The following is a 144,179-nucleotide window of genomic DNA, read 5'->3' on the forward strand; positions in this document are numbered from 1 at the left end:
CCAGCGAGGGGACCGGTCCACCATGGTAAGAAGGTAGCGGCAGCCCTCAGGTGAAGGTAAGGGGCCAACAATGTCCATATGTATGTGGCCAAAGCAATGCCTGATGTCTGGGAAAACCGTGATGGGGGCGCCAACCTTGGCACACTGATAGGCGAAGCAGGTGCTGGCCCAGGTCCTGCTGTCCCCCTGAATACCTGGCCACAAAAAGTGCTGTCTTACTAGAGCAGCAGACACACACACTGCAGAGTGGGCCAGATTGTGTGGTCGGTCAAATGCGGCCTTGTGGAAGTCAGTGGCTGGGATGGAGCATGGTGAGCCAATGGATACGTTGCACCAGATACTGCTGTCATAGTCAGGAGCCAGCATGAGTTGAAGATGGAGGCCAGAGGTGCCATCCTGGTAGAGTCAGGCAAGTTCTGGGTCGTGCTCCTGGGCAGGGCTAAGTGCCTCGCAATCCAGTGATGAAGCGATGGCACAAGTTCGTCTGTGACGGTCAGCGAGACTGTTGTCAATTCCGGCGATGTGATGTATGTTAGTCGTAAATTCTGAGATGAACGACAGCCGCCAGAATTGAGGTGGGAGCACTGGTCATTGTATTTCGTAAGGGCAAACGTTATGGGTTTGTCGTCAGTGAAGATCGTGAAGCGATGGGTTTCCGCTGATAGCCGAAAATACTTTATAGCCTTTCAGATGGTGAGAAGCTCTCTATCGTACGTGCTCAGCACCGTTGAGGGAGAGAAAGTTTCCTGGAGAAGAAAGCGAGTGGTTGCCATGTATTGCGCACGTGCTGCTGCAGGACAGCATCAATGGTTGGTGTCAACCACCACAGCAAGCAAGGTGGTGGGGTGGGAGTGGGTGAGCAGGTGGCGTTTTCTAAGTCGTGCTTGGTGGGCAAGAAGCTGTCTTCCATTTGGGGTATCCACAGTACTGGGTTGTTGCCCTTTGTTTTGATACTGCAAAGGGCAGCGGGGAGCGGCTCCTGAATGGCAGCAGCATTCCTTAAATGGCAGTGGAAAAGTTTAACATGCCCAGGAAGCGTTGGAGGTCGTTCAATGTCTTGGGGCGCAGGAAATCGAGTATAACTTGTACCTTGTTGGGCAAGGGACATGAACTGGCGGCGGAGATGGTGTTGCGCATGAATTCCACCTCACTGGCGCTGAGCACTCATTCTTGCTATGATGTTGATGATGCTGGCGTCCTGGAGACGTTCAGAAATACTGCAAGAAGGACTGCCATGTTTGGACAGCATTATGGAGGCCAAATTTCATAAAGGTGCTCTTGTGGAGTCCGAATGGCGTGATGATGGCTGCCTTCTGGATGTCCTCAGGTGCAATTGGAATCTAGGTAAAAAGCCTTGGTGCAGTTGATCATGCTGAAGATTGTAGCCCCAGCCAGTGCATTGTTGTATCTGCATAGGAATGACACTGGGCACCTGTCAGGGATTGTGCGGGCGTTTAGCTTCTGGTAATCCCAGCATGGGCACAAGGAGCCATGATTCTTCTAGATGAGGTGAAGGGTGGATGCCCACAGGCTCATCGAAGGCTGCAGTACACTGGCAGCAAGCAGCTCATCAAACTCGGCCTTAGCGATCATCAGTTTATGAGGTGCCAGGGGACATGGCAATCAAAAGATAGGTGGTCCAGGGACAGCACTGATGTAGTGCACAGTTGTATGACAGACTTCCCAAGGTGCGCTTGACAGTCATATGAGACCAGGGAATTGTGGCAGGAGATCAACGTATGGCTCAGAATACGGCACCTTCTTCACATCAAAGAGAACAGCAAAATAAGTAGTGCACTTTGTTGATCTCCCAGTGTCACTGTCAATGAGGGGCCAGCCGGCAACATTAGGGAGCAGGCAGTGGTGTCTGATGAAGTCCGCTCCAATAATGAGGTCAGTGATGTTGGCGACAGTGAAGGTCCAGGGAAGATCTTGTTGCAGGCCAGGACTGAGGACACGATGATGAATGCCGTATGTAGCAATCGTGGAATTACTCAGAATGGCTGAGGCATCACCAGCATTCTTAAGACCCACTCCAGGAACATAGACAACTTGGAACCATTGTTTAAGAGGAATGGCGTGGTGTAATGGGTGTCACAGACGAACAGGCACTGGTAGACCAAGCAGCAGCTGAGTGTGCCTAACCCCATGGTCATTGGTGTTTGGGTGCCAAGGACAAGGTTCTATGCAGTTGCTGGTGTCTGGACCGAAACACTCGTGATAAAATAGCGGCTGTCCATCCCACGAGGGGCATCGTCAGGGCAGCTGGAGCTGTGACATCAGTAGCAGTTGTTGTGCCAGTGGCTGGGGCTGTGCGGACTGTGGCAGTCAGAGTTGAGTCAGGCCACGGTCGCTTGCAAAGTTGCCATGCTATTGCTAAGGTGGGCGGGCATGCTGTATGCTCCTGGCTGCCGAGCACTGTGCTGTGGACCATCTGGAAGGGGTACGGACGGTGACGTGATTAATGGCACGTCGGGCAGCAAGGGTGAACATGTGGCAGGATGGCTGACAAGGTGACAGCCAGCTGAGTGTGCCAGACAGGGGTGAGGTTGGCGCATGACGGTGGCAGTTGTAGGTTGTAGGCAGTGGGACCTGCGTCTCATGCACCCTTTCAACACCACTGGAAATGTCAATGATGGAGAGGTCAGGGTGCAACGCCACTGCTGTCTGGATTGGGGCCAGGAGCCGAGACAACCAAACTTTATAAGGAAATCCATCAGACCATCTGTGGCTCCATCAGACTTCGAAGGCGGTGCAGGAATTGAGGGGGTTGTTCGTCCCCACACTGCTCGAGGGAAAGGTAGATCCGGATGTGCTGTATTTTGGAAGGGGTGAGTTGTGTCACGAGGCAGTGCCGGAGTGTCTCGTGGTGGTAGGTGGCTGGGGGCGACGAGATGATATTGTACACTTCCATTGCATATGTCAGCTCGAGCTGGCTGATCACCATGGTGAACTTTGTGGTGTCTTGGGTAACGCAGCAGCTGGCGAAGATGGTGTACGGCAAAGCAAACTGAATGCGTGGGTCCTGTAGGTTGAAGGAGGCAGATGAGCCACGGCATAGCTGGATGAAGTGGTGGCAGTGTGTGGTGAATCAGACGGTGGCACTTCGAAGCTCGGAGGAGCGGTGGTGGAGGCGACGGAAGCCAGGGTTGGTGCAGACAGAGGTGTGGAGTCTGAAATCTGGGGCTGGGCCACTGGCAGTCATGCTACTGCTAGTTGGTGCACAGATCAGCATTGCAGCGTTCTAGTTCCGCGGGGCGCGTGGTCAGCTCAGCCATAATGTCGTGTGGCATTGGCATGGCAGCTGCGTCCAGTGGGGTGTCAGTTTGGGTGGTAGCAGTAGGCATTTGTTGCTGGGTTGCACATGAGGTGGCAAAACACACGGAAAGGAATGAGATCATGACGCCAAGCACACTAGGGTCCATAGCACGAAAATAGAAGTTGCTGGAACTTGACCGAGTTCATTGTTGTCACCAGTGTAGAAAATTTCCTTGCTTTATCAAAATAAATAATATGGTGTAGGAAGGTTCGTTACTTTCGCAGCAAGAGACCTCCTAGGAATATCGATAACCTGAGCGCCCGACGGACGGTAATGTCAACTGCATTGATGGGAGGCAGATGAGCCACGGCATAGCTGGATGAAGTGGTGGCAGTGTGTGGTGAATCAGACGGTGGCACTTCGAAGCCCGGAGGAGCGGTGGTGGAGGCGACGGAAGCCAGGGTTGGTGCAGACAGAGGTGTGGAGTCTGAAATCTGGGGCTGGGCCACTGGCAGTCATGCTACTGCGAGTTGGTGCACAGATCAGCATTGCAGCGTTCTAGTTCCGCGGGGCGCGTGGTCAGCTCAGCCATAATGTCGTGTGGCATTGGCATGGCAGCTGCGTCCAGTGGGGTGTCAGTTTGGGTGGTAGCAGTAGGCATTTGTTGCTAGGTTGCACATGAGGTGGCAAAACACACGGAAAGGAATGAGATCATGACGCCAAGCACACTAGGGTCCATAGCACGAAAATAGAAGTTGCTGGAACTTGACCGAGTTCATTGTTGTCACCAGTGTAGAAAATTTCCTTGCTTTATCAAAATAAATAACATGGTGTAGAAAGGTTCGTTACTTTCGCAGCAAGAGACCTCCTAGGAATATCGATAACCTGATCGCCCGACGGACGGTAATGTCAACTGCATTGATGTTTTTTCTAATGACGTTCATTTGATCACTAATACGTTAGTCCAACTCAGTCACTGTATGATAAGAGAAGATTAATTCCTGCATTTATCTTCAAGTTGTCGGATTACTCCTTTAGTAGAACTGCTGACTTACGGATAACTAAGGAATATCTATTGGGAGTCTGTCGGCTTTTACTGAATGCAGAAGCGTTTGACAGCCGCGGACTCTCGCACTTGGCGACCGCTTTGAAAAGAATGCTGCTACAGGGAACGAGGTTCGAAGAGCAAAATAAATAAATACGTAATGTCGGAATTACCGTCACATTAAAGTCAGCCGCAAGACGCAACAAGAAGAAACAGCCAAGACTTTGACATCAACCAGTCACTACTGCCAAAAAACGAATAATCACAAGAAGAAATACGGAAAAACTAATAATAAGAAGATGTTTACACCCCGTAATTACGAGCAGTGAAGCGGAAATCTAGTACCTAAAGTGTGCGGCTTTAAAACACAAGATTGTGACACCATTATTAGAACATCACGACAGTGACATAAAATTATTTTAACAAACCATTTGACCACGGAAATTTTTTTTTTTAGGAAATTACACCTGAAAAAATACAGCTCGGCAACGCATTAAGCGATAGGTTGCTAAGCAGTTAAACATCAGGATACGAGGGCTCTTCGGGGAGTAAGTTCCGATCGCTCACGATACGGAAATGACGGTGAAAATCCAATGAACATTGTCCCTAGTACGCCCATCGATCGCGTCTTATCGCTCTTTACAGTTTTGAGCGCACGGTGAGCACTTAAAGGTGCTCAGAAATCTTTCGCCAAGTATGAGAGAGAGATTTCGCCTGATGTCATGTAGCCCACATAACGTAAAGTGTCATACGGTTCCTTCTTGACAATTCTCGGCCGCGCTCTGCAGGTGCAATGAAGATGCTCCTGCAGCGTTTTCGATGGGAAGTGTTTCATCACCCACAATACAGCCCGTAATTGGCTCCCTCTGAGTTTCATCTATGCAATTGTAGATCAGTGTAAAGTTTTGTGGAAAACAGGCGGCTGCCTTCTATGGCGAGAGTATTGGAAAGTTGGTACAACTCTACGACAAGTTTGTAAGTCATAGCGGTGACTATGTAGAGAAGTGGCTGGAACTTGTAGCGTTTCGCTGGCTCTCATATTATTTGCTTTGTTTTACTATTACTCGCGTAACAACTCATATATTAAATGAAATATGTTACTACGAAAAGAGCCCCGAAATACCTTTTAGTGATGCTGTGCCGTGACTTTCTTGGGATCATTAATTTTCAACAAAAAAAAAAATATTATGTTCTTATTCTTCTGGATCTGGCTTTCTATTAAAGGAACATTTTTTCGTTACCGTAACTCACTATAAAGTTCAATATATCTTCCCTACTTTATAGTTATTGAAAAGGTTAATGAAAATTACTTTGTTATGAATACTGATGTTACAGTTCGCAATGATTGTTCAACATCAAAATTTTGCAGTGGATTTTTGTTAACAGTAAAACACCAATAAGCAACACGACTAGCACAAGAACATGAGACTATTATCGGAGAAAAAGACGTTTTTACTATAAGGTTTGCCAGACCAGAACTAAGCACAGCAAGATTTCTTTTATGTTATGAAGGTAAATTATCTTTTTTTGTACTGTTAGTAATATATTATCAGCAGCCCGCGTCGACCTGCAAAACACATCATAAAATCTGCTGCTCTGCTCTGCAAGTCCGAAAGCTGAAAGAAATAATTTTATTTCACTATCACCTTCCCGCTTCTTTGCGGTATGATAGATTTCATTTAATGCAGTTTGAATGCGCCGCGGCAGCGGCTCGTTCGTTCGTAGCGCAGCTATGCACCACGAATAATATTTAAATAACTGAAAATGTCTTAAAGGGATGGGATAATATGCCAGACAAGCTTATTACAAATCATAATGCAAGGTTTCACTAAGTAACTCTATTCAAAACATTTAAACAAATCAATTAATTACTACACACCTTTACAATGAGTACGTAATGGCGTCCCTCTCTCAATCTTGACAAAAGAAAGCTACGCTAGCGTACAATATACCGTCTCAGGCTATCCTACTCACGTAACTCCAAGAAGACGACAGAGAGATTAATGTTCGTTCTGTATTATTTATACTAGTCACACATTCTCATCTTTGTATGATATTTCATAAGTATCGTCTGTGGCGGTTTCAGTACTCGCCGACACAGATATTATCTAAAATAAATAAAAAAAAGTACATAATTTTATACAAGAACAAAACATGACACACAATGTTTTCTCTTTATTACATAATATGTCTTTTGCTAAGAGACGTTACAATGCCCCCTGGCAGCAATTGACTAACGTTAAGAATGTTCGGCAATATGCTGCCACTAACGTCCGTTTTGTCCTTGTTTGTCACCTTATTTAGAATATTCACTGTTCACTTCTTTGCTCTTTTGCACTATAGTTTTAATTACACTCTTTATGGTTTTCTCACACTTTGCGAGGTGACCGTAAACCTAGTCCCAGGGTCATTACAGTTTTCTGGCTCCCCCATTCGGGCTACGTGCGGTCAGAAAACCTGGGAAAACTGCGCCGGAGCCATGGTCATCTCGCCTGGTTTGTCTTAAAACACAGTTCGATTGTTCATCAAAAAAGGTTGGAATTTATCCAGTGTTCCCAGATAACAAAGGTTATTTATGACAAAATGTTAAACTTTTTGTCTCGTTGTTAAAAATGTACGTTCTACACTCCTTCACATTCGTGATAATATTTGTGTTCTGTGTCACACTGAAAGTCAATCATTAAACAGTTTTACAGTAGTGTAATGGATTGTCTCTACTCTTACTCACGACAAATGTTCTACCATGGTATATCATTCGTGTCAGTTTGCTTCACCAATGTGACGAAAACATATAACATATATCACCGAACAAATGAATATTTTGAGTCTATACACAGTAACCTAAAGAAAAAAATGTTTGTCACGTAATTTCGTGTCCAATAAATCATTTTCATATTAGTACATTAACAGCGTAGTTGGTAATGTTCGGTTGAATGTCAACAATGTCGTACGGAGCGGGCGGCGCGAAGCAATTGTTGCGTAGCGTCGTCTGGAACGCGGCGTGCCAACGACCACTGGGGTCGACGACCTGCTCGCCGTAGCAGCGACGGAGTGTTGGGGTGGCGCCCGCGCAGTCGCGAACCGCGCTGAACCATTCACCAATGTCGGCGTGTTGCAGTTGTTTCCCGCGACCGGCTGGCTGGCGGCACGGCACCCGTCTCTGCTTCTCCGCATGCCTCCCCGTCGCAATGCATGAAACAAATATTCCACAACGGCATACTGTCTTTAAGGATACAGATTATTCGCTGTGGAAGAAAATGCAACTTGGTTAAAAGCGTTTATTGTTCAGTAAGCCGTCGTTTCGCTGGTATGCACAGGATGTTTTGGCGTGATAACGGGTTTCTTGTGGCTTCACAAGTGAATCGCATTGTGACACTGGTATTTAGGGTTCGTCACACGCACGTTGTACTACACACTTTCATTTGTTCTCACGGTCGATACGCTGCCAGAGCGTCTCTCAACACGCGAAAATGTTTCGGTTCACACACACTAAATGTTTCCGTCGAGCGATGTTTGTTTGAATCGACTCCGAACGGATCACTAACTACCGTTTTTACACACAATATATTGTTCGTTGAGCACTGCACTATGACAGTTAGTCACTCAACACTTGACTTATACCGACGTATATATTGGTGCAGATACAACAGTCATTTTCTGTCCCTGCTACACACAATATTCCGTCCTTTCCTAGATTGTTTATGCACACAGTTTATTTTTAATGCATATCAACTGTTCTTAGCATAATCACTCTCATCTACATTGAGTCCATTGTGTTTACCATGTCATTACACACTTTTAGTATTATTACTAGGCATGTATGGCTTTTTTTTGTAATTAGAAAGTAAATTGAAAGGTGTGTGATTTTTTTTGTACATAGTTTTCTTTTCCTTTTTCGGTGTAGCTTGCCAGGTTATCACCCATCTAGCAAACAGATTTTACCATGTACATGACAGCTGGACTTGGGCATATTGCTCAATAAATACTTCATTTAGTACTAACTAACTAACTAACTCCGTCTACAGGCCGCAAGCGACCCATCGGGACCATCCGACCGCCGTATCATCCTCAGGTGAGGATGCGGATAGGAGGGGCATGGGGTCAGCACACCGCTCTCCCGGTCGTTATGACGGTTTTCTTTGACCGGAGCCGCTACTATTCGGTCGAGTAGCTCCTCAATTGGCATCACGAGGCTGAGTGCACCCCGAAAAATGGCAACAGCACGTGGCGGCGGGATGGTGACCCATCCAAGCGCCGGCCACGCCCGACAGCGCTTAACTTCGGTGATCTCACGGGAACCGGTGGAGCCACTGTGGCAAGGCCGTTGCCACTTCATTTAGTACTAGTAATTTTTTTTTAATGATCTGTCCTACAGGACTACAGTGTAGTTTCCGCGTTGATTGACTTGATTCGCGTACCGCGTAATTAATATTCACGGACATGTACCAAGTACACAGGCTTCAATTGAAGCATCGATACATACAAAGCATAGGTTACACAGAACGGGTTTGTCTTTGATTGAATTCTGCTCCAGTGTCGTTCTCAGATCACTATTGGCAGTAACGTTACATCACATAATTGTTTCGTACTACAAAGTCAATTTTTGTCCAGTAGAGACTCTCTCTCAGGGTTCCTTAATTCTAACATAATTACACCTGTTACATTACTATATCAGATGTCATCATTAATTGTACTTACTTACTACAAATGAAAAATTATTCAAGAAATTAATCATTATTTTATCAACAAAAAGATTGTTCATTGCTTGATGAGCATATAGTATTTTAATGACACTAATTGTCTGTAAACAAAGTCTTCAATTTGCATGCTATTGCTCAGTTTACTGATTCTACTTTCATGCTATGCTTACTTATTTATGTTTTACTTCCTCAAAATTTTAAATACACACAAATTCTTTCTTAAAGCTAACATACTTATACTCTAAAACACAATTGAAATCTTCTCATAACTACTACTATTTACATCTGACACGTCACTGAATAAATAATTTTACTATCCCACTCTAATGTCTTTCATATCTCTTTAGCCACTACTTCCCTCCACGACCAAGGGATGGAGTAAGATGCGCGACAGTATGTTTTGTGGGGTATCACCTCTATGTGATAGTGGTACCCCTTGATTATTCCTGGTCGGTCGGTAAATACCATGGTATATTCCGATAGCAGCTGCGTCAACTGTTGTTTTTGTATGTTGCTTAGACTTTCAGATTCCTGTACTTTGGTTTGAAATGCATCAACATTTGTTTCAAAATTTCTATCTTCTATACTTGGATAATAGAGATCCGACATAGGTGAATAATCATTGAGGTGTAGTACCCAGGGGTTCCTACATTTGATACTAATTCGGTTGCAACATGGCACAAGTACCTCCTTCGATTTCATCATAGACAACTCAATCCTCCTACCTTTATTAATTATGCTTAGTTTTCCCGAGGAGAGGTCGATCACTGCGTCCCTCTCACGGAGAAAATCTACTCCCAGAATGCAGGCCACCTTTAACCCTTTAACAATGAGGAACGAGCTCACTATGGCTTCGCCCTCCTTACAAATCTCCACCTGCACCTGGTACTTAACTAATTGGCTCTGTGCACTTATAGCTCCAGACACCTTGCAATTATTAACCGGGAAAGTCGGTATGCTACGTCCCTTCCCCAGCGCTTTAAACAATTCTGTACTCATTACACTCACTGAGGCACCTGTGTCGATGATTATATTTACTGCAACATCATTGATTTTCGCTTCTATTATGGCTTGCACATTTTCGTTGCTATGTTTCTTACATTCATGCGGTTCGGTCAGTAGATCTTTATTCATACTGATACCGTCGTTGTATCGCAGCATATGTATTCCAGGCATATTATTGTCATTCGTGTTGCTCTCACTCCACCCCTCGGCCAGCGATGGAGAGCATATCGTGGCCGATTCTAGTTCGTTGGATGGCTTGCTTGCGAGGTACTTGGACGGCTATTGTCCGCGACCTCTACTATGTGTACGTTTTGATTTGTAGGCCGCCACGACTGCGCAATAGGCGCGTTTTGCAGTGGTGGTCTGTTGTTATCGTACCGGTCATTACCCTGCCGCTCTGGGTTTGGTCGCTGATTCTGATTCCAATTGCGATTACTGTCGCTGTAATTGCTACGCCACTGACCTCGCACATTTTTCCAGCGGCTGGTCCCTGGCAGTCCGGAATCGTACCGGTCGTCAAATCGACGCTTTTTATTATGGGACGGCTGCCCATACCCGTTCTGACTTCTACCATTATTACCATTTTGCGAATGCTCTTGCCGCTTGTTACCACCCCCACCATTTCCATGGTTGTGGTTTTGTGCACTATTATTTCTGTTATGTTTACACCCTGATCCATTGTTCCGTGAGTGATCACACGCTGCTTTTGCGTCTTCCTGGATTAAGTCTATTGAATCTAGAACAGACAGGAAATGTTCCATGTCGTTCTCTGGTACGTGTATTAGTTTCTCTTTGATATGAATGGGTAAATGCGATTTTAGGAGTCTTATTATGTCTCTTGGTGAGATAGGCTCATCCCAGTAGCGCGTCTTGTTTATATACTTCTCGAAATACCGTCTCAGATTCCCAAGACGGGGTGAGTACGGTTCGGGATTGTATACTTCTTTTCTTAGCCGCTCTTGTATACAAGGCGACCAGTATTTCGACAAAAACGCCCTTTCAAACTGTTCATACGTCATGCAGCTGTCTGCTACTTCCGTAGCCCACAACGCTGCATCACCATGAATGTATGACATTACGTATTGAATTTTCTGTGCTTCGTTTCACACATTAGACATGATATTTTTAAACCTTTTTATGAATACTACTGGGTGTACTGACTTCCGTTCAGTAGTAAACGTTTGAAACTGCCTATTTTTGATCAAACTTTCTTCAACTAATATTTTTGGACTATACTAGTTTGCTCCTGGGACATAGGCTGTGTGCTCCGAACCGAAGCTACAGCTCTTCGCATTATCGCCTAAAGATTCACCATTGTTGCGTCGCGTATAAGTTTGTGCGTTGCCAAAAACATTGGCTGTTGGCGACATGGTTTCATTTTCAAGATGTTTGCTGCTTTGTGCTAAACCCTTTTCCAAGTCGGATATCCGTTTGCTAATATTCACTTGCCACTGCGGAATATCCTCACTGAGTATTTGTTTGATGGTTTGCACGTCGTTCTGTACTTGACTATTTACTGCGGTACTGAACGATTCGGAATCTCTATCTGCCATGGCTGCTTGTACCTTAGAATTAATATTTTTGTCGATCTCACTCTCCTTCGCTTCTAGCCATGAGTTGAATTCGGTTTCAATTTTAGTCGCTTGTTCGTTCCACTTCTGCTCTACAAGCTGTGTGGAATCTATTTCTAGCTTTTCTAATCGGTTGGCTAAGACACCTATCTCGTCTACAATGTTAATGTTTGCTACTTTCAGGTTGTTGACCTGTACAGTCAACTCCTGCACGGCCTTAGGTATCGACTCATAATTCTGTTTCATACAGGCAATCTCTTTTCTCATAATTTCTAACGATTGCACAAGTTGCTGGTCCCGCTCAGCTAGCTGGCGATCTCGCTCAGCTAGCTGGCGATCTCGCTCAGCTTGCTGTACGAGAAAGATATCAATTTTTTCGTCCTTTTCAGCTTGTTGTTGCGCAAATTTTGACTGGTAATCCAGCACGCGCTCTAATATCGCCTGAAGTGAATACCCACCAGGCAGATTACCACTCTCTGGTTCCTGCTTTTCTGGGGGTGGTGCAATTTCTTTATCTACATCTCCTTGAGCACTGGTGGGCGGTGGCACCACTTCCTATGCCCCTGTCCCCACATTTTCGCATGGTATATCCTCAAAAAGAGTACTTGTACTGCTTAATGCACCCGTTTCTACATTTCCTGCACTACCTAATGGCTGTTCCTCAGTATCCATATTGCTCGGACGTTGACTACGCAATTTAACCATATTCATAAATTACCTATTCGAACACAGGATCCGACAGTTTTGCCACTTGCACACAAAATAAGTTAATTTATCTACAATACACTGCACACTACAAATTACTATCTACACTCAACTTTGCCCTGTCATAAATACTAACGTCAAACTACGCACACCACTAGCGATATGAGATCACTTCACTGGAGTTAAGCTACTACAAACAGGACAACTACACTGTAGTCTTACCTTTAGTTTATCTGATTTCGGGGTTCGGCTGCCCCCGGATTATGTAGTCGTTACAGTTTCTCAGTACTATCAGGATCTTTTCCTCTGACTCGCTTGCAGTGGCGCGTTTTTTCATGAAAAAATTTTTGTACATTCATTAATACATGGAATTAATCATGAGATACATACATACATTTAGTACTAAATACATACATGTATATAACAATAGACAATGAAAGAAAACACATCAAACATTATTATTTTCGTGGCCACTGCAAATTCGGGCCCCGCGTTTTTGGGCGACAGTTTCGCTGGCTCTTATATTATTTGCTTTGTTTTACTATTACTCGCGTAACAACTCATATATTAAATGAAATATGTTACTACGAAAAGAGCCCCGAAATACCTTTTAGTGATGCTGTGCCGCGACTTTCTTGGGATCATTAATTTTAAACAAAAAAAAATATTATGTTCTTATTCTTCTGGACTTCCCCCATGAACCATGGACCTTGCCGTTGGTGGGGAGGCTTGCGTGCCTCAGCGATACAGATGGCCGTACCGTAGGTGCAACCACAACGGAGGGGTATCTGTTGAGAGGCCAGACAAACATGTGGTTCCTGAAGAGGGGCAGCAGCCTTTTCAGTAGTTGCAGGGGCAACAGTCTGGATCATTGACTGATCTGGCCTTGTAACATTAACCAAAACGGCCTTGCTGTGCTGGTACTGCGAACGGCTGAAAGCAAGGGGAAACTACAGCCGTAATTTTTCCCGAGGACATGCAGCTTTACTGTATGATTAAATGATGATGGCGTCCTCTTGGGTAAAATATTCCGGAGGTAAAATAGTCCCCCATTCGGATCTCCGGGCGGGGACTACTCAAGAGGACGTCGTTATCAGGAGAAAGAAAACTGGCATTCTACGGATCGGAGCGTGGAATGTCAGATCCCTTAATCGGGCAGGTAGGTTAGAAAATTTAAAAAGGGAAATGGATAGGTTAAAGTTAGATATAGTGGGAATTAGTGAAGTTCGGTGGCAGGAGGAACAAGACTTTTGGTCAGGTGATTACAGGGTTATAAATACAAAATCAAATAGGGGTAATGCAGGAGTAGGTTTAATAATGAATAAAAAAATAGGAGTGTGGGTTAACTACTACAAACAGCATAGTGAACGCATTATTGTGGCCAAGATAGACACAAAGCCCATGCCTACTACAGTAGTACAAGTTTATATGCCAACTAGCTCTGCAGATGATGAAGAAATTGATGAAATGTATGACGAGATAAAAGAAATTATTCAGGTAGTGAAGGGAGACGAAAATTTAATAGTCATGGGTGACTGGAATTCGTCAGTAGGAAAAGGGAGAGAAGGAAACATAGTAGGTGAATATGGAGTGGGGGGAAGAAATGAAAGAGGAAGCCGCCTTGTAGAATTTTGCACAGAGCATAACTTAATCATAGCTAACACTTGGTTCAAGAATCATAAAAGAAGGTTGTATACCTGGAAGAATCCTGGAGACACTAAAAGGTATCAGATAGATTATATAATGGTAAGACAGAGATTTAGGAACCAGGTTTTAAATTGTAAGACATTTCCAGGGGCAGATGTGGATTCTGACCACAATCTATTGGTTATGAACTGCAGATTGAAACTGAAGAAACTGCAAAAAGGTGGGAATTTAAGGAGATGGGACCTGGATAAACTGAAAGAACCAGAGGTTGTAGAGAGTTTCAGGGAGAGCATAAGGGAACAATTGACAGGAATGGGGGAAAGAAATACAGTAGAAGAAGAATGGGTAGCTCTGAGGGATGAAGTAGTGAAGGCAGCAGAGGATCAAGTAGGTAAAAAGACGAGGGCTAATAGAAATCCTTGGGTAACAGAAGAAATATTGAATTTAATTGATGATAGGAGAAAATATAAAAATGCAGTAAATGAAGCAGGCAAAAGGGAATACAAACTTCTCAAAAATGAGATCGACAGGAAGTGCAAAATGGCTAAGCAGGGATGGCTAGAGGACAAATGTAAGGATGTAGAGGCGCATATCACTAGGGGTAAGATAGATACTGCCTACACGAAAATTAAAGTGACCTTTGGAGAAAAGAGAACCACTTGCATGAGTATCAAGAGCTCAGATGGAAACCCAGTTCTAAGCAAAGAAGGGAAAGCAGAAAGGTGGAAGGAGTACATAGAGGGTCTGTACAAGGACGATGTACTTGAGGACAATATTATGGAAATGGAAGAGGATGTAGATGAAGATGAAATGGGAGATAAGATACTGCGTGAAGAGTTTGACAGAGCACTGAAAGACCTGAGTCGAAACAAGGCCCCAGGAGTAGACAACATTCCATTAGAACTACTGATGGCCTTGGGAGAGCCAGTCATGACAAAACTCTACCATCTGGTGAGCAAGATGTATGAGACAGGCGAAATACCCACAGACTTCAAGAAGAATATAATAATTCCAATACCAAAGAAAGCAGGTGTTGACAGATGTGAAAATTACCGAACTATCAGTTTAATAAGTCACAGCTGCAAAATACTAACGCGAATTCTTTACAGACGAATGGAAAAACTGGTAGAAGCGGACCTCGGGGAAGATCAGTTTGGATTCCGCAGAAATGTTGGAACACGTGAGGCAATACTGACCCTACGACTTATCTTAGAAGAAAGATTAAGAAAAGGCAAACCTACGTTTCTAGCATTTGTAGACTTAGAGAAAGCTTTTGACAACGTTAACTGGAATACTGTCTTTCAAATTCTGAAGGTGGCAGGGGTAAAATACAGGGAGCGAAAGGCTATTTACAATTTGTACAGAAACCAGATGGCAGTTATAAGAGTCGAGGGGCATGAAAGGGAAGCAGTGGTTGGGAAAGGAGTGAGACAGGGTTGTAGCCTCTCCCCGATGTTATTCAATCTGTATATTGAGCAAGCAGTAAAGGAAACAAAAGAAAAATTCGGAGTAGGTATTAAAATTCATGGAAAAGAAGTAAAAACTTTGAGGTTCGCCGATGACATTGTAATTCTGTCAGAGACAGCAAAGGACTTGGAAGAGCAGTTGAACGGAATGGACAGTGTCTTGAAAGGAGGATATAAGATGAACATCAACAAAAGCAAAACGAGGATAATGGAATGTAATCAGATTAAATCGGGTGATGCTGAGGGGATTAGATTAGGAAATGAGACACTTAAAGTAGTAAAGGAGTTTTGCTATTTAGGGAGTAAATTAACTGATGATGGTCGAAGTAGAGAGGATATAAAATGTAGACTGGCAATGGGAAGGAAAGCGTTTCTGAAGAAGAGAAATTTGTTAACATCGAGTATAGATTTAAGTGTCAGGAAGTCGTTTCTGAAAGTATTTGTATGGAGTGTAGCCATGTATGGAAGTGAAACATGGACGATAACCAGTTTGGACAAGAAGAGAATAGAAGCTTTCGAATTGTGGGGCTACAGAAGAATGCTGAAGATAAGGTGGGTAGATCACGTAACTAATGAGGAGGTATTGAATAGGATTGGGGAGAAGAGAAGTTTGTGGCACAACTTGACTAGAAGAAGGGATCGGTTGGTAGGACATGTTTTGAGGCATCAAGGGATCACAAATTTAGCATTGGAGGGCAGCGTGGAGGGTAAAAATCGTAGAGGGAGACCAAGAGATGAATACACTAAGCAGATTCAGAAGGATGTAGGTTGCAGTAGGTACTGGGAGATGAAGAAACTTGCACAGGATAGAGTAGCATGGAGAGCTGCATCAAACCAGTCTCAGGACTGAAGACCACAACAACAACAACATTCTTCTGGATCTGGCTTTCTATTAAAGGAACATTTTTTCGTTACCGTAACTCACTATAAAGTTCAACATATCTTCCCTACTTTATAGTTATTGAAAAGGTTAATGAAAATTACTTTGTTATGAATACTGATGTTACAGTTCGCAATGATTGTTCAACATCAAAATTTTGCAGTGGATTTTTGTTAACAGTAAAACACCAATAAGCAACACGACTAGCACAAGAACATGAGACTATTATCGGAGAAAAAGACGTTTTTACTATAAGGTTTGCCAGACCAGAACTAAGCACAGCAAGATTTCTTTTATGTTATGAAGGTAAATTATCTTTTTTTGTACTGTTAGTAATATATTATCAGCAGCCCGCGTCAACCTGCAAAACACATCATAAAATCTGCTGCTCTGCTCTGCAAGTCCGAAAGCTGAAAGAAATAATTTTATTTCACTATCACCTTCCCGCTTCTTTGCGGTATGATAGATTTCATTTAATGCAGTTTGAATGCGCCGCGGCAGCGGCTCGTTCGTTCGTAGCGCAGCTCTGCACCACGAATAATATTTAAATAACTGAAAATGTCTTAAAGGGATGGGATAATATGCCAGGCAAGCTTATTACAAATCATAATGCAAGGTTTCACTAAGTAACTCTATTCCAAACATTTAAACAAATCAATTAATTGCTACACACCTTTACAATGAGTACGTAATGGCGTCCCTCTCTCAATCTTGACAAAAGAAAGCTACGCTAGCGTACAATATACCGTCTCAGGCTATCCTACTCACGTAACTCCAAGAAGACGACAGAGAGATTAATGTTCGTTCTGTATTATTTATACTAGTCACACATTCTCATCTTTGTTTGATATTTAATAAGTATCGTCTGTGGCGGTTTCAGTACTCGCCGACACAGATATTATCTAAATTAATTAAAAAAAAACAGTACATAATTTTATACAAGAACAAAACATGACACACAATGTTTTCTCTTTATTACATAATATGTCTTTTGCTAACAGACGTTACAAGCGGAAAAGAGAGAGACAAATAATAATAATAATAATAATTTGATTTAAAAAAGCACTCGTGAATATAAAATATTGAGCTGCACTCTTATATGTACGCACCATCTCATCACCCAAAAATTAACCAGCGAGATAAAAGTCGATTACTGAATCAGGCGTTTAGAGCATGTCAACGCGGACAGTCTTTCGGCGGGTTTGGAGTACAGAATATCACTAAGAGGTGGCAGGAGAAGCAACAGACAGCCTCTCTACAGACAGCACCAGCCGCACTACACGCTGGCAGCGGCAGCCGACAACACACACACACACACACACACACACACACACTGCGACTTAAACCTGGCGGGTGCATTTTTATGTGCAGTGTGCAGTGGTTTCTGAACGAAAATGCATTTGTGATACGTATACGAAATTTCATTAAGTCAATACAGCAGTTTTAACCACAATTTGATTTCAAGACTTAGGTGAAATTCACTCACAGATGATATGCACCTAGTAATGTAAATAGTCACCTACGGATTTCAGATTTACCTGCATAATTAAAGAGCGTAACATGGCTTTCGTAGAGGATATTATGACCATGGAAGGGTTTATGCAGTCGGTATTAGACCAGTTTTCTCAAATGAATAAGGATTGACGCAAATAGACAACAATTTTGCAACGATTGAGAACATTTACATACCGTGACCAGACAACTATAGGGCTCCACTGCCCTAACTTAATGGTAGAAGGAATAGGACAAAAATTCAATTAGATATACACTATTGGTCATGACCAAGAAGAAATGCAGATGATAAATGGGTATTCATTGGACAAATACGAGGGCTGTCCAGAAAGTAAGTTACGATTGATCGCGAAATGAAAATCACAGTGAAAATCAGAAATGTTTCATTTGTAACAGTTAGCTACACCTTTCAGCTGCTTCTCTACGTAGTCGCCGTTCTGACTCAGACATTCGTCGTAGCGTTGTACCAACTTTCCAATACCCTCATCATAGAAGGCAGCCGCCAGTGCTTTCCGCCAATTCTCTACGCTGGCCTAAAGCTCGTTGTCAGTGCCAAAATGTTGTCTTCATAACCAGCGGTTCGTTTGAGCAGAGATGAAACTCAGTGCGAGACAATTACGGGCTGTATGGTGGGTAACCAAACATTTCCAATTGAAACGATGCAGGAACATCTTCATTGCCCCTGCAGAATGAGGCTGAGAATTGTCTTGAAGAAGAAACCGCACGACAGTTATGTAATGTTGGTTGCATAGCTTCAGGGGAAAATTCTCACCAGGCCCTCGTACTTGCCGGTAGACACTGTTTTCTATAACATCTTTACGCGCTCACTAAGAGCTCAGGAATGAAAAGAGCGACATAATTCTACCTAGAGTCATACTAGAGACACTGCCCAACACATTTATGCAAAGCTTTATCGGATTTTCATAGTCGTTTCCAATTCGCGACCGATCGTAACTTACTTTCTGAACAGCCCTCGTATATTATACTAGAACTGACATGTGATTACATATTCACGCAATTTGGGTGCATAGGTCCTGAGAAATCAGTACCCAGAACAACCACCTCTGGCCGTAATAACGGCCTTGATACGCCTGGGCATTGAGTCAAACAGAGCTTGGATGACGCGTACAGGTACAGCTGCCCATGCAGCTTCAACACGATACCACAGCTCATCAAGATTAGTGATTTGCGTATTGTGACGAGCCAGTCGCTCGTCCACCATTGACCAGACGTTTTCAATTCGTGAGAGATCTGGAGAATGTGCTGGCCAGGGCAGCAGTCGAACATTTTCTGTATCCAGAAAGGCCCGTACAGGACCTGCAACATGCGGTCATGCATTATCCTGCTGAAATGTAGGGTTTCGCAGGGATCGATTGAAGGGTAGAGCCACGGGTCGTAACACATCTGAAATGTAACGTCCACTGTTCAAAGTGCCGTCAATGCGAACAAGAGGTGACCGAGACGTGTAACCAATGACACCCCAAACCATCACGCCAGGTGATACGCCAGTATGGCGATAACGAATACACGCTTCCAATGTGCGTTCACCGCGATGTTGCCAAACACGGATGCGACCATCATGATGCTGTAAACAGAAACTGGATTAATCCGAAAAAATGACGTTTTGCCATTCGTGCACCTAGGTTCGTCGCTGAGTACACCATCGCTGGTGCTCCTGTCTGTGATGCAGCGTCAAGGGTAACCGTAGCCATGGTCTCCGCGCGGAAAGTCTATGCTGGTGCAAACGTCGTCGAAATGTTCGTGCAGATGGTTGTTGTCTTGCAAACGTCCCCATCTGTTGACTCAGGGATCGAGATGTGACTGCACGATCCGTTACAGCCATGCGGATAAGATGCCTGTCATCTCGACTGCTAGTGATACGAGGCCGTTGGGATCCAGCACGGCGTTCTGTATTACCCTCCTGAACCCACCGATTCCATATTCTGCTAACAGTCGTTGGATCTCGACCAACGCGAACAGCAATGTCGCGATACGATAAACAGCAATCGCGATAGGCTACAATCCGACCTTTATCAAAGTCGGAAACGTGATGGTACGCATTTCTCCTCGTTACACGAGGCATCACAGCAACGTTTCACCAGGCAACGTCGGTTGGAAACTTTCCTCATGTCGGCACGTTGTAGGTGTTGCCACCGGCGAAAAACCTTGTGTGAATGCTCTAAAAATCTAATCATTTGCATATCACAGCATCTTCTTCCTGTCGGTTAAATTTCGCGTCTGTAGCACGTCATCTTTGTGGTGTAGCAATTTTAATGGCCAGTAGTGTAGGATTCAGTCACGTTGCAGAAATAGGAAAACGACTAGAAATTGTTTAGGAAAAGCCAGACCGTAAAACTGAACATGGACATACGATAAAATCTGAACAGCACAATTTAATTCCAAGAGCTCAAATTTTAGAGAGGTATGTATTCCAGTCTCGCACAAATTTTCAACGGTCACTACATATTCGTTATACTGCAAGTGCAGCACACGTGAAAGGTATGCTCTGACATCATTTCACGTCATTGCATCCGCATCGATCCATTAATTTCAGTTAATGCATTTTACTCATTTCAAACATTTCAACTTCCCCCGTTTCAAGCTCGCACTCTCGCTGTGTTGTCCCCTACTGTCCTTGACTGTCGCTGCTCGAGCCATAGTTATTCTGCGTGTTACACTGCCCCTGTTAATACACATATCCAGACAGAATATCACGCATGACTAGTATGAAACCACTCTGTCGAATGCACTCATAATAATCAACTTAAAAAATCATGTAATAGATAACGATGTACGAGGTGTTTTACGGAAGTAACCGTGACCTTTTGCGTTTTACACATCAAAGTTATCCCTCGAAGATGGCGTCCTTCGGCAGTCACTCACTGACGGAGGCTTTGTTTCCATAGTTCATAGCAATTCTGGAAGTATTCAACAGTTTCCTTTCCAATGGCCCCGCAGCTTGCATGAGACTGAAGAAAGACATTTTATTTTAAGTACACATTTTTTGCTGCACTATTTATTTGTTTACTCATGGTGATACATGCTGCACGACTAACTCGTTTCGGAAATTTGCCATTATCAAGTGTACCTGTGAAGATGATATGACAGATGTAATACTGTTCCTTACGTCTTTGTTAGTCTATGTCTATAGATGGCATCTTATGCTTGTCTTAGTTGGTGCGACATGATCCACATGGCATCTTTGAGCGTAAATGTCGGTTGTCTTTTTGTTATGATACGATAATGTTATTTATATATTTACTTTTTATTTGCGCGATCTTACAAAGTTATTCTTAGGTAACTTTTTTGGGGTATGACTCGTTTCACAGCGCTTCCTGCGAAAGTGCCGTCATACTGACGTCACGCGCAATACAGACGACCGCGTGATCTCCTATTGACTCTGTGACAAGAAACAATATGAATGATATTGCTCCTCGATTCACTCGCAGCAATTTAAGCTGTCCTCCTAGTTTTCTTCGTAGCCACACACTCGGAAGTCGCCACGTATTGGGAAATAAAGAGCCAAATATTTGTGAGAAGAAAGAATACGAATTTTATTGCAGCTCGTTTTTGTCGCAGCATTCAAAGCTGCTTCTCAGATTCCTAAATAACCACAGACAGGGAAATCTCCACATATTCGGAAATAAAGAGTCAAGTATTTGTGAAAAAACAGAATATGAATTTTATAGCTGCTCGTTTCATTGGCAGCAATTAAAGCTGTTCAAAAATGGTTCAAATGGCTATGAGCACTATGGGACTCATCTGCTGTGGTCATAAGTCCCCTAGAACTTAGAACTACTTAAACCTAACTAACCTAAGGACAGCACACACATCCATGCCCGAGGCAGGATTCGAACCTGCGACTGTAGCGGTCGTGCGGTTCCAGACTGTAGCGCCTTTAACCGCTCGGCCACTCTGGCCGGCTAATTAAAGCTGTCCTTTTTGGTTCCTGCCTAACCGCACACTCGGAAATGGCTGAATATTTATTTCATCCTTCGTTCTCAAATGAGACGGAATGTAAATAACATCGAATACTGCTGAACATACTTATATTATAATCAAAAGGAAGTCGCAACAAAGCTAAGACGAGAAAAAAGAATTGCATATATACCAACAACTTTCAACTCCAGAAAACACGCTAGCACTTAACCACGTGATGTTTAACTCCAGTCTCAGTTATCATATCCTATCTTGAAGGCTTGTGTAGTTGGTGCGTTATTAAGTGACATTTAATGTTAATGGTGTCGTGTTTGTGATAAATTTTCAGTGCTCTGTTACCGTGAAATGACATACTGCATATTACAAAACAAGCGTGTTTCATGCTTAATTTGTAAATTATTGACGATAGCAACTCATTCCTCAGAGAGAACCCTTATACGAAGGTATTAATCATTATATCAATAACTGTAATAAATCATTTCAACGTCCGCAGCTCGTGGTCGTGCGGTAGCGTTCTCGCTTCCCACGCCCGGGTTCCCGGGTTCGATTCACGGCGGGGCCAGGGATTTTCTCTGCCTCGTGATGACTGGGTGTTGTGTGCTGTCCTTAGGTTAGTTAGGTTTAAGTAGTTCTCAGTTATAGGGGACTGATGACCATAGATGTTAAGTCCCATAGTGCTCAGAGCCATTTGAACTATTTGAAATCATTCCAAGAATGACATTGTTTTGCAAATCTTCGGTACGCGCCCATGAAGTCTTAATGCCAGGCCTGTATCGAATGTTAACGAAAATCGATAGCCATCATGCGATCGTCGAAATTGCGTGTGACGTCAACATGACGTCACGTTTCCGGGAAGTGGTGTGAACCGAGTATTACACACTTTTTTGACTGCTTCGACTCCAGCGACGCTTCTTCTTCAGAAACGCTTTCTTTGCCATTGGCAGTCTACATTTTATATCCTCTCTGCTTCGACCACCATCAGTTATTTTGCTCCCCAAATAGCAAAACTCCTTTACTACTTTAAGTGTCTCATTTCCTAATCTAATTCCCTCAGCATCACCCGACTTAATTCGGCTACATTCCATTATCCTCGTTTTGCTTTTGTTGATGTTCATCTTATACCCTCCTTTCAAGACACTGTCCATTCCGTTCAACTGCTCTTCCAAGTCCTTTGCTGTCTCTGACGGAATTACAATGTCATCGGCGAACCTCAAAGTTTTTATTTTTTCTCCATGAATTTTAATACCCACTCCGAACTTTTCTTTTGTTTCCTTTACTGCTTGCTCAATATACAGATTGAATAACATCTGGGAGAGGCTACAACCCTGTCTCATTCCCTTCCCAACCACTGCTTCCCTTTCATGTCCCTCGACTCTTATAACTGCCATCTGGTTTCTGTACAAACTGTAAATAGCCTTTCGCTCCCTGTATTTTACCCCTGCCACCTTCAGAATTTGAAGCATGTAATAACAAATTCCGATTCTCCATTGCATCAGAAAATCGTTCTCCAACTTGTAGGAATTTCGAACAACATATGCACACAATGTTGCAACACACACCGAAAACCCTTTTTAATCTGTGGGGACTTCAAAGACCACCACGCAGCGGGGGGGTGTCATATGAATGACAAGGCAGGGGAGTAAATAACGTCTTGCACTGATGATTATAACATGATCATATAAAATAATGGATATGTAACATTAAACCAAGGACCATAGATGAGACCAACTTCAGTGAATGTAACATTAGCTTCTCCCTGCGTGAAAAAAATCACAGAATGTTCTGTTCCGCAGTATACCATGCGATCAGATCATTTCCCTATAACTATGATAGATAGTGCAAGAAAAATAACCGAACACATATTGCCAGTAAACTGACTTGGAATATGAACAAAGCGGATTGGTATAAATATCGCCAAATTCTTGAATTAGAGGTAAAATCGGTAAAATCAATAGAAGAAGAACTACCTCCACATATGGTCTCTACACAACCAGTATAGTACGCAGCAAATGAATCCATCTCAAAACTACCTTTTTCAATAAAAGTAGAACGACTGGGTAATCTATGGTGGAATGAAGACTGCAGTAAAGCAATACAAGACAGAAGAGGAGCATTATGTAAATATGTTAAACAACCTAACGCGAACAACTTTTTGTTCTGTAAACGAACGAAAGCTAGAAATCCATGAATAAGAGTAGTTGTATAAAATATTGTAATAGTCTGACCAAGACTACTAGCTCATCAGAGATATGGCAGAAGTTCAACAGATTTAGTAATATGGCCCCTGTAGTCAATAATATAAATCATGTGAGTGGATAGAAGAATTCCGTGATCTTTCTGCCCCATCAAGTGTTCGCAATAAGTTATTCAGGAGACAAAAGGAAACTCCTGTAGCTCAACATGCACAGTTCAGTATTGACGAGTTGACATCAGTCATCAAAGAGATCTGTAACACTGCCTCAGGAATGGATCAGATCACGTATTCCATGATACAAAACATGCCTGACAATGTTGTAGAATTATATCTTCGAATCCGTAATGGAATTTCGATGAATCAAGAATTAGTTCCAGAATAGAAGACACGGACCATAGTCGCCAAATATATAAAAAGGGAAAGATTCATTGTTAGCCACATCTTGCAGACAGTTTGCACTGTCATCATGTTTTGTAAAACATTGGAAAAACTACTAAAAAGGCGACTGGAATGGTAGGCAGAATCTTCATCCTTACTCGCTGGATCGCAATGCAGGTTTCGTTGAGGTAGAAATTGCATGGGAAACATTTCAGTATTAGTTTCCTCCATGTTAGCTCGCTTTGATGAGAGCAAATATATAGCAGAATTATTTTAGGATATTGCAAAAGCATACGGTAATATTCAGACAAATATACTATTAGATAAGTTACTACTTTTAGGAGCTAGACCGCAGTTTATAGAAGGTATGTCGTCGTTAATAAGTGAAAGAACTGTGAATATTAGAAAGGATACTGGATTCAAGGGCCCAAGCACAGTGGACAATTGCATACCACAAGGATCGGTATTCAGCCCACTACTATATGCAGTATATATCTATGATATGGAAAGGGCAATAACTCAACCAGTTTGAATTATACAATTTTCAGATGACATATGTGTGTTTATTTCCCGTTTAGTAGTACAGGAGGTGATGAACAACCTTATCAATAAACAACTTGAGTGAGTGGCTTGATGGAAGTCGCCTGATAATGGCACTGGAGAAATCATCTATAATAATATTCACTAGGAATTGTTATATACCAAGAAATTTTTCAGTACATGTAGATGATAAAATAAGACACTTCAAAAGACTTATTGGGTTCCTAGGAATGACGCGGGACAGAAACCTTACTTGGACGGCACATATTAATACCGTAATTGAAGCCAGTACGCAAATGCTTAACATTATTCGATCATTTGCTACAGCGTGGTGGGGACTGTATCCTTCAGTGCTGCTGCTTCTATATTAATCCCTCATTAAATTCAGAATGGATTATGGTTGTTCCCACGCCCGGGTTCCCGGGTTCGATTCCCGGCGGGGTCAGGGATTTTCTCTGCCTCGTGATGACTGGGTGTTGTGTGATGTCCTTAGGTTAGTTAGGTTTAAGTAGTTCTAAGTTCTAGGGGACTGATGACCATAGATGTTAAGTCCCATAGTGCTCAGAGCCATTGGAATTGGATTATGGTTGTGTATATTACAAATAACAGACTTGCAAAATGTTAGAGTAGCTGGGTAGATTGCAACACCGCTGTATACGCACTTGCTTAGGAGGAGTGAAATCAATATCAAAAAATGCGCTCCTGGTGAAAGCGCAAGAGCTGCCCCTTCATATAAAGGGGAAGATGCTCATGGAATGATACATGGTAGAGAAATTATCATGTTCACAGCATCCAATTCATCACATTCTGCGACTGTACTCGCCTTCTTCGTATAATTGGGGTAGAAAGCCTTTTGATTTCGTTTCAGCATATAATGATTTGGGAGATAAGTGAAAAGATATTGCTACAAGTATACAGTGGCCTGTTTATCAATATGACTATTCCATCATCAGGTATCGCATCTCATTCCAAACGATAGACGGTAAATTTTACTTCTTGAAGACAACTGCAGCACTGCAAAGACAAATGGAGGAAACAAGACAAGTAACCCACATACATGCAGATGGATCAAAGACAGCAGGACAGGACACCACAGGATGTGCTATATTTAGTCCAGAACTGCAGACTACCGAAAAAATATAAATTACCAAAAACTACTTCTACTTACCTAGCCAAAAGAGTCGCAGTATTAAAGGTGATACAATGGTGTACAAATGAGAAATACACTTCCTATGCAATATTATCAGACTCGAAACGTGTACTTCAAGCAATATCAAACATAAAAGTCTCAAGAACCACCAATGAGTATCTACTCCAAGTTCGTTATTGGTGTTGAATGTCTCAGAAGGCGGAAACAAATTTGCTTTATGTGGGTAGAAGCCCATTGTAGAATCCCTGGCAATGAAAAAGCAGATCAATTGGCAAAGTAGGCTACGAGCAACGGAACACCACTAGACATAAAGATTCCCTGTACGGAAAACTTATTCGGAAAAGAGCATTCGAATGGACGCAGAGCTCACGACACAAAGAAGCGACTATGCGCAAATGCAACCAGGAATTCCGAAACGACCTTGGTCTGAGTACGTTTATGGCACCCAACAAGCAACATCCACATTAAGTAGAATAAGACTCAATCATTGGACTTTCCAGAGCATTTATACGGACTGCATGTAAACCAAACACCAGCCTGCGATTGTGATCATACTACTCAGGAGATACGGATCGTATATTATTTCAGTGCAGAACATTAGTGAGGCGAGGAACAAGTTTTCAGTAGTTGTTGTCAAGAACAGAATTCGGCAACCACTGTCAGTCGAGTACTTGCTATCTGAACCCAACATTAATACCTACAAGAAGGTAATCGAATTTATACGTAATGGACAGATAATGATATAAAGTTCAATAATAAACTATAAGGAACAGGAAAAGCGAAGATACACTGAAAGAAGCGGATACTGAGATAACAAAGATATTATTGTTACGCAGCAGTGACTGAATGGTGTCGAACCGAAGTCAAAAAACAAAACAAACAAAAATGTAGCATCGCTGGAGCCGAAGCTGTCAGAGAATAACTTTACAAGACCATGCAAATAAAGAGTAAAGTTATAAGCAACGTGATCGTCTCATGACTAAGAAAACAATCGATGTTTTCGCTCCAGGATGCCATATGGACCACGTCACACCGACTAAGACGTAAGCATAGGGTGCTATTTGTGGACACAGACAAACGTAGACGTAAGGAACGATATTATACCTGTTATAACATCTTCACAGATAGACTTGATAATGGCAAATTGCCGAAACGAGGTCGTCGTGTAACTTACGCCACTACGAGTAAATAAATAACGAGTGCAGCAACAACCTTGTACTTTTGAGTTCGTCAGTTACGCTCTTTTGAATTATCCGGAGTACCAAAAATGCCCTTTCAAGTGGTTTTTGAGCTGTAGGAATAAAAAGATGCCACATGCTGAGAACGGGTGAATTGCGGGTGAAGGGGGGGGGGGGGAGGGGGGGTGCTAATAAACCAATAGGAGTGCCACTTCTAGCAAAAAATTCACTGATTAAGATTGTTATGTTGCAGAGTGATTTGTCGTCGTGCAGCACCCAAGGGTGTGGAGTGCCTGTTGGCAGAAGTGCTGAGTCTTTCCCAGAGTCTTTCGAGGACTTCCTGATAAAACATCTCATTAACACTTTCCCCTAAAGGCCCAGATTTTTTGCGGACGATCCTCCGACGATCATTCAATGAGCATCTATTTGATTTTAGATTTGCTCGTTCTCAGTTTCAGAGAGTTTTCATTATGCCACCCTCGACTTCGTTGTTTTATTTTGGGGCCATATTAGAAAATTAACCGGAAGCCATAAAATGACGGAAGAACTCTTGCTCCTTCTGAAGACGATCCAAAAGAGAATCTATGGGTTGAAGCTAAATCAGACTAGAGAGATTTCGCTAAAAGGAAAGTGTTCCTCTGGTTGGTAGTGCGGATGAGAGATGGATCTTACTAATTTAAGAACTTTTAGTTGTGAGTGCCGCGTTCTCACTGAGGATCACAAAACGAAGAAAGCCTAAAAATCAATCAGAGACTGGGACTTTCGTTTGATACTCTCGAAATGGAAAGACTGTGACGTTATCGAGATAATTCGCTTGCAAAGTTTAACATAGGCAGTGGCCTTAATTGGCTTTAAGGATAGGTAATCATATAAACAATATTAATTTTTTAATATTTCGTGGGAGGTACCGGCGTCAGCCGCAATTGAACGCTGAAATAATTGAATGGGAAAGTTGAAAGGCTGTGCCAGACCAGGATTCGAACCTAATTTCCTGCTTTGCACGAGCGGTTGCCTTAACAGCTTTTTGTGTGTGTCTGTGCGTGTGCTCAATATAGCGGCATGCCAGCATGTATTTGCTTTAAGTAAACGTAATAAATCAAGTGCCTTGGATGGAAGCAAATAACTGAAAGAAAATGTTGTGAATATAAAGGGTGTTAAAAAAAAGTGTCGAATACTTTGAGAGGTGCTAGTACTCATCGCAACAAGAAAAATAAGTCCAATAAACATGAGTCCGGAAATGCATAATCTCTAAGATAAGTCCAATAATCATGGGCCCGGAAAGACGTAATTTCTGCTATAAACACGTGTTTACAGGATGTGTTCGACGTGGCGTCCATTCATGACAATGCACCCCTCTGGTGTAAGGAATGATGTACCCTTTGAGGTACACCCTGTTGTTGTATACCTGCTGGCAGACACTGAACATGTGTCCCTGTATTGTCCGCACATCGTTGATTGGCGTGGCGTACAACCATTCCTTCAAGTGACCCCATAAAAAAAGTCTTGGGGACTGAGGTCTGCGGAACGAGCAGGCACCACCACCACCACCACGCCAACCAACCCAGCGGTCCTGAAATTTCTGTGTCAGATGTTCGCGCACACTGTGACGAAAGTGTGCTGGTGCACCATTATTCATGAACCAATTTTGTATTCGTTGACGCAGCGGCACAGCTTCCAGCAAGGTAGGCAATACATTAATGGGAAAGTCCAGATAATGCGCCCCCAATTAACCTTTGTGGCAGCACGTGCTATTAATCTATCTCCAAGTGCGCCTGCCCATACGTTGATTGACAATTGCTTGGGGATTTACAACTGCCTACACTTACTGGGTATCGCAATTCACAACACCATCTCTTGTGAACCCGCTTCATCGTTAAATAAAATCTTGGATGTGAACAGTGTATCTGAGGCACACTTCTGCAACAGCGATTGACAGAACCGCCGTCTTCTATGATGATTATGTGCCCTTAGGGCCTGAACGCGCCGTAGATGATACGGGTACAGCAACTGTTGATGATTTACCCCCCCCCCCCCCCCCCCTCCCCAGACAAGAGAGCGACATACGCCTCCTGCTGCTGCTAATCGTCGCACACTGATCCCATGGGTTTCTTTCACCGAACGTAGCACACGCTCTTCCATGTCAGGTATGCGGGCTGTGCGAGGCCTTCCAGTGTGTCTTCTGAGGTGCAAGGATACCTGTGTCCCTCAGACGCTGGAAGAGTCTGCTGAACAACGTATTAGAGGACGCGCTGCGCTGTAGATATTTTTCAGCATAGGCGGCACGGGCTCGAAGGCTACGTCCATTTGCTAAACTATAGCAGAATGTCATATTCTTCATTTAATTTGTCGACTAGTACGTTTCCGTTGTTAATAAGTGGTGAAAGAGCGAAAATGTAAATGTGCTACACTATTTGTACATACAAACAGCGCAATAACAATAAACACGTAAGTGAATCCGCGTTTGGAAAAATGTAAAACACCATGATACGTACCCAGGGTTGACAGTACTGTACAATAAGGCACACGACTGACTGAAGACAGGTAGAATACTGTAAGTGAGACATTATAATAACCTGCCGACACATTATACGGAGCGCCAAACCAACGACTATGCTAATATCTGCAACCAAGCGTCGCGCAGCCCTTCCTATAAACACGTGTTTATCTCGGCAAGTGTGCGTTCCCGGACCCACGTTTATTGGACGTATTTTTCTTTGACACTTTTTAAACACACTGTATATGTATAATTAAACTTCCTGGCAGATTAAAAACTGTGTGCCGAACCGAGACTGAACCCGGGAAGTCCACTACCGACTTTTTTCACTCATTTTTTAAATTGATATATAATTTAGATTAGGAAATGAGACACTTAAAGTAGTAAAGGAGTTTTGCTATTTAGGGAGTAAAATAACTGATGATGGTCGAAGTAGAGAGGATATAAAATGTAGACTGGCAATGGCAAGGAAATCGTTTCTGAAGAAGAGAAATTTGTTAACATCGGGTATAGATTTAAGTGTCAGGAAGTCGTTTCTGAAAGTATTTGTATGGAGTGTAGCCATGTATGGAAGTGAAACATGGACGATAACTAGTTTGGACAAGAAGAGAATAGAAGCATTCGAAATGTGGTGCTGCAGAAGAATGCTGAAGATAAGGTGGGTAGATCACGTAACTAATGAGGAGGTATTGAATAGGATTGGGGAGAAGAGAAGTTTGTGGCACAACTTGACTAGAAGAAGGGATCGGTTGGTAGGACATGTTTTGAGGCATCAAGGGATCACAAATTTAGCATTGGAGGGCAGTGTGGAGGGTAAAAATCGTAGAGGTAGACCAAGAGATGAATACACTAAGCAGATTCAGAAGGATGTAGGCTGCAGTAGGTACTGGGAGATGAAGAAGATTGCACAGGATAGAGTAGCATGGAGAGCTGCATCAAACCAGTCTCAGGACTGAAGACCACAACAAACAACATATAATTTTGTTAGCAAAAAACGAAGAGGAACAATAGAGAAATGTATTTACAGTATAACGTAGTTTATAAGGGAAGGGAGGAGAGAAGAGAAACACACTGGACTACGCACCCGTCCACTGGCGGAGCCCGAGGGCAGGGAGGCCAGAGGTCGTAATTGAGGCCACCGTCGGATGGTAGGAGGGGAGTGCATGTGACAATTAGAGTAGATTGGGGGAGAATTTTTTTAATCATCCCGGTTCATGTGACTTGGGAGAAGAGGGTAAAGTGTCATGGTGCTGCCTTATGTGGGCTGCCTTGTCCCGCGAAAGATGCGCTCGCCTTTGTGACGTCCTCAGAAGGTGGGGACGTGACAAGCAAATGTAGCAAGAACGGCAGTAGGAGAAGTCTTAGGCGGGGGAAGAGGGGTGGGGGCAAGTGGGGATAAGGGGCATTAAGCCCTTTCAGGGCGGGAGCGACATGAATACACCACGCAAGAAGTTGGCACTCAAGCTCCGATAACTGGGTCTTCGCTCCAAATCGGCGTGGGCATTCTGTAACCTGCACCAGAAGTCGAGGTCTGATTCGTCACCGTCGCTGGAGGAAACTGAGAGGTCAACCTTTCCTCCAGAGTGTGACATTGGTTTTGGCTGGGGAATTATGTGTACTCAGGAAAAGTGTATGTCTTAGGTTCAACCATGGTCGGAGGAATGTGGAGAAAGCAAGTGACCATCTAACGGCTTAGCTTCTAGATGTGAAGGATTGATTGGCGTTTGGGGCAGTGGATGTCCTCGTCGAGGTAATGACAGGCAGCACACAATGGGGTGGCAGCTAGTCCAATTGCATGTAACTTCTGTCATGTCCTAATTTTCCCATTGGTAACTGATGTGGCTTACCAACACAAGTACAAGGAGAGCGTACCAATAGGGACAAGAAAGGAGGCATGAAGGGCGCCAAAAACAGAAATAACAATCATCCATTTATTGCACCATTACACACGCACATCATGATATATGAGACATTACAATTGGCATACTCAAATCTATTATGACAAACAATATGTATCACGAAGGACACACACAATGGAGTTCAAGAAATTACAATGGCACATCAACTCCGCTATGACAAACAGTGTGCATAATGAAGGTCGCACAATTTTACCAATGTAAGAAATTAAAATAATACTAGCATAAAATTAACTAAAATGCCTTGAAGGAAATGCTTATGAGAAGAACACGACGGGGCCGCAAGGGAGGAGCCAACACAGTACTTAACTCAGGTGCACCAAAACAAACAACAGACACCAGGCCGCGCCAACAACGGACACGTAAGGCACGCAACTACTCTCTCCGTTGCGGTTTCGCGCGTTCCACCCAAGTAATAGCTACCTGAAACATTTTAATACTTGGAACAGTACACCAGTGATCAGCAAATTAAAGAAAACAATAACATGACATAAAAATACAATAATTTAAGAAAATCACATCATATGACTATGAGCTTAAGGTCTTTCGGTAATTAACAGATTACGAAACAGGTAAAGGGGCACCTGCCACTATTAAATCTTCCGTAATTACACTACTAAATTTCTCAGTGCCCAAGTTGGAATTAACGCAACAAGAATTAAATCATTTAAGTGAAAATGTTACTTTAAAACAATAATAAAATCATTTCATACAGCAGAGGACCAAGAATGGCCCGATCAGTACTCCCCAGTGAAGCAGTTCACAGAAATGGTGCTCCACGGCTCCGAGCACACAGCCCCATACAAAATACAACACAACCACAGCGACCCGGCGTACTACCAGAACCACCAGGCAGTAAACCAAAATCGTACTGAGCCAAAACAAGGACCGACTTTTAAAATAACGAGAACTAGCCGGGGCCGGACAACAGACCAAATGCCGGGAAATCCATAAGAAACCTCAGCAAACTTAATACCAAAACAACAATTTATGAACAATATGCAAAACACAAGACCTCTCAGTCCAAAGGCTTCCGTTTAGTCGCGAGGGTGGCTCCGACGCGCCTGCTGAGGTGCCAAGCGTCGTACGGAGTGCCGAATCAAGCTTAACCTTTGTTAACAGAAAGCGGAAGCACCACAAAACAAAATAAACTCCAATCTAACTGCGCAAAGCAAACTCTAAGGAGTGCCACTCGAAGACTATGCACTTGAAGATCAAACATAAAGCACCTAGACTAACGTGCCGCTGAACGACGCACTTCCATCACCAGCGTCTAGTAGAGTACGGAGAGCAGCGTACCCCATCGATATACATCCATGGGACGGTAAACGAGGATAGCAATCCCAGCGACGGAGCGACAGGAGGACGAAATGACATCCCGTCGCACATAGAAGGTATTTCAAAGTCAGGCGCGACAAACTACAACAGGCGAGATTTTGCTCCCCTTGCGAATCAAGTTAAACGGCACACCACGCCGCTGTCCACACTATTAACCGTAAAATCACGGTTCGGTCTTCCTATCGGGCCCCACTCGGCGTCCAGACGCAAACAACCCCAACCGAGCCGAACTGTCTCCACCCCAAGGCAGCCACCTCTTTTCTCCTCACACGCCTCCAGCTAAGCTGGGGCCAGCGATCACACACGGAAACAACCGCCTATCGCCAAAGCGCCGTCTGACTGAAAACTCAGCACTAAGATCGATACGGACTTGGAAATAAGCGAGCACCGTAACAGTAACCAAGTACCATGTTGCTCGAACATATATGGGGAGGTAAACTTGGTGGAAGAGGAGCCATACAGCTGACCAGCGGATCGCAGGGTACTTCTGTTCGGCAATGTTGCACAACACTCGACGTGGCAGGGTGAGGTAGATGTCCTTGGTAGTAGGCTGACACGTTATCAGAAGTGCGGGATTCACGTAACTATTGGCCACAATAAAGGTTGCAACATGTGACAATAAGGTATGAATGTGACTATCCGGCACTAGCGGAAGGAGGGATGCTGCATGAGGACGTCCACCAATTTGCGTGTAATGGATGCTCCCGATCCAGTCCATTGTTTCTGCATTTTCATGTACAGGGCATCAGCCCTGTGCTGTACACTGAGTAGACTTAGTCTGTAACCTCCCCCTCACTTATCGACCTTAATGACAGTGAAAAATTAAACCGCGTGTACCTAATGGAAATTTGGGAAAAGCAATCGTCACCGAGGTTAATTTGTCGGTAAAGAGGGAGGAAAGGGTTACATCTAAATGAAAGGAAAAATGCAAATGAAACTGGTGGAAATTAATTTTGAAATAGGGGTAAAGTTAATAAAGAAAGTAAATGTGCGGCCGTTACGTTAACAATCAACTAGCGGTAATTAGATATTTGAGATTTGGGGGAAATTACGGTCGCCAGTCCTAATGACAATTACTATAGTAACTGAAAAAGAAAGATTATTACACATATAATTAGCACTAGAAGCGTGGCAACTGAAGGTTGACAAGTGTAGTGTGAAAACTGAAAGTTTGTCAGAAGTAATAAATTTCGCTACACTTAATTTAGCAAAAGAATTAATAAAACCGGAAAATCGAAAGTTAATTTAGTGACTGAAGTTAATAGTGAGCTTTGTTTCTGAAGCACATCGAAATTCAGTAAAATACGGTTAGTCTTGGACTACCTCAACAATCATTTCAAAAGCTACTTGAATCTACGCAATTTAGAAATAAGAGATTTAACTTTGAACTTGAATTAAATGATTCTGAGCAATTAACAATAGTAAAATTTAGTACGTACCAAGCTGAGCTGCAGTCACAGGTAAGCTAAAATATGGTAACAAAACTAGCACTCTTAATTTGTGCTTGTGTAATCTAAGTATTGTAGCCAGCTATGAATACTTTAACTGAACTTTGAAATTAAAGCAGTGAAATGGAATTATGCTGGCGTTTGAATTTCAACGACACTCGGGTTCATTTCGGAAAAGGAAGGGACCCTGCTTGGTAATGCAATTGGGACAATGAGCAACAAAGGTTCATGCTACGTTGCTGTAATTTTGTGATGCAACAATTTTAAAAGTTTGAAAAGCTGAGGTCTGCCATACAGTTCTAAAACTTTACGTGCTTCCAGTCTTCCTTGTTGGTTGATTGAAGGTTTGAAGCCGTCGATCGAGGATGTGGCGACAGTCACGCATTGTCGGCCGTCGCTGTTGCAGAAGCTGGATGTTGGCGCGCCTTCTTCTCGACACGATCACCAGACGAAACGGGCTCTTGATGTGCGCCAGCTAATGCTTCCCGTCCGCGACACCATGTCAGAAACTATCATCGCAAGTCGAGCGCAATTACATGCTGCCAAACCCCGAAAGCGCGGCAACTCGCGGGAGCTTCACACCACACACCTGCTCCACTCGCTACTCCAGCCAGACTCTCTCATGCTCTGCCCGCGCTCCACGCGGCAGAGTTAACACTACCAAAGATCCTAAACACTTTGGTTCTCCACACGACCTATCGATGTAATCGTTCGATAGCATAGTTTTCCCTAGGCCAGACCCAGCGTAAAAATACAAATAATCTTTACACAACAAACCAATTATACATCGACATAAATGCATATATATACAAATAGTAAAACAATTACAATATACAAAGACACAGAAACGTCATATATTCAGGTAACAAAATAAGGAAAAAAAATTATAGTACAATAGATGGAAATACGAGGATATGCATTTCCGGCGTTACAAGTCTTCCCTGACGCAAGGGGTGGATAAGCTTTTCATACTGGACCTTAAAGATAGTTCCCGCAGTCATATAGTAGCCGAAACCTGCTTGTAAACGAGGTCCAGTCATGTGCGGTAAGGGTAGGACTTCTGTAACATGCACCAGTTTCGAAGCAATATGGCGACTGAAGTCGATCACCCGCTGAAGAGGATCGAGACGGCCCAGTATATTGTTATAGATCTCGGCGCGAACGCTCTGCGATGCGCGCCGAAAATTAGTGGCCGTCGTACAGGATATATTGGGGCCGAAGACAATGCTCAGGTACTTGATGGTCTGCACCCGTGGGAAGGGACCTAGTTCGGCATCGGGGAGGCCGCGTCCTATTGGCACCACTGCTGATACATTCAAGCTCATGAGCTGCCTGCCGCTGCGCCGTATGTCATGATTGCTTCAGTGGTCTGTCGTGTCCCAAACAAACCAAAGGAGCAGATCGTCGGCGTGTGCTCGGCAATGGAAGGTGTCCTGTTGTAGCGTGAAACCTGTCAGTGCAGATTTGCTGTCCCCAGTGGGGGGTTCCAGCACAAAGTCGTATAGCAGAGTCGATAGTGGATAGCCTTCTAAGATAGACCGCTGTATCAGAACTCGAATTGTTAAGCGAACGTTGACTTGTATGTGGGAGCTACTGCTGTCATAAATGCCTTGTATGATGTTGAGGAAGGGGGTGGGAAGCCCATCCAACCCATAATAGAGAATAGGAAACTGTGATGTACTTTGTCATATGCGCTACCGAACTCGATTGTGACCGTAGCAGCCCAGAGCCGGCACTTCGCAGCCAGTGCTGTCACATCGCGACATTCTCCAGCTCCTGTCTGCATAGTCTCCTGACCATTTGCCGTCGTATGTTCCGGTGAAAGTATGCTGGGAATAAAGGGATGAAGGTACGTCACCGAAACGTGGGCAAAGACTTTGTAATCACATTAAGGAGGGTAAGTGGACAGTAGTCGCTGATGGCTGCACATGGCGTTGTTTATATGTAGGAGTGATGTGGCCCATGACAAAGCTGGGAGGGGATAATATGGCCGGCCGTGAAAAGTTCTTGAAACATGGTGATACTTGTCAGGACCATTAATGTCCGGACGGCACAACAGAACTCTACAGGCAGACCATTCATACCGGGAGATTTGTTATTGGCACTCTTGTCAGTGGCAGTCTGTACTTCTCACCGGTGATTAGTTCAAACCAAATGGGTATTCTCTCTGCCAGGGGTGGTGCGGGTGATATAAGACAAGACCTGTCCAGTTGCTGTTGCGTCGGTCGGCAATCCCGACGCCATGGATGTTCCAGTGGCGATCAGCAAAAGCGATGACTCTTTCAGATTGTTGAGTGAGGGTCTGTGCCTATGGTGTGACAAGTTTGGTTATGAACTGTCATTGTCGTCCTCGGTCGTGAAGTGTGATGTAGTTTAGGTGTCTCATGGTCCAGTGAACTCTATAGGCGCGATCTTACGAGGTCTCCCTGTAGATGACATTGGGCTATCGTTAACTACGCGCACCTTAATCCACTGCCGCTCCCTCAGGATGGTCGTGTCGTGTCTTTGGGATGTTACAAAAGTAGCTAATTGTGTGTGGACGCCATTCCGCCATGTCCTTCCCGTATCGCGTCAGAGTTTGCCGTAACAAGGGCTTAGCACATCGTAACCACCATTTTAAAGTCGTTCTATAAATGGGTGGCCTTCACTCACAAGTCGTCCAAATCTCTGTTGTGCGTGCTTTACATTCCGGCTCCAGGAGATGTGTGACGTTCGTTTTCTACAGTGTACAACTGTACAACTAGGTCTGACTGGTTGCTATTTGAGGAGAATCGTGCAGATATAAGCACTGTGGTCTGAGAAAGCCAGCGGCCTCAGTTCAGCGTCTTGGACATCAGATACTAGCTCAGGGGAGATGTAAATTCTATTAAGTCGACTTCTCGACTTCTGAATGGCTTGTTTGATACCTGCGGACACTGACACTGCCAGACTTCTCTTTCCAAGTGTCGCTGACCCAGAGGTCTCGGACGATCATGCGAAGTTCTTGACAGGAGTTTAAGTGGGGCGCCTGACTTTTCTGTTGCAAGACTCAGTTGATGTCGCCTCGAAATATGCAACTAGCATAACGCCCTAAGAACAACAGGACAATGTCTTCGGAGTAGACTGCCGCTCTGTCCTGTCAGCGGGTGGAACCAGGCGGGGTGTAGATTCAGGATCGAGGCGGCAGTGTGAAGCCGTAGCCATCGCATAGGAGACTCATATACGTCGGTTGTGGTGCGGGCGTCACGTCAGAGGCAGGCAGTTGATGATGGGACGCTGGAGACGTTCTCATCCAACGTGCCCTTGCTTGTCGCATCCTGAACAAGTCCGCGGTTGGCCGTCATAAATGACGACTGCGCTGCAGCCGCGTACCTTGAGGTAAGATGGCACATGACGACGGAGGTTTGTGGTTATCTGGCGGACTCCATTGAGATCCGGGTATGTTCGAAATTGTGCCTGCCGGTCGTCTACAAGGTTGTGAACGTTGCCATAAAGACGGAAGGCGTCCTTGACGTCGGCCGCTTGGAGTTATAACGGCAGTTCAAAGACCCGAATCGTTCGCATGCTTAAACCTGCCTGTTCGACAGTCTGACGTTTCCGTCGTCGTGGCAGAAACGGGGCCTCCGCTGCTTGTACCGAAGGATTTTATCGCAAGTCTCGTCACTGGTGACTTTAACATACTGTTCAGTATTGATACGCTACTGGCCATTAAAATTGCTATACCAAGAAGAAATGCAGATGATAAACGGGTATTCCTTGGACAAAAATATTATACTAGAACTGACATGTGATTACATTTTCACGCAATTAGGGTGCATAGATCCTGTGAAATCAGTACCCAGAACAACCACTCCTGGCCCTAATAACGGCCTTCATACGCCTGGGCATTGAGTCAAACAGAGCTTGGATGGCGCGTACAGGTACAGCTGCCCATGCACCTTCAACACGATACCACAGTTCATCAAGAGTAGTGACTTGCGTATTGTGACGAGCCAGCTGCTCGGCCACCATTGACAAGACGTTTTCAATTGGTGCGAGATCTGGAGAATGTGCTGGCCAGGGCAGCAGTCGAACATTTTCTGTATCCAGAAAGGCCCGTACAGGATCTGCAACATGCGGTCGTGCATTATCCTGCTGAAATGTAGGCTTTCGCAGGGATCGAATGAAGGGTTGAGCCACGGGTCGTAACACATCTGAAATGTAATGTCCACTGTTCAAAGTGCCGTCAATGTGAACAAGAGGTGACCGAGACGTGTAACCAATGGCACCCCATACCATCACGCCGGGTGATACGCCAGTATGGCGATGACGAATACGCACTTCCAATGTGCGTTCACCGAGATGTCGCCAAACACGGATGCGACCATCATGATGCTGTAAACAGAAACTGGATTCATCCGAAAAAATGACGTTTTGCTATTGGTGCACCCAGGTTCGTCACTGAGTACACCATCGCAAGCGCTCCTGTCTGTGATGCAGCGTCAAGGGTAACCACAGCCATGGTCTCCGAGCTGATAGTCCACGCTGCTGCTAACGTCGTCGAACTGTTCGTGCAGATGGTTGTTGTCTTGCAAACGTCCCCATCTGTTGACTCAGGGATTGAGACGTGCCTGCACGGTCCGTTACAGCCATGCGGATAAGATGCCTGTCATCTCGACTGCTAGTGATACGAGGCCGTTGGGATCCAGCACGGCGTTCCGTATTATCCTCCTGAACCCACCGATTGCATATTCTGCTAACGGTCACTGGATCTCGACCAACGCGAGCACCAATGTCGCGATACGATAAACAGCAATCGCGATAGGCTACAATCCTACCTTTATAAAAGTTGGAAACGTGATGGTACGCATTTCTCCTCCTCACACGAGGTACCACACCAACGTTTCACCAGGCAACGCCGGTCAACTGCTGTTTGTGTATGAGAAATCGGTTGGAAACTCTCCTCATGTCAGCACGTTGTAGGTGTTGCCACCGGCGCCAACCTTGTGTGAATGCTCTGAAAAGCTAATCATTTGCATATCACAGCATCTTCTTCCTGTCGGTTAAATTTCAGGTCTGTAGCACGTTATCTTCGTGGTGTAGCAATTTTAATGGCCACTAGTGTAAATGTATGCCCAGTATGTCGTCTGCCGGGATTTTGACTACGTCACGAAGAGAGCGCTCTACCTCGAGCGTCTTTGGTCTAGCATAGTCATTGCAGAACGTGAAGCGGAGAGCTCATTTACGGAGTATGTTCGCCATTGCTCTGGAGTACTAGACGGTGCACGAGTAACAGCTGCAGAAGGTAAACAAAACTAGCACGCGCACTTCGCAGTAGGAAATACGCGAACGTCGGCACTGCTCGGCTGCCAAGGCCAGACTGCTGGGATATCCGAGCACGCTTTCCATCCGACCCGAATTCTCAGCATATACACTAGTGTCCAAAATTGAAGCAACAAACGGCTGTTTCCCCGTCCGTGTCTAATTCATGATACAGTCATACAAACTGTCAACCAGATGTCCGTACAATCGTGTTCTGCCCGGAAGATGGCATTCCGGTCATCTGACAACCACACCAACGATGACGTCAGGGCATCTATGAAACGTGATACTGTTTACCACGCAGCCCCGCATCCACAGTCGCTGTGTACACAGTCACAGACGGTGCAGTATGGCACAGAAAATGTGCCTACCAGACTCTCTGCAGTGGAGAGCCAGAGAAAGAAAGGAAGCAGGACAGTCGCAAACTGATGTGGACTGACGCCATAGCGTTTTTCGGATGTGGCGATGGTGTATACAAACCGCAACTCTATCCCGAAGACTAGGGCGGAGCCGACCACGTGTGACTTCAGAAGAGAGGACCATTATTTGGGTGTAAGGATACGACATACCGCCTTAGTACTTCACGGCAACTGGCATGTGAGCTCGCAACATCCACTGGATGTGTTGTATTGAGGCGAACGGTGTGCAGAAGGCTTCGGCACGAAGACGTGCTGTCTACCTTCCTGTGACGCGTTTTCACAGACGGGAAAGTCTAAAGTGGAGTCATCAACATGTCACCTGGGCGGTCAAACAGTGGGCCAATGTTGCACAGATGAGTCGCGATTTCACTGGAGAGTGATTCTCAATGGATTCGCATCTGGAGGCAACGCAGAACACGATTTCTGAACCCAAACACAGTGGTACAAATGGTACAAATGACTCTGAGCACTATGGGACTTAACATCTGAGGTCATCAGTCCCCTAGAACTTAGAACTACTTAAACCTAACTAACCTAAGGACATCACACACATCCGTGCCCAGTGCAGGATTCGAACCTGCGACCGTAGCAGTTACGCGGTTCCGGACTGAAGCGCCTAGAACCGCTCGGCCACTGCGGCCGGCAAACATAGTGGAAAGAGACCGATATCGAGGAGGATCTGTAATGGTGTGGGCAGGGATTTTGCTGATCACTCGAATCCCTCTTCTTGAAATTGTACGGCTGAATCGACTAGGTGTAACTGCTGTCATATTCGGACCTCATGTGCTGTTCTTGCGAGGTGCTGTGGACCCAGACTTTGTATTAATGTACGATAATGGTCGACCTCATAGAGCATGGATGGTTGATGTTTTCTTGGAAAAGGAAGATATTGTATGCATGGCATGGCCCGCTCGCTCTCCCGATTCGAATCCCATAGATCATGTGTGGGATACACTAGGGAGATGGCTTGCATAACGTCAGCATCCACCAATCACTCCCCAAGACCTGCTAGCAGGTATGCAGGAAGAATTGGTGTTATTGCCTCAACATGAGACTGATGACATAGTTCACACCACGCCCCGTCATCGTCAGCCCTGTATTGATGCCAGATGTGGTCACAACCCATACTGAGCACATTAACCAGTTGTAGGAATGTGTGAGCAAATCCGTTAAGTTTGAAAAACCGAAGAACATTCTTGTCTACCGTTATGTATGTTGCAGTTGTTTACGTTCTGTATTCTTTACATGATTTCTACTTTACTGTCGCCTGTTTATACTGTTCTGTGAGAAAATAAACGCAACCTCGCAGAATTTCCGTTTGTTGTTTCAATCGTGGACAACAGCGTACTGTTGAGTAGCGTGCCTGTACATTTGCCGGCCGGAGTGGCCGAGTGGTTCTAGGCGCTACAGTCTGGAACCACGAGACCGCTACGGTCGCAGGTTCGAATCCTGCCTCGGGCATGGATGTGTGTGATGTCCTTAGGTTGGTTAGGTTTAAGTAGTTCTAAGTTCTTTCAAATGCCCCCATAAATGAAATCAAGAGGGTTGAGGTCAGGAGAGTGTGGAGGCCATGGAATTGGTCCGCCTCTACCAATCCATCGGTCACCGAATCTGTTGTTGAGAAGCGTACGAACACTTCGACTGAAATGTGCAGGAGCTCCATCGTGCATGAACCACATTTTGTGTCGTACTTGTAAAGGCACATGTTCTAGCAGCACAGGTAGAGTATCCCGTATGGTATCATGGAGCCGGCCGCGGTGGTCTCGCGGTTCTAGGCGCGCAGTCCGGAACCGCGCGACTGCTACGGTCGCAGGTTCGAATCCTGCCTCGGGCATAGATGTGTGTGATGTCCTTACGTTAGTTAGGTTTAAGTAGTTCTAAGTTCTTGGGGACTGATGACCACAGATGTTAAGTCCCATAGTGCTCAGAGCCATTTGAACCATTTGATGTTGGATACTCCACAACTTGTACATATTTGATGAAGGAAATTTTGATGATCGGTATTCGGACATACAGTCCAACTTTTGTGGCATAGTCTATGCGGGTCTACATCAAACTCCCTGTCTGTCTGAACGTGCGGCATTTTCTCATGTTTCTTAGTGTTTATGACGCCATATCTCAAGAACTATGGGTCGCACAATGATGTATTTGTGTGAGTACTTTCAGTGGCATATGTGGATGTGCACAGTATATTTCACTAGTGATGGGCTGTATGCCCGTATTAAGGACTGCAAAATGAATACTTTTGAAATGCAGATCATGGATTACATCAAGATGTCAATATCCTTTTTTAAAATTTGACGGACACTAACCAGTTCAAGTTTCATTAGCATCTACAGTCGACAGCCTAAGATCAAAAACATCCCTACTCTTTCCACTTTGTCATCCATTCTTGAGGTTGAAGGCCTTAGAACACAAGCTTCGTCTTCCTCTTCTTCTTGGCCTGCCATCTGAACTCTTGTGATCCGGACAAATAATGGTTTCATTAAACCACTTACAACTACTCATAAATCACAGCAGGGGTTTCGTTGAGCTATGCACAGAAATGGATGGGGCAACGTTGCTACTGCTTTTGTCGGTCCACGTTCGTAACACACTTGACAAACGCAACGTGACTTCGGGTGCTGTTAGTAACTGTGTATCAACTGCACCAAGTCAAGTTGATACTAAGACAAGAGCATGATTCAGCGTAATTGCCGTGCGAGAGAGAAAGCAACAGAATTATCGATTCTTGCACAACATCACTATTTCTGTATCGCACTTCTCATGATGACGCTGGTGATGATGAGTATTATCAGACCTATTAAGTATCTTAGTAAATGAACTATAACTGGTACAGTTCGTAACTGACTAGTATATTCAATACTTCAGAATGTACGACCTCTAGTGGTCGAACTTGCGACATGTATAACGAAAACAGTAAAATGTCCCCTCTCCCAGATACTGAACTCTGGACATTACAGATAAAAATCTCAATAATTGGAACTAATGAGGCTTCCAAATAAGTGACAAGTTTGTTTGAGTGGTCATCATCGGCAGCAAACTCAGAAATATTCGTTTCGTAAATAAAAGCAGCCTTTTCTTGCTGCATTGTATTCTGTCTCTTCCAGACGCGTTTCGCCTTTTACTTTAAGGTATCTTCAGTGGAATCTAGAACGACACAGTTTTTTTTGTTATGCGGTATTTTTAGGCTATAAAAAAGTTCACGTCTTGTTTTTGACTTATATAAGTGATTACTTACAGTTCATCGCGTCTTTGGTTGGCATCTAAATTTCCTCTCATCTGGTCACATGCTGGAGATCACGCTACAGCCCCACTTACGAAACGTAAGCACGTTTTCATGTAATGAACTTTCTCTTCACAATTTTCGTGTTGTTTGCGCCGCTTTCTGTGGAGCATTATTAGTCTTCTGTCACTAGTTGTAAAGTTTCACCGAAAACTGTGACTTAAAGTCGTAAGTACTATGTGTTAAATTTATGTCTCTTGCTGTTGGTCTGTTTACGTTCGCGTTGCCAACCTAACGAAGTATATGCTGGAAACTAAGGTCTATTTATTTCTGTTTTGTTTCTATCAATATTTGTGTGTGTGTCTGTGTGTGTGTGTGTAAGATAGAGAGGAAAAGAGTGTATATATTTATGGTTTATTATGTGTGTGTGTGTGTGTGTGTGTGTGTGTGTTTGTGTGTGTAAAAGAGAAGGAAGAGAGAGTATGGATTAGCATTTTGTATGTACACTATCTCCCCCACCCCTCCCCACATACCCACATATACACCACACACACACACACACACACACACACACACACACACACACACACACACACACGCACACTCACACATAGACATAAACAGAACAGAAATAAATAGACGTTAGTTTTCAGTATATACTTCGTTAGCTTGGCAACGTATACGTAAAAAAAAAAAAAAAAAAAAAAAAAAAAGGAAGGGACATAAGGTGAACACACAGTAGTTAAAACTCACAGTTTACGGTACACTACCTGTAACTAGTGACAAACGGCTAATAGTGCTCCGCACCAAGTGGCGCAAACAATATGAAAAGTGTGAACCAAAAATTTGTAACATGAAAACGTGCTTATGTTTCGTAAGTGAAATTATAGTGCGTCCTCCAGCATGTGACCACATGAGAGGAAACTTAGATGCCAACCAAAAACGCGAAGAATTGTAAGTAATCACTTATTTACGTCAAAAACAAGACGTGAATTGTTTTTAATCTACACATATCAAAACAAAACTGAACCATTCTAGATTCCACTGAAGATTCTTAAAGTAAAAGACGAAACGCGTCTGGAAGAAATAAAACACATTGCAGAGGTGTTTTTATTTACAAAACGAATACCTCATGTAAGTGTAGAAATAGCGAAAATATCGAAAGCACAAAGTGTTTTATGTTTGTAAATATTTTAACGATGGCAAACCTTTAATGATGTGCAATTTTATCCACTTGACATCTTGTGCGTGTGGTCAGCTTAAAATGAACCTGTTTTACTACAAAAGATTTTAAGACCTTAAGATGCCAGCGTATTCTGTTGAAACCGACTGTCTTAAATAAAAGAAAAAATATTTTATGCGAGCTTGGCTGCTAAATGGTTTCTAAAAAATGCGAAAATTACACTCAACAGGTTATCACCCCGACGCTCACATGTAAATCCACACTTCAGCTGTCATTCCGTCATTTTAACTTAGGATAACTGCTGCGCCGAAAAAATGTCGGGGTTTCGCTCCCAGAATCTCCCAGGAGTAAACCGATTTGTGAGTGGTCAGACTGGAGGAATAGTTTTAAGAGGGCGCTACCGCAATGAAAGCAGGTCAGAGTTCCATTCGGTATCTCCACCAACTTCGTTTATCAATAGCTGGTACTACCAGCACTCTTGAGGTTATCAAATTCTGATGTACAGTTACGGCATATTTACAAGTTTTTACTTTTGGACCGCCTAACTACAACTGAATGAAACACAATTTTCGTGCCATACACGTTTCGCCTTTATTCTCTGCAAGGCATCTTCAGTGGCAGGTGGCGTGGACGATTTTCTAAATATTATGTTTCTGTTCCATTTTTGGTGCTGTCACTTTTCTTATAATTGCATTTTGGGTTTTTGTTTTCCACATTTCACAGCACTACGAACTGAACACTTGTTTTATAAATGATATGTACTCTAGTATTACAGGTGATCCTAAAACATTTCTGTTTGCTGATGACACTACCTTGGTAGTAAAGGATGTTTTGTGCAACGTTGGGACTATTTCAAATAGTGCAATTTATGACATAAGCTCATGGTTTGTAGAAAATAAACTAACGCAAAATCACAGTAAGACTCAATTTTTACGGTTTTTAACACACAATTCAACGAAAAACAACGGTTTAATTTCATAGAATGGGCATATGATTAGTGAAACTTAGCAGTTGAAATTTCTAGGTGTTCAGATAGTAAACTGTCGTGGAAAGCCCACATTCATGATCTTGTTCAAAGACTTAAATTTGTCGAACGATATCTGAAGTAAGTGATAGTTCGACACGAAAAGTAGTCTACTTTGCTTATTTTCCTTCGCTTATGACGTATGGTATTATAGTTTGGGGTAACCCTTCCCATTCTCAAAGGATATTTCTGGTTCAAAAAAGGGCTGTTCAGGAAATAACTGGCGTAGGTTCGCGAACCACCTGTTGACTCCTGTTCATCTATCTGGTTATTCTGACATTGGCCTCTCAATACATATATTCTTTACTGTCGATTCTTTTTAACAATATCAGCTTATTCCCAATAAGTAACAGCTTCCACTCAGTTAATACTAGTAGTGGAACAAGTGTGGTGCGGCCCTATTCTCCATTGTTGCCAAATTTATACAAGATGACGAATCCAAGATGGCAGCAATAGATATGGCAATGTCACAATAACGTCATGGTGGGAAGCTCAAATTTAGGTGGGGGCTACCTTCAATAACCCAACCCCCTCCTCTCTCCCCTACCCTCACCACCCCAGAAAATGGCAGGAAGTTCTAATTCCAGCAGGACAATGCAACACACCACGGCTACCTCCACTAACCTAAGGAACTGGTGGGAAAAAGGGGCACTTGGGCTACCTTCACTGACCTAAGTCATCCGACCGCCACCACTTTCTAGGATCTGGCGGGAAAAGGATTCAGCCTGTGCTGGATAGGATGGACGTAAATCTTTATTTTTGCATGCAGTCTTTATTTAAACAATTAGAGGCAATACATCCATCCAGTGTGTTCACCATGAGGTCCGGAGTCCAACTGACCTAGTACACAGTACCACCACCAGAAGGCGCTGCCATCCCTACTATACCATAATCCAAGATGATGGTCTGGAGAGGGAAAATGGTGGGCAAAGAACTCAGGCTGTGCTGGGCTGCTGGTTAGGATGGACATGTTGTTGTTGTTGTGGTCTTCAGTCCTGAGACTGGTTTCATGCAGCTCTCCATGCTACTCTATCCTGTGCAAGCTTCTTCATCTCCCAGTACCTACTGCAACCTACATCCTTCTGAATCTGCTTAGTGTATTCACCTCTTGGTCTCCCCCTACGATTTTTACCCTCCACGATGCCCTCCAATACTAAATTTGTGATCCCTTGATGCCTCAGAACATGTCCTACCAACCGATCCCTTCTTCTGGTCAAGTTGTGCCACAAACTCCTCTTCTCCCCAATCCTATTCAGTACCTCCTAATTAGTTATGTGATCTACCCATCTAATCTTCAGCATTCTTCTGTAGCACCACATTTCGAAAGCTTCTATTCTCTTCTTGTCCAAACTATTTACCGTCCATGTTTCACTTCCATACATGGCTACACTCAATACAAATACTTTCATAAATGACTTCCTGACACTTAAATCTATACTCGATGTTAACAAATTTCTCTTCTTCAGAAACGCTTTCCTTGCCATTGCCAGTCTACATTTTATATCCTCTCTACTTCGACAATCATCGGTTATTTTGCACCCCAAATAGCAAAACTCCTTTACTACTTTAAGTGTCTCATTTCCTAATCTAATACCCTCAGCATCACCCGACTTAATTCGACTACATTCCATTATCCTCGTTTTGCTTTTGTTGATGTTCATCTTATATCCTCCCTTCAAGACACCATCCATTCCGTTCAACTGCTCTTCCAAATCCTTTGCTGTCTCTGACAGAATTACAATGTCATCGGCGAACCTCAAAGTTTTTATTTCTTCTCCATGGATTTTAATACCTACTCCGAATTTTTCTTTTGTTTCCTTTACTGCTTGCTCAATATACAGATTGAATAACATCGGGGAGAGGCTACAACCCTGTCTTACTCCCTTCCCAACCACTGCTTCCCTTTCATGCCCCTCGACTCTTATTACTGCCATCTGGTTTCTGTACAAATTGTAAATAGCCTTTCGCTCCCTGTATTTTACCCCTGCCACCTTTAGAATTTGAAAGAGAGTATTCCAGTCAACATTGTCAAAAGCTTTCTCTAAGTCTACAAATGCTAGAAACGTAGGTTTGCCTTTCCTTAATCTTTCTTCTAAGATAAGTCGTAAGGTCAGTATTGCCTCACGTGTTCCAGTATTTCTACGGAATCCAAACTGATCTTCCCTGAGGCCGGCTTCTACTAGTTTTTCCATTCGTCTGTAAAGAATTCGCGTTAGTATTTTGCAGCTGTGGCTTATTAAACTGATTGTCCGGTAATTTTCACATCTGTCAACACCTGCTTTCTTTGGGATTGGAATTATTATATTCTTCTTGAAGTCTGAGGGTATTTCACCTGTTTCATACATCTTGCTCACCAGATGGTAGAGTTTTGTCAGGACTGGCTCTCCCAAGGCTGTCAGTAGTTCCAATGGAATGTTGTCTACTCCGGGGGTCTTGTTTCGACTCAGGTCTTTCAGTGCTCTGTCAAACTCTTCACGCAGTATCGTATCTCCCATTTCATCTTCATCTACATCCTCTTCCATTTCCATAATATTGTCCTCAAGTACATCGCCCTTGTATAGACCCTCTATATACTCCTTCCACCTTTCTGCTTTCCCTTCTTTGCTTAGAACTGGGTTTCCATCTGAGCTCTTGATGTTCATACAAGTGGTTCTCTTATCTCCAAAGGTCTCTTTAATTTTCCTGTAGGCAGTATCTATCTTACCCCTAGTGAGAAAAGCCTCTAGATCCTTACATTTGTCCTCTAGCCATCCATGCTTAGCCGTTTTGCACTTCCTGTCGATCTCATTTTTGAGACGTTTGTATTCCTTTTTGCCTGCTTCATTTACTGCATTTTTATATTTTCTCCTTTCATCAATTAAATTCAATATTTCTTCTGTTACCCAAGGATTTCAAATAGCCCTCGTCTTTTTACCTATTTGATCCTGTGCTGCCTTCACTACTTCATCCCTCAAAGCTACCCATTCCTCTTCTACTGTATTTCTTTCCCCCATTCCTGTCAATTGTTCCCTTATGCTCTCCCTCAAACTCTGTACAACCTCTGGTTCTTTCAATTTATCCAGGTCCCATCTCCTTAAATTCCCACCTTTTTGCAGTTTCTTCAGTTTTAATCTACAGGTCATAACCAATAGATTGTGGTCAGAGTCCACATCTGCCCCTGGAAATGTCTTACAATTTAAAACCTGGTTCCTAAATCTCTGTCTTACCATTATATAATCTATCTGATACCTTTTAGTATCTCCAGGGTTCTTTCATGTATACAACCTTCTATCATGATTCTTAAACCAAGTGTTAGCTATGATTAAGTTGTGCCCTGTGCAAAATTCTACCAGGCGGCTTCCTCTTTCATTTCTTAGCCTCAATCCATATTCACCTACTAAGTTTCCTCCTCTCCCTTTTCCTACACTCGAATTCCAGTCACCCATGACTATTAAATTTTCGTCTCCCTTCACTATCTGAATAATTTCTTTTATTTCATCATACATTTCTTCAATTTCTTCGTCATCTGCAGAGCTAGTTGGCATATAAACTTGTACTACTGTAGTAGGTGTGGGCTTCGTATCTATCTTGGCCACAATAATGCGTTCACTATGCTGTTTGCAGTAGCTTACCCGCATTCCTATTTTCCTATTCATTATTAAACCTACTCCTGCATTACCCCTATTTGACTTTGTGTTGATAACCCTGTAGTCACCTGACCAGAAGTCTTGTTCCTCCTGCCACCGAACTTCACTAATTCCCACTATATCTAACTTTAACCTATCCATTTCCCTTTTTAAATTTTCTAACCTACCTGCCCGATTAAGGGATCTGACATTCCACGCTCCGATCTATAGAACGCCAGTTTTCTTTCTCCTGATAACGACATCCTCTTGAGTAGTCCCCGCCCGGAGATCTGAATGGGGGACTATTTTACCTCCGGAATATTTTACCCAAGAGGACGCCATCATCATTTAATCATAGAGTAAAGCTGCATGCGCTCGGGAAAAATTACGGCCGTAGTTTCCCCTTGCTTTCAGCCTTTCGCAGCACCAGCACAGCAAGGCCGTTTTGGTTATTGTTACAAGGCCAGATCAGTCAATCATCCAGACTGTTGCCCTTGCAACTACTGAAAAGGCTGCTGCCCCTCTTCAGGAACCACACGTTTGTCTGGCCTCTCAACAGATACCCCTCCGTTGTGGTTGTACCTACGGTACGGCTATCTGTATCGCTGAGGCACGCAAGCCTCCCCACCAACGGCAAGGTCCATGGTTCATGGGGGGGAGGATGGACATAAGTCTCTATTTTGCAGGCAGGATGGACATAAGTCTCTATTTTGCAGGCAGTATTTATTTAAACAATTTGAGGCAGTAGCTCCATCAACTGTGTCCATCCTGAGGTGTAGAGTCCAACTGACCTAGTACACAGTACTGCCACCAGAGTGTGCTTTCATCCCATGGCGGTCAGGAGGGGAAAAATGGTGGGGAAATAACTCAGCCTGTGCTGTGCTGCTGTAAAAAGGGATTAGTGTACTTTATTTATTTTCAAGAAATCTATTTAGGGACGGATATGACATAGTATATTTATTACACTGATACAAAACACTTGCCCTGAAGTGCCTGGGGTTACAATACACAATGTACAGACATGCATACTACTCGTAAATTACCGAAATAATGCAGTACATTGATGTGCAGACACTCTCACTAATTATAAACCGTCGAAATAATATATACAATTTATTTAGGGACGAATTTCACGTAGTTTATTTATCACACTGGTACAAAACACTCACACTCGAATGCTTGAGGTTGCAGGAAATAGTCTACAGACCCGCAAACTACTCGTAAATCACCGAAATAATGCAGTACACTGATATGCAGAAAAGTGTACAACTCTTAAATTGTCGAAATAATGCATGCAAAATAGTCTTCAGACCCACTTGCTAATCATCAACTGTCACGACCATGCTTTGCAAAGCCTACAGACCTGCTCACAAAATAATGCGACAGACACGCAAACAACTCGTAAATCGTCAAAAAATAATGCATGTGTAACGCTATTCAAACATGCTTACAGCGCGTAAACACCCGAAAATAATGTAGTGCACAAACACTCAGTGCACATAAAAAACGCAACATATCAGTGAACTTTTCCAACATGCACACGTAGTTTGCAGGGCCAGTCGGACACGAGCCAGTGCTGTGACGCCGCTGCTTACAGCAGGTGAAAATCACATCTACAGTTACAGTTCTTCGGGTGTTATACTGACATCACACATCTATTTAAATAAGCGCCGAGTTACCCTCTGGACCGCATACAGATGTTTACATTGCTGGCGCGACACTCTCTCTACCTGTGGTCCAGCGAAGACCTAATGGCCGAGCGACTCACCCTCGCAGATAATGCTGAAATCTGTTCCATTGCTTCCCAGAATAGCACAGGCTGCATTGATCCTAACATTCTTAACGGGACTTGTGAGCTGCGTCTAGCCGTGCATGCGTGCTTACTTGCCCAGCGTGGCTGACACATAGTCGCAAAATGTTCACGCAGTGACCGGGACCTGTTTACGAAAGTAGCCCAGAATAACACTGATTGCATTCTTCCTGATGGTCTTAAAGAGAAATCATGTGTTCCCTTCCTGGAAATCGTTACGTCCTGTTATCAACATACGTCTCAGAAACGTTAAACGTTATCACCGCTAAAAGCCTTCATCATGTCTGTCCACACTCGCGAAAACACCGTTAATCTCGTGAATGAATGGAGCATTATGATTGGCTCTTATTGAATTTACCCGCCAAATTACTGATGGTGCAGGTGTGTAAGCACTGTCGGCCTTTTCTTTCTTTCTGCAGACGAGACTTTCAGCGACAAAGAAACTATTTTGTACAGATTACAATATTGCATGGACAATTAAACCCTGCAAAGTGGCCTACAGATAGTCAAATACAGAAAGACTCTTACTCAATTACTCCACTCTGCCACTGAGGGCGGAAGCTTGTATATTACAGCGTGAAGCTGATCTCCAAACTGGCAATATATATCACCGTGTATTGTGTCGATGAAGTAAACATACAATTCATATCCTACATCATACAAAATCGACCTTTTTACATAATTCATGTAGCTATCGACTACCAAACACTCGTACATATACCGTGAAGACAGGCAGCACCGTATATACTCCTCGCAGCACTAGATATTTTCCCGCAGCCGAAGGTCACAAATCATCCACTCCCGATGCGTGACCAGAGCACCCTGAGTGGACCGAAGTCAATCTCGGAACTGTTCTACAAATTCAGAGTCGTCTCCTTTTGCCACAAGTTCTGGAACCGACCTGCTTGCTTCTTTACTTTTCTACACACACATCCAAACTCAGGACTACAAGAACACATGTATATTCACATTGTTTGCCAGAATATTATTCCATTTACGTGATACTTGGCGATATCAAGCACATAGTAGTATTCTACGGATCGCTCGCACAATATAATTCTGAAGATATAGACTGGAAATTATTTCTCTACAAACCCGAAACCTTTGCGAGGTGGAGCGTGCTGTAAACCACTGGGTAACTAGAAACGTATCCCATCTGCGAAGACCTTTATGTGAGAACTCGAAACAAGAAGAGGAAACTGATGTTTCCACACGCGAATACCAATGCCGGTAATGTAACAGAGTCCAAATCATCCCTATAATTTACAAAGTCAACTAAGGTGTTTCTCATGTCTAGAGAACCAGCAAACGTGTGTTCCTACTGTCTTTCACCTGATAGATGCACACACCACAATCGATGTTTCCTCAACTAAATAAAGACGCGAAATGTGCAGAAGCAGTTAACCAAACAATTTACATAGGATAGAATAACAGTCCAACGCAAACATACGCCCATATTGAATCTTCTCAAATTTCCATACGATAACGAAAGCTATCCAACACATACTAAGTATTAGTTCGCTATTCGGCCGTCTAGAGGACGACACGGTTAAGTCAGCTCCTACCATAAGCCGGAAACGTGAAACATTCCCGCCACAGGCCACTGGCCCTGCACGCCAAGCACGCATAGACAGAATCGTCCAAGGAAAGAACCGTCCTCATATATATTTTTTCCTGTACTTACAATTAAATATTACGACTACGCTCTCAATTGAACGACATTCGATAATGAGCGAAGTATCGGAAGTACAACCTGCTGACGGCTGTGGCTCTGGAAATAGAAATATCTGTTCAATTATTATGACTTGACATACTCTTCCCTTTGCTATCACAGTATTACAAGTCCTTCTTTACGACTGGAAATAGTCATTTCCTTTGCACACGTCATAACACAGACACATTCTTTATAAGCCTGACGCTCATGGCGAACCTATCACGCACCCCCTACTACCAAGTATAATACTTCGCCAATAACTGGTTGCCGGCGATACGATCTAATACTGACCGAAAATCAACGGTGGATGGACATGTCTCATAAGTTTTCTTGCTAGTGGTACCACTGTACCTTAGAAAGAGAGGCGTAATCTTCTTACAAACCGACCGATGTTAAAAAACCCAACCATATTACCAACACAAGCGCTCTTGGTTCTACAGGTGCATACAAGTAACTATGTTAGAAGCTATACTGGCTTTATAAATCTACATATGGCATTACGTCTGACTGAAGTTGTTTTTCCATACAAATACCGTGACACTGAATATAGGCAGTGATCGCCCGAGTGTATGGTATCAGACCAACAGTGCAGTTACACGTCGCCGACGGTGCAATCTCGTCATAACATTAACGAATTTTGAAAGTGAGTCGACTAAGGAGCATGGTATTAAACTGGTATTTGCAACTCCCTCACGCCGCGCCGCTAGGTATTCCTCCAGTATTTGTAAAGCATTCTATATTGATGCCATCTCAGAGGTTCGGTAATATATCGACTGGGTTATAGGCGATGGTTGATTGAGAAGGATCAGAAACAATAGTAATTGGTGTGCGGACTGAGGTCGTAAGAAATGTACACTAGTTTTTCAGATCTCTAGTACTACGCCTTCGGTAGAAATACTGTCTGGGATTTGGAATCAAGTCTTTACATTCAACCACATACCTGCGATGGATCCTATGGCGAAGTCCTTTAATGATTACAGCCACTAGTGAATCATATTTCTGGTACCTTTCTCGAACCTATCTGCCACAGCAAAATTCCAACGTGGTTTTAGGTAGTCCCTAGGCATCTTTCAACTGCTCCCCAGACTCTGCACTACCATCCCTGCAGCTTTGTGCATGTGATCGTTCCAACATAAGACGGAACTGAGTAGAAGTCGGAGAAAGCTATATCTTGCAACTTCTGCAACCCATGTAGAAACAGGCGAAGCTGAGTTACTGCAACAGGACTGTGTTTTGACCATTCGATGGAAACGGGAACTGGCAGAAGGACGAGGATTTGCAGAATCCAGTCTGCACTGGATCGCACTTCCTTGACTCTTGTGCAGAAAGGCGTGCAGTATACTGCTGCATCCATTTTCAGTAAGCTACCACAAGAATTATAACATCTTACTAGTAATCCCCACTCTTTCAAATCGAAACTGAAAAATTTCCTCAAGGGTCACTCCTCCTATTCTCTCGAGGAGTTCCTTCAAAAATTAATCTGATTCCTGAGCTATAATGTCGATAGCGTTTACATGAACGTATGGCTTGTCTTATTTTTGGGTTCATCAACATTTTATTTTTTTTTTTATTACCTTTCTGTTGTAATTTCCTGTACTGACACCTTCCATGACCTTGGAGATTTGCTCGTCAGTTTGGTGCTACTGAAGTAGACCTGCTAAAATAAGTAAATAAATAAAATAGTTGTTATATTTTGCATTTCCACGCATTAGTAAATTACTAAGAGACATAAACTATCGTGAAAGAAATGTGAAGGCAGCCCGATCTCACAGATTAAACGATATAATCTACAACTTACTCACGAAGGAATAATTTCGAGTATCTGTATAGCTGCAGCTTACTCCACTCCAAGCAAGAGAATATAAATGCTTGAGAAGCGTATTTTTCTGTTGTTGTCTGTTCTTACTATGAGAAGGACTTTCCTTGAGTCGGGAAAATTTTTGATGGAGTCTCATGATTCGCCCATATTAGGCTTCATTCGACTTTCTAATACACAAATATTCCTATAAATGTAATTACATTTGATTCAAAAGTGAATATGTGGAATATTCTTGCCGTTAGTTGTTCAGATGTAGCAACTATTGTGGGATTGACTTCTCCTGTGGTGGGAAGCAAAAAAATGGTTGAAATAGCTCTGAGCGCTATCGGACTGAGGTCATGAGTCCCCTAGAACTTAGAACTACTTAAACCTAACTAACCTAAGGAAATCACACACAACCATGCCCGAGGCAGGATTCGAACATGCGACTGTAGCGGTCGCGCGGTTCGAGACTGAAGCGCCTAGAACCGCTCGGCCACTCCGGCCGGCTGTTGGGAAGCAGTTTCATTTCCGTCGACGTTTTATTATCACTTCTTTGTGATTTTTCCTTCAGTTACAGATGTGGTGGCTTATTTGGTACTTTAAATAATGTAGGTATTACATTCCGTACAAGTTTTCTGCATTCGAGACTCTGATTTGTGTGAAAGTGTAGTGAACACAACTTCATGTGCTAGGGCAGATATGCGACACCTTCCTGCAAAACGTCAGATCATCTGATGCTTACCAGCAATTTTTGTTATTAAAGGAGAACGACATCCGGCAGTAAATAGCTGTACGTTAAAAGAGAATACAAAATAAACTGTCCTGTAAGGTGCCGTTTCAAACCTCCCAGGGTTCTTAAGAAACCAAACAGTGACAAATGTGCTGTCAATATTTAGTTATTTCGATTTTTATTGCACTAAATACGCTTCCTATGCTAGAAACTATGTTACAAATCAATGTAAACGCAAGTATTCACACTAATTCGATATAATATTCGGAAGTGTTGCTTACTGGCCGCTTGGGGCGCTGTTATCGCTGTGGGTAAAAAAAAAAAAAAAAAAAAAAAACGGACGGATTGTCACGACAGTTACGTTAGCCCGTGGTCGTCCTCTTTTAATAACAAACAATTGCTGGCAAAAATCAGAAGACTTAACGTTTCGCAGGAAGACGTCGCATATCTAAAAACAACAAGAAGTTATGTTCGCTATACTTTTATTCAAATCAGTGTGTGTCGAAGTAGGAAACCTGTATGGAATGTAATACCTACATTATTTAACGTACCACTACGGTAGCCTAGGCAAAAACCACGCAGACGTGATAATAAATTGTCACAAGCAATAAAAACAGTACAGAAGAAACCAATTCGCTTTCGAAGGAAAAGTAATAACATTTACAGAAATACGAGGTGTGGCTAGAAAAAAACCGGACTAGTACTGGTGAAACAATAAAACTAATGCAATAGGGCTGAAAGTCGCGTGGCCTGTCACGTGACTCTCGCTCCGCCTACTGCTCGAGTTTCATCTGCCTCCTGCACTCAGTCTGCTCGTGGCGTCTGTTTTAAGTAGTTGACGTTTTGTCTGTGCGTCGGAAAATGTTGAGTGTACAGAAAGAACAGCGTGTTAACATCAAATTTTGTTTCAAACTAGGAAAATCTGCAAGTGAAACGTTTGTAATGTTACAACAAGTGTACGGCGATGATTGTTTATCGCGAACACAAGTGTTTGAGTGGTTTAAACGATTTAAAGATGGCCGCGAAGACACCAATGATGACACTCGCACTGGAAGACCATTGTCAGCAAAAACTGATGCAAACATTGAAAAAATCGGTCTTGTTCGACAAGATCGCCGTTTAACAATCAGAGCAGTGTTTGAGTTAACAGGAGTTGACAAGGAAAGTGTCGAACAAGTTTACCGATTTTTTCAATGTTTGCATCAGTTTTTGCTGACAATGGTCTGCCAGTGCGAGTGTCATCACTGGTGTCTTCGCGGCCATCTTTAAATAGTTTAAACCACTCAAACACTTGTGTTCGCGATAAACAATCATCGCTGTACACTTGTTGTAACATTACAAACGTTTCACTTGCAGATTTTCCTAGTTTGAAACAAAATTTGATGTTAACACGCTGTTCTTTCTGTACACTCAACATTTTCCGACGCACAGACAAAACGTCAACTACTTAAAACAGACGCCACGGGCAGACTGAGTGCAGGAGGCAGATGAAACTCGAGCAGTAGGCGGAGCGAGAGTCACGTGACAGGCCACGCGACTTTCAGCCTTATTGCATTCGTTTTATTGTTTCACCAGTACTAGTCCGGTTTTTTTCTAGCCACACCTCGTATTCGTGAATCAGCTAGGCGAGTGAAATTTGAGAATCGGCGACTAATTAGACTCCAAAAACCTTTTAAGTGTCATTGAAAGTGTCTATGATAATAACAACTGACAACAGAAATATATGCTTCTGACTAAGAAATGCTTGCATGTGTTAATAATCTCTTGCTTTCAGCGGAATAAGCCGCAAACATAAATGTATTCGAAATTACTTCTTCATTAATAAGTTCTACCATATCTCATTGAATCAGTGTGATACGGCTGTTTTTACATTTTTTACAATAATTCGTGTCTCTTGCTAATTTACTAATGTGTGGAATGCTAAATATATTAACTGTTGTTGTTGTGGTGGTCTTCAGTCTAGAGACTGCTTTGATGCAGCTCTCCATGCTACTCTATCCTGTGCAAGCTTCTTCATCTCCGAGTAACTACTGCAGCCTACTTCTGAATCTGTTTAGTGTATTCATGCCTTGGTCTCCCTCTACAATTTTTACCCTCCGTGCTTTATTCTAACACTAAATTGATGATCCCTTGATGCCTCAGAACGTGTCCTACCAACCGATCACTTCTTCTACTCAAGTTGCACCACAATTCCTCTTTTCCCCAATTCTATTCAGTACCTCCTCATTAGTTACGTGATCTACCCATCTAATCTTTGGCATTCTCCTGTAGCACCACATTTCGAAAGCTTCTAATCTCTTCTTGTCTAACCTATTTATCGCCCATATTTCACTTCCATACATGGCTACACTCCATACAAATAATTTCAGAAAAGAGTTCCTGACACTTAAACCTATACTCGATGTTAACAAATTTCTCGTCTTCAGAAACGCTTTCCTTGCCACTGCCAGTCTAAATTTTACGAGGTTCATTCAAGTTCTAAGGCCTACGATTTTTTTTCTAATTAACTACTCACCCGAAATCGATGAAACTGGCGTTACTTCTCGACGTAATCGCCCTGCAGACGTTCACATTTTTCACAACGCTGACGCCAAGATTCCACGGCAGCGGCGAAGGCTTCTTTAGGAGTCTGTTTTGACCACTGTAAAATCGCTGAGGCAATAGCAGCAGCCGGCCGCTGGTGGCCGAGCGGTTCTGGCGCTACAGTCTGGAACCGCGCGACCGCTACGGTCGCAGGTTCGAATCCTGCCTCGGGCATGGATGTGTGTGTTGTCCTTAGGTTAGTTAGGTTTAAGTAGTTCTAAGTTCTAGGGGACTTATGACCTCAGCAGTTGAGTCCCATAGTGCTCAGAGCCATTTGAACCATTTTGAAGCAACAGCAGCACGGCTGGTGAATGTGCGGCCACGGAGAGTGTCTTTCATTGTTGGAAAAAGCCAAAAGTCACTAGGAGCCAGGTCAGGTGAGTAGGGAACATGAGGAATCACTTAAAAGTTGTTATCACGAAGAAACTGTTGCGTAACGTTAGCTCGATGTGCGTTGTCTTGGTGAAACAGCACACGCGCAGCTCTTCCCGGAGGTTTTTGTTGCAGTGCAAGAAGGAATTTGTTCTTCAAAACATTTTCGTAGGATGCACCTGTTACCGTAGTGCCCTTTGGAACGCAATGGGTAAGGATTACGCCCTCGCTGTCGTAGAACATGGACACCATCATTTTTTCAGCACTGGCGGTTACCCGAAATTTTTTTGGTGGCGGTGAATCTGTGTGCTTCCAGTGAGCTGACTGGCGCTTTGTTTCTGGATTGAAAAATGGCATCCACGTCTCATCCATTGTCACAACCGACGAAAAGAAAGTCCCATTCATGCTGTCATTGCGCGTCAACATTGCTCAGCAACATGCCACACGGACAGCCAAGTGGTCGTCCGTCAGCATTCGTGGCACCCACCTGGATAACACTTTTCGCATTTTCAGGTCGTCATGCAGGATTGTGTGCACAGAACCCACAGAAATGCCAACTCTGGAGGCGATCTGTTCAACAGTCATTCGGCGATCCCCCAAAACAATTCTCTCCACTTTCTCGATCATGTCGTCAGACCGGCTTGTGCGAGCCCGAGGTTGTTTCGGTTTGTTGTCACACGATGTTCTGCCTTCATTTAAATGTCGCACCCACGAACGCACTTTCGACACATCCATAACTCCATCACCACATGTCTCCTTCAACTGTCGATGAATTTCAATTGGTTTCACACCACGCAAATTCAGAAAACGAATGATTGCACGCTGTTCAAGTAAGGAAAACGTCGCCATTTTAAGTATTTAAAACAGTTCTCATTATCGCCGCTGGCGGTAAAATTCCATCTGCCGTACAGTGCTGCCATCTCTGGGACGTATTGACAATGAATGCGGCCTCATTTTAAAACAATGCGCGTGTTTCTATCTCTTTCCAGTCCGGAGAAAAAAAATCGGGGGCCTTAGAACTTGAATGCACCTCGTATATCCTCTCTACTTCGACCATCATCAGTTCTTTTGCTTCCCAGGTAGCAAACCCATCTAATACTTTAAGTACCTCATTTTCTGATCTAATTTTCTAAGCAATAACTGATTTAATTCGACTACATTCCATATTCCTGTTGATGTTCATCTTATATCCTTCTTTCAAGACATTGTCCATCCCATTCAAATGTTCTTCCAGGTGCTTTGCTGTCTCTTACAGAATTACAATGTCATCGGGAAAGTTCAAAGTTTTTATTTCTTCTCCATGGATTTTAATTACTACTACAAATTTTTCTTTTGTTTCCTTTACTGCTTGCTCAATATACAGATTGAATAACATCGGAGATAGGCTACAAACCTGTCTCACTCCCTTCTCAACCACTGCTTCCCTTTCGTGTCCCTCGACTCTTATAACTGCCATTTGGTTTCTGTACAAATTTTAAATAGCATTTGGATCCCTGTATTGTATCCCTGCTACCTTCAGAATTTGAAAGACAGTATTCCACTTAACAGTGTCAAAAGCTTTCTCTAAGTCTACAAATGCTAGACACGTAGGTTTGCATTTCCATAATCTATCTTCTAAGATACAGTATGTGATCAAAAGTATCCGGACACCTGACTGAAAATCACTTACAAGTTCGTGGCAACCTCCATCGGTAATGCGGAATTCAATTTGGTGTTAGCCACCCTTAGACTTTAGGACAGCTTCCACTCTTACAGGCATATGTACAATCAGCTGCTGGAAGGTTTCTTGGGGAATGGCAGTCCATTCTTCAAGCAGTGTTGCACTGAGGAGAAGTATCGATATCGGTTGGTGAGGCCTGGCACGGAGTCGGCGCTCCAAAACATCCCAAAGATGTTCTATAGGATTCTGGTCAGGACTCTGTGCAGGCCAGTCCATTACAGGGATGTTATTGTCGAGTAACCACTCCGCCACAGGCCGTGCATTATGAACAGATGCTCGATCGTATTGAAGGATGCAGTCGCCATCCTCGGATTGCTCTTCAACAGTGGGAAGCAAGATGGTGCTTAAAACATCAATGTAGACTTGTGCTGTGATAGTGGCACGCAAAACAACAAGTGGTGCAAGCCCCCTCCATGAAAAACATGGCCATACCATAACACCAACGCCTCCAAATTTACTTTTGTCACTACACACGCTGGCAGATGACGTTCACCGGGCATACGCCAAACCCACACCCTGTCATCAGATCGCCGTACTGTGTACCGTGATTCGTCACTCCACACAACGTTTTTCCACTGCTCGATTGCCCAATGTTTACGCTCCTTACACCATGCGAGGCCTCGTTTGGCATTTACAGGCGTGATGTGTGGCTTATGAGCAGCCGCTCGACCATGGAATCCAAGTTTTCTCACCTCCCGTCTAACTGTCACAGTAATTGCAGTCATCCTGATGCAGTTTGGAATTCCTGTGTGATGGTCTGGATAGATGTCTGCCTATTACACATTACGACCCTGTTCAACTGTCAGTGTTCTCTGTCAGTCAACAAACGAGGTCGGCCTGTACGGTTTTGTGCTGTACGTATCCCTTCACGTTTCCACTTCGCTATCACGTCAGAAACAGTGGGCCGAGGGATGTTTATGAGTGAGGAAATCTCGCGTACAGACGTATGACACAAGTGACACCCAATCACCTCACCACGTTCGAAGTCCGTGAGTCCCGCGGAGCGCCCCCCCCCCCCCCCCCCCCCTCAAAAAAAGAAAAAGTTCAAATGGCTCTGAGCACTATGGGACTTAACATCTGAGGTCATCAGTCCCCTATAACTTAGAACTACTTAAACCTAACTAACCTAAGGACATCACACACATCCATGCCTGAGGCAGGATTCGAACCTAAGACCGTAGCGGTCGCTCGGTTCCAGACTGAAGCGCCTAGAACCGCTCGGCCACTCTGGCCGGCGGAGCGCCCCATTCTGCTCTTTCACGATGTCTAATGAGTACTGAAGTCGCTGATATAGAGTACCTGGTAGTAGGTGGCAGCACAATGCAACTAATATGAAAAAGTATGTTTTTGTGGGGTGTCTGGATACTTTTGATCACATAGTGCCCCATAGCGCCCCATTCTGCTCTTTCAGGATGTATAATGACCACTGAGGTCGCTGATATGGAGTACCTGGCAGTAGGTAGCAGCACAATGCACCTAATATGAAAAAAGTGTGTTTTCGGGGGTGTCCGGATACTTTTGATGACATAGTGTAAGTCGTAGGGTCAGTATTGCCTCACGTGTTCCAACATTTATACAGAATCGATACTGATCTTAGTATTTCATTAAATAATTAGAAAAGTAACTGACAATAAACATTCTCCTTACGACGCTGCTTTCTCGCCGCTTGGAGCGCTAGTGTAGCTCCAACTGTCAAATGGTAACAACTTTTGCAGCTGATAGTATTGTGACTGTAAGTGTTAGACTGTGGTGGATGATTGTTCAATTTGGTTCACTCTGGTCGCGGTGTTTCCTCTCTGTGGCATTCTGTCTCTTTGAACCACATCTATACGATAACGCCGTCCCTGGAAGGGTCGAAAAATGTGAATTGCCGGCTCCTGCGCCAGTGCCATCTGTCGGGGCCCGCGGGAACCGCGTGGCGCGGCGGCGGGACGCGGTGCGCTCCGGCAGGCGGCGTGGCGCCGGCGCCGCCCACGTAAAGGCGGAGAGCGGCGCGCGCGACGGCACAGTGTCTGCGGCGCCGGCGTGCCGAGCGGACGACGCGGAGTCTGCGCCTACGAGGCCCAGCTGCGACCAGCGCACGCCGCGATGCGCGCCCCGCCGCTGCCGCCGCCGCCGCTGCTGCTGCTGCTCCTGCTGCTGGCGCGCTGCTGCGTCCTCTCCGGTGAGTTGTAGCCGAACGTGGTCCAGCGGAGGTCACCATTCATTTAGTTACTCGTCTTTAACTGGAAGTTTTTGAAACACTTGCTAGCAGCTATCCTGAGATACTTTGTCGCTACAGCATGTCTTCACAGTATTTTCACGTTTTTTAAAACGACAGTTCATCACACTATTTGAATCAGTTCCCTATTATAAGCGTTCAACTGCTAACAGCTCACTAAAGATATGAAGTGGAGGTTCTGAGTGATGAATAAATTAATGGTTGAAATCTATAAGTGACATTAATATTTGCGACAGTTGTCATTATATAGAATTATCTATGATATGTCCTCTGTTGGTTACCAAAGTCGTATAGCAGTTTTTGACAGAAATTTCCGCCACTTGACTGTTAATTGTTTAGTTATATTACACAGTCATGAGGTCGGCGTTGTAGCCCTTCTCAAGTGCATGTTGAACTGATAATAATAAAGCATACTTTTCATACGATTCAAAGCATAGAAATAAGCTGTTATTACCTATTTGGAAACATTACTTACATGTTAAAATATGACTGAGCTGTCTGTGATATGTCATCCTCGAAAAATCATATTTCTGACCTTTTAGACCAGCTGTCGTATTGCAGAATACGAGTGCATATCCTACATACATAATATGAATATCATGCACAATGAGAAACCATTAACATACTTTATGACGTATTTAACGGATAATATATTTCTATGACCTGCATTCAACACTTCTCTTCATCAACTGACGTTGACATATGTCAAAACTGTGGCAGAGATCGTAAAAAAGCGGCATCACTGTGTGTACAAAAAAGAAAAAAAGAGAATCTTTACACTGGTTCGCCAACAAGAGAAGGTAGTACACAGAATAGTTTTCAGTACATGGTAGCTACTTCATCACTGGAGGGATAGCACCTTGCATAGACTGTCTTCTTCTATTGCAATCCTGCTCGAATTGCACCCATGAGTGGCACGTGCCCGAATCTGGCAGCGGACAAGTTATGAAACTATTTGAAACCAAGTGCCCGGGTCTCGATTGTTGGCAATAAATTTGAGTATTTCCTTGCTTCGGCTTAGTGACAGTGGGATGTTTTCAACACTAATCAACAGCCAACGAAATTTAACATTCACATCATCCATTAAATTTCAAACTGCCGCTTTCCTTCTTGTAGAGAATATACGAGGGCTATTCGGGAAGTAAGGAACAATCGGTTGCGAAGTGGAAACGACAGTGGAAATCTAATGAAACTTTGCACTGATGTGTTGCGCAGTGTCTCTAGTATGCCTGTCAATTGCGCTACGTTGCTCTTTTCAGTTCTGAGCACACAGTAATCGCGTAAAGATACCTACAACAATAGTGTCTCCCGCCAGGTGTGGGTAACTGCTGAGAAATTTCGCCTGATTTCATGCAACCCCTCATAACATAACTTTCATGCATTTCCTTCTTCACCACAGTTGTCCCACTCACACTACATGGGCAAAGAGGATGCTCGTGTAGCGTTTTCGACAGGATATTTTGATCACACACTATTCTACCCGGACATGGCTCTCTTTATTTTGCATCTCTGCTCAAATGAACCACTGGCTATGAAGCCAAATTTTTGAGACAGACAACAAGCAGCAGTCCAGCATAGAGAATTGTCGGAAAGTGCAGGAGGCTGCCTTCTATGATGTGGGTATTGGTATGTTGGTACAACATTACGACGAATGTCTGTCAGAGCGGCGACTATTTAGAGAAGTAGCTGGAATGTGTAGCTAATTGCTGCAAATAAAACCGGTTTTAATTTTCAGTATGGTTTCCATTTCGCGACTGGCCGTTCCCTACTTTCTGAATAGCCCCCGTATGTAGCTACTTCTGCAATTAACTGCTTTTTCCTTCGACACTGGAATATCGTTTTGAAATCCATGTTTGTATGTTACATAATAATGTTCACTGTGTCAGTTATACAATTTTCAGTACTGCCCACTACGAGTTTCCTTGTTCTGCACCGACAACGTTACCTACATTAACCAGAAATTACAAACAAATCCAGTCTATTAGCTGCTTACAGGCGTTGATAAATATCAACGGGGATGGTTGAAAATGTGTGCCCCGACCGGGACTCGAACCTGGGATCTCCTGCTTACATGGCAGACGCTCTATCCGACTGAGCCACAAGAATACAGAGGACAGTGCGACTGCAGGGACGTATCTCTCGCACGCTCCCCGTGAGACCCACACTTCCAACTTACTGTACACACACTACATTTGTAGTGCCCCTCTCCACTATACTCATTGCTCGCGGTAGTCAATCTACCGACGCCCATAAGAGATTGAGCAGTGTGAGTGCATCCGCACTGAAGAAGATCATTGGCCAGTAAGCCTTATTCGGGCCACACATTTTCAACTGTCCCCGTTGATATTTATCAACCCCTGCAAGTAGCTAATGGCCTGGATTTCACTGTAATGTCATTCTTCGAGAGCTGCAATATCACCAATGGTATCTGTTCTTTTGGACATATCCCAAAGAACAGATACCATCTTCATATATATTAACCACGTTTTGTGCTGTATTCTCACCATGCAGCCAATCGTCTGCTTAATACTTCTGTTAGCTATAAAACAGTTAGTTTATGTCACATCTTACCCAATTTTTATGCCACTGAGAACAATGATAAAATTGCTCACGCTATAGTATATAGTTTGTTGCTGGTTTTTGATCTATGGCATTTGAGCCATGCCAACGTAATAACTAATGTCTAGTTCAGAGTAAATGTAATACAGATCAGTCGCTGCAGCCAAAGAAATTAGGTACTTACTATGTCGTCTGCCACATGCTAAAAAAGAAAAGAAAAGCTACATATCTGCCTGAAGAAGACGAGACCCCTCGGATCGCAGCGTGGACGGTATAGTAGATTGCCTGACTGGCGAAGACGACTGGTTTACTTCACTTTGTGGCTGCAGTATCCCTCATAACACGTTATTCGTAAAAATGTAATTTATTTCACACTATTGTACAACAACGTTGTTACTTCTGTTTAGTCGAAGTTAAAACCTCAGAATTAAAGAATAATCTGGCAGAAAGTTCTACTGCTGCGATCCATAATCGATAGCTTTGAAAACGTGGCCACTGAAGAAACAGCACCTGCCAATTGAACCATTGTTTGGTTTCAGGCAGCAGATTTAATGCCATTGGTATCTACTGATGCTATATTGCTGTATTCGCATTTGCGAAATATTAAATGAAAGTTAATAGGGACGATTAATTAGCATTTTGAGGCTCTTGATATATTCAGCTTAATGATATGGAACTATTTCTGTAAATATTACTAAGAAAACTTATTTTATGCTTCATAACCGCAGATAATATTAGCACTGTGGGTTTCCTAGCGAAGAATGTGTTTCAGACTGAGTAGCAAAATGCAGTGAATGAAGTTTATTCACCTCAGGTTTTTCCTAGAAGAAAACACATGTAGGCTGTTGTGGTTCATCAAATTACTTTTCTGACTTGTTTTTTTGATTGATCAACAGAAGGAATTCATCTTGTAACAATACACAAGCGAATGAAGTTCTTGATGTGACGGATTAATCTCACAGAGAGTACGCTAAAGGATATTATAGTGCTCTCTTTTGTTACCGTGCATTCAAAATATATGATTTTTTACAAACATTGAATAATTATATTTATTAATGGTCATTATCATATAAATCTTTATCGCAAGATATTTTACTGCTGTAACCATTCGACATTTTCCGCGAAATAATAGTTACTCTGTAGTGCTTAAATGAAATGAGTCTCGTGCTGGCATATGAAGACAGTGAGCTGAATGAAATGGCCGTAAACGTTGTTATTGTACAGCAGACGATATTACTAGTTTTGTGAATACCATCAATTGTTATTTCTATTCAACTCAGGAAAAGTGCACTGGAGGGGAGGATACTTTTATGCTCCTGAAAATGCCGTTACTAAAATAATCCATTCCTTTCACTCCTTCCCGAATATCGCCCAGAGAGCTGCAGCATAAATGGCTCTGAGCACTATGGGACTCAACTGCTGAGGTCATTAGTCCCCTAGAACTTAGAACTAGTTAAACCTAACTAACCTAAGGACATCACAAACATCCATGCCCGAGGCAGGATTCGAACCTGCGACCGTAGCGGTCTCGCGGTTCCAGACTGCAGCGCCTTTAACCGCACGGCCACTTCGGCCGGCTGCTGCAGCATACCATAGACTCTTCATTCCATACTTTTTCTTGTAAATTCCTAGCATAATTGGGTTCCTTTATTTTGTATCTGTAGAATCTTCACCCCGTAACTGAACAAGGAGACGACTCTGAGTTGTCGTTTTGGCCATTGACATTCAATACCACCTGTCAGTGAAGAAGTATCCATTCAGTGAGTCGAGCCGTGTCTCGCTCCTCCTACTAATTAAATGTAATAATAGGATTCCACATTTACACGCATTAATATTTCAAGATACTTCTTGTTGCTGATCCTGCTGGTCTTTCTTTTAGTTACGTGAATGAAGGCGTTTGCTTATTTAGGTATTTCACATCTCATTGCTATACGTGTTTGCGCTTTCAGGACCAGCTGCCAGTTCCTTCGTGCAGCTTCAATGCTGTCACATTCATTCATGAGGCTGAAAAGCTGTCAAGTTCAGACTATATAACCCAATACATTCCTCTAACAACGTGCCGCAGTTAACAACATCTCCTTTCTAAAGTCTCACAAGTACACCAATGTTTTTCGAAAATTTGGTATAGCAGAATCTAGATACTTGCAATGATCGAAATTGCTAGTGCTTATATTTGACGAACCTTTCTTTATCAGAACAGAGAAAGCATCTTATAAAAAAGTAAATTACAATGAAAGGAACACCCTTAGCTGCTTACAGGCACTGACATACGTCAACGGGGAAAGATGAAAATGTGTGACCCGACCGGGACTCGAACCCGGCATCTCCTGCTTAATAAGTGGTCTAGGTTTGCGGAACAGCCAGATATTGGCAATTTAGGTCTGCAGTTCAACGCATCATTTCTTTTCACCTTTGAAGAAGGGTAGTATATGTTGCGTCTTCGTTTACGCGCGTCGTGACGGTGAATGATCAGTAAAGAAGACGGAGGGTACAAACCAAATCACTTTCTTTGGCGTCAAATTAGTCCTGAATGTCTAAAATTCACTTCTTTTGCGTAGACAAAGATTCTGAAAACTGTTTGCATAGACTATTTGCAGCATCGAGCGAACTATTGCTATGTAAGCCGCTAAATGTCGGTATAAGCGCGATGCAGACAGCCTAAATTGCACCAGACCCAACCAGCAGCACTTGGTGTCATCACCAATGACAAACGCTTGTAGAGATTATGCAAGTAGATGACATGTATCAATGAAACCTCCTACAGTCTTTTTAGTGTTGTCTTCTGCTCCTCATTCAGTTGTGCAACCAGAAATCGGAGAAAAATCTTTCACCGTCCAATTTTTCGTTAACTAAAACGTATCTCGGTCTCACAGACTGTCACTGGTCTTGTGCCGGCAGCTGTTGCACCTGATTGGTGTCGTCCGCAGTTGTGGTTACTAGCGGTCGACCCGAAAGTGGTCCACCATCCACAGTAACACTTCCAGCCTGGAAAGGATTTGGACCCCTGACGAGTAGCTTTCCTGTTCTGTTCTGTGCAGATGCACCATGTCATATGCTTACGCATACCTTTCTTTTGCAAAATGAAAAAAAGAAAGAAAGACAAGAAGAAAACCGTTTGCTTATGCTTTGCTCGCAAACTCCATGCCACGAGTCTTCGCAATGTCTTCATCTGCTACAGCAGCCAAATATGCAGCAGCTCCGTGTCTTCCACGCTATGTGCCCCTTTCAGCCCTTTCTCTACATCTAAATCTACATCTACAAGGATACTCTGCAAATCACATTTAAGTGCCTGGCTGAGGGTTCGTCGAACCACGTACACAATTCTCTATTATTCCAATCTCGTATTGCGCGCGGAAAAAACGAACACCTATATCTTCCCGTACCAGCTCTGATTTCCCTTATTTTATCGTGGTGATCGTTTCTCCCTATGTAGGTCGGCGTCAACAAATTATTTTCGAATTCGGAGGAGAAAGTTGGTAATTGGAATTTCGTGAAAAGATACCTTCGCAACGAGAAACGCCTTTCTTTTAATGATGTCCAGCCCAAATCTTGTATCATTTCAGTAACACTCTCTACCATATTTCGCGATAATGCAAAACGCGCCGCCCTTCTTGAGCTTTTTAGATGTACTCCGTCAGTCCTATCTGGTAAGGATCCCACACCGTGCAACAGTATTATAAAAGATGACGGTCAAGCGTAGTGTAGGCAGTCTACTTAGTAGATGTGTTACATTTTCTAAGTGTCCTCCCAATAAAACGCAGTCTTTGGTTAGCCTTCCTAAAAATATTTTCTGTGTGTTCCTTCCAATTTAAGTTGTTAGTAGTTGTAATTCCTAGGTATTTAATTGAATTTACGGCCTTTAGAATTGACTGATTCATCGTGCAACCGAAGTTTAACGAATGCTTTTTAGCACTCATGTGGATTACGTCATACTTTTCGTTATTTAGGGGCTGTTACCAATTTTCGCACCATACAGATATCTTATCTAAATCGTTTTGCAGTTTGTTTTGATCTTCTGATGACTTTACTAGTCGATAAACGACAGCGTCATTTGCAAACAACCTAAGACGGCGGCTCAGATTGTCTCCCAAATCGTTTGTGTATATATAGGGAACAGCAAAGGGCCTATAACACTACCTTGGGGAAGGCCAGTAATCACTTCTGTTTTACTCGATGAACTTCCGTCTATTACTACGAACTGTCCCCTCTCTGTCACGAAATAACGAACCCAGGCACATAACCGAGACGATATTCCATAAGCACGCAACTTAACTACAAGCCGCTTGTGTGGTACAGTGTCAAAAGCATTCCGGAAACACATAAATACGGAATCAATTTGAAATCCCTTGTCAACAGCACTCAACACTTTGTGCGAGTAAAGAGCTAGTTTTTTCTCTCTGTGCGCATTCACAGATTTTTTAATACACGTCACCCTTCAGATACTGGCCCATGCACTGTTTACTTTTACTAACGTTTCATGTTTTTGATGCCGTCGTTTTGGACATCTTCTCTTTAAATTCTATTTCATGTTTCGTTTTTCTATTTCGGAAAGCGATTGGTCCAATTCGTTTCGAAGTCTCTTTGTTGCTAAATAAACGGGCCTGATAAAATCCATACTAATACTATAAATGCGAAAGTAACTCTGTCTGTTACGCTTTCACGACTAAACCGCTGAACAGATTTTGATTAAATTTGGTAGGGAGATAGACTGAACACTGAGGCAGAACACAGACTGTTTAAGAAAATACATAATACAACATATTTATTCATTTGAAGAATATAACGCGAAATATGGAAAAAGCTGTTTACTCTTTGACTTCTGAAATTTATCATATTGCGAAAGTGCTGCTGTTGCTTGATATGTTCTACATAACGTGATTCAATGTACTCAAGGCAGTGCTTACACAGTTCTCAACTTGTTTCATCCGTTCTTCCAAGTTGTTGTTGTTTTTGTTGTTGTTGTGATCATCAGTCCGAAGACTGGTTTGATGCAACTCTCCACGCTACTCTATTCTGTGCAAGTCTCATCATCTCCGAGTAACTACTGCAACCTACATTCCTCTGAATCTGCTTACTGTATTCATCTTTTGCTCTTCCCCTACGTTTTTTACCCCACATGCTTCCGTCTAGTACTAAATTGGTGATCCTTTGATGCCTCGGAACGTGTCCTACCAACCGATCCCTTCTTTTGGTCAGGTTGTGCCACAGATTCCTTTTCTCCCCAGCTCTATTCAGTACCTTCTCATTAGTTACGTGATCTACCCATCTAATCTTCAGCATTCTTTTGTAGCACCACAATCCGAAAGCCTCTATTCTCTTCTTGTCTATTTATTGTCCATTTTCAGTTCCATACATCCATACAATCCATATAAATACTTCCATAAATGACTCGCTGACATTTAAATCTATACTCGACGTAAAAAAAAATTTTCTTCTTTAGAAACGTTTTTCTTGTCATTAGCAGTCTGCAGTTCATATCCTTCCTACTTTGACCACCATCAGTTATTGTGCTGCCGAAATAGCAAAACTCATTTATTTCTTTAAGTACCTCATTTTCTAATCTAATTCCCTTAGCATCACCCGACTTAATTCGGCTACATTCCATTATCCTCGTTTTGCTTTTGTTGATGTTCATCTTATACCCTCCTTTCAAGACACTGTCCATTCCGTTCAACTGCTCTTCCAAGTCCTTTGCTGTCTCTGACAGAATTACAATGTCATCGGCGATCCTGAAAGTTTTTATTTCTTCTCCATGAATTTTAATACCCACTCCGAACTTTTCTTTTGTTTCCTTTACTGCTTGCTCAATATACAGATTGAATAACATCTGGGAGAGGCTACAACCCTGTCTCACTCCCTTCCCAACCACTGCTTCCCTTTCATGTCCCTCGACTCTTATAACTGCCATCTGGTTTCTGTACAAATTGTAAATAGCCTTTCGCTCCCTGTATTTTACCCCTGCCACCTTCAGAATTTGAAAGAGAGTATTCCAGTCAACATTGTCAAAAGCTTTCTCTAAGTCTACAAATGCTAGAAACGAAGGTTTGCCTTTCCTTAATCTATCTTCTAAGATAAGTCGTAGGGTCAGTATTGCCTCACGTGTTCCAACATTTCTACGGAATCCAAACTGATCTTCCCCGAGGTCGGCTTCTACCAGTTTTTCCATTCATCTGTAAAGAATTCGCGTTAGTATTTTGCAGCTGTGGCTTGTTAAACTGATAGTTCGGTAATTTTCATATCTGTCAACACCTGCTTTCTTTGGGATTGGAATTATTATATTCTTCTTGAAGTCTGAGGGTATTTCGCCTGTCTTATACATCTTGCTCACCAGATGGTAGAGTTTTGTCATGGCTGGCTCTCCCAAGGCCGTTAGTAGTTCCAATGGAATGTTATCTACTCCCGGGGCCTTGTTTCGACTTACGTGTTTAGTGCTCTGTCAAACTCTCCACGCAGTATCATATCTCCCATTTCATCTTCATCTACATCCTCTTCCATTTCCATAATATTGTCCTCAAGTACATCGTCCTTGTACAGACCCTCTATGTACTCCTTCCACCTTTCTGCTTTCCCTTCTTTGCTTAGAACTGGGTTTCCATCTGAGCTCTTGATACTCATGCAAGTGGTTCTCTTTTCTCCAAAGGTCACTTTAATTTTCCTGTAGGCAGTATCTATCTTACCCCTAGTGATATGCGCCTCTACATCCTTACATTTGTCCTCTAGCCATCCCTGCTTAGCCATTTTGCACTTCCTGTCGATCTCATTTTTGAGACGTTTGTATTCCTTTTTGCCTGCTTTATTTACTGCATTTTTATGTTTTCTCCTTTCATCAATTAAATTTAATATATTTTCTGTTGCCCAAGGATTTCTACTAGCCCTCGTCTTTTTACCTACAACCACGAAAAACATCACCGTACCGTGACACCACCTCCTCCATAGATCACTGTTGGCACTACACATGAAGGCAGGTAACGTTCTCCAGGGATTGCGAAACGGTATGGCCTGACTCATCACTCCCAGTAACTCGTTTCCAGCCATCCAGTGTCCGTTCCCGTAGCTCTTTACTCCACCTCAAGTGTCGCTGAGCACTTACTACAGAAATGTGTGGCCTGTGAGGAGCTGCTCCATCATTGTAACCCCTTGTTTTTAATTCCCTACGCACAGTCATTGTGTTAGCTGGACTGGTGGTGGCACTTTGGAACTTACAAGTCATTATTTCCGCTGATTTCGCTCAATTTTTTACAACCGCCCTTCGCAATGCTCGATGGTCCCAGGCCGTCAGGACATGATACCTGCCTGGCCTTGGTTCGGCTTCGATTGTTCCTTTGTGTTTGTACTCCACAATGACGTCACGAAAGTGGACTTGGTCCGCTTTATAAGGGCTGAAACGTCCTCGGTGGATATGTTACTCAAGTCACTTCCAACAGACTAGCATACGTTCGATGCCACAGAGCTCTCCTGGTTGACCCACTTTGCTGTTACTCCTTACCCAGGGCCCAATATTCCTGCCTCGCCTTCTTTTGGCTCCTGAGAAATAATGGGCACCTATTCCTCCATACACATTCAGACATGTCGTTGATAGTGCACCCAGCACTGTTCAGGCTGTCACAAAGGCGAAGGATGGACACAGCCCATGTTAATGTCCACTAACAGGTGGACAAATACTTCTGATTACATAGTGTAAAGTCAGATAGGAAGCTTGCGACCGTTATATGAGTAGTTAACACATCTTGTCACTACTTTTGGCCGCTATTACACAAGAGTCCTCGTATAGTCAGAACATTAATTATTTACGCATTTCGTGCATAGCCCATCATCAGAATATCAGATTAAAAACTTAATACACAATATCGTGTGATATGATTTCAGTCTTAAGACTGATCCCCAGCCTTTTATCTGATGTTCTGAGGATACCTATTCCCGAAACGCATAAGTAAATAATTTTTTTATTAGCTGCCAAAAGGTGGTGATGAGAACGTTCACAGTACCAGATAAGGATCCAAACACAGCAACAATTAGAAACTGTTGCCCTAGGGCCTTGTATGCAATTTCGTTCAGAAATTTTCTAACACCTTAAGGCTTTATTTCGCCTTCCCTAACATTGATTTTCCGTGATATTCCAATTTCACACGACTTCTTAGTATTACCCTAACATATTTTTAGATTTGATTTGCTCAAGATGCTCGCTACTAATCTCATAATCAGATGCTATAGTTCTTCGTCTTTTTTATAGGCAGTATCTTAATTTATGCACAGTTAACGAGGGATGTAAATCGTTAAACCACGTGTAACTTTTTTCCGTGTTTGCTGCATTGCGTCGAGATCGTTCTACTACAATACCTACCGGTTAACAGCAACATCGTGACCGAACAGTCGTATCTGACACGGACGGTCAAGACTAGTCTTCGGACTCAAGAAAATTCAGTAAGAATAACAACAATCTGTATGTGGGGTATGATGATTACCGTAGAGACATTAACTCTCGCAATTTCTCCAAACATTACAACAACCAAGATTTGACCCAGGACGTCAACCACTTCGATACAGAAGAGAATCAAATTGCCTGCTTACTGAGCTGGTCGACATGAATCAAGAACTTCCTTCGAATGGGTAAACACTCTTGGCTACAATGAATAAGTAAATTTATAAATTGATTGTGGAACTGGCGGTAAAATATGAGATTAAGTTTGTGTGTGCGAGTATTCGTAGGTGTTTGCTTGAATTTATTTAAAATCTGTTTGTTGACCCCAGAGGCCTTTGTTTTTATTTCTCGGAAGTTGTAGCAATGATAGATTGACCCCTTCAGAGGATAGGCAGCATAGTAAATTTGGACTGGCTGTATTGCATACCCAAAAACAAAAAAAAAAAAAAAAATTAAAAATACATAAAAGCGGTGTTATGCTTATGTAGGTCGAAAAGTTCATGATTATGGTCGAGTGTAACGTAAATAATAGCAGCAGCTGCGTTCTGTTTGGTGGCGCCCTACACTTTTGACCTAAAGGTGACAGGTTCGTTGGTTAAAGAGTGGAACTCGTATTCTGAAGGAACCGATCTCAGATCCATGTTGGGTCATGCTGCTCTGGGTATTCATTGGTTTGATACATCGTTTAATGTGGACTGCCGCGTTGTTTCTTCAACGTATTTGTGACAACTTTATTCTCATGTAATTTGTTACGAGGGGCGTTCAATAAGTAATGCAAAACATGTTTCTTCTTCTGCAAGCAGGTTACATTATGTGATCAAAAGTATCCGGACAGCCCCAAAAACATACGTTTTTCATATTAGGTGCATTGTGCTCCCATCTACTGCCAGGTACACTATATCAGTTATCTCAATAGTCATTAGACAACGCGAGAGAGCAGAATAGGGCGCTCCGCAGAACTCACGGACTTCGACCGTTGTCAGGTGATTGGGTGTCACTTGTGTTATACCTGTGCGCGCGAGATTTCCACACTCCTAAACATCCCTAGATCCACTGTTTCCGATGTGATAGTGAAGTGGAAACGTGAAGGGACACGTACAGCACAAAAGCGTACAGGCTGACCTCGTGTAGTGACTGACAGAGACCGCCGACAGTTGAAGAGGGTCGTTATGTTTAATAGACAGACATCTATCCAGACCATCACACAGGAATTACAAACTGCATAGGGATCCACTGCAAGTACTATGACAGTTATGCGGGAGGTGAGAAAATTTGGATTTCGTGGGCGAGCGGCTGCTCAGAAGCCACACATCACGTCGGTAAATCAGTTATTCAAAAACTATGATTCGACAGTTTCCTGCCGTTATGTGGACACGAGTGACACCACAAGCAGTCGACCAATGGTGTAAATGCCCAAAGATGATCCCTACGTTGGGTTGAAACCGGTTGGCGGTATAATAATAATAAATGCGATTAAGACTGTTTTTGAATAGTTGTGAGAACTATTGATTAATCATACTAATCGCTGCTTCATCTCCACAACCATGTTGTCCACAAATGCCGGTAAATGCCAAACGACGCCTCGATTGGTGTAAGGAGCGTAAACGGCCGGCCGCGGTGGCCGTGCGGTTCTGGCGCTGCAGTCCGGAACCGCGGGACTGCTACGGTCGCAGGTTCGAATCCTGCCTCGGGCATGGGTGTGTGTGATGTCCTTAGGTTAGTTAGGTTTAAGTAGTTCTAAGTTCTAGGGGACTTATGACCTAAGATGTTGAGTCCCATAGTGCTCAGAGCCATTTTTTTAACGAGCGTAAACAGTGGACGATTGGACGGCGGAAAAACGTTGTGTGAAGTGACGAATCACGGTACACAATGTGGCGATCTTATGGCAGGGTGTGGTTATGGCGAATGCCCAGTGAACGTTATCTGCCAGCGTGTGTAGTGGCAACAGTAAAATTCGGAGGCGGAGGTGTTATGGTGTGGTCGTGTTTTTCATGGAGGGGGCTTGCAGCAGTTGTTGTTTTGCGTGGCATTATCACAGCACAGACCTACATTGATGTTTTTAGCACCTTCTTGCTTCCCTCTGTTGAAGAGCAATTCGGGGATGGCGATTTCATCTTTTAACACGATTGAGCACCTGTTCATAATGCAAGGCCTGTGGCGGAGTGGTTCACGACAATAACATGCCAGTAATGGACTGGCCTGCACTGAGTCCTTACCTGAATCCTACAGAACACCTCTGGGATGTTTTGGAACGCCGACTTCGAGCCAGGCCTCACCGACCGACATCGATACCTCTGCTCAGTGCAGCACTCCGTGAAGAATGGACTGCCATTCCCCAAGAAACCTTCCAACACCTGATTGAACGTATGCCTGTGAGAACGGAAGCCGTCATCAAGGCTAAGGCTGGGCCAACAACATATTGAATTCTAGCATTACCTATGGGGGGCGCCAGGAACTTGTAAGTAATTTTCAGCCAGGTGTCCGGATACTTTTGATGACATAGTGGACATTTATTCAATACTTTTGATGACACAGTGTACATTATTTTATTCAGTACTACAATACATGATATTATTTCTCATCTTTTGGCAACAAAACCTTATTTTTTAAGATAATATCCAATCAATGCGCCGGCCTTATGCCGCCTTACTGGGAGAGCCTGTATGCCCGCCTGGTACCACTCTACTGGTGGACGCCGGAGACAAGATTTTGCTACATGAGTAACCTCCCCATCATCCACTTACTGATCCCGCGGAATACATCCTTCATTGTGCCATACAGACGGAAGTCGAACGGTGCGATATGCGGGATGCAGGGTGGATGAGGAAGAACAGTCCAACGAAGTTTTGTGAGGTCCTCTCGACTGCGCAAGCCTGTGTGAGTCCTTCCGTTTTCATAGAGAAGGAGAAGTTCGTTTACATTTTCGTGGCGACGAACCCTATCCAGTAATTTCATCAGTTTCCTGAGGGTAACACAAAATACTTCAGTATTGATCGTTGCATCATGAGAGACGACATCAAACAGAATAACCCCTTCAGAGTTCCAGAAGACTGTCACCGTATCTTTACCGGCTGAGAGTGCGGTTTTGGACTTTTTCTTCTGGGGATTGCTGTTCGGTTCGAAAAGGCGAATCCATGTTTCATCGCCTGTGACGATGTTCGACAAGTAATTGTCACGATCAGCCTCGTAACGCGCAAGCAACACAGCACAGATGGTCCTTCGTTGCTCATCATGGTCTTCTGTAAGCTGTCGAGAAACCTAGCGGGAACACACATCTGAGAACCTCAACAGGTGGAGGATGCTATCAGCACTGCCAACAGACACGTCCAATAGTGCAGCAAGGTGTTTTATAGTGATCCGTAGATCACCTCGAATGAGAGTGTCCACACATTCCAACATTACAGGAGGCACAGCTGTGAGCGGCTGGTCGGCACACAGGCGATCAGACGGGTTTGCGCAGCCTGGTTGTGAATATGACAGACTCCTCGCCCTACGACTCACCGTGCTTTTGTTCACCTTCAGGTGTCCGTAGACACTCTGCAGGGTCCTATGAACATCTGCGATGCTCTGGTTTTCCGCCAAAAGAAACTCAATGACAACTCACCGCTTCGAACGCACCTCCGTTACAGACGCCATTGTGAAGGCTACGTATAGTGCCGCCACCTGTCGGAACTTCATGAAACTATAGGGACTGAAACGGGAATATTCCATTATGTTTCATAACAGATTCCGCATTTTTTCAACTAGAACTGTCAGAGAAAAAAATGTGGTGACAACAGTCTTGACTGGACGTTTCACTTGAATGTATCCTGCTTTTTTTTTCAATTACTGGAACAGCCACCCCCTCACTGTCACGGCAGCATCTTTCAGTAATTCTCTTGTAGAGGGCACGCGGCAGTATCTGAGGCACTGGTATATTTCTGCGGCGGCCGGATGAAAAGCAATTCTACGGTGTCTGGGACCGCCGCTAGGCGACGTCCACATCTGTCGGCCTGGTTTTCATCTAATTTCGCGCACGGAACGGCCGCCGGCGCTGCGGAGGCGACCGGAAAAGTTGTACCTTGTTAACAAGTTGAACGGACGACAGCAGTCCCCGCAGAGCGGCCACTACGCGACTAGGACAGTCAGTGAAGCCTTACCTCTGACCTGCTCTTCCCTCCCCGCAGCAGACGAAAGTAACAAAACGCCGGGCTCCGCAACGATCCTCTCTTTTCCTGTACTAATTTGTCTTCCCGAAAAGGTAACTGAACGTAGTAATTTAGGCTGTTGAGACATCTCGTCATATTTCGCTTGTATAAGTGTATTTTAAATTATATACACTCCAAAATTTCCGGAAATTTAAAGAATGTTATTTTGAGAACACCATAAGCTAATATGTAAGAATCCGTTTGTAGTTATATCTAGTCTCGATCTGTACTGATCGTCGTCTGATCAACCTAAGTTCAAGAGAAAAACTTATGAAAAGTGTGACCGTCTAAGTAGTCAGACGTTTGTATGTGCGAAAGAGTGGTTTCAAGAAAGAAATGCGAAAGTAACCTCGTGACAGCAAGGCTAAGGTCACGAAAGATCGTAGCTCATCAAACATACATATGAAAAAAGAGGGGTGCCACTTAAAACAGAATTTAAGACATTCAGTTAACTTCCACATAAAAATTCTTGCGGTCTTACTACGCAGATGTTCGCTATAAGTTACAGGTATACCAACCTATCTGTCTGTACCTAGCTCTCCTTCTACCCTCTTCAAGTTCTGAGCCCAGGCATGTCTGCAGCATCTTCTTCCGTTAGGAACGGTCTTGGACGTCATTCAGCCAGTTGACTCCAGCCACCTTTCGGAGGTCCTTGTCCCACCGGTCTGGTGGAAGAAGATCTTGTTTCAAGTGCACAATGAGTTCTTGACACAAGTAAGAATGAAGATCAGCTTAGAAAATTTAGTAATAAAAGTAGAAATTTACTTCAACTGAGAAGGGAAGTTAAAATTCAATATGATCTAGGCATGACAGAGTATGACAATAAAATGAATACCCTTAGCTGCCTACAACCGTTGATATAAGTCAACGGGGACAGTTGAAAATGTGTGCCATGACCGTGACTCGAACCCTGGATCTCCTGCTTACATGGCAGACGCTCTACCCATCTTTTTTTCTTTTTGATTTTGTTCGGTACTGTTCGTTGCGTTCGGCCTGAGCGGACGTCAGATGAAATCCGTTCAAGTTGATCGTTGATTCGTTTATTCAGTTTTTTTTTATTACAGAGGGCAAGCAGCTCCCTGACCGAACACGCTGAGCTACCGTGGTGGCTATCCAGCTGAACCACCAAGGACACAGAGAATAGTGCGACTGCAGGGACTTATCTCTGGCACGTCTTCCGTGAGATTCACATTCGCAACTTATTGTCCCGCACTATATTCATAGTGCCCCTGCCCATCATACTCATTACTTGCGGCTTTACTGCCGATTCCCGTAAGTGTTCGGGCACTGTTTGCGCATCCGCACAGAAGATGGTCAAATGGCCGGTGATCCTTAACTATATATATGAAGATGGTATCTGTTCTTTCAGACATGTCCGAAAGAACAGATACCATCTTCTTATATGACAGAGTATTCCAGAGTATTACAAATTGTGGTAAACCTTGGGAAGAGAAAGAAAGACAGATTCAAAGAAAAAACAATGAGGCCATCCTAAGATCCAGTTCAGAGAACAAAAGAAGTTTAAAGAAAGTTACACGAAACCAGATTATTCCAGTAGATGGAGACAACGGTAGCTTTACCAAAAAAAGGAAATTTTAAAATTTATCAGGAATTTTTTTAGAGTCTCCAACATGCAAAACAAAAGCTGATTACATCATTCTCTTCGATGCAGCTACAGTTCCTGAAAGACTTACTTCGGAAGTCAAATGTGCTATTGATACTTTGGAAAAGGGCCCTGTTCGTAGTTTCGATGAGTTGTCTGTTGACATTAGGAAGTTTCGCGGCAAGAAAACTTACGAGCACACGTTTAAAATCCGTGCTTCGTCTATTGACCGAGCATAAGTTCCAGTCTCGTGGAACAAAGGAATCACAATACCCTACAATGTTATATCATTCTACGACAGATAGTTCAGGAGATCTGACGCCGAAAACAGTGAGATGCTTGAAAAACTGCCGCATTATAGCCGGCCGGAGTGGCCGTGCGGTTCTAGGCACTACAGTCTGGAACCGAGCGAAAGCTACGGTCGCAGGTTCGAATCCTGCCTCGGGCATGGATGTGTGTGATGTCCTTAGGTTAGTTAGGTTTAAGTAGTTCTAAGTTCTAGGCGACTCATGACCTCAGAAGTTAAGTCGCATAGTGCTCAGAGCCATTTGAACCATTTGCCGCATTATAAATTACTTTAAATTTATTACTTTGTTGCTACTAACTCCATTCACAACAAATTTTTCACACTACGTCAACATATACCACTGAACGTACCTACAAAATTATACAGTTGTATGCGCTTAGTTCAGGAGATAAGACGTCGTAAACATTAAGCACAAGGCCACACCCTGCATGATGCGGGCGTGGTCGCACATTTATAAATAAGTACCTGGGAAAAATTGGGTTTGTGGGAAAATGTTGTGGGGGTAATAAACATCTACCATCCCACGGGGTAAGTGTGGGTACGAGAAACTGTGACATGTAAAAATATTCGCCAACGACCGACGTTACTATCGAGTCCATAGTTTTCAGGTTCTTTAGGCTCATTAGCGACTAGTGTGATGTCTAGTTTCGCGAAAAAGGGTTTAATTGCTTGAAATTACTCAGAGTTATTATGAAAAATTTAATTAGTGATTTGAGGGAAAAATTTTGTTCCGTTTTACACAAGAAAGCGAAGAGTGGGAAATGGATGAAAGGAGTATCAATTGGACTAGCGCGGGGTCTAGATTTGCAGAAAATATTTAATTGCTTGAAAGTAATCACGATAAATAAGAAAAGATTAAATATTGATTTGAGGGAAAATTGAAATATTTCACGAACAGCTGCTGCTAGGTATGTAAATAAAATGTCAAGAAGTTCATATCTTCAATGCCTAGTTGTGGTTCGCACGTGATACGATGTGGTCTGTAGTGAAAGGATGGTGTGTTCGTTCGCAAGTTATACTGTATGTGGACTGTTTCAGCTGTGGCTTCACATGTGGATTGATAATTTAATTTGTAAGCCACATCGTGTGCGACATAGAGCATACCATTAATGTACATGTGTGTTTCAATGAAATAGTAGTCGGAATTGACCAATCCCACAGCAAATAAGTGATATGAAGAGACAGCCTACTATGCACAGTGTTGTGTTTTATGCAGAAAAGTAACATCTTATCACAAGTGAATGACAAATGAAATCAGTCAGCTCATGCAAATAGCTGCGTGTAAGAATCTGAAGCCATATGTAATGGGATGATCGGATAGACTTATTTGTGTGTAATGCAGGTGTTGAACTTCGGTTCATTGGCAGAATACTAGGAAAAAGCAGTCAGTTTAAAAAAGGAGGCCTTATGAAACAGTTTGTGGCACTCATCCTAGAATATAACTCAAATGAGTCAAACATATACAGAAGAGGACTAAACAAAGAAAAGCGGCTCTAATTGTAACAAGTTTGTAAGATTCACGCAAAAGGGTCACGGAAATGCTGAGAAACCTGAAGTTGTAGACGCTTGTAGGTAGCCACTTTACCTAAACCTACTTACAAAGTTTAGTGAGTTTACTAAGTGAAGAACGTAAGGACATTCTGTCAGTAACTACCGACCTGCTTCACTACTAACATCATTCTCCAAAACTTTTGAGAGGGTGATATATTCTAGAATCGTATCTCACATTAATAACAATACTATTCTTAGCAAATCACAGTTTGGGTTTCAGAAAGGTTACTCTACTGGGTATGCCATTTACATGTTCGCTCACCAGATTTTACAAGCATTAAACAATAAAATAGATCTGGCTTGTACTGTCTGCAACCTCTTTAAGACATTTGACTGTGTGAATCACAGTATTCTCCTAGATAAATTGACGTTTTATGGGATTGATGGTGTAGCCAACTAATGGATAATGTTGTATCTAACCAAAAGAATGCAGAAGGTTGTACTAAGTAATTCAAGCAATGTAGTCCAGGGCCATAATTCTGACTAGTGAGAAATCACGCATGAGGTTCTGCAGGGTTCAATCTTAGCTCCACTACTGCTCCTCATACATGTAAACGATCTTCCATCTAATACAAAAAGCAGAATTAGTTCTTTTTGTAGATAACACTAATATCGTAATCATTCCAAGCATACGTACAGAAACAGAAGAAATGGTAAACAAGTTCTTAAAAGTATCATTGATTGGTTTTCTGCGAATGGTCTCACCCTCAATTTTAAAAAGACGCAACATATTCAGTTCTGCACATCTAGGGGTACTACATTGAAGAGAAGTGTAACTTATGGTGAGGAAATAATAAATAGGGTGGAACCTTCAAATTTCTTAGGGGTCCATACTGATGAGAATTTACACTACTGGACATTAAAATTTCTACACCAAGAAGAAATGCAGATGATAAACGGGTATTCATAGGACAAATATATTACACTAGAACTGACATGTGATAACATTTTCACACAATTTGGGTGCATAGATCCTGAGAAATCAGTACCCAGAACAACCACCTCTGGCCCTAATAACGGCCTTCATACGCCTGGGCATTGAGTCAAACAGAGCTTGGATGGCGTGTACAGGTACAGCTGCCCATGCAGCTTCAACACGATACTACAGTTCATCAAGAGTAGTGACTGGCGTATTGTGACAAGCCAGTTGCTCGGCCACCATTGACCAGACATTTTCAATTGGTGAGAGATCTGGAGAATGTGCTGGCCAGGACAGCATTCGAACATTTTCTGTATCCAGAAAGGCCCGTACAGGACCTTCAACATCCGGTCGTGCATTATCATGCTGAAATGTAGAGTTTGGCAGGAATCGAATGAAGGGTAGAGCCACGGGTCGTAACACATCTTAAATATAACGTCCACTGTTCAAAGTGCCGTCATTGCGAAGAAGAGGTGACCGAGACGTGTAACCAATGACATCCCATACCATCACGCCGGGTGATACGCCAGTATGTCGATGACGAATACACGGTTCCAATGTGCGTTCACCGTGATGTCGCCAAACACTGACGTGATCATCATGACGTTGTAAACAGAGCCTGGATTCATCCGAAAAAATGACGTTTTGCTATTGGTGCACCCAGGTTCGTCACTGAGTACACCATCGCAAGCGCTCCTGTCTGTGATGCAGCGTCAAGGGTAACCACAGCCATGGTCTCCGAGCTCATAGTCCATGCTGCTGCAAACGTCGTCGAACTGTTCGTGCAGATGGTTGTTGTCTTGCAAACGTCCCCATCTGTTGACTCAGGGATCGAGATGTGGCTGCACGATCCGTTACAGACATGCGGATAAGATGCCGGTCATCTCGACTGCTAGTGATACGAGGCCGTTGGGATCCAGCACGGCGTTCCGTGTTACCCTCCTGAACCCACCGATTCCATATTCTGGTAACAGTCATTGGATCTCGACCAACGCGAGCAGCAATGTCGCGATACTATAAACCACAATCGCTATAGGCTACAATCCGACCTGTATCAAAGTCGGAAACGTGATGGTACGCATTTCTCCTCCTTCCACGAGGCATCACAATAAAGTTTCACCAGGCAACGGCGGTCAACTGTTGTTTGTGTATGAGGAATCGGTTGGAAACTTTCCTCATGTCAGCACGTTGTAGGTGTCGACACCGGCGCCAACCTTGTGTAAATGCTCTGAAAAGCTAATCATTTGCACATCACAGCATCTTCTTCCTGTCGGTTAAATTTCGCGTCTGTAGCACGTCATCTACGTGGTGTAGCAGTTTTAATGGCCAGTAGTGTAAATTGGAAGAAACACATTTTGGAGCTCCTAAAACAACCTTGTTCAGCCACATTTGCGCTTAGAATCATTGAAAATCTTGGGAAGAGACAAATCAGCACGTTTACATATTTTGCATATTTTCATTCAATTATGTCATATGGAATAATGCTCTGGGATCACTCATCTTTAGGAAACGAAGATTTCGTTACAGAAAACCGTGCTGTAAGAATAGTATGTGGTACTCAGCCACGATAATCTCGAAGACGTCTGTGTAAGGAATGGACATTATGACTATTGCTTTACAGTGCACTTATTCCTTCACAAATAGAATTACATTTCTAAAGGAACAGTGATGTACATAACTACAATTGCAGAAGGAAAAATGACTGTAATTACTCACATTAAGGTTGTCTATAGCACAATAACGTCTGCACAACCACCCAACAAAAATTTTTTACCACTTACTCGATGATATAAAATGTCTAACAGACAGCAAAGAAAAATTTGAAAAAGAACTGAGAAAGTTTCTCATTAACAAGTCCTTCTATTTCCTAGAAGAATTTCTTTTACTGTAATATTTATAAGGTGGTGGTCAGGCATTACTGATTTACATCAGTATATTTTTCTTTTTCTGATAAAAAATAATAACATAAAAAGATCTTAGGAATGTTCAGAATGTAACCACATGTACAAATTAATTCGCGATATGAATGTAAAAAGACTCTCTTCCGCATTATTACGATCTATCGTTCAAAATGATATATGAAATATGTAACTAACTAAAACTGATTGAATAAATGTTACCACCCTTCTCGTTGAGGTAATCCGCCATTACCTTTCTTAGACCTGTGCTCGAGTATTCGCACGGTGAGCAAGCAGTCGAGTGAATGACGAGAAAATGAAATCGACGTAGCTGTACTGACTACTCCTCTCGAATACCACTTACGAGGCAACCAGCTGTGCTCATAAATTCTCTTTATGGGCCCCTGCGGAACGCTTTGGAAGTGGGGCGTTGATGTACAGCCTGGCGTTGAGGAACTGAGTGGCAACACATCTCTCTCCCCATCACCGCTCAGATTCTAACGTTGCAAATAGCAGCAGTCAAGTTAGGATCGCTCTACAGCTCACGTGTCCTGACTTCTCCGTTGCTCGGTGACCACCCAGTTGCGACCAGATTATCAGAAGCCGCTAAAGGTCATGTGACAGCTACAGGCATTTTTGGGGCAGCATTTTAGATGCCAGTAACCGTTAATGTTTCAGTTTCGTTCACCAGGAACGAGCAGAGGCGTGTGCTATGTTGCATACACAGACCAGCCAGAACATTATGACCACTTACCTATTGACGGTATGACCACCTTTAGCACGGATAACAGCGGCGACGCGTAGTGGCATGGAATCGGTGAGGCCTAGTTAGGTTGGTGGAGGGAGTTGGCACCACATCTGCACACACAAGTCACCTAATCCCCGGAAATTCTGGGGAGGGGGCGATGAGCTCTGACGCTACGTTCAATCACATCCCAGATGTGTTCGATAGGGTTCAAATCTGACGAGTTGGGGACCAGCACATGAATTGGAACTCAGCACTGTGTTCCTCGAACCATGCCGGCCGCTGTGGCCGAGCCATTCTAGGCTCTTCAGTCTGCAACCGCGCTGCTGCTACAGTCGCAGGTTCGAATCCTGCCTCGGGCATGGATGTGTGTGCTGTCCTTAGATTAGTTAGGTCTAACAAGGGGAGGCCGCCAATTGTGAAATTCAGATTCAATTCATACTGCGCATAATAAAAGCTCATCGCCAGAGGTGTAATGTGGCAAAGCACCAAGATGCACTTCTCAGCCGTTGTCGAGAAAATCGACAGTTAAAATAAACCGTTGCGGTGAAATACTCTCTACGATTAATAATTATGTATAGCGTCGTGGCACAGCGGTAAGCGCTCGGGTTCGTAATCCGAAGGTTACCGGATCGAATCTCGCCCCATGCAACTTTTTTTTTTTTAGTATTTGTTTTTTGTAATTCAAATATGTGTATACACACACACACACTCACATATATATAATTCCCGGCAATCAGTTGCAACAATTATGCATATAATAAGTTGTTGAAAGTCGTTTGTCGTGGAAAAACTGGCGACTTCGAACATCATTATGTTTTCCGCAAACAAAGTTGTATTTCACAAATGTTATTAATTGTCTTCATAATGTTAACCACGTATAGTTAACGGAAGACGTACAAACGATATTCCGAAACGAATGTGTATAGCGTAAGTCAAACGTTCGAATTAGAACAGAAACCCCACGAACACAAATTTGCTGTGGCAGGTATGAAATATAGACTCCGTTACTCGCTCGTTACACTTGAAGGACAGATGTTGAATGGGCCGAAACGAGCCGCCGCATAACAGCGTAGTTGCCTGCTACCTTCGAAAGAAGGTAGATGCGGTCCCTAGCGCAACTTATAACATCGTCGAAAATCAGTGCAGACGTGAGAGCTTTGGTACACCATGTTAAACAAACGGGAAAATGGAGGTGGTACAATTGGAGAGCGATCCGCCTTCACCAACATGCATAAGCAATTCATATATATATATATATATATATATATATATATATATATATATATATATATATATTTGAATTACAAAAAACTAATAATAATAAAAAAATGTTGCACGGCGCGAGATTCGATCCGGCGACCTTCGGATTACAAACCCGAGCGCTTACCGCTGCGCTACGACGCTGTGGAAAATTATTAATCGTAGAGAGTATTTCACCGCAACGGTTTCTTTTAACTGTCGATTTTCTCGACAACGGCTGAGAAGTGCATCTTGGTGCTTTGCCACATTACACCTCTGGCCATGAGCTTTTATTATGCGCAGTATGAATCGAATCTGAATTTCACAATTGGCAGCCTCCCCTTGTAAGTAGTTCTAAGTCTAGGGGCCGATGACCTCAGATGTGAAGTCCCATAGTGCTCAGAGCCATTTGAACCTCGAACCACTCCGTCACGCTCCTGGCCTTGTGACATGGCGAATTATCTTGCTGAGAAATGCCACTGCCGTCGGGAAGCATGATCACCATGAAGGGGTGTATGTGCTCTGCAACCAGTGTTGCCCGTCACGGTGCCTTGACGAGCTCCAATGGACCCATCGATGCCCACGATCATGTTTCCAGGGCATAATGGAGCCGCCGCCGGCTTGTCTCCGTCCCGCAGTACAGGTGTCAATGAGCTGGTGGAAGGCGACGGATTACCGCCCTCACATGGGCATGATGATAAAGGTCCAGTGCCGATGGTCACGTGCCATTTCAGTGGTAGTTGCTGATGTCGTGGTGTTAACATTGGCGCATGCATGGGTCGTAGGCCGCGGTGGCTCATGCTCGGTGTACTGTTTGTTGAGACACACTTGTACTATGCTAAAGATAGCCGCCTTTCTTGTTTTACCAGTCTCCCCAGACTACGACGTCCGACATTTTTGATGAGGGGTAGGCGACCAACGCTACGAGTCCTGGACGTGGTGTCACCTTGGTTTCGCCACATGTTGAAGACACTCACCACAGCACTCCTCGAGCAATCGACAAGCTGTGCCGAGCCTGCGTGCCATCGGAAATTGGACACGGTCAGATAGATCGCGTGGCTTCCCTGTTCTACACACGGACAGCACGCTCACTGATACTGCATGCACCGTGCGTGTGTCTGACAAGCAGTCATTCCTGGCCTGGTGAGGCAGCTATCGCCTGGGCTGGTTTATATCGACAGTGGGTCGCTGATCGTAATGCTCTGCGTGATCGCTGTATGTATTGTGTACCTCCTAAGAGTCGTTAGGCTTATTTTCTCTGGTGTTTCGGCAGATTCTTTCAAGTTCGTTTTTGCAATGTGAAGCTGGTGTCATCCCAAACAAACCTGCTCATCACATCTATCACGCTGAGCCCAGCGTCGACGGAAAACGCAGGTTTGAATGGCATAACAAACAAAATGAATTTTAAAACGCAATTTTACTTGTTCATTGTAAAGACCGCTCCCAAATCAGTCTCGTGCGATATACGTTTCATCGACTTGTATTTACAGGGACTCACCACTGTTTCTCGAGACTATAAAGTGGTGGTCTAGTACGTTCATACGGCCGTCTGTTTCCGTTTTGCATAGCGCCTGCATGTGGCGCTACTGGCAAATTTCACCTGATTTGAAAGCTTTCTTCAGGGTGTTGCATTTTGGGTGGCCAGCTGTGTAGATGATTTTCAAGCGGAATTTTTCGTGCCCATTCGACAGGGAGGCCCTAAATCAGTCTCGTGCGATATACATTTCATCGACTTGTATTTACAGGGACAGTAAAAAACGAAGAATAACCAGTGCTCCAGCAGCGACAACACCGCCCTGGCCCGCGCTGACTGGTCCCGCCATGCTCCACCGCCGCTCAGCAGTTTCTTTCAGAGTGCAACTGCACGTCAAAGAAGTTTAATTTTTTCGCACAAAAAGGTAATCGCTTAGTACTTCAACTATGTAATGCGTAGTTCCTAGAGTTTGAACAGTTTTCTTCCCAAAGTGCTGAAATACGGATCAACGAAGTTCTTAGTATTATGGGGATACGGAAGGCAACTTTTATCCATATGCTGCCAATGCTATTTCACCCTTTGAATAGGTCCACTTTCGAAAGAACTATAAGTGTTAAAACAGTGAAATTTTTACTGAATCTATATAACATATACACCTGCATTTACAAGTAAAGTTAAAAAATACCTCTTAAAGATTTCAAGAAAAAGTTTTTTATTCTTTCGATAGCAAAATTTCACTTTTTAAAATAAATTAATCATTATAAAACAGTTTCTGTTGGGTTGGTGATTGTCAGTTTACTTATAATAACTAATTACCAGCCTGAATACAAGTTGAATAAATATTTTAATTATAACCCAGTTAGATTAGAAATTAATAGTACCGAAAGTTAAAAAAAATGTAGTTTTGATAAAAATCAGTTTAAAGTTTAGTACTGCAGTTTCAGTATGATTTTTGATGAGAATTACTTACCACTAATATTTTCCTGCACCGTACTGAGCATCACCTGTATCATACTGATCTTCTTTTCTTCTCTTCTTCTTTTCTTCTTTTCTTCTTTTCTTCTTTTCTTCTCTTGGCCCCTCTGCTTTTCTGACCACCCGCTTTTGCGCATTTTAAATTAGCAATTTCTGCTTTGCGGATTCTCTCTTTATCTACTTTCACCAAGACTTTTGCAGTATTTCCACTAGATTTCGTGCCCAGTACTTCCAAAATACCCAGTTTTCTTGTTATACCATCACTGAAGCATAAAATAGCATCCTAAACGCCAAATTTGAGGGTTATAATCTGAAAAAATACAATTTTCGGTGACCGGGTCCAAATGACAGAATTCACTTATTCATTTAAATTTTGCGTTTTCCTGTTAACGCATTTCTTAAACAAACTATCTTTACAAATATTTCTAAATATAGGTTTAATTTCATTCATTACTGCATAGATGTTACAAACTTCAGCAACAGCAGTTCCAATAATTTTATTGTAAGTCATAAATTTTGCAGGTGGATTTCGAATGTCAAATAATGCACATAAGGGTTTGCCTGCTTTCATCCCCTTACCGATAGATCCGAGACCATAAACTAGCTTTTTGATATTCTCATACAAGTTATTCTTTGCCATTTGTGACGTCATTGTTGTAACAACTGCACCACATTTTGTACAATTCAACGTCGCGTTTTACACAATCCCTTTACGAAGACATTGGTTCTCTCCCAAGGATACGTCACCACCACATATTCTGCACACATTATTTTTGGAAATGAAATCATAGACTATGCTTAGAGTTCACCACAATATTTCCAAATGAGTGTTCATCTCTACAAACTGACTGGGAGGAAACTCCTAGAAGACACTTCAGTTTTTTTTTGAGCTGCTGATTATCTTTACGTCTGGGTTCCTTATTTACCTTTACATATTTATTTCCTCTGAATTTTAATTCATGTTAGTATTTCTTTATTCATGGAAATTTTATGAAAACGTGTGAAACCAGAAAATATGAATCAACAGTTACTTCACTTGCAATAAACTTTTCTGTGTACAATCAATAGCGCTCGAAAACTATAACAAACAAGATCGATAGTAGATACAGGGTAGGAAATCTTGACACGATAAAACAATGTTGTTGTTGTTGTGGTCTTCAGTCCTGAGACTGGTTTGATGCAGCTCTCCATGCTACTCTATCCTGTGCAAGCTTCTTCATCTCCCAGTACTTACTGCAACCTACAACCTTCTGAATCTGCTTAGTCTATTCATCTCTTGGTCTCCCTCTACGACTTTTACGTTCCACGCTGCCCTCCAATGCTAAATTTGTGATCCCTTGATCCCTCAAAACATGTCCTACCAACCGGTCCCTTCTTCTAGTCAAGTTGTGCCACAAACTCCTCTTCTCCCTAATTCTATTCAATATCTCCGCATTAGTTATGTGATCTACCCATCTAATCTTCAGCATTCTTCTGTAGTACCACATTTCGAAAGCTTCTATTCTCTTCTTGTCCAAACTAGTTATAGTCCATGTTTCACTTCCATACATGGTTATGCTCCATACAAATACTTTCAGAAACGACTTCCTGACACTTAAATCAATACTTGATGTTAACAAATTTTTCTTCTTCAGAAACGCTTTCCTTGCCATTGCCAGTCTACATTTTATATCCTCTTTACTTCGACCATCAACAGTGCTCCCCAAATAGCAAAACTCTTTACTACTTTAAGTGTCTCATTTCCTAATCTAATTCCCTCAGCATCACCCGACTTAATTCGACTACATTCCATTATCCCCGTTTTGCTTTTGTTGATGTTCATCTTATATCCTCCTTTCAAGACATTGTCCATTCCGTTCAACTGCTATTCCAAGTCCATTGCTGTCTCTGACAGAATTACAATGTCATCGGCGAACCTCAAAGTTTTTATTTCTTCTCCATGGATTTTAATACCTACTCCGAATTTTTCTTTTGTTTGCTTTACTGCTTGCACAATATACAGATTGAATAACATCGGCGATAGGCTACAACCCTCTCTCACTCCCTTTCCAACCACTGCTTCCCTTTCGTGCCCGTCGACTCTTATAACTGCCATCTGGTTTCTGTACAAATTGTAAATAGCCTTTCGCTCCCTGTATTTTACCCCTGCCACCTTCAGAATTTTAAAGAGAATATTCCAGTCAACATTGTCAAAAGCTTTCTCTAAGTCTACAAATGCTAGAAATGTAGGTTTGTCTTTCCTTAATCTTTCTTCTAAGATAAGTCGTAGAGTCAGTATTGCGTTACGTGTTCCAATATTTCTACGGAATCGAAACTGATCTTCCCCGAGGTCGGCTTCTGCCAGTTTTTCCATTCGTCTGTAAAGAATTCGCGTTAGTATTTTGCAGGTGTGACTTATTAAACTGATAGTTCGGTGATTTTCAGATCTGTCAACACCTGCTTTCTTTGGGATTGGAATTATTAGTCCGCAGCTCGTGGTCGTGCGGTAGAGTTCGCGCTTCCCGCGCCCGGGTTCTCGGGTTCGATTCCCGGCGGGGTCAGGGATTTTCTCTGCCTCGTGATGACTGGGTGTTGTGTGATGTCCTTAGGTTAGTTAGGTTTAAGTATTTCTAAGTTCTAGGGGACTGATGACCATAGATGTTAAGTCCCATAGTGCTCAGAGCCATTTGGAATTATTATATTCTTCTTGAAGTCTTTGGGTATTTCGCCTGTCTCATACATCTTGCTCACCAGATGGTAGAGTTTTGTCAGGACTGGCCCTCCTAAGGCAGAAAAAAAAACGTACAAGGGATAAAAGAAACTTGAGCATTATCTCTGCATGGCGCAGAAAAGAAGGCGTGGCATTTAAATGCCAGATCACAGGAGAGCCAGGAAAACCATCATAACACGCGTAAAAACTGTCGTATTTATACGAAACAAAAACTGTATTAGGCATGAAATAGCGGGCATTTCAAATAAGCAAATATCTAAAAATTGATTTTGTTAGTCCCTTTCCCTACTATCTCCCTTCAAATGTCAATGGCTGGTCTCTTTGAGATGTTGAAAGATGCTGGATGCTGTTAAGAAGATGTAAAACTCTATTCAAGTCATACGGTATTTGATAATTTGGCACTTATTATTATTTGAAATTAACGAGAGTGTTGATCTTCACACACAAGGAAGAGAATGGGAATGCGATAAGTTATCCGCTCGAACGTTTTCAGCGTATGGACCAGCATATGAAGTACGCTTTTGTTCTGAATAGCGTTTCCACCTGTCACCAAAATTAAGTCCTTTTCCAAATGTAGTTTGTCCTACAAGTTATGAAACAATGTCCTCTCTTAGCTTCTCCTTCCCGATAACTGAACATGATAACTTCATCTGTAGAAAGATTGCTAATTTTCTCAAAAATAGCTCCCTTCAAATGATATACTGTTTCTGAGAGTTTTGGACATGGGGTGTTGTTTGCAGGGACTCGATTTTCTTTGAGGAGCAATGACTCAAGACAAGAGCAGTATTTGACTAATAAAAATATTCGGCTTCGGCCGTGACTACCAGAATGCACAAAAATCACGTAAACGAAAAAAAAATGGATAAGGAGTGTTTTCGAATAAATTACTCAATGGGTTTTCACCCTCTTTTTGTATATTTAATCTAAATAGTTTCAAACAGTGGTCCATGCAACCAAATACAAGATTGAGAACATATGAGACACGACTGAAGTAATATTACTGCGTGTGCGAGACACAAAACACACTGAAAATAACAAATCTAACTGCTGTGTCCATTTTGATCATGAATATAACCAAATGTAACATTTTGCGGGTCAAAGTTAAGCTGCAGTCAAACGAATGAGAAAAGAAGCAGGACATGAAAATTTAAATTAACATTCTAGTACCCTATTATAGAGTCCTTTTACAATTTTCTTCATTTTACTGTTCATGCACAACAACAACACAAAAAGTACGCAGGAATTCGTTTTCACTCTACTTTTCCACGCGGTGCAAATTATCGGGCAAAACATCGGAGGAAGAAGATAAGAAATAGTGTCCTTCTGATATAGCATAGGACTAGGGTAATGAAAGAACGTTGATGGAAGTTTACCAAGGCCAGAAACAGGCGGGTGGTTTTATACTTGCTGCTGGCAGAAACCTGTGAGTTGATTATTATGGACGTGGTTAAGTAGCTGGCGCTTGATTTCCAATTTCGAGGTAGCGCTTACCGGACGTCAATACCGGCAACTGTTTACCAAGAGATATGGCGCCGCGCCAAAACGCTGAGACTTCCCCATCTCCGCTGCAGCCATCTTAGTTTCTACTGCCGATCTTCTCCATTCAGTACAGTTGCAGCGACTGTTCTCTCAACTTAACGAAAATTCGTTTTTCTCTAGCTTCAGCGATCTCATTGTTGCTGTAGCGTGCTCTGAGCTATTCTGCAGTGTCGCAAAATTTATCAAAATCTCTGCCGGATTAGCTGTTCTATTACTGCCTTTAGTTGTATTTAGTGATAGATATAATACCAGAACCCATGAGTGCGCATGAGAAGACTAGTTCGAACTTCTTTAGTTGTTATTCTGATGATAAATAACGCAGTAGCAATACTTAAACCTATTTTTTAAATTTTATTTGGTTTTGGAAATTGACCTTACAGTTGGAAGTATTTATCAGAATGAAGAAAAGATCGTTTGTGTATCGAATTACTTCTTTCTGTATAATCTGTTAAGAGTCCTCTTCCATTATAAACCCAGAACAGTCATGTACACATATATAGGAGGGGGGGGGGGGGAGCACGGTGACCTATCGGGATTATTTCGTTGAACTGCCGGCAGAATAAGCCACCGACCAAGGAGACTGGCAGCAACAATACCATCGACTTTCCACAAACACATAATTGCAGGTAAACTGTCGAGAGAGGATGGGCACGCATTTTATGTTTCCTTGTTAGTGAAAGTAAATTTTGCTTCCGCAAGATATTTTTTGTGTGCTCGGAGACAACGCTCAAACGATACCAGTAAGTACCACGATTGAAGTCAAAAGTTTAAGGATTACTTTGACATTGCTTACAGCAATAAATATTTTAAACTTATCGTAAATGAACTGAAATAATTCCAGCATGGTGACGGGGCACAAGGTCCCACTGAAACAGGGGCACATCGGCTTACGTGGCCAACCTGCCTCGCTGTCTTTATGTAAGTGAATCCTCTTATTGTTTGAATAGTTGCACTCGTAATCAGAGTCTATATCATATACAATGCAATTTTTACATAAGCAAGTTGCGTCTTTCATTGATTTTAAACCGGTAACATGTATGCGATTTTGATTTTGATTTCTATTTAATTTTTCGACTTCCAGCGATGCCTTCGTACTTAACAGATGGACCTGATATCCTAATGCTGTCGGTTGTAGTTTCATTGTTGCAGCTGGACCTCCAGTGCCTCAAGAACACAATGGTAGGCCTGTGCTGTCGAAACAGCGCCTACTAATTTGAACGTCGGTTCAGCTGACCAACTGCGCTATCCAGAGCCTGAAGAAGTGCGGCTGTTTGAGAAATGGCAATCAAGGGAAAAAACAGAAAACTAACGATAAAGAAATTCAGCGATACTGACAGTCACTCCAGTGGCAGATGCATTACAATGTGAAGAAGAAGCCTCCAACAGACAAAAAAGCAAACAGTTTCAAGGGACATTTGGATGTTCTGCATAAAAACCTATTTTCTAAAAAACTGTCTATGGTCGAGCTAAATCACATGATAAAACTCCTGAAATAAAACGCAGTAAGGAAGTAGGCATTTCTGAGAAAGTTCTTCAAGACGAAGAAGATGAGGATGCCCTATGTCTTAGGTGTCTTAACCATTTTCTCACAGCAGTCCAGGTGATTAAAGATTCAATGGACAAGTTGAAAGCGGTGTGCACATCCATCACGTGCTAAAAATAATGGGACAGAACTTTTTTAAAAGAATGTATGAACTGTGAAGGTTGTGTAGGCCAACTAGACGAGGACTAATAAAATTTCTGGACGTAGTTTGCTGTCAAACTGTTGTTATAACAATGATAACATGACACGTGACTATAGCTTTGTCATAAAGTTGTAGGAATTTGTATTAAAATGAACTGTCAGTATTATATTCGACATATTTATAGTTAATTAATAAACGTCGAAACTACACTACTGGCCATTAAAATTGCTACACCGCGAAGGTGACCTGCTACAGACGCTAAATTTACCCGACAGTAAGAAGATGCTGTGATATGCAATTGATTAGCTTTTCAGAGCATTCACACAAGGTTGGTGCCGGTGGCGACACCTACAACGTGCTGACATGAGGAAAGTTTCCAACCGATTTCTCATGCACAAACAGCAGTTGACCGGCGTTGCCTGGTGAAACGTTGTTGTGATGCCTCGTGTAAGGAGGAGAAATGTGTACCATGACGCTTCCGACTTTGATAAAGCTCGGATTGTAGCCTATCGCGATTGAGGTTTATCGTATCGCGACATTGCTGCTCGCGTTGGTCGAGATCCAATGACTGTTAGCAGGATATGGAATCGGTGAGTTCAGGAGGGTAATACGGAACGCCGTGCTGGATCCCAACGGCCTCGTATCACTAGCAGTCGATATGACAGGCATCTTATCCGCATGGCTATAACGGATCGTGCAGCCACGTCTCGATCCCTGAGTCAACAGATGGGGACGTTTGCAAGACAACAATCTGCACGAACAATTCGACGACGTTTGGAGCAGCAAGGACTATCAGCTCGGAGACCATGGCTGCGGTTACCCTTGACGCTGCATCACAGTAGGAGCGCCTGCGATGGTGTACTCAACGACGAACCTGGGTGCACGAATGGCAAAACGTTATTTTTTCGGATAAATCCAGGTTCTGTTTACAGCATCATGATGGTCGCATCCGCGTTTGGCGACATCGCGTTGAACGCACACTGGAAGCGTGTATTCGTCATCGCCATACTGGCGTGTCACCCGGTGTGGTGGTATGGGGTGCCATAGGTTACACGTCACGGTCACCTCTTGTTCGCATTGACGGCACTTTGAACAGTGGACGCTACATTTAAGATGAGTTACGACACGTGGCCCTACCCTGCATTCGATCCCTGCGAAACCCTACATTTCAGCAGGATAATGCACGACCGCATGTTGAAGGTTCTGTACGGGCCTTTCGGGATACAGAAAATGTTCGACTGCTGCCCTGGCCACCAATTGAAAACGTCACAATACATCAGTCACTACTCTTGATGAACTGTGGTATCGTGTTGAAGTTGCATGGGCAGCTCTACCTGTGCACGCCATCCACGCTCTGTTTGACTCAATGCCCAGGCGTATCAACGCTGATATTACGGCCAGAGGTGGTTGTTCTGGGCACTGATTTCTCACGATCTATGCACCCAAATTGCGTTAAAATGTTACATGTCAGTTCTAGTACAATATATTTCTCCAATGAATACCCGTTTATCATCTGCATTTCTTCTTGGTGTAGCAATTTTAATGGCCAGTAGTGTAATAACGTTCATGGATGATCATCTGCAGCATAGTAAAAAAAAGCGTGAAAAAAACTTCTGATATTCAAGAGAGGTCAAAGTGCACTTGCTACAAAAACTGGTGTTTCCACGTTTCAAAGATGCTCGATACAAATTACACGATGTGCATGATAGTGACCTACTACGTTATGCACATCGAATTCCGCGCGACATAGATTACAGTGATTTCCAGGGAAGCAATGGATGGTTGCATAACTACAAACATTGCTACAGAATTGGAAGACGTAAGCTATCAGAGACAGCAAAGGACTTGGAAGAGCTGTTGAACGGAATGGACAATGTCTTGAAAGGAGGATATAAGATGAACATCAACAAAAGCAAAACGAGGATAATGGAATGTAGTCAAATTAAATCGGGTGATGCTGAGGGAATTAGATTAGGAAATGAGACACTTAAAGTAGTAAAGGAGTTTTGCTATTTAGGGAGTAAAATAACTGATGATGGTCGAAGTAAAGAGGATATAAAATGTAGACTGGCAATGACAAGGAAATCGTTTCTGAAGAAGAAAAATTTGTTAACATCGAGTATAGGTTTAAGTGTCAGGAAGTCGTTTCTGAAAGTATTTGTATAGAGTGTAGCCATGTATGGAAGTGAAACATGGACGATAACTAGTTTGGACAAGAAGAGAATAGAAGCTTTCGAAATGTGGTGCTACAGAAGAATGCTGAAGATAAGGTGGGTAGATCACGTAACTAATGAGGAGGTATTGAATAGGATTGGGGAGAAGAGAAGTTTGTGGCACAACTTGACAAGAATAAGGGATCGGTTGGTAGGACATGTTTTAAGGCATCAAGGAATCACAAATTTAGCATTGGAGGGCAGCGTGGAGGGTAAAAATCGTAGAGGGAGACCAAGAGATGAATACACTAAGCAGATTCAGAAGGATGTAGGTTGCAGTAAGTACTGGGAGATGAAGAAGCTTGCAGAGGATAGAGTAGCATGGAGACCTGCATCAAACCAGTCTCAGGACTGAAGACCACAACAACAACAATAAGATGACGAAATTTCAAGCAAAGCTTCTGCTTGACGATTCACATGAAAATGCGGAATCCACCTGAAAATTCGTTCAGTAAACAGCTTGTTTTCAACTCCGACCAATCGGGATTTGGAGAGGAAATGCATATGAAAGGAACCGCGGAAGTTAGAGGTACCATATTTGTATCAAGATCAGCTAACGTCAACTCTTTAACGCATTTGTATACAACTATGCCGACTGTTAACGTGTCTGGTAAATTGGCTGGAAAGTTATTTACTGTGCTGCGAGAAGTTGGAGGTGCTACGATTATTTCTTGTGTCCGTGACTTTGCAAGGGCAGTAGGGAATATTTACGTCGAAACACGCAAGAATGGAAAATGGGCGTAAGAGATCTACAACTATGGTATGACCACTGCTTTTGTCCAATAGCTGGTCAAAATAACTTGCCTTATTTCGATTCCTGGTCTGCGTATAAAAATCATACCCCCTTAGAGCAAACTATTCCTTCTGCAAAGTGTGTGACATTGCTATTCATACCACCTGGGACCACTGGACAAATTCAGCCTCTGGATGTTTTTTCCGTACCTGTAAAACATATTATCGTACTACCTGCAGCTACGCCTTATAGGATAGCCAGTTTCGCGATAATCTCTACGACAGACTGTTTCGCATTCGGTTGCATGCCATGACTTTCCATCAGTTCTCATCGCTCCGTTACATCAATATGATTGTGTATGCATTCTTTAAGAGTGAATACCCAGCTGAACGTCCTGCGCGATTTGTAACTCCCAAGGAGTTCGCCTTCGATCTTGATGGTGGCAACATTTGTGATCACCGTGGCGCGCCATTTTTCATTCAGTGTTCAAGTTGCAAGTTGATGGCTTGTTTTGATCATTTCTTGAATTTGGACGATGTCTTTTTTTGTGAAGTGGAGTACGAGGGTCACTCCAAAAGAAATGCACACTATTTGTTTTAAAAAATCCATATTTTATTCTACATGTTTGAAAGTTTTACGGTGTGTAGATACATCATTTAGGAACAATATTTTCATTTCTCCACATAATTTCCATCCCTCTCAACTGCCTTACGCCATCTTAGAACCAGCGCCTGTATACCCGCACGGTAAAATTCTGGACCAACCTGTTGGAGCCACTGTTTGGCAGCGTGCACAAGGGAGTCATCATCTTCAAACCTTGTCCACGAAGAGAGTCTTTCAGTTTCCCAAAGAGATGATAGTCACATAGAGCCAGGTCAGGACTGTAAGGCGGGTGTTTCAGTGTTGTCCATCCGAGTTTTGTGATCGCTTCCATGGTTTTTTGACTGACATGTGGCCGTGCATTGTCGTGCAACAGCAAAACATCCTGATTTTGACGCTGTGGTCGAACACGACTCAGTCGAGCTTGAAATTTCTTCAGTGTCGTCACATTTGCATCAGAAGTTATGGTGGTTCCACTTGGCATGATGTTCACAAGCAAGAGTCCTTCGGAATCGAAAAACACCGTAGCCATAACTTTTCCAGCAGAAGGTGTGGTTTTGAATTTTTTTTTTCTTGGGTGCATTTGCATGATGCCACTCCATTGATTGCCTCTTCGTCTCTGGTGAATAATGATGGAACCATGTTTCATCACCTGTCACAATTCTTCCAAGAAATTCATCTCCACCATTCTCGTACTGTTCCAAAAGTTCGCTGCATACCGTTTTTCTTGTTTCTTTGTGAGCCACTGTCAAGTTCCTGGGAACCCACCTGGCACAAACCGTTTTTAACGCCAACACTTTCAGTATCCTGCAAACACTTCCTTCCCCTATCCCAACGTAGCGTGACAATTCGTTCACTGTGATGCGCCTGTCAGCAGTCACCAATTCGTTAACACTCTGCACATTGTCTGGAGTGTGTGCAGTACGAGGCCTGCCGCTGCGAGAACAATCCTCAATATTGGCGTGCCCGCTTTCATCACGTAACCTGCTTGCCCACCGACTAACTGTACTGCGATCGCAGATCTCCATACACTTTTTTCAAACTCTTGTGGATGTTTCCCACTGTCTCGTTTTCACAGCACAGGAATTCTATGACAGCACGTTGCTTCTGACGAACGTCAAGTGTAGCAGCCATCTTAAAGACATGCTGTGACGGCGCCACTCACGAGAACAGGTTGAACTAAGTTTGAAAACAACCGGCCGATGTGGCCGTGCGGTTCTAGGCGCTACAGTCTGGAGCCGAGCGACCGCTACGGTCGAGGTATATCAACAACACCTGTTGGCAGCTGAGGGTTTCAGTTAGTCATCATTTATTCCAGGGAAGAGCTGCACGGTCATCAACAGTATCTGTTCTTTCGAGAACAGTTACTGTCTTCATATACTTTCGTAATTTGTTCGTTATTTTATTGGAAAAAGTCGAGAATATCGGCTCCAAAATCCAGCGTCACCCTGGTTTACCCCCGTAAACGACAGTGCAAAAGACACATTGGGGTTCATAAAGCCCCGGTATGTATTAATTTTTAGAAACGTCGTAGGTTTTTTCTTGCAAATCAACTATAGGTTAATGAAAGTTTGAATACTTTATTATAATTTGAACAAGAAAATAAATTTTTACGTTAGTATTAATTTAATTGTAAGCAGAAACATGTAAACAGACAAAAATTTTCTTCTTCTTGAGTAAGCAACATCAAAACTGAAAAGAGAACCATTGTAACGCGTTACACCGATAATAACAAACCCATTATCCACAAAAGATGTTATGTTTACAGACAAGGTAAAGAAGTTATATATTTGTGCAGCAGTCCGTCTTAGCCAGATTTTGTTACTGCTGCTTTTCACTCGATGCGCTCGTAGCGTGTCTGTACCCTTTGTTTATCTGTCAAGGTAGCTGGCGCAGAGACTGCATCTTGTTTACGTGCTGCCTGCTTCTTCTGCTGGTCATCCTGCTTGCTAGAGAAGCACACGTGATAGGTGGAAGGTCACTATTTAGTACAAAACAACGTATCACAAGAAGAAAAACCGGAAAAACTTACAGAACTGTCCTATGTTAATACACTTATCATTTCTTATTTTCTCCTTTATTTGGCAAGGAACCAATTTTAGTTTGTACAAGAGAACATTTTAAACCATCAGAAGATTACTTGTCATCTACCTGAAGACAGATATCACTTGTCGTACAAACGTGACAGTATTCTTTTAGCTACGGAAAAGGGTAAGAAAAATACAGGAAGACCAAAAACAAAATTTCTGTTTCACAACTATCCAGGAGAAGACTATTTTGTGAACAATAGCAGGGTATTGCTTGAAATTTAACAGTTCCTGTCTCCACCATTACAAATACCAACATCCTTTATTTACTAGGGTAAGTCAATTATTATCCGCAAAGTAGTCATATAATTTTATTGTAATCAAATAGGAAACTTACTAGAACATCATTTTTTGACATAGTCTCCTTGCGTTTCAACGCACTTGGTCCATCGTTATACAAGCTTCCTGATGCCCTCATAAAAGAAGGTTCTCGGTTGAGCTGCGAGCCAGGAATGCACCGCTTCTTTCACTGCTTCGTCCGACGCAAATCGACGGCCCCTTAATGCCTGTTTAAGTGGACCAAAAAACTGATGGTCTGAAGGGACAAGATCGGGACTATACGGAGCATGATCCAGTACTTCAAATTTCAGTTTCTGGAGCGTTTCAGCAGTGTGGGCAGCAGTATGCGTACGGGCATTGTCGTGCAACAACACAACACCTTTTGACAGCAATCCTCGGCGTTTACTTCGAATTGCAGGCTTTAGCCAGACAGTAAGCATCTCACTGTAATCATACTGTTTATTGTTGTGCCCTTTTCCCCGTAATGTTCCAATACTAGACCTTGTGCGTCCCAGAAAACAGTAAGCATCAGTTTTCCTGCTGACGGTTAGCTCTTGAACTTCCTCTTGCACTGTGAATTTGGATGTTTCCATTTCATACTCTGCCATTTACTCTCCAGCTCGTAATGATGGATCCATGTCTCGTCACGAGTAATGATCCTGTCCAAGCAATTGTCCCTTTCGTTACCATAGCGATCCAAATGTTGTTTGCAGATGTCCAAGCGCGTTAGTTTATGCAACTGTGTGAGTTGTTTTGGGACCCATCTTGCACAAACTTTATGAAACCCACGTTTGTAGTGGGTGATTTCGTAGGTAGAACCGTGACTTATTTTCAGACGATGTGCCACTTCGTCAATAGTTAATCGTCTGTCTAAGAGAATCATTTCACGTGAACGCTCAATGGTTTCTTCATTTGTGGCAGTAAACGCTCGTCCGGCTCCTTCATCGTGCGTAACACTTGTGCGACCACTTCGGAATTTTTCAATACATTCGTAGACACTCCTTTGTGGCAAAACACTGTTCCCATACTGTACTGTCTTCGATGAATTTAGGCCCCTGATACGCCTTCCGACCACAAAAAACGAATCACTGAACGTTGCTCTTCTTTGGTGCAAATAGACAGCGGAGCAGCCATGATTAACAGCACGGCAGCGATAACGAAACTAACCTAGCAGTTTGAAAATTGTAAAGATATAACAACAAATAAACAAAGCATGCGTCATCAACGTAAAACGACAGTACTACCAAAATAAACAAAAACATAACTAAATTGCGGACAATAATTGACTTACCCTCGTATATGCAAGACTAATACAACTTTCAATAACAATATTGAAGATCTGAAAACTAACCAGCCCATTGTGGTTTAGCGCATTAGTGTGAGGAATATTAAAGATTTTAAAAGGCTATTTCATAAGATACATGTGTTGCTATCTGTATACAAGTGATTAATTTATCCTGTGGTTCAGTGATGGAAATAGAACAGTTTGCTACAAGAAAACTTCACTTGGATACAGTGCACAAATAATTTTGGTGGAGAAAGCTTTGCCACCGATGATCCACCACTTGTTGGCTGATATCGACCGTCAGATGTCATTATTCGACCAGCACTTCGGCTTGGGACTGACACATGACGACTTGCTTTTCCCTCATCTGTCTGTCGTTCCTGCTCTGTCTGGTCACTACAGACCATGGTGTCATTTGGCAGCTGGTGACTCTGGCGTATCTACCATCCAGAACAACAAAGATGGCTTCAAGGTTAATCTAGACGTCCTGCAGTTCAAACCGGAGGAACTGACGGTAAAAGTGGTGGGTGAGAGCGTGGTGACAGAGGCAAAACATGAAGGGCGTCAAGATGAGCACGGTTACATATCGCGCCACGTGCAGCATCCCTATTTGCTGCCGAAGGACGTAGTGACTGAACAGGTGCAGACGCAACTGTCATCGGGCGGTGTCCTCACAGTCACGCAACAAAGAAGGCTATCCATCCAGCAGAGGGCGGTGAGCGTGTAGTACAAGTTGTCCAGACGTGTGTTCCAGCAGTTACCATCCAGCAACAGCAGGGAGGAGAAAAGATGGAGCAGTGAATAATCCATTTCTGGTGTACAAACTACACTCATGCTCTTAAATTAAAGACAACTGCAGAATGTGGTGCAACGTGGAACTACACAAAACTGGCGCTGATAGCATAGGCACATAGGGAACACACACGACACAGATCTGTAAGTCCACACTTTTGTTGATAAGTTGAGAAAACTGTCCCGAAACACATGTGCTACAAAACGCCACTGTTTCCTGGCCATGTACCCCGACATCAATATTGGATATGATCACCATGCACACGAACACAGGCCGCACAACTGTTTGACATACTCTGGATCAGGTGGTCGAGCAGCTGCTGTGGTGTAGCCTCCCATTCTTGCACCAGTGCTTGTCGGAGCTTCTGAAGTGTCCTAGGGGTTTGAAGACGTGCATCGATATGTCGACCGAGAGCATCCCAGACGTGCTCGATGGGATTTAGGTCTGGAGAATAGGCAGGCCACTCCATTCGCCTGATATCTTCTGTTTCAAGGTACACCTTCACCATGGCAACTCGGTGGGGGCGTGCGTTATCATCCATCAGGAGGAATGTGGGACCCACTGCACCAGTGTAAAGGTGGACATACTGGTGCAAAATGACGTCCCGATACACCTGATCTGTTACAGTTCCTCTGTCAAAGACATACAAGGCTGTACGTGCACCAATCATAATATCACCGCACACCATCAAACCACGACCTCGATACTGGTCCCTTTCAAGGACATTAAGGGGTTGGTATGTGGTTCCTGGTTCACGCCAGATGAAAAATCCGGTGAGAATCACTGTTCAGACTATACCTGGACTCGCCGGGAACATAACCTGGGACCACTGTTCCAATGACCATGTACTGTGTTCTTGACACCAGGCTTTACGGGCTCTCCTGTGACCAGGGGTCAGTGGAATGCACCTTGCAGGTCTCCGGGCGAATAAACCATGTCTGTTCAGTCGTCTGTGGACTGTGTGTCTGGAGACAACTGTTCCAGTGGCTGCGGTAATGTCCCGAGCAAGGCTACCTGCAGTACTCCGTGGTCGTCTGCAGGCACTGACGGTGTGATATCGGTCTTCTTGTGATCTTGTACACTGTGGACGTCCGGCACTGTAGCGCCTGGATACGTTTCCTGTCTGCTGGAATCGTTGCCATAATCTTGAGATCACACTTTGTGGCACACAGAGGGCCCTTGCTATGACCTGCTGTGTTTGACCAGCCTCCAGTCGCCCTAGTATTCTACCCCTCATAACGTCAGGAGTTTGTGTTCTTTGAGCCATTTTCAACACACAGTCACCATTAGCACGTCTGAAAACGTCTGCACACTTACTCGCTGCACCGTACTCTGACATGCACCAGAACATCTCTGCGTATGTGGACTGCTGCCAGCGCCACCGTGCGACGAGCGCAGGTCAGATGCACCGCATGGTCATACCCGCAAACCGCCCACCAGAACGTTGTTTCATCATGTATCAGCATTATTCTTAATTTATGAGCGTGAGTGTAAATTTTGTATTGATTGATTGATTCTTTTTCTTATTGTCATTGTTCTTCCGCTCAAGAAATTCAACAAAAAAATGGTTCAAATGGTTCTGAGCACTATGGGACTTAACTTCTGAGGTCATCAGTCCCCTAGAACTTAGAACTACTTAAACCTAACTAACCGAAAGACATCACACTCACCCATGCCCGAGGCAGGATTCGAACCTGCGACCGTAGCGGTCGCGCGGTTCCAGACTGTAGCGCTTAGTACTACTCGGCAACCACGGCCGGCTAGAAATTCAACACTTCATTTTTCTGCTTCTCATCATGGAGGTATTATGTATATGAAAGACTGCGTTTAATGATATTAGTTGAAAACAGTCTTGGTTGCAATTTTAGTTTTTTTATTTATCAACTACGCGTTTCACCTTATTTAGGCATCTTCAGGCTGATCTACATAGAAAGCACAGAACAAATACATCTATGTAAGGATCGTACTCGCGTTGTGCAGACTTGGATAACCTAAAAGCATGTATAAATAGATCAAATACTGAAAGAGCAAATACCTTAATTTCGTATTTCTTAGGACGATCCTTTAGAAAGTGTAGTTAAAGGGCAACGTCGATTACATCAGGCCAACATCACCTTCGTTAACCTCAGTAAATACTGTTGTTGTTGTTGTGGTCTTCAGTCCTGAGACTGGTTTGATGCAGCTCTCCATGCTACTCTATCCTGTGCAAGCTTCTTCATCTCCCAGTACCTACTGCAACCTACAACCTTCTGAATCTGCTTAGTCTATTCATCTCTTGGTCTCCCTCTACGATTTTTACGCTCCACGCTGCCCTCAAATGCTAAATTTGTGATTCCTTGATCCCTCAGAACATGTCCTACCAACCGGTCCCTTCTTCTAGTCAAGTTGTGCCACAAAATCCTCTTCTCCCTAATTCTATTCAATACCTCCTCATTAGTTATGTGATCTACCCATCTAATCTTCAGCATTCTTCTGTAGCACCACATTTCGAAAGCTTCTATTCTCTTCTTGTCCAAACTAGTTATAGTCCATGTTTCACTTCCATACATGGCTACGCTCCATACAAATACTTTCAGAAACGACTTCCTGACACTTAAATCAATACTCGATGTTAACAAATTTCTCTTCTTCAGAAACGCTTTCCTTGCCATTGCCAGTCTACGTTTTATATCCTCTCTACTTCGATCATCATCAGTGCTCCCCAAATAGCAAAAGTCCTTTACTACTTTAAGTGTCTCATTTCCTAATCTAATTCCATCAGCATCACCCGACTTAATTCGACTACATTCCATTATCCTCGTTTTGCTTTTGTTGATGTTCATCTTATATCCTCCTTTCAAGACACTGTCCATTCCGTTCAACTGCTCTTCCAAGTACTATGCTGTCCCTGACAGAATTACAATGTCATCGGCGAACCTCAAAGTTTTTATTTCTTCTCCGTGTATTTTAATACCTACTCCAAATTTTTCTTTTGTTTCCTTCACTGCTTGCTCAATATACAGATTGAATAACATCGGGTATAGGCTACAACCCTGTATCACACCCTTCGCAACCACTGCTTCTCTTTCACGCCCCTCGACTCTTATAATTGCCATCTGGTTTCTGTACAAATTGTAAATAGCCTTTCGCTCCCTGTATTTTACACCCGCCACCTTCAGAATTTGAAAGAGAGTATTCCAGTCAACATTGTCAAAAGCTTTCTCTAATTCTACAAATGCTGGAAACGTAAGTTTACCTTTCCTTAATCTAGCTTCTAAGATAAGTCGTAGGGTCAGTATTGCTTCACGTGTTCCGGTATTTCTACGCAATCCAAACTGATCTTCACCGAGGTCGGCTTCTACCAGTTTTTCCATTCGTCTGCAGAGAATTCGCGTTAGTATTTTGCATCCGTGACTTATTAAACTCATTGTTCGGTAAATACTAGAAATATAAAATAGTAAAAACAGATAAGAGAACTGACAAATGATCGGACACTCAGAAATGCAATCATATTGCCGAAGCCTTATGATGAGGCCTTACCTTTCTAGATGGACGTGAGTGACTCCAAGACCTGCATAACGCGTACTCGTTCACACGAGCCTTTAATGAGTTTTGAATGAATTTCGTTTTCTGTAAGTGTAAAACAATGTTTCATACACAACTATTTGAAGAATGCATTTTGTGTACTGTTTGTAGTAATGCATAATTCTCACATTGCAAGACTGATAGTGTTTGTATTGATGTTCAATAAACGATTTCTATGGAAAGAAGCACGTAAGAACACGTAAAATGTTCAAACTCGATTTTGTAGAAAATGTTTAAGGGCGTAGGACGTCAAACGGGCCGACTTGGAGCAGGAGAGGCATCACAGAATATTTTAATTTCCAGTGTCTATACTTTTACAAATAAATTCATAAAACTCTGTAAGCATCGCCAGGAATGATTCAGGATTCACACTCATTGCAGTGGAAGTTCGAAATCATAACAAAATAATTTTTTTTACGTGCGAAATTTCATCATGTTTTCACTTACTAATGGCTGCATTTGTTGCTATAGGTACACTTTTCTTCATAAGTTAGAGAGATTCTTCGATGAATTTTGCACTGCATACATACCAAACTTACAGGTGTATGAAACTCTAGAATTTATTTAATTTATGAAAAAACGAATGAGCTGTTGTATTTTAAACCTCATGCTTAGAAGGAACACAAATTTTGTAGTTAATTACCTCAAATTTTACCACAGTTTTTAATAGATTTGGAAAATTCTAGAGTTTCATACACCTTTAAGTATGGTTTGTATGCTGTGCAAAATTCATAAAAGAATCCCTCTTATTTATGAAGAAAAGTGTACCTATAGCAACAAATGCTGCCATTAGCAAGTGAAAAAAATGATGAAATTTCACATGTAAAAAAAATTATTTCGTTATGTTTTACAACTTCCACTGCTAAGAGTGTGAATTCTGAATCCTTCCTGGTAATGCTGAAAAAGTTTTATAAATACATTTGTAAAAGTATAGACAGTGGGAATTGAAATGTGCTGTGGTGCCTCTCCTGCTCCAAGTCGGCCTGTTTGACGTCCTACCCCCCCTTAAGAGTTGCGCCTCGCTATTCAATTACGTCGAAGTCCCAGTCGTGCCGTGCATGCCCTGTCAATATGAATCAGCTCGGCGAGGGGAAGTTCGTACAGTCTCCTTGTTAGGGTAAACTGTGTCTCTAACATTATGAGCATGTGTGGGATACCCCATCCCTCCAGTTCAAGTGAAGGTTACCTGAGTCGTCCTTGAAACCCACAGGAGCGACGCAGCTGTTTCTCACAGACCCCTGCAGGCTGCGTCCTACCTGTGCGGCCACGAATGACTCCCGCGCCGCCCTCTGGCTTGCAGCTGCACGCAGCCATTCAGAAACACCCAGCTACTGCAGCACGGCCCTCGCGTCGCTTTCCGCGTCAGCCACTTTGCTTTTTGTATGCGGCGCGGCGTAGAGCCTCTGTGACGGCGATGTAAGGAAGGTGAGGGAGCGGTCGTCGATCCTTCTAATGCTTTCATTCGGCCGTTATGTCCCGAGCTTGATCCGGGAACGGAGAAAGGAACTCCGCGGATAAATCTGTGGGGGCGGAATATATGGATGCCCTGGAACTACTGAGGGACGGAATGGCCTCTAACTGGGTCAGAGGGAATAATAAAAGAGCGCTGTCAGACATCGAGATACATTTCGCGTCCACACTCACGTTTCTTCTTCAACCCTCCTCCCCCCCCCCCCCTTTTCTGCGTGCCTAGAGCACCCCTTCTGTGTTTGTCAGCGGGAATGAAAGAGATGTGAGGGGCTTCTCAGTCAAGATAGATTGAGAAGCTGGCCTCTTCCATCCCCTTCATACTTACAGGCTCTCACGCTCGGTGAAAGGACATCAGTTTCCTAATGCGGTACGACGCAATTATCACAAACACCAGAAAAAGTTACCTTCCGAAATCAGTAGATACCCGAGCGCCGTTAACTTCAAAACATTTCTAGATTATTAACGTATTCGTTTGTCCGAAGTTGAATGAACAGTCTGAGGCGCCTTGCCACGGTTCGCGCGGCTCCCCCCGTCGGAGGTTCGAGTCCTGCCTCGAGTATGGGTGTGTGTGTTGTCCTTAGCATAAGTTAGATTAAGTTAAGTGTTAGCTTATTGAACGATAGCCTCACCAATTCGGTCCCATATGAACTTACCACGAATTTCCAACTTCGAGTGAGCAGCACGTATAGTTTTGTAATCGTGTAGTCGTTTGTTCGAATCCCACCAGTAGCGACATCTTTTACGTTTATTTAAATATCATATTTATTAACAATTGGAAAAGTTAAGTGATAAATATTGAATAATAATTTTTAATGAAAATAGCGTATTTTTATTTGTGTTACTAGTTGTGTGAACATAAATTAAATTTGGTACTGACATTGCATGGGGGCCTAATTATAATAAAATGCAAATAATTTTATTTTTTGCTTCAGTAGCTGTCTGTTCGATTACGAAGTCTCGTAAACGGTTGGCCCTGACTAGTATTATTACGCTATCTGACTGCATAGAACAATAACAAAGAATGAAATGGAAATTTTCATTAACACAATTAATTAATTAAGTCCCCAGCAACTATAAAACCTACGAAACCAAAGCACAAGTATAACTGTTCTGTGTGTGGAAGTATGACTCAACGTACGCATCTGGCACGGTTCTTCTTCAACAACACAAGAAATTTTAAATATCATTTATACTGAATTAATTAAAGGAAATATAAATACCATAATTACTCAAGAAAACCAGAATTACACTCTAATCCCAGAACACAAGCCAAATGCTTTGTTGACTGAACCTGTAATGAAGCATTATTTACGACATTAAATAATGAAAAATAAATCAAGTTTCGTTACCTTCATATATTCACCAAAATCACTCTAATCATTACAATATATCTCCACACCGACTCGCTATTACCACATCTCAACAAGAACTTTTCAGTATCACATCTCAGCAAGCACTCCCTACTAGCACATCTCAAAAAACACTCTCTGCTACGAGTTCTTAACAAGCACTGATTACTATGAGTTCTCCCCAAGCACTGACTACTACGACATCTCAATAATCACTGCCAGTGGAGGCGGCGGAACAATACTCTCTAGCGCGATCTCTGGCGCTGTGGCTCAGTGTAGCCACCTTTCAACATACGAAATATCTTTTTGTTAAATGAAAAGTACTGTATACTAGTCGTCCCAGGAGGAATGTTCAGTATTAAGGGATAAGACAGGAACGATCATGTGAATCAAAAAGCTGCATATGAATATATGCTCATCTCCGAATGATTTCTGGAACAGGATACATTTAAAGTACATTTTTTATTTTCAGTGGACTGGAAATAACAGCCAACCAGATGGAAAATACACGTTTATTGAACTTTTACTATTGTTTCGACAGTTTTAAAACTACCTTCTTCAGGAGGTGTCGTCCGTAGAATAACGTATTATCTACACTGAAGCGCCAAAGAAACTGGTATAGGCATGCGGGGCAGAATACGGCGCTGCGGTCGGCAACGCCTATGTAAGACAAAAAGTGTCTGGCGCAGTTGTTAGATCGGTTACTGCTGCTACAATGGCAGGTTATCAAGATTAAAGTGAGTTTGAACGTGGTGTTATAGTCGGCGCACGAGCGATGGGACACAGCATCTCCAAGGTAGCGATGAAGTGGAGATTTTCCCGTACAACCATTTCTCGAGTGTATCGTGAATATCAGGAGTCCGGTAAAACATTAAATCTCCGACATCGCTGTGGTCAGAAAAATATCCTGCAAGAACGGGACCAACGACGACTGAAGAGAATCGTTCACCGTGACAGAAGTGCAATCCTTCCGCAAATTGCTGCAGATTTCAATATTGGGCCATCAGCAAGAGTCATCGTTCGAAATATTCAACGAAACATCATCGATGTGGGCTTTCGGAGCCGAAGGCACACTCATGTACCCTTGATGACTGCACGACACAAAGATTTACGTTCCGCCTGGGCCCGTCAACACCGACATTGGACTATTGATAACTGGAAACATGTTACCTGATCGGACGTGTCTCGTTTCAAATTGTATCGAGCGGATGGAAGTGTACGGGCATGGAGGCAACCTCAGCAATCCAAGGACCCTGCATGTCAGCAGGGGACTGTTCAAGCTTGTGGAGGCTGTGTAATGCTGTGGGACGTGTGTTGTTGGAGTGATATGGGTACCTCTGTGTACGACTCTGACGGGTGACACGTTCGTAAGCATCCTGTCTAATCACCTGCATCCATTCATGTCCATTGTGCATTCCGACAGACATGGGAAATTGCGGCAGGTACGTTAAATGTGTTATATCTCGCAAAACCATTCGGAATAGGCCACGCGCTCATACAAAGTTTTTTTGCTTTTATGAGCTGAATACTGACCAGTCCTCCTGGGAAACTGTGTATTTGTCAGTGATACTATTCGATATCTAGAAATAGTACGCCGGCCGCGGTGGTCTAGCGGTTCTGGCGCTGCAGTCCGGAACCGCGGGACTGCTACGGTCGCAGGTTCGAATCCTGCCTCGGGCATGGGTGTGTGTGATGTCCTTAGGTTAGTTAGGTTTAAGTAGTTCTAAGTTCTAGGGGACTTATGACCTAAGATGTTGAGTCCCATAGTGCTCAGAGCCATTTGAACCATTTTTTAGAAATAGTAACGTCCTTTTTATTTTCCAGTTGGTGTTCCGCATTTCTGTACAAAATTTTGATTTATTGCGAATAATCGCATTTCTGTGTGAATAGTAGTTAAACGTGTGGTTAACACTGACAAGAACAAGGGACAGGATGATGGGACGCATGTTAACATATCAAGGAATAACTTCCATTGTACCAGAGGAACCCATCGATGGTAAAAACTTTAGGGAAAGACAACGATTGTAATATATCCACCAAATAATTGAGGACAATGGTTGCAAGTGCTGAGCCGGCCGCTATGGCCGAGCGGTTCTAGGCGCTTCAGTCCGGAACCGCGCTGCTGCTACGGTCGCAGGTTCGAATCCTGCCTCGGGCATTGATGTGTGTGATGTCCTTAGGTTAGTTAGGTTTAACTAGTTCTAAGCCTAGGGGACTGATGACCTCAGATGTTAAGTCCCATAGTGCTTAGAGCCATTTGAACCATTTTAGAAGTGCTGAATTGGGGAGACGGCAATAAATATGAAATTTTAATAAGAGTACAGAAATATGTACAGGGTGTAAACAATAGGTACTGCAGCGTACCATAATTGTGTAGGTGAAATCGAGACGAACAGACTAAGACAGGGCACTTGCAGTCTATCAAACCGGGAAACAGCGTCTAATTGACCTAATATTAAAAATGTCTTGCTCATGCACTTACAAAATGTCAAACTGACGCTTTTATAAATTATACCTTACAATATAGTGGATTTTAGCTGCATGAAATTAAGAATTAAAACGTTTTGTTTGTCTGGCCTTCTCACTACGAAAGTGTACTATGCGTGTAAGGGCTAAGTTAAGAGTGAATTGTAAACGTAATGGGTTGTTGCATAGCGTTTGTGAAATTTAAGTTTTCCTTCATTACCCTCGCGGCAAAGTTTAAACTATTAACGTTAAAGAAACAGCCGACTACGTCGGTGGCATAATAGAGCAAGTGGATATTGAAAATCTCGCTGTAGCTTAGGTGGGTTTGTAGGCTATTCTGAAGCCGTTTCCCGGCTTGACAGACCACAAGCGTCCTATATCTTGTCTCGACAGCCGCCAGGCCACTGTGGTGCGTTATAAACAGTTATCGTTTACACCCTGTACATGTCGCCAGCGTGTTTCGAACTGGGAGGATTCGCCGTTATAGTGGATGTCACCGAATCTCTGCAAATTAATTCAAATGATCAGCCAGGTCTTTCAGCTGTTAGGCGATTTAAGTATGCGGATGACGCAGCTGTGACACCCCAAAGAAGAACCTTTGACGCAGTTGAAGTCAAAATAAGCAACGCACTTGAACAGCTTGTAGACTGTTGTGATCTGCAATCATAGAAAGATTTAATTAGGTGATTTCCACATAAGAAACAGGCATGCTAAAAGAAAACTAAATAGTAACTAGAGAAGATAGGAAATTCAGCACTGTGACATAAAAAATAAATAAATAAATAAATAAATAAAAAATAAAGAAAATGGTAGTTTCTCTGAATCGAACTCATTGTTTTAGAACACACCGAACTGGCTTGAAAGAAGAAAAAATCTGCAGTGGAAACAACATTTTGAGAAAGCTGACAAATTCTACATGGTAAGAAAATCCCCAGTCAACGGTCCACACCAGGCATGCTGACTTGGTCCTAAACAAGCCAGTCCGCTTAGTTACGTGCCAAAGACATCCCCTTGGACGGCACTGGCCTCCCTCCCCCACCCCCCTCCCCCACAACCCATAAAACGTAGAGTGGCAGGTGAAATAAAGCGGAACAGACCGAAAGCCCAGAACAACTGATGTACTACACTCCTGGAAATTGAAATAAGAAGACCGTGAATTCATTGTCCCAGGAAGGGGAAACTTTATTGACACATTCCTGGGGTCAGATACATCACATGATAACACTGACAGAACCACAGGCACATAGACACAGGCAACAGAGCATGCACAATGTCGGCACTAGTACGGTGTATATCCACCTTTCGCAGCAATGCAGGCTGCTATTCTCCCATGGAGACGATCGTAGAGATGCTGGATGTAGTCCTGTGGAACGGCTTGCCATGCCATTTCCACCTGGCGCCTCAGTTGGACCAGCGTTCGTGCTGGACGTGCAGACCGCGTGAGACGACGCTTCATCCAGTCCCAAACATGCTCAATGGGGGACAGATCCGGAGATCTTGCTGGCCAGGGTAGTTGACTTACACCTTCTAGAGCACGTTGGGTGGCACGGGATACATGCGGACGTGCATTGTCCTGTTGGAACAGCAAGTTCCCTTGCCGGTCTAGGAATGGTAGAACGATGGGTTCGATGACGGTTTGGATGTACCGTGCACTATTCAGTGTCCCCTCGACGATCACCAGTGGTGTACGGCCAGTGTAGGAGATAGCTCCCCACACCATGATGCCGGGTGTTGGCCCTGTGTGCCTCGGTCGTCTGCAGTCCTGATTGTGGCGCTCACCTGCACGGCGCCAAACACGCATACGACCATCATTGGCACCAAGGCAGAAGCGACTCTCATCGCTGAAGACGACACGTCTCCATTCGTCCCTCCATTCACGCCTGTCGCGACACCACTGGAGGCGGGCTGCACGATGTTGGGGCGTGAGCGGAAGACGGCCTAACGGTGTGCGGGACCGTAGCCCAGCTTCATGGAGACGCTTGCGAATGGTCCTCGCCGATACCCCAGGAGCAACAGTGTCCCTAATTTGCTGGGAAGTGGCGGTGCGGTCCCCTACGGCACTGCGTAGGATCCTACGGTCTTGGCGTGCATCCGTGCGTCGCTGCGGTCCGGTCCCAGGTCGACGGGCACGTGCACCTTCCGCCGACCACTGGCGACAACATCGATGTACTGTGGAGACCTCACGCCCCACGTGTTGAGCAATTCGGCGGTACGTCCACCCGGCCTCCCGCATGCCCACTATACGCCCTCGCTCAAAGTCCGTCAACTGCACATACGGTTCACGTCCACGCTGTCGCGGCATGCTACCAGTGTTAAAGACTGCGATGGAGCTCCGTATGCCACGGCAAACTGGCTGACACTGACGGCGGCGGTGCACAAATGCTGCGCAGCTAGCGCCATTCGACGGCCAACACCGCGGTTCCTGGTGTGTCCGCTGTGCCGTGCGTGTGATCATTGCTTGTACAGACCTCTCGCAGTGTCCGGAGCAAGTATGGTGGGTCTGACACACCGGTGTCAATGTGTTCTTTTTTCCATTTCCAGGAGTGTATTATACACTTACAACACCTCGCCGTAAGTACAGGAAAAGCTTTTTCTTTTTTCCCAGTGAGCGTTACCACTAGACGTCACGTCATATGTTAGACGTGTTTTTCTGCGGCGAGAAAGTGCCTCTAAGCAGGAGGGCTTCACTGCAAGGGAAGAAATTAGCTGCTGTTACTACCTACCTTAGAGTACTTGGAGAACCCTTAACGGATTAAGAACAGCAGTCTACATCTACGTCTGCATCCACATGGGTACTATACTAATGACAGTTAAGTGCCTGGCAGAGGGTTCATCGAACCACCTTCGAGCTATTTCTCTTTTGTTCCACCCTCGAAGAGCGTGAGGGTGGAACGAGCATTGATTTATCTTATTTTATTACGATGATCATTTCTCACTACGTAGCTCAACAAAAAATTTTTCGCATTTGGAGGAGAAAGTTGGTGATTAAAACTTCATGGGGAGATCCTGGAGCAACGAAAAATGCCGTTGTTTTAATGACAGCCACCCCAAACCTTCTACCATGTTCATGACACTCTCTGCTCTATTTCTCGATAATAAAAAATGTGCTACCCTTCTTTGAACTTTTTCGATGTATTCCGTTAATCCTATTTGTAAGGATCCCATAGCACGCAGCAAAACTCGAAAAGAGGACGGACAAGAGTAGCGTAGGCAGTCTCTTTAGTAGACCTATTGCATATTATAAGTGTTCTGCCAATAAAATCTGCCAATAACATTTGCCCACAACATCTTCTATGTGTTCTTTAGAATTTAAGTTGTTTGTAATTGTATTTCCTAGGTGTTTAGTTGAATTTACAACCTTTAGGTTTGATTGATTTATGGTGTAACCGAAGTTTAACAGATTCCTTTTAGCACTCGTGTGGATGACCACACACTTTCCATTATTTAGAGTAAACTGTCAATTTTCACACCATACAGATGTCTTACTTAAATAATTTTGTAATTTGTTTTGATCATCTGATGTCTTTACTAGACGATAAACGATAGCATCATCTTCAAACAACCTAAGACGGCTTCTCAGATTGTCTTCTAAATTATTTATGTAGATCAGGTACTGCAGAGGGTCTATGACACTACCACGGTGAACGCCAGAAATATCTTCTGTTTTATTCGATGACAAGCTGCAGAAAAAAATTTGGTCTCATGCGACTGTGAGGAGGACGATACATGCAGCTCTAGAGTTGTCCAGACACTTAATCATCTACTAGTAGGCCAAAACATGGACGAATTCTGTACTCGGGAAGGCATTTTAAATCCTACCGTAAAGGGCATAAAGGCTGCGCAATTCTGGAGAGGAAAAGTGTGATGCCTTTCTGCCGGACATGGAAACTAATTCAGTAAGTACTTAGAACTGCACAAGTTTGAAGATAATCTGAGAGAGCCAGTTTGCCAGTACGCCTTGTGAGACGGAAAATATTCCCTGTGTGAGAACAGATGAGGACATGCACAGAGATAAGCATCTAGGGAGCTAGACCGGAGAGCATGGGACTTCATTCGTTTGCCACTGTAGCAAGTGTTTGGCTTACTACATACTGACCAGTTCAATAGGCTTTTTGGTGTGTTAAGAGGTAGACGTTATTTACATCGAAATAATTACTAAGTTTGAAAGTGTCTAACTCAGTTGAATACCTTTTTAGCCCACCTTCTTTCTCTTTTCTAGCTATGTACACTACTGGCCATTAAAATTGCTACACCAAGAAGAAATGCAGATAGTAAACGGGTATTCATCGGACAAACATATCATACTAGAACTGACATGTGATTACATTTTCACGCAATTTGGGTGGATAGATCCTGAGAAATCAGTACCCAGAACAACCACCTCTGGCCCTAATAACGGCCTTCATACGCCTGGGCGTTGAGTCAAACAGAGCTTGGATGGCGTGTAAAGGTACAGCTGCCCATGCAGCTTCAACACGATACCACAGTTCATCAAGAGTAGTGACTGGTGTATTGTGACGAGCCAATTGCTCGGCTACCATTGACCAGACGTTTTCAATTGGTGAGAGATCTGGAGAATGTGCTGGCCAGGGCAGCAGTCGAACATTTTATGTATCCAGAAAAGCCAAAACAGGACCTGCAATATGCGGTCGTGCATTATCCTGCTGAAATGTTGGGTTTCACAAGGATCGAATGAAGGGTAGAGCCACGGGTCGTAACACATCTGAAATATAACGTCCACTGTTCAAAGTGCCGTCAGTGCGAACAAGAGGTGACCGAGACGTGTAACCAATGGCACCCCATACCATCACACCGGGTGATACGCCAGTATGGCGATGACGAATACACGCTTCCAATGTCTGTTCACCGCGATGTCGCCAAACACGGATGCGGCCGCCATGATGCTGTAAACAGAACCTGGATTCATCCGAAAAAATGACGTTTTGCCATTCGTGCACCCAGGTTCGTCGTTGAGTACACCATCGCAGGCGCTCCTGTCTGTGATGCAGCGTCAAGGGTAACCACAACCACGGTCTCCGAGCTGATAGTCCATGCTGCTACAAACGTCGTCGAACTGCTCGAGCAGATCTTTGTTGTCTTGTAAACGTCCCCATCTGTTGACTCAGGGATCGAGACGTGGCTGCACGATCCGATATAGCCATGCGGATTAGATGCCTGTCATCTCGACTGCTAGTGATACGAAGCCGTTGGGATCCAGCACGGCGTTCCGTATTACCCTCCTGAACCCACCGATTCCATATTCTGCTAACAGTCATTGGATCTCGACCAACGCGAGCAGCAATGTCGCGATACGATAAACCGCAATCGCGATAGGCTACAATCCGACATCAAAGTCGGAAACGTGATGGTACGCATTTCTCTCCTTACACGAAGCATCACAACAACGTTTCACATGGCAACGCCGGTCAACTGCTGTTTGTGTATGAGAAATGGGTTGGAAACTTTCCTCATGTCAGCACGTTGTAGGTGTCGCCACCGGCGCCAACCTTGTGTGAATGCGCTGAAGAGGTAATCATTTGCATATCATAGCATCTTCTTCCTGCCGGTTAAATTTCACGTCTGTAGCACGTAATCTTTGTGGTGTAGCAATTTTAAAGGCCAGTGGTGTATATAAAGTGAATGTACACCGGGTACAGAAATAAAAAGCGATGTCATTCTTAGTGCAGTCGTAGAGAGTGAATTTGAACTCTGATAAAATTTCTAAACTTAATCAGGAATATTTTCTGTTTTAGTATAAGAGACCTGCAGTCTCAATTGAGCAAATACTTTTCGTTTGATTCTTATCCGTATTTACCTTTACATTTGCATTCCGCTGAATCGTCGGCTGTATGTGGTGTGTGCCTTGTTTGGAAACATAATTGCTCCAGTCACTCAAGGTACTTTCTGTTGACGACAATAACGCCCACTTCCCTCTTCGCCTTCGAGTTTGCATTCAGTAGTCTTCGGTTGTGTCTGGGTTTTGTTTTTATGGCAGTGTTAGCTGTATGTTAAGACCAACGCACAGTAGTGTTAATGCATCAGGATTGGCCAGGAGGGGAAGGCAGTAGGCACCCGTTGAGGTGAAGAACAAAACATAATTTAAACTGTATGAAGTTTTAATGCCGTAAAGAAAGGCAGGCCTGGAGAAGCCGCCGAGACTGAATGGGCAGCCGACCAAGAGAGCAGGTGAGGAGGGCGTCTGGTCGGTTTGGAATCTGCCAGCAGGGGAGATCGAACAGCGTGTCCGCTCCCGGCAGCTCGCCGCGGTTCCACCCCCACTCGACCACCTCCAAGTCTCCCTATTGGTCGGTCAGGTCGTAAGACGCGTAGTTAGGTAGCGTTAAGTCGTCAGCAACACGTGAGTTTAGCTGCTGATGGTTGAACACGTGAGTTTCAGGGTGGTTCTATCCGGTTTTGGGCAACGTGACTGAAACGCTGCAACTTACCGCCAGGCAGAAGGCACTGACGAACATCTTGTGAAAAAATAAAAACCAAACTTTATACTAATAAATCCATTCAGCAGCGGCCCCCACTGTACAGTAGTATGGGTATGTCTGCAGATGATGTTGTCGACAATTATCTCGTGCATTGATTCACTGAATGCAGTGGAAGAGAAGATAATTGCGGTAACAAGCTGAATAAATCGTGATTACATGAATATCCTGAAACGAGCCACAGGAGGGAACTGGTCTCTTGTATCAAAATACTCAGAAAATACTACTGAACAACTTCCAAAATTTTGTCGGGGAAGTTCAGGTTCACACTATACAGGGTGAGTCAGGAGGAAAAGTATATGATTTGAGGAGTGATATTATTAGTGATTCTGAACAAAAACCTTCAAATGAATATACGCCCTTTTCTTAACCGTGTCCGACATACAGCTGTCTGGAAATCACAGGTCTATCCTCTGTTGCCGGCCTGTGTGTCCGTGCGGTGAAAGGCGCTTCAGTCTGGAACCGCGTGACCGCTACGGTCGCAGGTTCTAATCCTGCCTCGGGCATGGATGTGTGTGATGTCCTTAGGTTAGTTAGGTTTAAGTAGTTCTAAGTTCTAGGGGACTGATGACCTCAGATGTTAAGTCCCATAGTGCTCAGAGCCATTTGAACCATTTAGCCATATCCTCTGTCCTCCACCAGTGCTCACATGCGAATAGAACCAAAGCGACATTAGGCTACGCAATGTTGTCTTTAATGACCATTTCAATGCGCGCTTCACTTGCCCATGGTGGGGCGACGAGTCATGCAAGTGTCCGCGTTGTTTACATTTCGTCTCAGTACTACAGTAGTTGCACTAACTTACTACAGTGTTATAACGTGTACAATCAAAACAGTAACGGATCAGTGTAGTGAAAATACCACAGGTCTCCACACACGCGGAGTAAGGTGATCTATGTCTATGAGTTTGCAATGGGAATTCCAGAGCCGCTGTTTGCGAATGCGAAGGACGATTTCCTAATCGCAGAGTTCCGGGTAGCAGGCTATTTAACGGGGTGTTACACACATTGCGTGCGCGTGGTTCGCATCCCAGAGTACATGTTGTGTGTGAACGTCCCGTTCAACAAGGTCTTAGTGAAGTTGATAAATTCTTGAAATGGTAGATCGTAGCTCAACTACCAGCTCTAGAAGAATTTCTGCACCGCTTGTTATCCCACAAACGCGAGTGACGCACACAGTACATGAGCAGGGACCGCATCCGTACCATTGGTAGAGTGTGGAACACCTGTAGGTAGGAGATGATGCCAAACGAGATTAATTCTTCTAATGGATCATTGGCAATGAACGCTGTATTCCGCTATTATGTTTACTGATGAGTCAACATTTACCCGAAACGGCGTCAATAAAATGGTTCAAATAGCTCTAAGCACTATGGGACTTAACATCTGAGGTCATCAGTCCCCTAGAGTTAGAACTACTTAAACTTAACTAACCTAAGGTCATCACACACATACACGCCCGAGGCTGCATTCGAACCTGCGACCGTAGCAGTAGCGCGGTTCCGGACTGAAGCACCTAGAACCGTTTGCCCACAGCGGCCGGCCACGGCATCAATAACACGAACAACTCCCACAAGTGGACAGTTGAAAATTTACACTCTACAGTCGAAACAAATTTTCAACGACGTTTCTCGGTGAACGTATGATACGATTTTATTGATGACCAACTCTTCGGTCCAGTTGTTTTAAATAACCGTCTGAAGGGAGCACGGTATTTTGATTTCCTTCAAAATGTTTTTCCGGAATACTTGCATATTGCTTTGGCATATCCTGGTGGATCCAGTGTGCAAAACCTGCTCTTCGAAAAACTTTAATCCGGTATGGCAAAGATGTTGTCGCCTGGAGGAAGAGCACTATGGACTTTTACTACAGGATCCTACGAGAATGCTCCACGTTGCCAGCCTCCCATGAGCGCCGTACAAGGATGAACCATGCTAAGGCCCAAATCTCCAATCTCATGCGAAGGCATTTGGAAGGAGCGGTAGTACAATCTCGTACTGCTGATCGCATGCCTCATGAACATCCGTCGATGTACCACACCATCCAAGAACGCCAAAATCGACGCTGAAAATTGATTCACGTCCTAACAGATCAAGAAGGGCGTCGCTACGTAACCCAATCTGCAATAGGGAATGTGCTTCACGCCCACTACCAGCAGCTATACGCCGCAATTCCACATTCCCCAGAGTTGATCGAGGAAGTCTCCCAGGAGATGCGGCGATTGACTTGATGTCAGAGGTGACTGATGAGGAAGTCCGCGATGCCACCTCGAATTTTATCGCACCTTCCGTGATTTGTTAGGGTCCACCTTTACCTCCATCTGTCGGGAACTGATGTCTCCGGAAGTACCTGTGCCGGACGCCTTCATGGAAGGAATTATTATTCCTGTACATAAACCGCATGGTGGCAAAAATATCAGTGATTATCGGCCCCTCACCCTCCTTAACAGTGATATGAAAATCTTCACTCGCCTTTTGGCGGCTCGACTTAAAAACGTTGCCCGATATGTTGTGTCGCCAGACCAAGCATCTTTGGGAGGGAATAATAATATCCGCACGGCTTTATGCCGCTACTGGGATATGATCGCCGTTACCCAGGCACAACGCCTCTCTGGGGCACTTGCGTCTTTGGACTTTAGTCAAGATTTTGATAGGGTTGACCATTCGTTCCTTACGGCCGTTCTCCACCATATGGGTTTCCCAGTCGCCGTTATCACGGTAGTGATGCGCATTCTGCGGGGTGCCTCATCCAGGATTATGTACAATGGCAGACTCACTCCACCGATAAAAATAGGTCGATCCGTACGTCAAGGTTGCCCTCTATCAGCAATTTTGTACGCCTTTTCCTTGGAATCCTTGCTATGTGGACTAAGACAACGTTTGGTAGGGATGTCCATAGATCGCTACCGATTCTGTTGCACGGCCTATGCTGACGATGTAGTCGTTTACGTAATGCCGACGAGGTTGGAGCTGTTTTGACGTGGGTAGCGACTTATGGTGAGGCGTCGGGTAGCTCTTTAAACGTACGTAAGTCACAAGCTATGATCATTGGCATGGGACTTCCCGTGGAGTGCGTTACACCTCTCACCACCGTTGATACCATTGGCTGTTTGGGAATAGATTTTTCATCTGATCTCCGGCGTTCAGCCACCATCAACTGCCGACGCCTCATTTTAATGATCAGAGCAGGTCTTATGGACCATCGCCTTCGATCCCTAGATATTCTCCAACGAGCTCGATATGTCAATATATATATCGCATCCCGAGTTCCCCATGTAGCACAAGTTATACCTTCCCCGCTTACTGTGGCACGTCGCATGTTAGCAGCGATGGCATATTTCGTCAGCTCTTGGCTGTTGTTCAAAGTTAACTATGTAACCCTTACTCTTCCCCGTGAACGAGGAAGGATAGGCGTGTTTCACGTGCCGGACAGAGCTCGCGCCCTATTTGTCAGCTCCCAGATGACGGTATGGACACGTTGCCCAACGAGCCTCACTGGTCTCCTCCTGTCGGCATATTCGCCGGTCTCACTGTCAGCCCCAGTGATGATCTCGGATGTTCCGGCCCAGTTCCATTATATACGCTACTTCTTTCTTGAACTCAGTTATCTACGCCTCACCTTACCAAGACAGCTTTTACTCAAGACAAAGGCAGTATACAATGTCCTCCAATTAGGTCGTCCACCTACCCCGACTGAACAAAAGTTCCCCCAGGTTGGCTGGCGTCATGTATGGCGCGCGGTGTTCGCCTGTTACCTTGACACGAATGTTCAATCTGTCTGGTACCTAACTGTCAATGGTAAGCAAATCAACCAATTTCGCCTTCCTCGTATCCACCTCGTCCAATCACCTCTATGTTCCACGTGTGGAGTGCCAGACAATGATGAACATCGGTTTGTTTGCGGACCGGCGGCGGAGGTTTGGCACTTGGTTCGACGTATTGTGGCTTTTCTAACGCGGGACATTCCGGATCGAATTACTCCCCTTTCATTATTATTTCCGGAACGTGACTATTTTCCTCGGACAAAGACCAATGCTGTGAATTGGATTCGCGGACATGCCATTCACTACCTATTTGGACAAACTGTAGAAACTGTACTCGATTTTTGGACATACCTCCATGACCGTCATTATTTCGTTGTCCGTCACCCAAAATACAGACAATTTTTCTCGAACTTCCTTGGTAGTGCTTTCCACGACCCGCCTCGCAGCTGGAATGTGTAAAGCCAAGAGAGAAGAAGGTTTCCTGTTTTAACCAATGAACATTTCTGAACAATTCAACGGAACACATCAATTTCGAGAAGATGTGACTCAACATATTACCAGCGGGGCGCAGAAGTCCTCTGATCAAATACGCAACAAAACTACACAAAACAAAATAAAAAAATAAAAATAAAATTAAAAGAAAAGGAAGATTTTGTTATTTGTAAAGATTGCCCTAACCTTGATTTCCCATATTTCCCCTAGTATATAGGCAGCTCTCTGGGGTAGGTTTAGCCAGGAGGCAACGCCTGAAGTGGATCAGATTTTTTTGTCATAGGGTGAAAAGTGGCGGTGGCACTTAGGTTTTTTTCTTTTTTTTCTTTTTTTCTTTTTTTAGTACCATTTTATTAAGGGGCTTTCTAAAAAAAGAGGAGGGGGAAAAAGTAAAAAATACACAAAAACAAAAGAAAAAACAAAAAAGTGGTTTAAAAAGTGGTAGAGAACTGATCTCGTAAAAACAACAAAAAAGAGAGGTAATCGTCGTGCATTCTAACCTTATAGTCACGTGTTCGCGTCCAACTGTATTTTTTTTTTTTTTTACCACATTTCGGTCTAAAGTTGTAAGTCTGACTGAACATCGAAGATAATTCGCTTAACATTCTACCCACCAGCAATAACAAGTATCCCAGAAACAATTCCGCGGGACAGCTCGTGGCTGCGTCGCGACCATAACAGCTCACGCTCGAGCGTTTCCTCGCGTTGCAGCGGCGCCACCGGCCGCCTGAAAGCCGGCGCCGCCCATGTGAACGCGTCGCCACGCGGTCAGTGTATGTATCAACTGTCATTTTCGAATTTGAAGTTCTAATTATCATCTTGCAGTTAAGCACTGGATTTTGCATACTCGAAAATAACGAATTACAGTTAAACGCTGTAAAATTGAGTCGCAAGTGGAAAAAGATGTAACATCTGTAACACAACGTGGCAATGTGGCATTTCGTGGATAACATTATGTATTCACAACAACAAAAAATACGTCGGGAGAAAACAAAAGTGGCATTATGAATTTGGCAGTACCGTAAGGTTTTCGCTCTGACACTAAGGGTTACTGAAAGTAGCAAGACGAATTTCGCTCGAGCGTTGTCTTACGATTCCCTTATTGAGTTTGTATCTGCTTGCTTGTAGCTCTGCTACAAAAGAATTAAAAATCTAGCTTTCAGCGAGTCTCGGAATGCGAACGAAAGCAGCTTACACCTGGTAGCCAAGCATGTTTGTTACCTGGGAACTGGTTTTTTCCTAAAGTGGGAAGACATCCTTTTGTGGTTGAATTGTTGGCAAATGTCAGTCAGACGTATGGCGTTGGTCTAAGCGTTTCGGTGTGTTGAATTTGTACCAATGATTTTTCTACAGGTTTTTTCTGTCCCAAATAGAGAGCTGAAGTCTCCCATTAGCATTTTCACGTCATCTTAGTGAATTTTGCTCATAGTGTTTTCGAGTGTATTCCAGAATTTTTGGACATTTTCGGTGATTTTCTTATTTTCGATGTTGGTGCGGGGATGTGTATTGATGAGCGTATATTTTTTACTGGGGCTCTGAATGAGCACATTCGTAAGTCGATTGTTGATGGGCGTGATTTCTTTGACAGAGTTGATGATAGATTTGTGTTCGAGAAATGCAATGCCGAAGATTGGTACGCCATTCGCTACCTTCTGTTGTATTTTGCTCTTGAAGATGCATTGGTTTCCGTAATGCAAGGTTTCATTGCCAATTAGTCATGGTTCTTGAAGAGCAAGGATGAGAAATTTTTGTCGGTCGATTTCTTTTGTGAGATTATTTAGTTTTCGTGTTTGGATCAATGTATCGATGTTTAGTTTTCAAATGCATGTTTTCTGCTTGTAGGGAAATTTACCAGAGATCTTCGATATTCTCTGCCGTGCTAACTTGGACTCCCCAGAATCCGAAAATCCAACTGCCGCCTGTCAACAGGCGGGTTGTGTACCACCTGGGGTAAAATTGACTTTGCTTGCACAGTTCATGTTTGTTTGTGTTTCATTGGTTTGGCCAGGGTTATTCCAGGACCGGACAGGACCAGAGGGTGTTGAAGCCTTTGGAAGCAAATATTTTCAGCCGAGCTCATTGAGCTAACAGACGGTGACCAGAGTAGCGGTGATTTTCACTCAGACGTGTCTGGAGTTTGGGTTCAGCGGATTGAGTAGCCGTTCAGGATTGTGTTAGTATTTGGTTCACCCCAAATATTTGATTTCCTCGCGTACCTCCCATATGGGGGAGGATTTCCCCTATCGGCCACACGGGATTTATTATTATTATTATTGTCTTTATGTCATCAGCAAATCCGATATGCTGTATCTTCCCACCACTGAAATAGATGTGTATTGTTCGATTCAGTATTTCCATCACATAAATATGGGTTATAATTACGTTACATTGCTGCTAGCAGATATATTTCTCATTTTTTCTTAGACAGTTGCTACCTGTTACTCCATCATAGGAATTTATGTGCGCAGCATTGTTGCAATACAGACGTTCAAATTATCCGATTTCTGTAATTTCATTTCGATACCAGATCGTTATAATCGGATTCAGCCAATCAGTCTTAATGTGGATATCCGACTACGACTCTCATCATATGATAGACTGGGTAAACCACATTCTTAATCGGACTGTTGAATCTAGGTCACTTATCTATGACAGGGCCTGAATTCTTAAAAACTGTGGAAAATAATAATCCAATGCGCTTATTACAAACACGTTATTTAAATATAAATATATGAACTAACGAGATAACAGTTTATTTACGAGGGCAGAGCCCTATCCATCATAGCAGAGCAGTGCGAGATTGGTTTCAGGGCCAAGAGAGGATAAAGCTGTTGCCGTTTGTTCCACGATCACAGAACATCAACCAGATAGAGAATATGTGGGCAAAGGTAACAATGTCATTGCCATTTGGACCTACAAATGCAAGCGACCTTTGGACGAATATAGAAAACGTATGGTGGGAAGTAAACCATCACGCTACACTGTCGACGACTTAATGAAATCAATGCCCCTACGCCTTCGAGAAATCTTACGTAATGATCGTGGGTGGGTTGGTTACTAAAAGTATACTCGTCCACAAAACCCATGTGGAAAATTATCTGATATCGGTCAAGCCATGCTTTGTCGCAGCTCTTTAGCATACAAGTCCATTTACTTTCAGTCTCCTCCTGACAATTCTTGCAATGCAAGGTAACTGAAAAATCTCATCCACTCGACGCCAACTAAGGAACTGACTGGTGCATGTGTTGTTCAACACACAGTAGTTGTCACCCTCACTGGAATCAATGACTGTGTGTGTGTGTGTGTGTGTGTGTGTGTGTGTGTTTTCGTGTTCACGCACAATCTGAATCAATAATATTAACATTAGAGAGACAACCAACAATAAATATTGCGTCAAATATGACTGTAAAGTATTTTAATGCGATGGGAAGTTACAAACTGAATTTTTACCCAACCCACGTCCTGCATATTACGGTAAGTAAGATATATTAACTCCATAGTATCGTTAGCAGAGACAGTGCGCTCTTGTTGTCGAGGCTCGCGACAAGTGCAGCGATTAGCAGTGCCCAATGCCGCCGCGATTTGTTTATGTTGGCTGAGCGGGGACACTGTAGCAGACACTTCGCCATAAACAGAAAGAAATCACCTTGGCTCTGACTGCAGTGAGCGAATAGCACTGCCTGCGTGTTCTTCTGTGAGACTCTACTCACAGGTGCCACGGAGCAATTGCAACGGGGATCATGTCATTAGTCATCAGAAAATTAACCAATGATGAAATGTCTACTCTATTTGAATCCCAAGAAAATAGGAACCTTCTCACAAAGGAATGTGAGGTGATATCAAAATTTATCCAACATACAAAAATTAACTGCAGGGCTTTCATGTATGCAGTTTAGAATTTACGACGATTACCACTTTTTTTTTAATCTCATTTTGTTCGCTTTTGTTCGTTGCATCTGCTCGGGGCCGGCCGGAGTGGCCGTGCGGTTCTAGGCGCTACAGTCTGGAACCAAGCAGCCACTACGGTCGCAGGTTCGAATCTTGCCTCGGGCATGGATGTGTGCAATATCCTTAGGTTAGTTAGGTTTAATTAGTTCTAAGTTCTAGGCGACTGATGACCTCAGAAGTTAAGTCGCATTGTGCTCAGAGCCATTTGAGCCATCTGCTCGGGGCGGACGTCGTAAGACATCCTTTTTTCAGTTCGTTGTTGCTCGATTAACTCAGTTTTTTTTTTTTTTATTACAGAGGGCAGCTAACCCTCTGACCGAACACGCTGAGCTACCGTGCTGGCTGGCAGTAGACCACGGCTCACACAGCCCGACAACGTCTCGGAGGGAGACAACACTTCCTCCTAACACTTCCGCATCTTACAGTGTTGCCAGATTGTGCAGTTGGCCGGACTTAGAGTTGTCAGGGGCGGTCAGTTTTATTGGCCACCTTAAGTGAATGACTCAGACTTAGTCTCTGTGGCGGCCGGCCGGCGGTCAGTTTTATTGTCTAAGACTGTACGTTAAGCGGAAAAGACAGAGTGAAAAAAAGCAGATCTTGAATCAGTTGGAAAGCTTTCGAGATGTAATTAAAATTTTCTGGCTTTTTCTTTGGGTCATCAGTCTTCTGACTGATTTGATGCAGCCTGCCACGAATTTCTCTCCTGTGTCAACCTCTTCATCTCAAGTAGCACTTGCAATCTACACTCTCAATTACTAGCTGAATGTATAACAATCTCTGTCTTCCTCTACAGTTTTCACCCTCTAAAGCTCCCTCTAGTTTCATGAAAGCTATTCCAAATTCAAAAAATGGTTCAAATGGCTCTAAGTACTATGTGACTTAACATTTGAGGTCATCAGTCCCCAAGACTTAGAACTACTTAAACCTAACAAACCAAGGACATGACACACATTGATGCTCGAGGCAGGATTCGAACCTGCGGACGTAGCAACCGCGCGGCGCCGGACTGAAGCGCCTAGGACCGCTCGGCCACAGCGGCCGGCGAAAGCTATTCCCTGATGTCTTAACAGATTTTGTGTCACCCCGTCCTTTCTTCTTGTCAGTGTTTCCCACATATTCCTTTCCTCACCGATTCTCCAGAAAACCTCTTCATAGGTTATCTTATCAGTCCGCCTAATTTTCAACGTTCTTGCGTAGCATCACATGTAAAATTCTTCGATTCTTTTCTCTTCCGGTTCTCCTACAGTCCATGTTTCATTACCATACAACGCTGTGCTCCAAATGTACATTCTCAGAAATTTCTTCCTCAAATTAAGACCTATGTTTGATACTAGTAGAATTCTCTTGGCCAGGAACGCCACTCCTTTCCAGTGCTAGTGTACTTTTTGTCCTTCTTGCTCTGTTAGTCATGAGTCATTTTGCTGCCTAGCTAGCAGAATTCCTTAATTTGATCTACTTCGTGACCATCTGGTTTCTCGCTATTTCATTTCTGCTACTTTTAATTCCTTTCGTCTTTCTTCGATGTACTCTCAATCCATATTCTCTACTCATTAGGTTGTTCATTCCATTCAGCACATCGTCTAATTCTTCTTCACTTTCACTTAGGATGGTCATGTCATCAACGAATTGAATTTAAATCACGCCTTTGAACTTTACTTTTATTTTCGTCATTACCTCTTTGCTGTATAAACTGAACAACAGGGGCTAAGGACTGTGAACCGTGATTTATTTTCAAAGAATATTCTTAAGAATTTATTTTAATTACTAGCGATACATCAATAACATTAACACATTTAATCACACTATGTAAGCATGGAAGTAGTTGCCAGGGAGTAACTGATGAAATCATAACCAAATTCCTTTTAACAAGGGAATTTTATTCACTTTAATAGTGCCTAAAAGCATTTTTAAAAGAAACAGATTTAAAATTATAATCAGAAAGCACCCTCTAAATATCAAAGTTACAATTTATTCAGAGGCAGAAAGAAACAAGTTTTGACTGTATTAGCTTTTGGGCAGAGAACCTTGCCGCTCTCTTTTGACACTGCCGTAGTTACGACCGCTCACAACATCCTCTGAAAGATTACACTGGTGCAAATCTGCAACACACCAGATTACTTTAAACTGAGAGTTTTAACAATTTGCCGGCCGAAGTGGCCGTGCGGTTAAAGGCGCTGCAGTCTGGAACCGCAAGACCGCTACGGTCGCAGGTTCGAATCCTGCCTCGGGCATGGATGTTTGTGATGTCCTTAGGTTAGTTAGGTTTAAGTAGTTCTAAGTTCTAGGGGACTAATGACCTCAGCAGTTGAGTCCCATAGTGCTCAGAGCCATTTGAACCATTTGAACATTTAACAATTTACACAAGCACACAAACTATGCACCCCCTGTAGGAGGGATGGAAATGGTACAAAACACTAACAAATAAATATTAACCTTGCCACCGAAGGTGCAACTTGACCGGAAGGCGCAACTTGATTTTAACTTCTAAGAAAAGTCTTACAGTGAAAGGGTGGCAACTTTATATACTAAAATGATCATTTAAATAAAAGACCATGAAATGCAATCTTATTTAAATTCTACAATGTTGGCCAAACAATAGTTAAGATGCTCTACAGTACACAGATACCGCCTCTGAAGATCATAGGCAATAATATCAAGGTTTCCAAAGATGAAAACATATTTCAGGTATTAGGCCGTTACACTCCGCGCAATAAATTCGTTAACACACCAAATCCGACAAACATGACAGAGGCAGCTGCTAACGTATGGTAGATTGATAGGGAGATTACCGAACAACCGGAACAGCAGGTTGCTCTAACCGCCCCTACTCCACAAGGGAAAAACGAGCCACCCAATTTATAAACAACCACCTTCCGGCGGGTGGGCAAACGGAGAAGAATGGTGGGACGAGCCCAAAGCAAAACGGCTGGTGACCTCACCAAGAAAACAAGTAGAATTTAACAAGAGTAAATCAAACAACATATCACCAATCACTTAACTTCTAATAAACTGCGATTTCTCGAGAAGACCTGGCGCAGCACCCCCAAATCGCTCTCCCGAACCGTCCGCTGCCAGCCGCTTCAACGGATGCAGGAAGGCGCGCCGATGTCCCGTCTCACGGCGTCGCAGCTCGCACCGGCCAGACTGATGTCGAGGGTTGACTCCTGTTGCTCTCGTGTCAGACCGCGAAGTCACTACCCCTCGCTATACGCCTCGGCCCTCTGGACTCACGTGGCGAACTCACATGCGCCGACAATCAAGACGGACAAGTCATCTTGTGTCTCAGTGCGCGACCGACCAACCGATCGATCCAACCGCCAATGACCATTGCCTGAGCAAACTCGAGGAAACTGGCGGCCTAAAGCGCAAACTTAGATGCAGGAACTAAGCCCCGAACGGGCAATCACTCGCTGAGTTCTCCTACTGGCGGAGTGGAAAGACTGTCATTTTGCCGGCTTTAAAGGTTGATCCGAACGACAGACATACAGGGTGTTTCAAAAATGACCGGTATATTTGAAACGGCAATAAAAACTAAACGAGCAGCGATAGAAATACACCGTTTGTTGCAATATGCTTGGGACAACAGTACATTTTCAGGCGGACAAACTTTCGAAATTACAGTAGTTACAGTTTTCAACAACAGATGGCGCTGCAAGTGATGTGAAAGATATAGAAGACAACGCAGTCTGTGGGTGCGCCATTCTGTACGTCGTCTTTCTGCTGTAAGCGTGTGCTGTTCACAACGTGCAAGTGTGCTGTAGACAACATGGTTTATTCCTTAGAACAGAGGATTCTTCTGGTGTTGGAATTCCACCGCCTAGAACACAGTGTTGTTGCAACAAGACGAAGTTTTCAACGGAGGTTTAATGTAACCAAAGGACCGAAAAGCGATACAATAAAGGATCTGTTTGAAAAATTTCAACGGACGGGGAACGTGACGGATGAACGTGCTGGAAAGGTAGGGCGACCGCGTACGGCAACTACAGAGGGCAACGCGCAGCTAGTGCAGCAGGTGATCCAACAGCGGCCTCGGGTTTCCGTTCGCCGTGTTGCAGCTGCGGTCCAAATGACGCCAACGTCCACGTATCGTCTCATGCACCAGAGTTTACACCTCTATCCATACAAAATTCAAACGCGGCAACCCCTCAGCGCCGCTACCATTGCTGCACGACAGACATTCGCTAACGATATAGTGCACAGGATTGATGACGGCGATATGCATGTGGGCAGCATTTGGTTTACTGACGAAGCTTATTTTTACCTGGACGGCTTCGTCAATAAACAGAACTGGCGCATATGGGGAACCGAAAAGCCCCATGTTGCAGTCCCATCGTACCTGCATCCTCAAAAAGTACTGGTCTGGGCCGCCATTTCTTCCAAAGGAATCATTGGCCCATTTTTCAGATCCGAAACGATTACTGCATCACGCTATCTGGACATTCTTCGTGAATTTGTGGCGGTACAAACTGCCTTAGACGACACTGCGAACACCTCGTGGTTTATGCAAGATGGTGCCCGGCCACATCGCACGGCCGACGTCTTTAATTTCCTGAATGAATATTTCGATGATCGTGTGATTGCTTTGGGCTATCCGAAACATACAGGAGGCGGCGTGGATTGGCCTCCCTATTCGCCAGACATGAACCCCTGTGACTTCTTTCTGTGGGGACACTTGAAAGACCAGGTGTACCGCCAGAATCCAGAAACAATTGAACAGCTGAAGCAGTACATATCATCTGCATGTGAAGCCATTCCGCCAGACACGTTGTCAAAGGTTTCGGGTAATTTCATTCAGAGACTACGCCATATTATTGCTACGCATGGTGGATATGTGGAAAATATCGTACTATAGAGTTTCCCAGACCGCAGCGCCATCTGTTGTTGAAAATTGTAACTACTGTAATTTCGAAAGTTTGTCCGCCTGAAAATGTACTGTTGTCCCAAGCATATTGCAACAAACGGTGTATTTCTATCGCTGCTCGTTTAGTTTTTATTGCTGTTTCAAATATACCCGTAATTTTTGAAACACCCTGTACTAGCACTCCGAACGACAGACAAACACTAACTGCCTAACAAATGCGGACGAGAGACAGACTAGCAAGCTGGGGACGAGAGACTGACCCAGACTGACTGACTCGCGAGCTCATAGCGCCCCTTAAATGCACGTGAACAGGCAACCTTTTCCCTTTCCCACCAGAGGGGGAGACACCAAAGCTGCGACTGCCACAGCGGCGCCACCGCCAGAAACGGAGGGCGACTGCTTCACATTACGCGAGCGGCGCGCTCTTCAAAACAGCAATTTTTACCACGGCTCAGACTGCATCGCTATCTTACACCTTTTTACGTCCGAGGACTTCGTTCTCGGTCACTCTTATTGTTCCCTCTTCGCCCGTGTACGTGTTGTGTGTTACCGGTCTTTCCCCATAGCTTACTCTATTTTTCTCAGAATTTGAAAATCTTGCAGCATTTCACATGCCGAACGCCTTTTCTACGTCGAAGAATCCTATGAAAGTGTCCCGATTTCTCTTTAGTCTTGGAACGTCAGAACTGCCTCTCTGGTGCGTTTACATTTCCTAAAGCCAAACTGATCGTCATCTAGCACATCCTTTATTTTCCTTTCTGTTCTTCTGCGTATTATTCTTACTCTCTGACTACCCCGTCGTACGTGATGAACTCGCGAGAAGGCAGCGGAGTGAGGAGAAGCCGCCGCCACTGCATGGGAATGTGCGGCGCTCCCTCGCCTCGTGCGGGCAGACGGCGGCCCGATGCGGCGATAGCGGCCGCCACCAGGCGCAGCAGATAGAAGACGCCGACCGCCTGTCACGGGCAGGCGGGCCGGCACGAGGGCAGCAGGGCAGCGCCAGCCGCTGGCCGCTCGCTCCATACCGCCACCACCACCAGCAGCAGAAGCTGCTGCCACGGAGCCCAGAAAGCGCGCTGATCAGCTCAACACGTGGACTAGCTGTGGCACCAGGAAAGCCTCGAGCTCCAGTCAAGAACACTGCTGTATACGGCTGCATAGTCGAGAACAGTATCATTAGCTATACTGCCCGCAAAGTCTACGTAATCACATCTTCTATACTACTACACTAACGCAAAAAATCGTAACACCAAAGAATAATTAAGGTAGAGCAATCGCGTTGGGGAAATACACACACCAAAAAAAGTTTTGCCTCACCCTGGTTTCCAGAACTCGTGGATATACCGGGTGATCAAAAAGTCAGTATAAATTTGAAAACTGAATAAATCACGGAATGATGTAGATAGAGAGGTACAGATTGACACACATGTTTGGAATGACATGGGATTTTATTAGAAACAAAAAAAAACAAAGTTCACAAAATGTCTGACAAATGGCGCTGGACAGCAAAACGTCAGTGACTGCGCATGACAATCGTGTATAAAAGCAGCTGTAGTGAGAGAGAGGATCAGATGCGCCAGCAGTCGCAGCATGTTGACGTTACCTGAAAAGGCGCTTTTAGTGAAGCTGTATTATCAGAATAGGGAATGTGCTAGTTCAGCGTTACGATCCTATCGCCATAGGAACGGGTAAAGGTCCGTTGACAAATGCAGCTGTGGTGAGAATGATTTCGAAGTTCGAAGCCACGGGTTGTTTAGACGATAGACCCCGTAGTGGCCGACCGAGCACAAGGCGTAATGCTGCTGAAACAGTTCAGGAAGAAATGGAGACTAGTGGGTTCGTCTATGCACGTGGAAGTCAGCGCTCGTGCAGTCGCACGTCGCACCGGCATTCCATACACTACTGTCTGGTTGGCACTTAGGCGTACCCTCCGATGCTATCCGTACAAAATCCATCGGCATCATGAACTGTTACCTGGCGATTTAGTGAAGCGGAGGGCATTTGCGGTGTGGGCGCTTCAAAAGATGGCGGAAGATGACGACTGGTTGAGTAACGTGTTGTGGACCGACGAAGCTCATTTCACTCTCCGAGGGTCTGTCAACGCCCACAACTGCAGAATTTGGGCTACCGAAAATCTTAGAACTGTCGTGGAAACTCCATTGCACGACGAGAAAGTCACGATATGGGTTGGATTTACCACATCTACCGTTATCGGGCCTTTTTTCTTCGAGGAAATGCGTGATTCTGGTTTTGTAACTGCTACCGAGACGGGTGAGAGGTACGCCGATATGTTACAGAATCGCATCATCCCCAGCCTGGCTGGTAAACAACTGCTGGAACGTACGATGTTTTGCAGAATGGCGCTCCACCCCATATTGCTAGACGCGTGAAAGATCTCTTGCGCGCGTCGTTTGGTGATGATCGTGTGCTCATCCGCCACTTTCGTCATGCTTGGCCTCCCAGGTCTACAGACCTCAGTCCGTGCGATTATTGGCTTTGGGTTACCTGAAGTCGCAACTGTATCGTGATCGACCGACATCTGTAGGGATGCTGAAAGACAACTTGCGACGCCAATGCCTCACAATAACTCCGGACATGCTTTACAGTGCTGTTCACAACTTTATTCCTCGACTACAGCTATTGTTGAGGAATGATGGTGGACATATTGAACATTTCCTGTAGAGAACATCATCTTTGCAGTGTCATACTTTGTTATGATGATTATTGCTATTCTGATCAGATGAAGCGCCATCTGTCAGAGATTTTTTGAACTTTTGTATTTTTTGGTTTCTAATAAAACCCCATCTCATTCCAAGCATGTGTGTCAATTTGTACCTCTCTATCTTCATTATTCCGTGATTAATTAAGTTTTCAAATTTATACTGACTTTTTGATGACCCGATAGTTGTTGACAATGGATATTGTATCACAGACACAATCCCTTTGACTGTTCAGAATGTTACTAAGCCGGCCGCGGTGGTCTCGCGGTTCTAGGCGCGCAGTCCGGAACCGTGCGACTGCTACGGACGCAGGTTCGAATCCTGCCTCGGGCATGCATGTGTGTGATGTCCTTAGGTTAGTTAGGTTTAAGTAGTTCTAAGTTGTAGGGGACTTATGACCACAGCAGTTGAGTCCCATAGTGCTCAGAGCCATTTGAACCATTTTTGATGTTACTAAACCCGCCCAAAGATGTAAACAACCATGCATGAGCAGCGCCTATTAGACGGAGGGGGTCCGATAGCCGATCTGTTCCAGTCATTCCACCAGGAAGGAGGTATACGGCTCGTGTGGTCTATAGTTCAACCATGCCTAGACGGTCAATACCGCGGTTCGATCTCGTCCGCATTGCTACTTTGTGCCAGGAAGGGCTCTCAACAACGGAAGTGTTCAAATGGCTCTGAGCACTATGGGACTCAACTGCTGTGGTCATAAGTCCCCTAGAACTTAGAACTACTTAAACCTAACTAACCTAAGGATATCACACACATCCATGCCCGAGGCAGGATTCGAACCTGCGACCGTAGCGGTCGTGCGGTTCCAGACAGTAGCGCCTTTAACCGCTCGGCCACTCAGGCCGGCAACAGAAGTGTCCAGGCGTCTCGGAGTGAACCAAAGCCATGTTGTTCGGACATGGAGGAGATACAGAGATACAGGAACTATCGATGACATGCCCAAGGGCTACTACTGCAGTGGATGACCGGTACCTGCGTATTATGGCTCGGAGGAACCCTGACAGTAACGCCACGCTGTTGAATAATGCTTTTCGTGCAGCCACAAGACGTCGAGTTACGACTCAAACTCTGCGCAATAGGCTGCATGATGTGCAACTTCACTCCTGATGTCCATGGCGAGGTCCATCTTTGCAACCACGACACCATGCAGTGCGGTACAGATCAGATGGGCCCAACAACATGCTGAATGGACAGCTTCACCGATGAGTGTCGCATATGCCTACAACCAGACAATCGCCGGAGACGTGTTTGGAGGCAACCCGGTCAGGCAGAATGCCTTAGACATACTGTCCAGCGAGTGCAGCAAGGTGGAGGTTCCCTGCTGTTTTGGGGTGGCATTATGTGGGGCCGACGTACACCGCTGGTGTTCATGGAAGGCTCCGTAACGGCTGTACGATACATGAATGTCCTTCTCCGACCGATAGCGCAACCATATGGGCAGCATATTGGCGAGACATTCGTCTTCATGGACGACAATTAGCAGCCCCATCGTGCGCATCTTGTGAATGACTTCCTTCAGGATAACCACATCGATTGACTACAGTTGCCATCATGTTCTCCAGACAAGAGCCCTATCGAAGATGCCTGGGATTGTTGAAAAGGGCTCTTTATCTACGCCGAATCGCCTTTGAGGACTCGGACGATCTGGACCAACAGTGCCTTGATGAACTTGTTTTTAGTATGCCACGACGAATATAGGCATGCATCAATGCAAGAGGACGTGCTACTGGGTATTAGAGGTACCGATGTGTACAGAAATCTGGACCACCACCTCTGAAAGTCTCGCTGTATGGTGGTACAACTTGCAGTGTGTGGTTTTCATGAGCAATAAAAAGGGCGGAAACGATAATTATGTTGATCTCTGTTCCAATTTTTTGTACAGGTTCCGGAACTCTCGGAACCGAAGTGATGAAAAACTTTTTTGGTGTGTGTACCTTTATCTAGGTAACATGTCTAAGATATTAACATTGCAAGACAAAAGGTTAATGTAAGCGCGACATAAGCCGTTGCAAATGTGAAATGGTGGCATTTCAAGAACTGGTGTAACCGCCACAATGCTAAACGCTTGCTTGTAAAAGTCCATGCGTTTTGTTGTATAGGTGCCATTGCCTGATGTCAGTTTGTGGGATGGAGTTGCAGGCCTGTTGCACTTGGCTCTTTAATATACGTACAAATAATGCTGGTTGTGGATGACGCTGGAGTCGTCGTTGGATGGTGTCCCACACGTGCTCGACTGGAGACAGATCTGATAATCGAGCAGGCCAAGACAAAGCGTCGACACTCTTTAGAGCTTATTGGGATACAACAGCTGTATCTGGTCGAGCCTTATCCTGTTGGAAAGCACCCGTTGTAAGGCTGTTCATGAATGACAGCACAACGGGTCGAATCGCCAGACTGACGTACACATTTGGAGTCAGAATGTGTGGAATAACCACGATACTGCTCCTACTCTCATACGAAATCGCACCCCTGACTATAACTCCAGGCTTGGGTCCGGAGTGTCTAGCACGCAGACAGGTTGAATGGCAGGCCTCAACTGGCGTCCTTCTGACCATTACACGGCCATCACTGGCACCGACGCAGAATCAACTGTCATCAGAAAACACAACAGACCTCTACCCTGCCCTCCGATGAGTGACATATGGCAGTGGTTTGGGGTTGGTCGAATGCACACTACAGGGCGTCTGGCTCGGAGCTGTCCTTGAAGTAACCGATTTGTAACCGTTCGTTGTGTCACTGTGGTGCCAATTGCTGTTCAAATTACTGCTGCACATGCAGTACGATGCGCCAGAGCCATACGCCGAACACGGTGACGTGCGCGTCAGGAACCCGGTCTTGTTGCGACAGTACATTCTCGTGACAACAGCTGCCAGTAGTCATGTATAGCGGCAGCATTCCTTCCAAGTCTTTCTGCAGTATAGCAGAAGGAACATCCACCTTTTAGGAGTCGTATTACACGACCTCGTTCAAACTCAGTATGATGTTGATAAAGGCGTCTTCCTCGCCTTAAAGGCATTCTTGACTAATATCACCTCACCACGTCCAATCTCAAATGTAACTAACGGTCACGGCCGTCACAGCCTGCATTCAAAGCAAAACTCATTTGCATCCTCATATTAGCGCTACTAGCCCCATTCTTATCCGACTAGGACGAAATCTGAATAGACATCATTCTTCAGATGCAGAAACACGCCTGCCAACTTTCTTTTATGTCGCACAACTCCATCTTGATGTAGCATATTTCTTTTCCGTCGTGTATATAAGGAAAAGTTGTTATTTAACGTTGTTACCAAAAATCTCCAAGTTCTTGACCGATTTACTTCGAATTTTTACACGATACTCCAATAAACTTACGGACAGAGTAGGATATATATATATATATATATATATATATATATATATATATATATATATATATATATATATAGGGTGATTCAAAAAGAATACCACAACTTTAAAAATGTGTATTTAATGAAAGAAACATAATATAACCTTCTGTTATACATCATTACAAAGAGTATTTAAAAAGGTTTTTTTTCACTCAAAAACAAGTTCAGAGATGTTCAATATGGCCCCCTCCAGACACACGAGCAATATCAACCCGATACTCCAACTCGTTCCACACTCTCTGTAGCATATCAGGCGTAACAGTTTGGATAGCTGCTGTTATTTCTCGTTTCAAATCATCAATGGTGGCTGGGAGAGGTGGCCGAAACACCATATCCTTAACATACCCCCATAAGAAAAAATCGCAGGGGGTAAGATCAGGGCTTCTTGGAGGCCAGTGATGAAATGCTCTGTCACGGGCTGCCTGGCGGCCGATCCATCGCCTCGGGTAGTTGACGTTCAGGTTTCATAACTAACCTTTTTCGTAGGGTTCTCCATACAGTTGATTGTGGAATTTGCAGCTCTCTCCTAGCTGTGCGAGTCGATTTTCCTGGGCTACGAACAAATGCTTGCTGGATGCGTGCTACATTTTCATCACTCGTTCTCGGCCGTCCAGAACTTTTCCCTTTGCACAAACACCCATTCTCTGTAAACTGTTTATACCAACGTTTAATACATCACCTATCAGGAGGTTTAACACCATACTTCGTTCGAAATGCACGCTGAACAACTGTCGTCGATTCACTTCTGCCGTACTCAATAGCACAAAAAGCTTTCTGTTGAGCGGTCGCCATCTTAGCATCAACTGACGCTGACGCCTAGTCAACAGCGCCTCAAGCGAACAAATGTGCAACTAAATGAAACTTTATAGCTCCCTTAATTCGCTGACAGATAGTGCTTAGCTCTGCCTTTTGTCGTTGCAGAGTTTTAAATTCCTAAAGTTGTGGTATTCTTTTTGCTGGGACACCATATATATATATATATATATATATATATATATATATATATATATATTCCTTCACTATATACAGGTTGTCCCAGCTATCTTGTCCACCCTAAATATCTCTGGAACAATAACAGCTATTGGAAAACGACTTTCACCGGTATTAATGTAGGGCTGGGGCCCATGAATGTACATATTTGGAAACATTCTACAACGAAAGCATATGTGTTTTTTAACACAAACTTATGTTTTTTTTTAAATGGACCTCCTATATTCTTCCTTCAGCAATCCATAGCATGACAAAGCACATACACAATGGCGTTGATTGCATCGCAATATTCCCATTACATCCCGAGATATTAAGACGCGAAGTTGACGCTTGAAACACCCGACATGCGCTGTTAGCGCACGTCCTGAGGCTCAGGCGTGAACCCCATGCTGCCCGTAATCGCGATGTGATTGACATGCGTAATCACACTTCCATACTTATCAAGAGGTTCGAAACGAATAATACGGTCTGCTGCCATCCTGCATTAACGTCGTACATTCCAGCAGGTATTTATCCCATGGGCTATGGGTGATGCGGTTCTGTAACATATCTGTGTACCGCAACGTTAGTCACAAAGTTAACTTCGCTTATCGTTAATCCGTTACTAAAAAGGTAATGCCGTTCAACGTAAAAACTTTACTTTACTGTAGATCTAGCGCAAGTGACAGTTAATCATTCACTCGTAATAGTAAAATTCATGTTGATGGTTTTAGTGAAACGAGCAATTGGACTAAAAGTTTAACAGTTGTTTCGGACCTCTTGATAAGTATGGAGGTGTGATTACACATGTCAATCACATCGCGATTACGGGCAGCATGGGGTTCACGCCTGAGCCTCAGGACGTGCGCTAGCAGCTCATGTCGGGTGTTTCAAGCGTCAACTTCGCGTGTCAATATCTCGGGATGTAATGGGAATATTGCGATGCAATCAACGCCATTGTGTATGTGCTTTGTCATGCTATGGATTGTTGAAGAAAAAATATAGGAGGTCCATTTAAAAAAACATAAGTTTGTGTTAAAAAACACGTATGCTTTCGTTTTAGAATGTTTCCAAATATGTACATTCATGGGCCCCAGCCCTACATTAATACCGGTGAAAGTCGTTTTCCAATAGCTGTTATTGTTCCAGAGATATTTTGGGTGGACAAGATAGCTGGGACACCCTGTATACATATATGTAGCATGAAAGAAAATCTTATTTTTGTTTAACGTCGTTACCAACAATTTCAAACATTTTTACACAATTCTCTAGTGAAGGTTTGGACGGACGTAGGCTGCATATTTTTTAGTATACATGGTATAGATGTAACTGTGTTATGTACTATATAAAAGACAAACATTGTTAGCAAAAATCTCGAAAAGTCCTTGACTGACAAATATATGGTTTTATTTTCTTCCTACACAGTAGGTTTTCACCGAAAACAAGAAAGTTGTATTCATTGCTTGTCGGCTTGAATAGAATACTACTATGGAATCGGAATTTGCAATAACAGTGAACATGGCTCAAGGTCAGCGAGAGCGAGGAAGGAGAGGTCGACAGAGAGATGGGGTATGGAGTTGGGAAGGAGAAGATGGACAGAGAGGGGGTGTAGGGGGACATGGACAAAAAGAGGGGGAAGGTAGGTGATGAACAGAGAGATGAGGGAGAAGGAGGAGATGGGAAAGGAGAGACAGAAGGTGATTAGTATGTATATCCAACTGCCCTACATGTCTGGCAATTGCGAATCACTGCCGAGTTCCCTAGTAGTAAATATCGTCCCCAGAGGCGAGTAACTAACAGCTACTCTAATTAAAGGCCGTAAATAGTTATTTGTGTGCCAGCAGTAAGAGATATGACAGGACTGAAAAGAACGTGAAGGCACTTGACAATGCTATCGTTTACTATTCTAGCTGATCACAGTCCTCTACACTTTACGACGTCTTCTTGGCACTTTATTCAACTTCGAAAGTGCACTGAAATGGTTTATAAACCTGAGACCTCTCCCAGATGTCTCCGTCACAAGTGGACAGGCCCTACGGCCATTTCGTCCAGCCGAACCGTTCAGCTGATATAAAATCCGATAACAAATTGAGACATACGGGGAAAATACGAATCCAATGACCGCAATCACGGATCAACTGCGCGCATACTAAATGATCTGAAAAACTTAATATGCAAATTTCCTCTATAAAATAAATTTTGCTCTAGTTTCTGGACCCGCTGAGGTATTGCTGTGTCTCCTGTTTACTCTGCAACACGTTATGTTTATTTACGTTGAGCGTCAATGACTAGCCCCTGTACCAATGTCTCTCCTATACCTGACTTCTTGTGTTTCGCCACAGTCTACAGACGTTGCAACCTTCCTACAAACAACAACATCGTTTGCAAATAGGCTCACGTTGCCTCCGCTGCTGTGCACTAGATCATAAATATAAATCGTAAATAGTAGCGGCCATGTAACATTCCCTTGTGGTTATCTCTAAATTACCTTTAAATTTATGGATTTTCTTCCGAGACTAAGATTCACTAGGAGAATCCTCAGAAGCGAAATCTATCTCTGAATGAGGCAGCTACTTGATTATTGCTCATCATTCTGTGACCCTTAATAGATTTGACTGATAGAGAATACGGGGAAGATCCAAAGAAGAGTAGCACGTTTCGTCACACGTTCATTTAAATAGGTGTATAAGTAAAGGAGGAGGGTGCATGATGGTTCTGCTCAGAGAGGTGGAGCTATGGTATGCGGATGTTTTTAGCGGTTAGTGTGGGATTCTCTTATTGCGCTTAAGAAAACGCAGTGCGAGTAATATGAACAGATTTCACAGCACTGTGTCCTGCGTGCAGTAAAGTAACAGATCAGAGACGATGTTTGCATCGGCTTCACAATGCACCATGTGATAAAGGAGCATCTATGAGGCAATGGTTTATAAACAATAACATTCTTGAAACGGATTGGCGTGCCCAGAGTGCCGACTCGAACACAATGGAACATTTCCAGCGTGAGTTACGACGTCGACCTCGTTGCAGAGCCTAGCGTTCAGCGTCACTGTCTTCTCTGGTTTCGACTCTTGGGGAAGAATGGGCTGCTATTCCTCCACAGACATTCAGACACCAAACTGAAAGTGACCGCAGCATAATTCAAGCCGTGGTAATGCAAAGGATGGACATACTCCATATTAATGTCCACTAATTGGTGTCTGGATGTTAATGATCAGACAGTGAATATCACGATTAGTGGATGAAGGTAAAATTTGGGATTGAACGAGATTGCTTTACCACGTAACATTCGCTACTGTAACGCTATTGTAAATAGTAGCGGCCCTGTAACATTCCCTTCTGGTTGTCTCTATGTTACCTTTAAATTTACAGATTTTGGTGCCAGAAATACCATCAGCCACACACGGTCAGAAGGCTGGCGCATTACGGGTGTAGTAGATTTTAGACGTAGATGCAGACCGGGTGGGTGAGTCGTGGAGTGAGAGACGCGGGAAGCCGCTCTGCAGGCGCCGTAGGCACATCTGCAAAATGTAGATGGAGTAGGCGAGCCCATCTTCGTGTACCCAGTGGACAAGGAGCTGTTTCACAAGACTATAGCGGTCTTGCAGCAGCACACCTTTAAAATCAGTGGCAACTTGCCCCAGTTTAATCCTTGTACCACTGCAGGCGCCGTAGGCACATCTGCAAAATGTAGATGGAGTAGGCGAGCCCAGCTTCGTGTACCCAGCGGACAAGGAGCTGTTTCACAAGACTATAGCGGTCTTGCAGCAGCACACCTTTAAAATCAGTGGCAACTTGCCCCAGTTTAATCCTTGTACCACTGATAACATGAGTGAAGTAAGTATTAATACCAGTGGTGTTGAGAAACAACTGAAATCGTTAAAATTGAACATTTCTCCAGGGCCAGGGGAATCCGTATCACATTATATGCTGAATTTGCAGCCGAATTAGCCCGTCTTCTAACTATAAGCTATGGTAGTTTCTTCGGAAAAAAAAAAACAGAACCGTATCCAGTTCTTAAAAAAAAGCGCAAGTCACACCCCTCTACAATAAAGGTAGTAGAAGTGATCCACAAAACTACCGTCCAATATCTTTGACATCGATTTGTGGTAGAATACTAGAACATTTAGTGAACTCAAACATAATCATGTATCTCGAACAGAGTGACCTGCTTCTTGCCCACCAGCGTGGATTCCGAAATCAGCGATTATGTGAAACCCAACTTGCACTTTCTCACATGACGTACAGAAAGCATCGGATCAAGGCAGTCAGTTGACTGGTTTCTGAAAAGCATTTGACTCAGTACCACAGCTATGCTTACTGTCAAAAGTAGGATCATATGGGGTATCAAACGAACTTTGTGACTGGATTGACGGCTTATTGATAGGGAGGACACAGCGTGTTATCCTGGAGGAGAGTAATTTTCAGATGTAGAAGTAATTTCGGGCGTGCCCCAGGGAAGTGTGTTGTGAGCCCCTGATGTTCATTTTGTATATTAATGTCCTTGCAGATCTATTAATAGTTACCTCAGGCTTCTTGCAGATGATACACTTATCTGTTATGAAGGACTATCTGAAAGAAACTGCATAAATATTCGGTCAGATCTCGACAACATTTCATATTTGGGCATAGATTGGGAACTTGCTTTAAATGTTCAGAAATGTAAAAGTGTGCACTTCACGAAACGAAGAAATATAGCACCTTATGACTACAATATCAATGAAACACTATTGCAGTCGACCAGCTCATACAAATACGTGGTTGTAACACTTTGTAGGGGTATGAAATCACATAGGTTCAGTCGTGGGTAAAGGAGGTGGTAAGGTTCCGTTTACTGGTAGAATACTGTGGAAGTACATTCAGTTTACAAAGCAGATTGCTTAAAAATAACTCGTGCGACCGGTTCTAGAATATTGCTCAAGTGTGTAGGACTAATAGGGTTATTGAACGCATACGGACATGAACAGCACGATTGGTCACAGGTTTATTTGATTCATGGGAGAGTATCACAGAGATACTGAAGAAACTGAACTGGAAGGCTCTTAAAAGACAGACGTAAACTATCCGGAGAAAGGGAACTGACAGAGATTCAAGAACGAGCTTTAAATGACGACTACAACTCGCTACGTATCGCTGACACAGGCATCGTGATGATAATTGCAGCACATACAGAGGCATTCAAACAATCATTCTTCCCGCGCGCCGTATGTGACTGGAATAGGAACATCTACATCTGCATCTTCATGGATACTCTGGAAATCACATTTAAGTGCCTGGCAGTCAGTTCATGGAACCACCTTCACAATTCTCTATTGTTCCAATCTCGTATAGCACGCGGAAAGAACGAGCACCTACATCTTTCCGTACAAGCTCTGATTTCCTTTATTTTATCATGGTGATCGTTTCTCCCCATGCAGGTCGACGTCAACAAAATATTTTCCATGCTGGTGATTGGAATTTCGTGAGAAGATTCCGCCGCAACGAAAAACGCCTTTGTTTTAATTATGTCCACCACAAATCCTGTATCATTTCAGTGACACTTTCTCCCCTATTTCGCGATAATACAAAACGTGCTGCTCTTCTTTGATCTTTTTCGATGCACTCCGTCAATTCTATCTGGTAAGGATCCCACACCGCGCAGCAGTATTCTAAAAGAGGACGGATAAGCGTAGTGTAGGCAGTCTCCTTAGGACATTTGTTACATTTTCTAAGTGTCGTGCCAATAAAACGCAGTCTTTGGTTAGCCTTCCCCACAACATTTTCTATGCCTTCCTTCCAATTTAAGTTGTTTGTAGTTGTAATTCCGAGGTATTTGTTTGAATTTACGGCCTTTAGAATTGACTGATTTGTCGTGTAACTGAAGATTAACGAATTACTTTTAGGACTCACATGGAAGACCTCACACTTTTCGGTGTTTAGGGTCAATTGCTAATTTTCGTGCCATACAGATACCTTTTCTAAATCGTTTTGCAATTTGTTTCGATCTTCTGATAACTTTGCTACGACAGCGTCATCTGCAAACAACCGAAGACGGCTGCTCAAATTGTCTCCCGAATCGCTTATATAGATAAGAAACAGCAAAGGGCCTTTAACACTACCTTGGAGAACGCCAGAAATCACATCCGTTTTACTCGATGACTTTTCGTCAATTGCTACGAACTGTGATGTCTATGACAGGAAATCACAAATCCAGTCACATAACTGAAACGATATTCCATAAACACGCAATTTCACTACAAGCCGTTCGTGTGGTACAGTGTCAAAAGCCTAAGGAAATCCAGAATACACAATAAGTCTGAAATTCAAATGGTTCAAATGGCTCTGAGCAGTATGGAATTTGACAGCTGAGGTCATCAGTTCCCTAGAACTGAAACAACCCCTTAGAAATATTTTATAAATGACAGTGCTGGAAAACCTCTACGTTATTTGATTTTCAAACAGCTGAGCACAACTCAACGTACTCAGACATTTCTCTCTTTACTGATTCTGATCAGCACTAAACTGACACAAAATATTTTTAGCGCAACGCAATCTGACTTTCAATAATCCCTACAAAAGAATCGCCCTGACTAACAATAACCTATACCTTTCATGAATCACTTACCTCACAATAATCTTCGTTACTCGAACTACAGCAATACAGCGAGCGCCAATACTGCCAGCTAAACAAAAGATTCTAACTACTGAAGGCACTAACTACTGATCGGCATAGTTAGCAAATGAAAGATTTTGATAGAGAACAAACAATGTATTTACCTTAATAATATTCAAAAGTCATCATATATATATATCAGTTCATGACATCCAGTCTTACAAATTTACTCTTTCTG

General features: G+C 43.5%; 1 pseudogene; it reads left to right on the forward strand.

Moving 5' to 3' along the window:
• The first annotated feature begins 3,065 nt into the window (after nucleotides 1–3,065).
• On the forward strand, nucleotides 3,066–101,864 carry LOC126195509 (protein lethal(2)essential for life-like; annotated as a pseudogene).
• The last annotated feature ends 42,315 nt before the right edge of the window (nucleotides 101,865–144,179 follow it).

Source organism: Schistocerca nitens, chromosome 7 (assembly GCF_023898315.1).
Source record: "Schistocerca nitens isolate TAMUIC-IGC-003100 chromosome 7, iqSchNite1.1, whole genome shotgun sequence".
NCBI lineage: Eukaryota > Metazoa > Arthropoda > Insecta > Orthoptera > Acrididae > Schistocerca > Schistocerca nitens.